General features: G+C 47.1%; 2 protein-coding genes across 6 annotated transcripts; both read right to left on the reverse strand.

Moving 5' to 3' along the window:
• Positions 1-15715: 15715 nt before the first annotated feature.
• Positions 15716-67654, reverse strand: PHF2 (PHD finger protein 2). 3 transcript variants are annotated; one of them, XM_083869722.1, is made up of 22 exons: positions 67546-67654; positions 45804-45889; positions 40018-40132; positions 36761-36921; positions 36108-36249; positions 33546-33732; positions 32838-33000; positions 31907-31994; positions 31246-31352; positions 30849-30940; positions 30350-30439; positions 29225-29587; positions 28329-28448; positions 27595-27713; positions 27044-27222; positions 26778-26851; positions 25562-25719; positions 20996-21273; positions 19957-20052; positions 19643-19752; positions 18259-18520; positions 15716-16601 (listed from the first exon to the last, which is right to left on the reverse strand). In XM_083869722.1, the coding sequence occupies exons 1-22, from the start codon at positions 67641-67643 to the stop codon at positions 16513-16515; spliced, it is 3177 nt and encodes a 1058-aa protein (XP_083725848.1). In that variant the 5' UTR covers positions 67644-67654; the 3' UTR covers positions 15716-16512. The 3 variants fall into 3 exon arrangements, with proteins under 3 accessions (XP_083725848.1, XP_083725849.1, XP_083725850.1); XM_083869723.1 differs by lacking the exon at positions 67546-67654 and adding an exon at positions 50106-50126; XM_083869724.1 differs by lacking the exon at positions 18259-18520.
• A 7577-nt stretch (positions 67655-75231) lies between these two features.
• On the reverse strand, positions 75232-120094 carry FAM120A (family with sequence similarity 120 member A). Of its 3 annotated transcripts, none has more exons than XM_083869306.1 (18): positions 119619-120094; positions 114618-114864; positions 109824-109906; positions 102055-102183; positions 101437-101533; positions 100256-100353; positions 99683-99966; positions 98927-99008; positions 95390-95614; positions 92899-93073; positions 87051-87300; positions 86246-86360; positions 84477-84686; positions 83450-83633; positions 82445-82582; positions 80898-81039; positions 78299-78395; positions 75232-75786 (listed from the first exon to the last, which is right to left on the reverse strand). In XM_083869306.1, exons 1-18 carry the CDS (start codon positions 120090-120092, stop codon positions 75475-75477), a joined length of 3342 nt encoding a protein of 1113 aa, XP_083725432.1. In that variant the 5' UTR covers positions 120093-120094; the 3' UTR covers positions 75232-75474. The 3 variants fall into 3 exon arrangements, with proteins under 3 accessions (XP_083725432.1, XP_083725431.1, XP_083725433.1); XM_083869305.1 differs by having other exon boundaries at positions 100256-100356; XM_083869307.1 differs by lacking the exon at positions 82445-82582 and having other exon boundaries at positions 100256-100356.
• Between the last annotated feature and the right edge of the window lie 24085 nt (positions 120095-144179).

Raw genomic sequence — 144179 nt, forward strand, 5'->3', positions numbered from 1 at the left:
CTGCCACTGTGATTGGAGCTGATTAAGGAATATGTTCCATGTTTTGTGCCCTTGTGGGGTGGAGGACAGGCAGGAATACCAGGGGTGGTGTGACCTGCAGAATGGTCTCTGCAGTTGGAGCTTCAGCCACCCCTCCCGAGGTCACATGTGACATAATATGTGTTTACATGTGACTGAAATATAATACTGAAAATCTGCACGTGAGGTAGGACACAACTGTAGATGTTCCCAATTAATGACAGCTTTACTCTTTGATTCTCTCCATGCAGCTGATGGACCAAAAGGTGCCCAAGGGTCTGCAATGGCCCTTGGTGTAGCAGGACAAACAGAATTATTACACAGAGATTCTATAGTGGACGTGGATACAGGGTCTTGTGTCCTTGGGACAGTCTTGAGCCTTGTGGAAAGAGAAACCTCGAGCACCCTGGTCTGGTGAGAGGGGTTGGGACCAGGTGATCTTTACCCCTGAATATTCTGTGATTCTGTGAAAGATTTCTGCCACAGAAACTCGTGGGCTGGGTCAGTACCAAAGGTGTGGCTGGCACAAACAATTCAGGGCTAAACCTCATTTTTAAGGGTTTGCACTGAAACATGAGAATATTTGCATTGAAACATGTGAATATTTTCCTGACTTGGAGCATCAGACTTTTAAGCCCGTAAAAGAATTGCCGGATAAGAAAATGGAGTTGACTCCACCTTTCCATCCTGTGGATCTTGCCCTCGCCAGCACTCCTGATTTAACCAATCTGCGATACAATAGACAAAACACGAGGAGCATTAGACAAAATAACAGAGGGAAAACCTAAATTTCCTTGTCAAAATATCTGTTTGTGTAAGGCTGACAGCGTTTCCTGGCGTGTGCCATGAGAAAAGGGGATTTCTGCCCAGCATTGATAACATCGGGTCATTTCATCCTGCCAAATATCGGCCAACCAGGCAACCCAGGAAGGGCTGAAGTGTGCAAGAAAGACACAGCGTCATCATCTCATTGCACTGATAAAACACCAGTGCTTTGTGCTCAGCTGAACCAGGCGTGGAGCAGCACTGCCCTGGCCAAGCTGGAAGAGGAGCCACTGGGAAAAAGTGCTCAAATCTCTCACAAAATATTTTCCTGCTTGAAGGTATTACCCAGTTCTGACAGGTTTATCTGGCAGTACCATTGATATCCTCAGCAGTGCTGTTCCTGCAGTGAAAAAAGAGCGTTTGCTCCCAGGGTGGATATTTGACTTTTCAAAGCGCTGGCAGCAGTTCCAGGGGATCCTCTCATGCTGCCTGCCCTGATCTCTTCCCCACACCCTGGACCTGCTGAGTTCCTGGGTCTGCCTTGCTGGGGGCTCAGCTGGGCTCTCCTTGCCCTGTCTTTCACTGACAGACCCCTAAAACACGTCATTTTTACGGTTTATGAAGATAACGTGGCGCAAAGGATCGCGTTTGAAGCTAAAAATAACCAGAAGTCAAAAGGCAGGCAGTGCCATATGGGGTCAGCACATCAGTGTGCGGGAATCCTGTGGTGTTTGGTCCTTTTCTGACTGAATGCTTAATTAAATGCTAAATTGACAATTAAAAAGTAGATATGCAGCTACTGGTAAGGAGTGAGTACTGGAGAACAGCACTGGGATGTGATGGGCCAGCGCTGCTGCTGACAGGCTGAGACTCAGCAGGAAGCCGGGTTTGGGTCCCTCTGCTGGTCTCTGGGTTGACACCCAAAACACAGAATTTCGTTGGTGAATTATGGTCCAAAGCTGCACCCACAAAGCCACCGTAGAAATGTTTCCATTTCAATCCCTCAGAAACACCCTGGTCAGCCATAACTAAATTGTGAGTGAATGTGAGTGACTCAATAGATTCATCCCCATGAAGTTGGCTGAAGGACTGATAATAAAGAAATGGTTTTTGTTAACAAATATCTCTAATCCATTAGGACTTACTCAGGCATTCCGCTTCCATTACAGTCCATGGTTTCTGAAATTTCGTCCTTGGACTTTCTGTCAATTGTTTTTGAAGCGCTGGCCTGGGGAAGGGAGGCTGTGAGGAGGCATCTTTTAGCCTGCTGAGGGGTTTTTTCCCCTCCTTTAAGGAGAAAATTCCCGTTGTGTAACATGCCTGAAGGAGGAAGTCTGGGGTCTGTGGACGAGCCTGTTCAGGCAGTTAACAACAGATTGCTTTCATCGCTTTGTGCACGTTGGTGATTACCTCGCTGCTGGCTCTGCAGGGGCTGCGGGAGGCTGGGATGGGAGCAGCCCCCATCATTATTTGGGGTGAGCACGGGGGTCACGGCCCTGCGCCCCCCTGATGGGGCACCGTGCCCGTGCTGGGAGCGGCTCTGATCCTCCCCACACACAAACCGTGGGGACGAGATGTAATCCGGGAGTGAAAGGGACGGGGACAGGGTGACTGGGGACAGCTCCTCCCCGTTAAATACCCCGTTAATACCCCGCGCCTTCCATGGCCCGGGGACAGGAGAGGTGTCCGGACACAAAGGGCACCCATAGAAACGCACGGGGTTAGGCAGCGCTGATTAACCATTAGTGTTTTTTCAGTAATGCAATGGCACTCAGACAGAGCGGGGAGGTGGGGATGAGGAAGGGAGGCCGTGTGCCCGTGTCCCCAGCGGCTCCCGTCCATCCCGAGCCAGCTGTGATGGCAGGGTTCAGCTCTGCCTGTGGGCTGCTCCCTGGGGAGCATCTCTGCCTCCATCACTGCCTATCCCTGCCCTGTCTGCACTGGATTAATGATTGACAGAAGGGTTACCTTGTAGTACAGACAGACCTCGAGCCCTCCTCAGCGAGCAGCCACAGCTCTGGTGGGTTTAGGCTCAAGTTTATGCAGTGCAGGAGATTTCCATCTTTTAACCAGAGTGCCCCGGCATTTCTTCATTTATTCTGCAAGCACAGGTGATTCCAACAGATTCAGCCATTCCCTGCTGGCTCTCCTCTGCTGCTACAGGACACGGGCGGGGAAATTCTGCTGACTTCTAAGTGGAGGTACTTTTGCTGACCACACAGAGTTCTCACTTTTTTTTTTTTTTTTTTTTTTTTTTTAAATCAGATCTGAGATATAGTAAAGATGGATGAAGTGTAAACACAACTTAGCTGTGATTTTATTCTGATACAAAAAGGATGACAATCAATGTATTTTACACTTGGTTACTTTGACATGGGGAGGTCCTGGGCTTTCCAGCCTGGAGAAATGGGAGCAGTGAGGAGATCCAGGATCCTGGATCAGGCCCCCTCACCGTGGGTTTTATGCTCTCAGCTGCTTCTACTGCTCCCAAACCTTCCTTGCACTTCACCACGTACTCAAGGGCTGCACAAAGGAGGCTGAGCCAATACAACAGAGAAGGAATTTCCAACTCCATTAACTTCTACTGTAATCTGAGAAAACTCTTTCCAGATTGTCTGTGGGCAAATTGCCCCTGTTAATGGGCAGAGTGGAGCTGGAAATATTGCCTTTGCTGCAGCCCCCTGCCTGCTCACAGCCAGCCTCGCCCTGCATCCCCAATTCCCAGCACATGTGAAAGGGGAGCCAGAGTTCCAAGGGAGATGTTTAAACTTCTGCAAGAAATGGGTTGGCTTTAGCCAGGGTTTTCTGCTTTATTTCTCCTATGGAAGCAGCGGTTCTGTGCCTGGAACAGGAGAGATCCACTCAGCAACAGGACACTTCCAGTTTGATAAAATGTAATTTAGTTTAAAAAGTAAAGCAAAGCCACCATAAACACGTGGATGCCAGCGCTGTCCCTGGAACACCAGTGAGCTGCAGTCTCGGCCACTTTTCCAACTCTCCCAGCTCGTGTGGCTGATTTTGGAGCTGACAAGTCCAGTTAAAGGCAGTTGGACTGCCAGAACATTTACCCTGCCTTCAGTGCAGATAAACCCCAGGCAGTGATGAGAGTCCCTGTGCTCTCATGTGTGCAGGAACAGGACCCAGAGCAGCTGGGGCTGCCACTGGAGCTCTGAGGTGTCCCAGGCCAGGATGGACACTTGGCGCACCCTGGGACAGCCCCTGCCATGGCAGGGGGACAGGGACGAGCTCTTGGGTTCCTTCCAGCCCGAATCATTCTGTGATTTTATCACCACTGATTTCTCAGCCTCACTCTCAGGGCACAGGCTCCTTCTGCAGCTCCTGATAATGGCTTCACTTTTATGCCTTATGGACAGAACAGATGGTACTATTTTTTTTCCAAATATTTATTATTACTATTATTATTATTATTATTATCTAATTTTGTATTGATATATTGAAAAGTACAATTTTCTACTCAGTTAATTACCCTCTTTTTTTCTGTGTGTGTCCATGGAAACAGCTAATCAAGTCAAACTGCAGTATTTTAACTGAGCAGATACAATTTCATTCACATCCTGCTGGCTCTCTGGGAAGGATGGCAGTGCTGTGGATCCCTGCTCCCCGTGTCCCAAGGCGGTGTCCCAGCATGGATGGCATTTCCTTGCACTCATTACACACCAATATTGTGGTTTTAAACAGAATGTTCACACGGGGAATGAGCTGCTCCCTCGGGGATGGGAATGTACCATGAGACAAACTTCCAAGAGGAGAGGAGTGCTCTTTTCAGGAACTCAAGTGCTGCACTTGGAAATGGGTAGTAATAATAATAATTATAATAATAATGGCTGGTTGGGTTCTGTGTTTGTACTTGAAGCCAAAACTTCACCCTGAAGCTCTTCAGCCACCACAGGAAACTGGTTTCTTACAACAAAGTAATTCAGCTGCATGCCTACTTCGGATGAAATTTTTTAAATAAAGGTGGTCTAAAATACTCTTCATCATATTTTTTAGAATTTCACCTGCAAAAAAAAGTTTGAATCCCTACATCTGCCATGGCTGGGAATATTTCCTAGTTCTTTATACTTTTATAGGCTGAAGTGGGAAAATGTTGCCCTCACAACATAAAGTCCTGACCTTGTTTCTCCATGCTGTGTACAAGATGTGTAAAGGAGTTCAGAAATGGTGCAGCACAGAGTATTTCCATGTCTTGTCCTCGTGGATTAAGTCAGTGGGGAATGAGGAGGTTTGATTTAGTTCCCCTCAGTATCTTTTTCACCTGCAAATGTGCAGAATGACTTGCTTGAAACCATTTGCACGTTGTGGCAATGAAATACGAGTCCCCTAAAGGTGAACGTGTGCACCTCAGCCATCAGCAATCTGGCATTGTGCCTCCAAAAGGGGCTTTAACTTTGCAGGTGGGTCCTGTTCATTTCTCCATAGGTCATGGTGGAGATTATGTTTTAGGTCAGCAGCCTGATGAGGAGCGGCCCTGCCAGGTGAAGCCAGATGGCTTTTTTCCCCTCCTTAGGCACACGATTAAAGCTGAAAAAAAGCGTTTGGAGCTGTCTGGGGTTGTTGAGGTCTCGTGGGATAAACAGGACCAAACGTGCCACGCAGTCTGTGAACAAATCCCAGCAAAGTCAGTTCTGTACTTGTTGTAATTCTCCAGGGAAATGATCTATCCTTCCTGACCCCCTGGAGTCCCTGACCACTTAGAGTGACCCTTCCTTCCTTCTTTGACCCCATTGGCTGTGGTGCAGCTATCTCTCCTCTGAGCTGGGAGCCTATAAATTGTCTCCCCTTCCTTTGTTCTATCTCTTTCCCCCCTGGAAATTTGAAGAATAAACGCCTGGGACAAAGGTCCCGGGGAAAGGGCCTCTTCTGAGATATCTCACCTCGTCTTTGGTATAATTCTCTCCTAATCCTCCTAATACCTGAGCTAGCTAAAGCACCCGGGAGGAGGGCAGGAGAGTGAATATATCATGTACCCAGCAATAGCAATTTTCCACCTTCTAACATCCTCTAACAGGTATCGTTCAGCGTGGCTTGGCAGGGCATGAAAAGCCCCCACCTCATGGTTCACCAACATCTCCATTTCTGTGTCCTCTGAGCAGAGGCAGCTTCCCCATCGTTTCTGCCAGACCAAGGAGGCACTGAAATAACTCCTAGAGAAACACTGGCTTCCCAGAGGTTCCCAGGGAAATCCTGGGCAGTCCTTGCCCTGGGCATGTTTTGGTAACCAGAGGACTCCAATGCGGCGTGCGGGTGATGGCTCTGCCATTGGAAGAGCTGCTGAAAGCTGCAAAGTGAGAAAAAACCATCCTGGTGAGAATCATGAGATTTTTTTAGACTGAACTCAAGTTCATCTGCCAGTACTTGGCAAAAATATTAACGGCCAAAAGACTTAAAAATTTAGACATTTTTCTTATTCTTTTCCCTCTTCGTCTTCCAGCAAAATTTCTGTCAAACTTTGTTGGTACTCATTCTATGGATTTGTGAGCCTGTCCATCTGTTTCCCTCACTTTCTCTCTCTGAGTGGAGGGCTGAGAGCCTGGCAAAGAGATAGGCTCCAGATGTCAAGGAAAAAAAAAAAAAAAAAATCCAAGAACTGATCCCACCAGTGAATGTTCCGAATCAATGGAGTCCACAGTCTGAGGGCCTTGCTTTGCTAACAAAGGCATTATCTGTGCCAGGAGCAATCCTGCGCCACTGTATTTGTGCTCCGAGCTTATTCATATTCAGAGGAAGTGCCCCGGGTCGGTGAGTGCTCAGCTCCCTAACCCCAAGGTCAGGTTTAATTGCTCTAAAAGGTGGCACATGGCAATGAATGAGCTCTAATGATTTAGATAGTATCTATTTCACATCAAGAAGTTTCCACTCAGAGCAGACCCTAATCGAAAGTAATCTGAAAATTAGGGAAAATAAAAACCATGCCCACAACGACCTAAATACCTATTTCCTTGAATTTTATGCCCTAAATAACCTCATTCCTGGGAAGTTTAATTTTTCCCTTCTGCTAAATATACAATTGCCTGGGAGAAATTATTGGTCATAATCAAGGTTTTTAAAACTGCAACTGTTAAAATATTACCGTTCCACTAAGAATTTTGGAGCGGAAAGCAGCCGGTGTGGAGGGAGGGAGGGAGGGGGTGAATATCCCCAGGCTGTCAGAGTGCATGCACTCGCCTTTTTGGATATGTGTGCAAGTTTAGATTCTATACGTGACTTGCATATTTATATATTCATACGTTTATGTGATTATTTACATGTGCTAATGGGGATATTGAATTATTATTTACGATTCCCCGATATGGGAAATGTTGCTGAAGAGATGCTGAGCACTTCCCAGCTGTGTTCAGGTGACTGTGGCACATCGGGCACCTCCCACACGGCCACTCTGAGCAGGATCAGGACAGCCGGGGGTTCCTCCCGGTGTTTGGTCAGGTATCAGACACACGGGCAGCCTGCAGGATCCTTCTGGACACGCCGTGCCCCGAGGAACTGGCTGCAGTGCCCCAATTCGGTGGGGAAATCACAGGCAGCTCACCCTCCAGCCGGGCACACAGCCCCACACCCACCTCTGCGGGGGCCGGGCCGTGTGGTTTGCAGGCAATTAACATATTGAAGTATTTGTTTGGATAAAGCGAACGATTTCTTTATGACCTTGAACCATCAAAGACCGAGAACGCAATTAGTTTTAGCTGCAGTGAAGTACTTAAAGTCAAGCATGTGTTTTAGGGCTTTGATAAACCAGGGCGTAGCAGAAACAAAATTGAAAATAAAAAATATACAGAGAGTGCAGGGGAGAGTCATTTCAGACCGAGCCCTGCCGTTTGTGCAGGTTCCTCACGTTACATAGACTTCTCCCCGACAGCACCCTGGTGCCCCGAGTGCCTGAGCACGGCAGAGCTGCTGCTGCTGCTGCTGTGCCCGGGGCAGGGCTGCCAGAGCCCAGAGCCCTGCCCTGCTCAGCCCTCAGCCCTTCACCTGGGCCAGGGGAAAGTTTATCTTGCCTTCTGGTACAGGTGGAGAAATGTCTTGTTTAAAGCTGGGTGTCAGTTTTAGCAGAGGAGGATGATGACTGATGATCATCACAGAACTGGCACAGGGTGCCCAGAGCAGCTGTGGCTGCCCCTGGATCCCTGGCAGTGTCCCAGCCACACTGGACAGGGCTTGGAGCAGCCTGGGCCAGGGGAAGGTGTCCCTGCCCGTGATGGGAATGGGGTGATCTTTAAGGTCCTTCCAGCCCACACCAATCCGTGATGATCCTATAATTATAACCACAAACAGCCTTGGGGGCACAAATAGTGACTGAGAACTTACCAAGGAGAAATTCATGTTTATTCAGCCACAAATTAGTAGGATTCAAACTTTCAACAATTTTCCCAGAAGGCTCAGCCGTGGGGAGGAGGGTGGTAGTGTCTTATGTGCTAAACTAAAAAGACCTCTCAAGTCTCCACTGAAGATTCAGAACTGGGGATATGAGGACATCCTTGCTGACTTCTGGGGAAGCTAAAGGGGTCCCAGTCCTGCAGTGACTACTTCTGTGCCCAGCAGTGAGTTGTATGCACCGTGGGATCAGGATAATCCACCTATTTCAGCAGTATTTAATCATTCTTGTCATGTTGGACCTTACACTTGTTGCTATTTCTTCTCACCTGTGTAATGTCTTGGAATTGTTATTTATTTCTTTATGTTTTTTCTAACATAAAGCCTTAAGGAAACACAAATGCAAGAAAAAGGAACACAAGCCCTGTGTGTGAAAGGCTTTTCTGTACAAAAGGATAAAAACCCAGTGGACAATGCAGGGCCTGGAGAGGACCACGACCTTGTGTGGAATGACAGCCCTGGCTCGGGGTGTGTTTCCAGGTGGGGAGGACACTGCTGCTGCTGTGTGCAGGGTGAGCCTGTGATCCCAAGGGGTGAAACACGGGGTTACCCCCGACCCTGCTGTGTTCAATTGTCCCTCTCTTCCTTCCTCTGCTACCATCCAGGCATCTTGTTGCAAAATGTGGACATTTTAAGCCCTAACTTGCCTTTGTTGAGCTATTGATCCTGATTGTGTCTGAGCTTTTGGAGTTTCCCAAATACAATAAGTGTGTTTACATGCAGTAGTCAGAGAGGAAATTACATGTGAAAGCACTCAATAAGGAGATGGTATTTTGTTGCAATGCTCCATAAACCTTGTGTTTACATGGGGTTTTTAAGGAGAATTCAAAGCATATCTCCTTTTTGTGATGCATCAACAAGCATATCGAATGGTTGTTCAAAAAGCTTGTGCTTTGTGCAAAAATAGAAACCAAATGGCTGAGTAATTTCCAAGAGGGGAAAAAACACAACCTGCTACAGCAATTCCATGGTCTGTTTAAAATTTCTTTATAAAACCTTTTAAATAATAAAACTCTACACTCCCAATTAAAAAAAATAAACCTACTGCCTTTTTTGGTTCATGTTTCTAAATATTCGACATCCTAGGGCCATTACAGGGACGGTATTTTTCCCCACTCCAGAGGGTGTTCTTGCCTCTCCTGCAGTTGCTCCTCAGCCCTTTCCTTGATGTGTCTGGTGCCATGGGACATTCCCTGTCCTCAACACAAGACAGGAGAGGGGCAGGGAGGAGAAGGAATTCAGTGTAGGGGAAGCTGAAGAAGGAAAAATTCAATTTATTGGATTGCCTGAAGGGAGAGGTGGAGCAATCACTTAATGCAATCGGTTTATATCTTCACCATCTAAATCAGTTTATATATTCACCAGCCCTTGCACTGGCCACTGCTGTGAGCAGATGAGGAGGTCTCACTCTCACAAGTGTCATGTGCCACTAGAACCTCCACAATTCTTAGCTGTCAGTCCCCAAATTTCCAGCCACCTCTCATTTTTGGCTCCACCCCTTTGCTGGAACATTCCAGTGCTGCCCAGCACCGAGCCAAGCCAGGTACCCCTCCACAGGCCCGGTGCTGCTTGTAGCAATCAGAGGAAACGCCAGTGATTTCAGTCTGGCATATGGCTGTGTGTCTAATGGTGTTTAATGAAAGCTGCTTCTCCCATGTGCATGTGTACACACACAATTTGTGCCATATTTTTCCAATTACTTCCCTGCAGCTGATCACTCTCCAATGGAGCTCTGAGGGTGGGTGATGGTAGCTCAAGACACACAAGCTCCCTGCACGCACTTGAGATCTGCTAAATTCTGTTATTGACAGAGCTGCCTTGCTGATAATCTTCTTTTGCAAGAGGCTGGTCAGATAGAGAGGAAGTGCCATGCAGTGCCAGAGTCATCCCTGGGAATATCCCCTGGTGATCCCGGCGTGATTGCCCCTGATCACACAGGGATCTGTCCCTGATCACACAGGGATCTGCCCCTGCACACACGGGGATCTGTCCCTGATCACACAGGGATCTGCCCCTGCACACATGGGGATCTGCCCCTGATCACACAGGGATCTGCCCCAGATGCACCTGACAAAATCATCTTTCCCCAGCTCCCCCCCACAACACACACGGACATCGCACGTTCCAGCCTTTCCCACCCTCCAATATCCCAAAACAGCGCCACGGGCCAAGCTTAGGTTGGGTTAACACCCCGACTTTCCACGCTGCTGGAGCTCCAGGAACATCTTTGTGACGGTCAAAGCAAGCTGCTCAGCCCACGCCATGTTTGTCTGTAAGGAAATGGGATGTTTATGTTTATCCCAATTGACCCTGATGGATGACACTTTTGTTCCAGTTAGCAGCTGCTTGGCCCATTTAATCCCACAAAAGGAGATTAAGATCCAAAGTATGCGCGGCTGTGTTATGAGCAACAGCCGCTTAATAGCAACAACGCTGCATAACAATTGCAAGTTTGGCTTTTAGCTATTATTATTGTCTAAAGTTGGTTTGTTTTTCGTATAAATAAATACATATCTATATGATAAACGAATAAGCCTAAAGGTAAAGTGGTGTATTTCCAGACAAACCCTCCCACTGTTCTAGATTTCTCAACTGAATCATTCTGGAAAATAAAGTCTAGGAAGAAGTGCAATATGTCTTGTGAATCCACAGAATTCCCCCAGGGCGTTGTGCAGAAGGGCTGCAGCCAAACCGAGCACCCAGAGATCTCAGTCCCAAAGTGCGTCACAGGAAAGCCAAGTACACTTCTCCAGAAGGAGCATCACTGGCCTGCCTTGAGGACATGGAAGCAGCTCATGGGATGCTGGCAAGGACAATACTCCAAGGAAGAGCAAATCCTTCACCAGCAGCAGCAGCGAGCCTTCTCCCTGTTGGAATTGTTCCATGGACAGCAAATAATTCCTGCCCCTGCTCACCTCCAGTGCCTGAGCCAGGGTCTGCCTTGGGAAAGGGAGCCGGCCCAAGGTTTATCTCAGCCAGCACAATGTGGCTGGGTTAGAGACCTGCAGCCCAGAATTGTCTATTTATTTATGCCCCTGCAAATCCCTTCTGTGCACGGGATTCCTGTGACTACCCAGGATACGTGTGTGGGTGCAATTCCTGTGACTGCTCAGGACAGGGCTGTGTGTGTGTGTGATTCCTGTGACTCCCCAGGACAGGGCTGTGTGTGTGTGTGATTCCTGTGACTCCCCAGGACAGGTGTGTGTGTGTGGGAAGAGTCTAATCCAGCCAGGCAGTTAGTGACCATTTGGGGCCAGAGGGGAGGTGGTTTTCAGATAGAAATCTCCTTGACTTCTGCATAAAAATAAATTGCTGCTGACAAGACAGCTAGAACAGTCAGGGCCCTTTCATTACTGACTATGCAGTGAAAAAGTCCAGCCTGGCCTTGGACACTTCCAGGGATGGGGCAACTGCAGCTTCTCTGGGCATCCTGTGCCAGGGCCTCAGAGGGAGACAATAAAAACTTCTCTACTGCAAGGATGCCCCAGGTCAGTGTGAGGTCTGCAGGAATGCAGGGGCTCGGGCCTGGAACACAGCCAGCAGGGCTCTGGAAGGAATAAGAGTGCAAAGCATTAGTGAGCCTCAGGAGTTCAATGGAAGCAGGCCTGCAACAAGGGCAGCGAGGCATGGTGCTTTGAGAAGCAGCAGCACGAGGGTGAGTCACTGCGGGAGATAAACATCCCCATCTGATGTTGTTTCCTTCTCATATGCTACTGCACTCAGCCAAACACACTGAAAACAAACAGCAGTTTCCTCACTGCAGTTAATTGCTTCGCTTGGATCTCTTTAATTCCTTGGTCAGTTTTAAGCATTGGACAAACTCGAGACTTAATATTCTCTTTGTTTTGAACAACAAATCTTATTTAAGAAGTATTTGCACAATGCTCCCAGGCCCGGGGTGGGATGGTTGGGATATTCTGTGCAGGGCCAGGACCTGGACTCCGTGATCCTCGTGCAAGCCACCAGCAGCCTCCTGGAGCAGTCCTGGACCAGCGCGAGTTGTGCTGGAGATTTGGAGAAGCATGAGAGAGTATCGTGGATTAAATGTGCAATAGTCAGTTTGAGGGGGTTTTCAAACGTCTCCATGACAGACAGGCTGCAATGGAAGCGTCTGGCAGGGAAGGAGCCTCTCGGAGAAACTAAGGTGTGTGACTGGAGAAAAAGAAAAGTTCCCTTTGTCTCGAGAGCAGAAAAGTGATGAAGGTTTAATCCCTGCAGATGGTCTTCAGCCACAGCATCTTTATTCACTCCTCAGCAGCATCTGTCGAGGAGTTGTCATCGCGGCTGATGCCCAAAGCCAGGCGGGAGCGATTTGTGCAAAGCCCGCTCGAGATAACGAGCTGGTTAATGGTGACACTCCCTGTCAGCGGGCGGCTCAGCCTGACAGCTCCCTTTCAGGCCTGGGGAGCTCTCAGCCACCGCGATAGGGCCCCACGGGTGGAATGTGGGCAACAAAAGCCCCACACAAAGGGAGCACTTTGGGGCTGGAGCGTGTCTGCCTTCCCCAGGCTTTCCAGAGGCCACATAGTGACGGCGGATGACGAGGCTCTAATTAATATTTCATTCTCAGAGTGAGTTATCCCTTGGGGGAAGTTAAAGTTTGCACATTTTGAGGCAAAGTCCCGAGGCTGGTGGTCTGGAATTAAGCAAGCACGTTGAAAGGAGCTGCTGCAGTCTTTAACCCTGAGCAAGGGACACGTAAACCATACGGCATTAGTGCACAGCTTTAATTGTGTAACTTGTTCTAGGTCCTATTTTAAGGTCTGCTCCAATAAATTCACACGTAAGTGCTTCTAGAAAACTTTCACCCCTGCTTCCCTTTCTGTCTCCTCCGGATTCAGTCATCTGATATTCCACATTGTGTGGGAGGTTTGTTCTCCAAACCAGCCCACTAAATATGTTTTATGGCAGCAATCAAACCAAGTGGCTGCGGGCTGGAGCTCCTGAGTTCAGCGGAGAAAGGGAAAAGGATGACCAGCGGAGGAGAATTTCCACCGCACGGCCCCGCAGACAGGAAGGCAGGGTCGGTGTGAGGAGACCACGAAGCAAAGGGGTTTTGAGGGACCACAAAGTAAAGAGCCCTCGGCGCCCAGTGCCCAGCCAGGGTGAGAAATGCGTGTGAACTCTTCTCACTCCAGACAGGAGACCAAAGATGAACCCAGGGTGGCCTCGGGGAGAAAGGGTTTCCCCTGGGCTGCTAAACAGAGCTCATAAATGGAGGAGCAGGATAAACACAGACTTTCAAGATGTGTCACCTCATTGACTCCTAAGTGACTGCTAATTATCTGATGGAGTTGAAGGTGAGAGGAGGACGCGTGGTCACACGGGGTCTGCAAACACCCGCGGCGTGCGGTGGGAGCAGTGAGGCAGGAGCAGAGTGAGCCAGGAGCAGAGCCGGGGGAGCCAGAGAGGTGGGCAGCCCCAGGGTGAGCCAGAGAGGTGGGCAGCCCCAGGGTGAGCCAGAGGGGTGGGCAGCCCCGGGCTGGGCCGTGCCTCTCCCCCAGGACTGCACGGGGGAGCTCAATGTTCAGCAAATACAGTGAGCTGGGGCACAGAAGGATGTGAAGTCTGACAGGAGAATGACCCGAAAACGAGTCTCAAAGCCCGTCTTCCCGCCAGACTGCGGAGAAAATCTAATTCATTATAATTATTACACTCTCAAGAGAAGAGGAGAAGCAGGCTTTCTCTTGTGATATGCACAGAAACACTTCCAAACAGTTTACACGAGTGCTGTGAGTGCTGCAGGGCGGGCACTGAGGCCCGAGCAGATGGAAGGGAGAGAACGGCGCCCGCAGCCGGAATGGCACCGGGACACGGCTGGAATGTCCCTACGGCCCGGGCAGAGCCGGCCCGGCCACGGGGAAAGAAGAACGCGGGTCTGTGAGATTGGGATGCTCCTGTGCCAAATGTCTGGGCTGGGGCGATTCCTGTTAGTGTAAAAACAGAAACAGCGGAAACACCAATGCTGTGAGTAGTGGTTTATTTACCAGGAGAGCCCCCAGCCTCTCTGCCCGTGTGTGCACAAGAGATCACCTCCCTGGCCGTGCCACCATCCTCTGTACAGCCAGCAGCACGTTATGAGTTCCCAGCAATTCCTGACCTAAGGCGGGCCGACGGTCCCACCCTGTGCCAGCCCCGGGCTCCTGCACAGGGACGGCATTGCCGCTGTCACCCCTCGTCCCTGCATGGGAGCTGCAGCCCTGCGCTGCTTTTCCGGAGCTCGGCTCCTCCCGGCTGCAGCACCCAGGCTCTGCGGGGCTGCGGCGGGGCCGGCAGTGGGCGCTGGGTGGGCGCCCCGGGGTTGGGTGAGTGCCCTGGGTGGACACTGAGTGAGCACTGGGTGGGCATTGGGTGAGTGCCCTGCATGCCCTGGGTGGGTGCTCTGGGTGCCCCAGGTGAGTGCCCTGCATGCCCTGGGTGGGTGCTCTGGGTGCCCCAGGTGAGTGCCCTGGATGCCCTGGGTGGGCGCTGGGTGGGCGCTCTGGGTGCCCTGGGTGAGTGCTGGGTCGGGTCGCTCTCACCTCTCCCAGCGCACCCTGAGCTGGTGATGCCCGCGGATCCCTCCAGCTCGGGATACCCGATGAGGAGCCAGGGCTGCTGTGTGTCCGCAGCCGCGGGAGTTGCTCCCGAGGCTCCATCCCGCCGGGTCCCGTTTTCCCGGCCGCGGTTGTTTCTGAACTGTGAACTCCCCCAGCTGGCGATGGCTCGATATCGCCGCCAGCCACCGCGATGTCCGTGCGAGGACAGACTGCCAGCATCCATCCCCCAAAGCCGCGCCGAGCCGGGGGCCGCACCCCGGGGCTGCCGGGCCACCACAGGGACCGGGACACAGGTGCAGCACCTGGTGACGCCTCGGAGGGAGGAAGCAGAGGGAACAGTGTTTTCCCACGGGAGGTGGGTGATGCGCTGGGCGGTGGGGGGACACCTCTGGGTGACTGTGAGGTGTGAGGTGTCTCACTGGGACACTCAGGACCATGCCCCATTGATGGTGCTGCAGCACGAAGAGGTGTGTAAGGGGCTGGCTGACAGATGGGGGAGTGGCAGCAGAGTCAGCCCCTGTCTGTGCCACCTGTGGGTCCCTGCTCGCTCCTTCACCCCCTCTCAGGGACCCCCAGCTGCCTCCCCACCCCTCCTTCGCCGACCCCACAAAAAGGCCAGGCCCAGGCAATTGTGTACAAAACCTGAAATAGTTTTACTTTGCTTTCTTTTTTTTTTTTTTTTTCTCTTTCTCTCCTTTTTTTAAACTTTGCTCTAGGTTTACTTAAGAGTTTGTGAAGTCGATACAAGAGCATTTGATATGAATCGGTAAATAAAACACTGTCATAGATAGATAGCCACGATAAACTTTGTTAGAAATGTACATGTCGCGAAAAAATAATAATACTACTAATAATAATCATAATAAAAAAAGCCGGCGCGACGCCCGGGCCGGCGTGGCCCTGGTGGTGGCCTTGGTGGCCCCGGCGGTGGCCCGGTGGTGGCCCCTGGTGGCCCCGGCACAGGGCTCTGGTGGCTCTGGTTCCCCGCAGGCGCCGCGCCCCGGTAATGTGTGTATATAAACAAAGCCCATAAGAAATGTACAAATATAAAAAGCTACAAACATTAATAAATTACATCGTCACAAAACACGGAAACACTCCACAAGGTGCTAGTAAAATAACTGTCTCCCTCCTCGTACAAGAAGTTACGCAAAGAGCTGGTACCGGCGGGCGGCGCCCGGAGAGACCCTCCCCGTATAAAAACCCGGCGGTGGTTATTCCAAAAGCTATGTACAAGCTACATTCTAGGAAAAGGGCCCGGGAGCGGCTGCGCGGGGCGGCGGCGGTGCCTGAGCATCCTCCCCGCCCCGCGCCTCGAGGGCTCGGTCCCCTCCCGCCGCGTGTCCCCTGGCCCTGCCCGCTGCTGGCATTGTCACTGTCCCCACGGCGGGGTGTCCATGGCCCTGCCCGCTGCTGGCATTGTCACTGTCCCCACGGCGGGGTGTCCATGGCCCTGCCCGCTGCTGGCATTGTCACTGTCCCCACGGCGGGGTGTCCATGGCCCTGCCCGCTGCTGGCATTGGCATTGGCGCTGTCCCCACGGCGGGGTGGCCACCCTGCCCTCCCCGCTGGCCACGGGGCAGGGGGGCCGGGCGGGGCCGCAGGGGGGGCCCGAGGCGCTCCTCGGTGGCCGAGATTAGTATTAACTTTTTGCGGCTAGTCGCTCTCAGCACTCTGAGAAAGGACATCTATATTAAAAAATATTTATAGCAGGATTCTGTACAGTCCGACCGCTGAAAGTTAAAGGGATCACGGTGGCGGTGGTGGCCCAGAGCCGGGTGGCAGTGTCCCCCCGAAGCCACTAGAGCAGCAGCTTCCCGTTCCGGTGGATCTTCAGGATCTTGCCGAGCCGCTGCTTGGCCGTGGCCATGCCCTTCTTCGTGCGCTTCCCTGCAAGTACAGCGGGGCTGGGGTGAGCACCCATGGCCACCCCACATCTCCCCGCAGGCACGGGCCCTGCAGCTGCCCCCGATAACACTGCCCTGCCCAGCACCTGCAGGGAGCCCTACAGCGCCCCAGGAATGGGGCTGCTGCCCACAGCGCAGGGCTGGGCTGGAGCACAGCCCCCGGAGAGCCAGCCCTGCGGAACCGGTGCCACAGAGCACACCCACCCCAGGGACACAGCCACACCTCTCCGGGAGGCACAGATCGGCTGGGCTCCCTCCTGTCCCCACAGCTCTGCTGGGCACCCTCCTGTCCCCACAGCCCTGCCAGGTGTGCTCCTGTCCCCACAGCCCTGCCAGGTGTGCTCCTGTCCCAATAGCTCTGCCAGGTGTGCTCCTGTCCCCACAGCCCTGCCAGGTGTGCTCCTGTCCCAATAGCTCTGCCAGGTGTGCTCCTGTCCCCACAGCCCTGCCAGGTGAGCTCTTGTCCCCACAGCCCTGCCAAGTGTGTTCCTGTCCCCACAGCCCTGCCAGGCACCCTCCTGTCCCTGCAGCTCCACCCTGCTGCCCTGCACACTCACCTGCCCTGGCTCACTGCTCATGGCCACCTGTTTGCCCACAGGGTGACAGTCAAACCCAGCCCCACCAGTGCCTCCTGCTCCTCAGGGAGAGGCTGAAAACACACACAGACACACAGATGCCCCACAGCTCTTTGCATCTCCTGGGCACCTCTCTGCCTTGGACCTGTTTCCCACCATTTCGCCACAAAAGCACAATTCCAGGCAGACTCATTCTTTCACTCCAGCTCTGCAGAGAGTCACAGGTACCACCAGCCCCTGGCAGGACCTAGCCCCCACCACAGGCTGCACACCTGCTGCCCCATGGCCACCCAAGCTGCCAGGGTACTCTGCTCTACCTCTAACCTGCTCCACTTGAATAAATGGAATTGAGGAAACATCTGCCACATTGCCTCACCTGTCACTGGGCCCTTTCCCAGTGGGATCACACACAATTTTCACTAGACTACACAATTTTCACACACTACACACAGTGCCTGTCCCACACACCTGCCTCAGTTACACTTCCTGAGCCAAGTTCAAGTGGAGAGCAGGAGGCCCCAGCCCAGACTGGGACAGGCTCAGCTTTCCCATGCTTTTCCTATGGCAGACAGCAAGCAACCTCTTCCTCTCTCCTGCCTTTGCCCAAGGTTTGATATTCCTCTTCTCCCTCTCCAGAGAAATCTGCAATGTGCCCTGCTCTACACGTCCTGGGAGGGCTGATCTCAGCTACAGCGGTGTCCAGCCACCACCAAGAGCACAGTGCCTGCCCCAGCCCTGGGCACAACAGCCTTCGTGGGTGCATCCTCCCTGGCCAGCTCCATGGGGCAGGCTGTCTGGGATGTCACCTGCAGGTGCTCCTGAGCTGGCACTGTGCTCCTGCCACGGCACCCCTAACACCCTGCAGCTGGCAGAAAAACACCTCTTTGTCCCCCCAGAGCCAGGACAGCCGAGGCCATCAGCCCTATCCCTGAGCAGACCTGCCTGGCACGCACACACCTGCACCTGTGCACGCCCACAACACACACAGGGCCCTGCAGGAGGCTGGGGTGCACAGCCCTTCACCCTTCCCCACTCCTGCACCATGAGCCAGGCGTTTCCTGGTACCTTTGGCGGAGCCATTGTTCTGCGAGGATGATGAGGGTCTCCTCTGTGTGAGGAAAACACCGGGAGCCATCGGCTGCGATCCCCTGTTGGGCTGGGCGACCCCAAAGGTGCTGGCCCCTGCGGTGTACTCGTGATCTGTGAGGCTGCTGGCCTGGGACTCCAGCTTCGGCTCGGGGGAGCTGCCTTCCTGAGCCACTCTGCTTGCGTTGGGGGCTGACAGCTTCTTTTTGGTATTTTTTTTCTTCTTGCCTTTTTGTTCCTCCTTTAAAATGACAAAGATGAAGCTCAGATTAATCCCCAGAAGACCTTTAGCTAGGGCAAGGGCCAGCGGCGTTGCTTTAGGGTCCTGATACAAGGACAGCCCAGGAGTTGGCCATGGGGGCTGTTCCAACACGTCTGGCTCACAGCTGCACACACACGTTTGCCTCTCGTGCCTCTACATCCTGGCATCCTCCTGGTTCCTCCCCACTGTGGCGAGCGGGAGCCAGCCAGGGCCGCCCTGGCACCGCAGCGTGGTCAGCACGGGCAACTCTTCCCATCTTCCACAAAAACTGGCACCTCCTATCTTCAGGGATCTTCACACCCTTGCATAACAGCATGAAGGATATTAAACATGCCACTGATTCAGCCTCTGCTTCCTGCCTGGACATACACATCATCTCCTGACCTGTCACCGCACCTGGACATGCACACTGGGATGGCAGAGGTCTGCTACTGTCCTGTGTCCCTTGTCTACTTCCAGCTCCTTCTTCTTGAAACCCTGCCACCATCCTTAAGCTCTTCTACTCAACAGTCCACATCACAGAAGCCCAAGGCCACCACAACCTACATCTCCAGCCGCTTGCTGAGGTGCCTCACCAACCTTGCTCCAGCAGACCATGTCACCTTAGCATCTCACCATGTCACCTTTGTGGGGCTTCTCTGACCCCTTCAGAGACCAGACGCCAAACATCCAACCTGCCCCAGTTCCTTTCCTAAACTGAGCCTCTGCTCACAGTTCACCAAACCTTTGGAAGCAAACCCTGACCCTTCCTACCAGCCAATCTGCACAGACAGCAATCACACCAGGCAGGCTCTCAGGTACACATCACATCCCCTCCTTTGCGGCAGCCTTTTCCCCAGCAGCCCTTCTCACTCCTTCATCCCTCCCTGTGCTTTTCTCTGTCCCTTGCTGCCTTGTGACGTGCTCAGGTGTGTTGTGACACTGCTGGGCTCGGATCCCCTTTATTTCCCTGAGACTGCAGAGCCTCGTGTCACTGGCAGGAGCAGACACCACGCAGGGCTGGCACAGCACTCTGTGCTGGGGACAGGGCTCTCAGGGCTCTCACTGCTGACAGCTCCTGACAGCTCCTGACACTCCCCAGGCAGCCTCTCTCTCTCTCACCTGCTGGGACAACTTGGCGGCAGCAGCGGCCAGTCCAGTTTCGATAGAGGCGACTCTTGTCCCTTCCCGCACCGGCCGGTCCTGCCGGGGCACCGAGGGGCCAACACGTGCTGAAAGAGGGGACAGACAGTGAGCACTGAGGGGGAAATGTGTGCTGCAAGAGGGGAGAGACAGTGAGCACTGAGGGGCCGATGTGTGCTGCTGGGAGAGGAGAGCAGTGAGCACCAAGGGGCCAACTCCTTGTAAAATGGCAGGGAGTTAGAGATTTGCATGACTTGGCCTGAGTGTGGGCAGCACAGACCACAGGGACTTACCTGTCGGGCTGTAAGGGGCATCATCGGAACTTTTCCTCTTCTTTGATCGGGATTTGAACACTGGATTATCTTCGTCTGATTCGAGAGAAGGGTAAACTGCGGCAGGAAACAAAGGCAAGAATTTCAGTTTAGGGAACAGCTCCACCCTGAACAAAGACCCCTTGCAGTGACCAGGTGCAGTGACCACAGGCACCACAGCTGGATGGTCCCCAGAAGTGCCACTGGGCACTTCAGCTATGACACTCAGGGGACTTTGCTCTCATCCACACATTACTCTTGGTGGCTGCTGTCATTAAACTGTGACTAGCTCTCTATATTCCTGTATAATCAGAGAATACTCTGAGCTGCAAGGGAGCCACAAGGACCATTGAGCCCAGTGAAGCTGTAGCTGCTCCATCTCTGCAAGTGTCCAAAGCCAGGCTGGACAGGGCTTGGAGCAACCTGGGCGGGTGGAAAGTGTCCCTGCCCGTGGCAGAGGGTGGAACTAGACAGCCCTTGAAGGTTCCTTCCAACCCAAACCACTCTATGATTCCATGGTAATTATGGCAGAAACGATGTAACTGGTGCAAACTGGCTTTTTGCCCATTTCTGCTGGAGATGCTTGCCTTCTCTGCCAAAACTCAAACTAGAATTGGATCTCTATTCCATGTACAAATTCAACTTCTCACTTCTTTCAGCTGGAGGTTCAATTGCTACTGTGCAGACAAGAACATTTCTGTCACAAGCAGCAGTACCTGACCCACATTTCTGGGACAGTCCCCTGCTGCAGTTTCTGGGGCTTTCCAGGTTTCCTGAAAGTTTCTCATGGTGCCACACCTCAAATGCACCTCAAACCCAGTGTGACCCTGGGCTCTGCAGCCAGGCTGCTGTGCCCTGCCTCTGCTGGCTCTGGTGTGCAGATCCCTGTTCTGTGGCTGCTCCAGCTGATCCTGGGGTGGCACAGCAGGAGGAGGCACCCACGAGCAAAGGGACATTTGCCACCAGGCACATGTGTCCCTGCATGGCCAGGCACAGCCCCACCCTGCTTCCCTCTGCTCACCATAATCTGAGTCCTTAAAACAGGCATCCAAGTGGTCCTGGTCCTCATCGTAGTCCTCGACGTCGATGCTGTTCTTTGTGCTTTTCTTCAGCAGCCGCTTCCCGGCATTTTTGTTGCCACCACCAACAGTTTTTTTTGAGTTTTGTGTGGAGAAGGAGTTGTTCTTGGCCTGATTGGTGCCCCACGATGCCTGCAGACAGGACTCTGAGGCCTGGAGGTTTGCCATGGAGAGCATGCCCTGGATGGCTTCCTGCGTGCTGGGGGAGGCAGGTGGCTGGCTGTGGGACACAGGGAGAGAGGCTGGAGCACAACTGATCCCAGAAACACCAACGCCTGGCTCCTGCCATGGCAGTAGTGCTGGCAGAGACCCCCTGATTCCGCTGAGCAGCTGCACACACCACCAGGGCCAGAGGGGAATTTGATGGGACAGGAGAACCACAGAGAACACATCAATGTGGGTGTGATGGCCCAGGAGGCACAGACATGTAGGCAGGTGCCTGGGGCTGTCAGTGCTCTGGGCAGAGCTCAGGGAACTTCCCAAAGCTCACAGCAGAATTCCTGACCGAGCAGTATCTCTATACCAACTATCATCATCTTCCTTATCATCATCATAATCTTTAAATATCTATCATCCATCCATCCATCCATCCATCCATCCATCCATCCATCCATCCATCCCTCTCTCTCTCTCTCTATCTATCTTTATTAATGTTATTTTTCTGTACTACCAAATCACCCTCCTCCTCATCATCGTATTTTAATAGCATTATTTATAATCTCTACTACCAGCTCCTGTAAAAGCAGAGTTTATGCATCAGCACAGGTGGGGGATGTTGTGGGGAGCTCTGATCAAAACTGCCTGGAAGATTTTGGTCCCAGTTCACATCATGGGCTGTCACCACCCCAGGAGCTGCTGGAAATTCATTCTGAGACTGGCATAACACATGATATAGTATTTCCAGAAGTCTGGAGTTTGGGCAAGTCGTGAAATGCAAACAACTCCTTGCAGTGGCAATAATATTTGTTACTCTTGTAACACATTTGTTGTGCAATAGAACCACAAACATACAAGAGAATTAACAGCACCATGACACTTTCTTCTACTTGAGCATAATCTGGGTTCTGAACAGAGTAATGTACCAGAAAGAAACGTACAAGAAGAAATGTACAAGACCATAGAGGAAGTTTCTGGGCACTAATGGCATTTAGTCATAATCCTGAAAATGAGTTAAGACTAGTGTTAGTCCACAACTCAACAAACAGAAGAACACCAAAAAACATATTTAGGGAAGAGCCATTGAAATCCCTCCAATATCATGGCTTCTTCTCTGCCTTCTCCCTGGCAAAGAAATATTTTGCATCATCTACAAGGAATTACCATATTTTCTTCCAGCCTCTTTCCCTGAACTGTTTTTCCAAACACTGGACTCTCAAAACACTGCAAACAGACCATCAAATACTGACCACTAAATGGGCAAATCAGAGAGGAACCGCCTTAAGCAACACAAACTTCAACAAATAAATGGTAGGATATGATCAAAACCAGTGGTTCTGAGAGTCAAACACCAACCTGAAAAGGGGGAAATGTCTCAGAGCTGCACATGGGGCAGAATGTTTTTCATTAGGGCATGTGCCTGGTGTGCTTCCATCAGGAGTATTTCAGCTTTCTAAGCCAAAAAAATTCAAGAAGACTTGGGAAGCAATTTTGAAGCTCTGGAAGAGCCATATCCCCTTTCTGTAGCTTCAGCAACGATTTTTGGAAAAAACACATTTATAAAAGTAAACTATCAGTGAGTTATAATTATGGCTTAGAAAAAAAAAAAATTAAAAGAGCACTGGAGCAGGAACAAAGCAGCCAAAGTTGCTTCTACGCCTGCTCTATCCCCACAGCCACCTCCAAACACACAGGAGGTGGCACTGGGGGACAGCTCAGCCCTGCCTGCAGCCCAGCAGCCTTGCTGTGCTATCCTGGGGCTGGTAGCTGTTGCTGTGGGTGCACAGACAGGAGGACACTGACAGACAGACACACTGGCACTGGTCTGTGCCCTCATCTGGCCTGTGGCAGCACTGGGATGGCAGCAGGACCAGGGCAGTGCCCATCCCCTCTGCTGGCATTGCTGGGACCCCACCTTCAGCCCTGGGGTCAGGTTTGGGCTTCTGGTGACAAAAAGGACATTGAGGGGTGGAGTGTGACCAGAGGAGGGAGCAGAGCTGGGGGAGGGTCTGGAGCATCAGGAGAGGCTGAGGGAGCTGGGAAAGGGGCTCAGGCTGAGGAAAGGAGGCTCAGGGGGACTGTGGTGCCCAGGTTTGCCATCCTGTCCCTGGCATGTCCCAGAGCAGAGGAGCAGGCAAACAGCTGTGCTGGGGACAGGAACAAGCCCTGACAGACTCAGGGGTCACCTCTTCAGTGAGCTGGGCACAGGAATGATCCCAGCACCTGCATCATGCAGGATTATTGCCTGGGGAGCCAGTGCCTTGCTCTTCATCACCAACTCTACTCCTGCCATCTTTCTGCAAGGGCAGATCACCCTCTCTGGGCAGAGGTCATCTCCTCCCTCACATCAGCAGTTACCAAGTCTCCTACCTGTATCCTCATATGTAGAAACTGAATTTATAACATTTCAGCAGTTACTGATTGAGCTGTGGCTCTGGAGAAGTCACAGTTGTATAAAACTAAAGAACTCCAACAATCCCAGTACAAACCCAGTGTTTTCTTCCATTTTTGAGTCAGACGTGGACACAAGCAATTTTGCTCCTTTCAAGATCAGGTGATGGCCAGCCCTCCAAGCTTTTCCCATCTTCCATTTCAGTTCTTTCAGCCTGTTCCCACTCTCACAGTAGCCTTTCTGCAGGAGCTCTGTCCTGCCCTCTCCCTGTCCTGCTGACACACACAGGTGAGCTGCAGTTCTCTAGAGTACTCCAGGTAATGCCAGCAGGGCCTCTGGGGTGGCCAGCTGCTAGTGACAGCCCAGGATTTTACAGGAGAAGGTTTCCCATGATTCAGATAAAGCCAGTGTCACAAAAAGCCCAATGACTGCTGGGACCCACACTGGGCTGGCAGGGATGCAGGCACTGTGTGGGAGGAGACCCCACAGTGACACAGGGCTGCCCCACAGCACCACAAGGTACACACAGAGATCCATAAACACACACACTGCCCTGCCAGCAGAGAGAGGTGGGGATTGTTCCTGCAGCCAGCACCAGCACAGTGGCCCCATGCTGTGACACAGAGTGTTTGCAGATCGGGTTTCTCCTGCTCCATCCTCAAAAAGCAGCTATGCCCACTGGAAAAGCCTGGCATAATTAGGAAATGAAACACAGTAATTACATTTACTAGGGGCTTTTTCCAATCAGGACGCAGCACACACTGCCAAAAGCCAGTGTTTACCCCAGAGCCAGCACTGATCTGACACATTCCCACTGCAGCACCCCACACAGAGCAGAACTCAGCCCTGTCTGGGGACGGGGCCGTGTGTGGGACTTTGATTTCAGAAACCACAGAGCCTTCAAACACCCTGGGCACAGCACCCAGGCTGAGGGGGGAAAGCAAAGGCCTGAGCCCTGCTCTATTCTGGTTTAACCCCCTGCAGACAGCAATACACACCCTGAGCAAAGCAGGCAATTGTCAAGGACCATTTCAAAGCACCGTGAGCTGTGTTACCCACAAAATGGCCAGCACTGTACACAGCAGTGTACACAGGGCCAAGGAAGATTTCTTTAAGTTTTTATAACAGTTGATAAATTTTCTTTTTTTTATACCAAACTTCCAGCATGGGAGTTTTATTAACTCAGCAATTTTACTACAGTGTCAGACACACCTAACTGCTTTTTGATGTGTCTGATCACCTGCCAAAATGTAACTGTAAAATCAACATTAACACTCATCCCATTATGGAGCATAATGCAGAATGGAAAGGGAATTCCCTGGGATGGTCAAGTGTTACAGTGATTATTTCTTTTCCCCACTCATTGGATCACTGGTGCTGCTCCTTACTGGCCACAGCCCAAAGCACCCAGTGTCAGTTTCCACATAAGACACCACTAAGCCCAGGCAGACATTTCCATTTCAGGTACAGAAACACCCACCAAAGAGTTTGCTTTTTCCCCCAAGCCTTATTTTTGGTGGGAAGAAGAAAGATAACCAGAGATGGGAGGAAGGGCAGACAGTTTCCTATATCCTTCTCTCAACCACTTGGCGTTTGTGGCACCTTGGAATGCCTTATGGGAGAAATGCTGGCCATTTTGATTTCTTTATTACAATTTCACTACATTAGAAACCATAATTCCCACCCCGAAGCTGCAGTCACCGGACTCTCTCCTTCTTTTGAATTATTCATCTATTACAGCATTATTGCTAAAACTGATCTTCAGCATCTACAGATGTGAAATCCTCTATTTGTTCAAATTATACCACCTCCCTCTCCCTCCAGATCACAGGATAAAGGAAGAGTTCGTTTACTGGAGAAAAGGCAGTTACCAAGCTGCAAAATTCAGTCTCAGTCACACACAACCATGAAAGAGCAATTTTGTTGACAGGTAAGAGGGAAAGGCTCCCCTGATGCGTACCTGTTGGTGTTATACTCTAAACCCCCAACTTCCTTGCTTGCCTGCAAAAGGTCAAGAATTCCTGCTGAACTTCCACTCTCTTTCTTTACTTTAGAATTGCGTCCTGGCTTTGCCTCTGTGTCAATGTGAAGCAGATCTTCATCTGATGAGTCCTCACTCTGCAAAAACAAGGAAAGGGCTAAAAAAGGTGGAAACTCACTGAGCTGGTCCCCAAGAACAGCACAGTGATTTCTGCAGCTCCTCCAAAGACACAGGCCTTAGGAATTTGCTTTCTTTAAACAAACAAACAAACAAAAAAAATATAACAAACCCAAGTACACGGTAAAAATCCATTTCCTTGTAGCCTGTAGGCATGGCAGGTTTTTCTTTCCCCTCCCAAAGCTTTGAGATCTGGTCCTGTTTGTGGGATCCATTCCCTTCAACAGTGAGGTTTCCATCCCCTCAGCAGCAGACTGCAAGGGTCAGGCAGAGGAATGGGACATGTAGGAATAGTGTCCTGTGGGGCTGTGGAAGGGAGCTGCCTACGTCTGACCCTCTCTTAGGGGCTGAGATTTCCCCACTTAAGGGAAAATCTTAGGCACTGCAGTCTGGTGCCTAAGAAAACAAATTTTCTCCCGTTCCTGCCCTGCTTTCAGGCTACTACAGCACCAGCCCTTATTTCTTGGGGTGCCAGCCTGTTGTCTCCAGAGATCCCTCCTCAGGCTCCTGCACAGGGAGACAGCCCTGTCCAGACCCCAGTACTGACTCAGAGTCTGCACTTCCTCCTGAACGTCCCAGACTCAAACTAGGCTGAAAAGAACTCCTTACTACTGAAGGCCAAACACTCTGGTCCTGTCTTAACAAACTGTTTTGCTTTTTCTGCCTTATTCTGGTATGATAATATGAATTTGTATCAACAGTTGGGCAAAACTTTTAATTTTCATGTCATTTGGTTTCCAGCACTGAGCTTCAGGCACAGAGCAGACTCACACCTGGGCTGTGCCAGGCTGCAGGTGAGCTCTGCTCAGGCTCCCTGATCCTGCAGGGCTCACCTGGCTCAGGAGTGCTCCAGAGCTCAGCCCATCACGGGCAGAGAGGCTCTGCCAAGTAGCACAAAACAAACACTTGGGTTGCTACATCACAGGAAGAGAATCACAGGATGGTTTGGGCTGGGCAGGACCTTAAAGAGCCTCATGTTGTAGGAGTGCCTCCTGGGGAAGGTGCAGTAACCCCATACCTTGTATGGCACCGACTCCACCTTCGGCTTCTTAACAGGGGTGTGCTGCAGGGATTCCTTTTTATCTGACAAAACTGAATAAAGAAAAAGAAACAAAAACTCAGGTTTTTTTCCCTTCAAAACCAGCCCTCCTATTCCACTCATGTCTGACAGGTAAGACATGGCTTTCTTTGTTATAAATCACATAAAGATTCTATTGACTGTTTTGGACAATCATCACCTAAGACTTTGTTGAGCAGATAAAGGCAAACAGGAAATATCCTTACAGGGCAGTTCTCTTTTTGCAGTGTTTTTCTTTCTTCTGATTGGAAACTCATCAATTTTCAGTTCACCATCATCGGACACATATTCATATTCATCCCGTACAGGTTTGGCTTTGTCCTCTTTAAAATTCTGCAGTGACCCAAACACGCTGGTATTCATATGAGTTTTGACTCCCTTTGAACTGAAAAAAAATAATTTACAAATCAGTAACAACACTCTGAGTAGGAAACAGCTTGTGACTCGACAGACAGTGAATATCTCTATGCAGAAATCTCAGTCAAATTGAATTCTTTCAGGGGTGCCAAAGCAACTAGAATAATTTCACAAACACATTTATGTCTCAAAATAGGACTCTGACTAGAGCACTAGAAGAAGTTTTAATGATTGGGTATTTTCTACATTGCCCAGAAAGGCAGATTTTCATAATATTGGATAAAAATTATAAATAATAAATATAAATAATAAATATAAATAATAAATGTAAATATAAATATAAATAGTGACCTTTCAATTTCCTTCTTTGATTGATGTGTGTTGTTGTATTTTTACTTACCCAAGCAACTTCTTATTAGAGAAAGAGAAGGTGAATTTGTTGTCTTTATTTCCTGATAAAGGCGTCTTTTCTGATTTGTGTTCCTCTTCCATTTTTAGAAGTGAATCAGGTTTACTGTTCTGAAAGGCAAAAGGCCAAAACAAAATAAATATATCAGTTAAATGAGCCATTTATGTTTCAGCTTCATAGGTACCCTCAGAATCTAAGTCTGTTAAATTTTCCCTTATTAAAATCCCTATTGAATTTTCCTTGCAGACAAAATGTTCTATTCTATGAGTGAATTGCACTCACCCTGCATTACCCCTCAAGAAAGGCAAGCTTTTAATTCATAGGCCATAATTCAGATTTCATTAGCTCTAATTTTATGCCATTAGAATTAGTTATTGATTATTAGCTATTAGTTAGTTATTGATTTCTCATTACTTATTGATTTCAGACTTAAACTAGTAGGACTGTGTCAGAGCAAGGGTCACAAAAGGATCAGCACTCACTGAACCATCTCACTGTTAACAGTCTGGTGTCTCTACAGATAAATGGACAACTCAGCACATGCTTTTGAAAAATCCATCCACCCCCTCTTCCTTTATCAGGGATTAATTGATTATTTCCTGCTTAATTTGCTTTTCTTTGGGAACTGAAAGTTGTTGCCTTGTTCTCTCCACTGAGGCAGAGCCACAAACCATTCCCTGCCCTTGATTTATCACCATGTGGCAGAATTTAACAGGAGACCCTACCTTGTATTTCCACTTGGCTTCTGTTTTGCTTTTATTTTGCTCTCGAACTTCAAATTTCTCCACCTCATTCTGCTTGCTCGCAGATTCCTTGTTGGGAACACTTAAAACATTCTTTGCAGCCTGGGAAAAAAGACAGGAACAAGTCCTCCGAATGAGGGTGGAATGTTGGCATGCCAGAAACACAGGCTTTATCTGGGAAATAACATGATATGTTTTTGAAAATTCCCATTTATTCTTTTTGAACCCCAAACCAAAGTTTAATCAAATGTTGCTCCTTCAGAGTGTGTGGAACAGCAGTTGCACTTCTCCTTGACCCCCCAACACTCTCCTCTCTCTGTCTGTCACCCCCTGACAGGTTTCACAAACTGCACACAGACTGTTAGAACTTCAGAAACATTTTAGGAAAAGATTTATGGATATTTCTTCACAAACAGTGTACAACCACTCCTCTGCCAGTGCCTTGATGAAGCTTGGCCCCCACCAAAATCTGTAGCAAAATTCATGCTGAATTAAAGGGCATCAGAATTAAAGGACGTCAAAAAGAAACTTGTCCTGCGTGGGGAAAAGTGGAAGGAAACTACTGTTCTGTTCTCAGTCCCTCATTCTAGAGTAACACCTCGAGCAAATGAGATACTTCAGAAACAAGTTCTGTCATCATCAACACCTTTTTGGTTTCTGGGAGGCTCCACATCACTGAATAACCAACAAACAGCCAAACCAGACCCGGCAGCTGGACAGGAGAAGGGCAATGAGCCAGCAGTTACAAACCTCCCCTTGCCTCTGCAGGGCCATGGTTTCCCAATGGGCTGCACATATTACCTTTTGCAGGAGACCTAGGGAGTGATTTTATCCCCTGTGAGGGTGGGAGGAGAGGGAGAGGTTAGAACAGGACCCACCTTCCCCTTCTTTGGCGTCTCGATCTTGGTCAGAGCCTCCTTGGTGTGTGCCTCCAGCAGGTCCAGGTTGGGGATGGCTGGTGGTGGGCTCTCCTTTGCCTTCTTCCCTTTCTTTTTGCCTTCTCCCTTCACTTTTGGGGTTTTGGGAGGTTTGGGGGGCTTGGGAGGCTTCGGGGGTTTAGATGGCTTGAGTTGTTTGGGGGTTTTCACAGTTTTGGGAGTCTTTTTTTTCGGGATCTTTTCTACAGGAGGGGGCGGAGAGGAGACCTGGACGGGCGACGGAGGCTCCTCCTTGTCCCCAGGACACAGCTCCTCGGCCGGGGGGTTGGCACTCGTGTCGGCTTTGCTGGCTTTTGAGGCGTTCTGGGGAGCGGCACAGAGCACAGCGGGTTCAGACACACCTGTCCCCTACGTGACATTCACCCCTTAGATGGGGAAACAAACCCCAGAGACACCCTTGGGCATGATGGAGGGGGACCTGCAGTACAGGTCGGTGTGACCCAGGATTGAAGAGCCCACCAAAGCCCCAGCAGTGATGCTCTGCTCACCAATCCCCACCCTGGCTCCCACTCCCACGTTCCCCAAGCTGCAGGAACCCCAGAGGCTTTAGGGAATGGAACCACCACTGGGCTGTACCACCCTATAAAACTGTTACATGGTCTGTCCACACAGGATGGATAAAATGAACAACCTTCTGCTTAAAATGCTGATCGGCTCCAGCAAAAACCCTTCCCATTTAATTCTGATGTGATAAATATAGCAGAATCACATTTCATGCCCTCAGGAAAAATTAGCAGTAAAATAGCTGCCCAATTAAAATTAACACTGACTAATTAAAAATAAATTATTTTCTGCTTAACTTGCCGTTCTGACAATCAGAAAACTTAAATACAACATCAAGGAGGATCGAAGAAGAAGATAGGTTTCAGTTCTGGGGTGTCTGGATGTGGTAAGAACAGGGTGTAGCATAATGTCCTTCTGCAGGAGCTGAGCCAGCTGTGGTCACCTTTGGCTGTCACACGTCTCCACCCAGCAGGATGTGGCACCACACTCTATGGGTGACACCTGCAAGCATTTTATAGCCTGGACCCCCACTACAGTAAATATTATAAAAACAGCACAAACCTCACTTAATCTTATTTCTTTGGCAAGGTCCTTGATAAGTTGTGCTGGTTTGAAGTTTTCTGGTAGTTCATCTTCATGCTCTGCTAAAGCCTAAAACACAACAAAGCCAATTGCTGTTTCTGTGCATGTTTTCTTCAGTAATAATAATAATAATAATAATAATAATAATAATCCCCTTGAAGTGACTTATCTATATTTTTTCCTATGTATTAAATCAATCTTGACTGTATTAGACATTCAAATAAGAAAAGAAAATTCCCTGTTCTGGATGTTATTGTAACAAGTTGTCCTGAGAGAATAACAAAGTCAATCATCTTTTTTCAGATATTTAATTTTCACAACTGCAACATCACTTTTCTCATCCCCAGTACTCTCAATTCTTTCTCTCTGGCATCTTAGAATTGGATGTTTTGCAATGGAGATGTTATTTGTTCCAGAATTTCCTCTCTGCTCCAGCAACTGCCAAACACATAGTATTAATCCAGGCTGCTTCTCCTACCTGTTTTTTAGTCCACGACCTGAAAGCACCATTGAGAATCTTTGCTCCTTGAAGGAGATGAGCAGGAGGTTGTTGTCCAGCTTTATGCAAACCTAAGCAAAGAAAAAACCCAATGTCATTCAACCACTGACAGCTACAGCTGTTTACAGAAAGCATTTGATTTGAAAATTGTAACTGGGAAAGCTGAAGGCAACTCTTTGAGAGCTAGTCCCCACAAATGAATCCCTGCTACAACCTGATGGTAATAAGCAGCGCTTTTAGTGTTTTTACTGTGTCTCAAACCCAGCTGAGCCTTCCCAGCCCATGGTCCTGTGAGCCGTGGCTGCCGAAATTCAGGGTCACTGTCCTCAGCCCCCAAAGCTGAGCCACCAGGGCAGGCAGGGAAATGCAGATTTACCTTTGAATTTCTCTAGCAGATGCTTCCCCATGTACCAACACGCCGTTTCAAAGTTGGGGAACTGGGTCAGGCTGACGATTTTCAATCTCCTTTCTACTTCATATGCCCTGCAAGGCAAAGCCACAGCAACCTGAGCACGGCACGAGTGTGTCACACCAGTGTGTCACACAGGTGCCAGGGTCACTCTGCAGTAGGTCCCCTCTCTGTCCTGCTGCCACATAGGCTGGCCTCAGGCCAAAAGCAAACCATGACAGCACTGGTAAAATCCTGAGATACAGATGTGTGATGGTTTTATTGCATTGTTTGCCCAGAATCAGTAAAGAGCTGCTTGCACTGTCTTACACTGGGCACAGAGCCCAGCTGAGCAGGTGGGCACTGATCCAGCAGTGAGTGCCAGGTGCCAGGGTAAATCTCCAGTTCTGCCTTCAGGATGGGGCCACAACAATCCAGGTAGCTCAGGCAGCCTCCCCTGCACGACCAACAGGTGTAAGGACAGCTCAGGGTAACTCAGCACGAAGGCACAGGGTCAGAGGGGACAAGGGTGGGTGCACCAGCCAGAACTGCCCAAGGGCTGTGCCAGCATTACTGGACAGTGATCCATTATTACTGATTCCTTACAAAATGAGCCTCTACAGAACTTTAAAATCTAAAGATAGATTACCTCATCTGCATTTCCACGCTTAGACTGTGTAGAAAATGTCCTGCAAAGGCCAGGCAGTCTACTGGTGTTAGAGTTGCATAAATCCAACCTAAAAGAGAGAGAAGAGTCCTCAAGACAAGAACTCCAAGGTCATCAGCACAGACTTCTATCCCAAATGATGTCTACACTTCTTTGAGCATCCTGCTCCACAGGTACCCACACAGCCCAGCCCCAGAACCACACACAATTTGAACAGAGTCCCTCTGGTCCCTTCTTTTGCTACACAAATGCTCTAGTCCCCATTTTGCTACACAATGGCAGCTGCTGTCTTGTCTCCACAAGGACCTGCCACAGCCCCTCACATGCTTTATCACAGTGTCACAATCAGGTGTTTTCCGAACATGGATTTTCATACAAAAATCTACTTGTTACTGATTCTCTATAAATTGCTCAGTGTTTGTTCCACCATCTGTTCCACAGATGGTCATGAGAGAAACACCTACTTCCCTCTTCTTACACCCAAGGTAAAATTCAAGTGTGTAAACATTTGGTGCAAGAATCTACTCACACACAGGGACCTGTAGTTCCTGAGTGTCACAGGGGATCAATGTCTGTGACAAGGATTTGGGGGTGCCATGGTCAGAATGCAAATTCATTCAATGTAAATTGTCTGTTAGGTGGATACAGAAAGAGAACTCATGAGTTGCTACAACCCAGCGAGAACTTGAGTGGAACACTCTCCCTACTAGTTTAACTTTAAAAAGGCTGCTAAAATATTAATAGCCAGCAGTAAAAGTTCTGATTCGTTTTGTTTGTAAGCACATCAAATTAAACTTCTGCTGAGAATTAGACTCCATACTTTGTCAGAGAGAGCTGTCATATCTCAGCCCTCTGGAAGTTTGGATGTGCTGCTCCAAAGGATGAGGAAAGCCCTCCTCCCCCAGCTGCTCACCTGATGGGATGAAGAGGGTCTGGCCTTGTTTAACTGTGCATTTGTAACATTTATCTACTTGGTCTGCAAAAAACATCTCGCTGTGATTTGCTGCTGACTGCCAGCGTTCATACAGAGAAATATTTGCAGAGGCTGGTTTGATGAGATAAAAGATCTTTTCTCCCTGAATTAGAAATATAAAATTAGCAATGAGCAGCCAATCAAACCACACTGCACTGGCACACACACAGAGACACAAATATTTATCTAAATACACATGTAACATTGTGTATTTTGGCAGTATTTAAATAAAACCAATTAGTCAGCTTTGTACAGAAGAGCTGAAATAATTAAATCACAGCTGACCACATCTGCTCAGATTTGTGGGAGTGATGGTACAAAAGATTTGCAGTGCCAGGCTCCATCACAATGCAAAAACAGGATGTGGTATCTTTAAGGCCCAGGGTGATGTATGTGCAGAAGGCACTAAACAAATATTAAAATCCTAATAGAGAGAAAATACACAGAGGATTTCCATGCTCCAAGTGCTTCCTCACTCAGGAGAGCCTGGCACCTCTGGGAGTGCACTCACTGAGAGCAGCGAAAGCTCAGATACAACAGGACAATGATGAAAAACCCCAGAGCTGAATTTTGGAGAGAATTCTGTGATGGCCTTTTCGTATAAAATTGAGTTTGTCACTGGCTACCCCTTAAGCCTGGCCTCCTCACCTTCAGTACATGGTACCAGGCAGAAGCTCCCCCAGAGTCTATGTGGAAGTCGGTGTAGCTGTCCTTCACGCAGATCAGGCAGTACTTGGTCACTTTGGGTTTTGCCAGCAGAGCATCATCAGGCCAGTAATTCTCCACCCAGGACAGCTTCTTAACGATGTCAGGAGGCTCCACAAAGCTGGACATCCTTACGGGGACAGTGCAGAACACACAGGCAGCTTTTAGAACACAGCACAGGGACCCCCGTACAGCAAGAGGTGACTGTGACAAATACTTGCATGGCAAACTGGAGCAGCTCCTCCTGTGGCAGTGGAACTGCTCCTCATTCAGAAAATTAGGGAAAACTGTTTACAGACAGAGATTTAAGGGGTTTTAAGTGTGGTGACTTAAGAACAACCCTTTGCCTTCTTTCAGCAATACCATCTATGAGCAACTGCTGGTTGCAGTTTTCCAGCCCCTGCTACAAAGGCTCAAGTACCAACACTGCTGTGATCACTGTCACCTTCCCAGAACAGAAAGTGAGATGTGTGCACTTGGACAAAAATCCCCTGGTAAACCCTAAAAATCAAGCTTAATTTAATAATCCAGATAACAATAACATCAATGCTTATGGACAAATAACTCTTGATCTGATGCTGAAAATCAGCAATCTTATTTAGATTTACTAAATTATATTAAAAACTCAGAAGGAAGAAAAGGTCTATTTTGGATTGATAAAGTGAATATATCTTAAATATAAGATGTATATTATATAATTATAATATAAGATTTATATATCTATAATATATATTATAGAAATAATAACGATAACAATGATATTAATAATATTTATTATAGTATATGATATATATTTCTATAATTTATATGAATGAATCTATTTATGTACCTTAAGAACCTACTCTTACTGGATATGTATCTAAATTTATACAAATTATTATCTTCATTCACATTGAATATATGTTCCTATTTATTTGTATCATTCATGTATTATGTTTTTGCTAAATACATAACATATACTATAATCATAGCTAAGGCGATGCAGTGGAACGACAACCAGATATTAAGTGTTTCATCCTAGAATGTGCTAAATTTCAGATTCAAATAGTCCAAAATTTGCAGGAGGTGAAGCTTCACTGCTAGACACTCCACCACATCAGTAAGAGAATCTGCACTTCAAATCAATATTGAATGCTCTCACGTGTCATTTGTGCTCAGTGTCAAGCCCTAATGACAATAACTCCATTTCCATGGCAGGGAAGAGGGAGCTGTGCATTCAATTAAACTGTCACTGTCTATTCTAAGAAATAAAATATTTGCTATTAATGTCTCAATTAGCAGAGTATGAACGACAGCTCCAGCAGTCCTTCAGGAAAAAACGCATCCCATTATTTGGGGATAATGGCAGAAAGCTGAAAAAATCTCTGCTGAGATCCCGGTGGTCTCAAACATGCAGCAAGCAGAGCTGCCCTCAGCAGTGATGGGGGAGAGCCACCAAACCCCAGCTACAGAGATCAGGGGAATTCCTGGCAAAAAGAGCTTTTCCTTGGCCACCAGTCTTCTCTTCTCAGCCTTGGTGCTGAAGCAGAATCCCCAAAACAAGAAGTCTGTTTTTCTGCTGACACTCATCATCATCATCTGTAAAAGGGTCTTTTCCTTTTCCTAGTGTTTCCCTTCTGGAAGCATCAGCTACCTCAAAGGATTCAGGGCCTGTGGAAATAACCTGCCCAGCTTTTGGTGTTCAGGATTTCAGAGATGCCCCTGCCCATTGCTGGGAGAAAAGCAGTGCTCAGTTATGGAGCACAGCAACAGAGAGCACCAGGCAGTGTCTCAGCAGCAGCTAATCATGGAATCACAGGGGGTTTGGGCTGGAAGGGACTTCAGAGACCATCTCACTCCCATCCAGTCCTGCCCAGGGACACCTCCCACTGTCCCAGGCTGCTCCAAGCCCCAGTGTCCAACCTGGCCTTGGGCACTGCCAGGGATCCAGGGGCAGCCACAGCTGCTCTGGGCACCCTGTGCCAGGGCCTGCCCACCCTCACGGGGGGAATTCCATCCCAACATCTGCTCCCTCTGACCTGCACCACCACGCCCAGGGAAGGCAGCATCACCCTGAGCCTGAGCTGCTGTCACACAGGTCACAGCTCACCTGGCAAAGACACTGAGACCAGAACCAGGACACATGCTGGAGGATTACAGGATTATAACAAAGTTATTCTCCTCAAAGGACACCCAGAGGCATTTACCCTACACCTAAAATCAGAGCACCCAGAAGCTGCTAAGCAACTTTCCCTGAGGAGGAAAAGCACTGGGGAAGGCAGAGGCTGAACCCAGCCAGGTATCCCAGACACAGTGTGGGATTCAGTAATTTAAAATTACAATTTATATATAATTCTATGTAGGTAATATTAATATAATTCAAAAATAAACACATAGGGTAGTGTAGTATAGTGTACACCTATGTTATTATATAGAAATATGTTATGTACAAAACAACAAATTAAATACAAAGCATAAATCAAAATAAATCTCTGGTAATTACTGTGCAGCAGGCTGGACCCTTACCTGGTGTCAGAGAACTCTAGGTTTGTGACATTTAAGACCCTTTTCCTGTTTGTGCTGTAGTAGTAATCCACAAATTCCTTGAGCTTCATCTTGCAGTCTTTCTGCTTGGTGACATCAGTGACATCAACACTCCGCTCCGGCCCTGCACATGGATTCAGTGGAGAGGAGAGGTTGATGGACAGCCTGCCTCACCCCTTTTCTGTGCTTGGGGTGAGTTACCCGCCCAGAAACATCTCCATCTTCTGATTTTCAGCCCTTGGAACCTCCCTGTTGGTTATGTACGTACCCACACAGACACACATGCATGACAGACCTGTATATACATAAATACCCATCAAATGCTGCTTTTGTAGTCATGTCCTGGGAAAACCATTCCCTGAAAGTGCTTTGGCTGTTACAGCTGCAGAGCTGTGGGGAGCAGTGCAGGCTGGCTAAGCCTCACTGCCAAGCTGCCACATAAAACAAGAGTGCCTTAATTGCTAAACTACAAGCTCCCACTGCATAACAAACACTGAGACCAGCACAGCTCACGGCACAGGCAATATTTTACAACACATTGTACAATTTTCCACACAACCAATTATTCCTATGAAGCCAATGCCAGGCCCTGATGAGGATAATTCCATTCCGAGCAGGGCAGTGCCAGCACCCACCAACATAGTTCTCCACGTCGCTGACGTAGAAGGTGGGGGCAGGCACAGCCAGGCCCAACCCGTCCTTCTTGGGCACCAGGATGGGCTCAGCAAAGCCCTTCTCCTCCAAATACTCTGCTGTCAGCTGGCTGCCTGGCACCTTCACCACAATGTCTTCAGCACTGCAAAGCAAACACAGATTCATGGTGAGGGGCTCTGCTCGGTTTGGGATGTTCTGTGTTTGTGAAGCAGACACAGATTCATGGTGAGGGGCTCTGTGCTGGGTTTAGGATGTCCTGGTTTCACTGCTGAAAGGAAGACGCTGGGAAAAAGCAATTACAGGTAAATCAGGTACATGAGCAAAACCCCCATTTATTGCGAAGCACAAGGGGCACAATAAAATAATACAACATTAATCTCCCCAGCCTCATGCTCCAACTACTGGGAAGTCCTAAAAAACCAGCTGATAGTAAAAGACCATTTTCCTCAGCTATAGGATCAGCTGAGCTACCAGTGATCAATGTTAAAGGAATTAATGTTAAATGTTTCACTCTAAAGAAGGTGAGATTAAAAACATTACCCAATCTCAAATACACGGCCCTAGAAATGCTTTGCAAATCATTTTAAAGCAGTCAAATAATGTGCTCAGGAAATATTCTGCAGATGATTTTGAGGTGGCAGGGACATTCCACTGTCCCAGGCTGCTCCAAGCCCCAAGGTCCAGCCTGGCTTGGGACACTCCCAGGGATCCAGGGGCAGCCACAGCTTCTCTGGGCACCCTGTGCCAGGGCCTGCCCACCCTCAGAGGGAATAATCAATTTAATTGTTATCACTGCTACTCTTGCTACCTCAGCACTATTTTGGTATTTAAACATTTTAGAACAGAATGATATTAATTCTATTTTTGTCCCTTTTGCTCTCTTCAGTGTTTTTCTTTTGACCTGAGGCCCTCCCAAGTCCTCACTGGGGTTGTCATTCCCTCCCAGTGATGCTCCTGGCCTGAGGCCCCTGTACCTTCCCTGGGCTGGCACCTGCTCTGTCACATCTGCACATCCCATTCTTTTGCTTTGGGGGAGAAAATGCCTCCACAAGACTTTGTGTCTGAGCTCCAGATCTTGCAGGCATTTCTTTGTGCTACGGATCCCCCTGGCTCAGGAGATTTCATTTGGCAGCAGGATTTTCTTACATTAATGAGTAACAAAGAGAAAAAATGGGGGGCTGTATTATTTATAACAACACTGGAGTGACTCAGAGATACTGTGTGTGTGACTGCAGTCTCAGAGGCCACTCGAGGTTACTGAAATCAGGCTGCCTGGGCCATAAATCTTTTTTAAAATGAGCAGTGCAACCTGTCAAATTACAAATTGGAAAAAAAAAAAAAAAAAAAAAAAAAAAGATAAACAGCAAAGATAAAAAACCTTACAGGCCCCAATGGAAATAGTCAGGCAAGTAAAAATACTGGATCCTGAGCTCAGCAAAACACTTCTGTAAAAGCTGCAAAACACTTTCCGGAATTATTTTCAGTTTTTTTCTTTAAGCAGCCTAAGACTAGTATCTTAAATTAAATGTGAAATTAAATTCTCCACAAAAAGGAAGAAGTTCTGCATTTACTTTGCCAGTCTCCAAGGATTCTTCTAAAATAATTAGTTATTAATAATTAAGGATTTATTTGGCTACAGCCTACATTAAAGAGCCAAAAGAAAATGATCACTCTGGCAAATGGCTGTGGAGCAGCCTAATAACATGTGGGACATGTCACCTAACAATTAGCACCATTCATTACCCAATGAGAGAGCCTTTGTCACCCAGCCACTGAGAAAGTCATTGTTCTGCCCAGGACAGGGAGACTTCAACGAAGTCATTAGGATTTGGAGAACTGGAGAATTCTATGCAATAAGTGGGTTAGTTCCTTATGTAAGTGGATGTTCTAGGGTCCAAACCTAGTGCACCCCGGTGCAGCCGGAGAGGAGAAGGCTCTGGCGAGATCTCAGAGCCACTTTCAGAGCCTAAAGGGGGCCTACAAAAAGCAGCAAGAGTGAGTTTCTGCAGAGGTAGTGACAGGACAAGAGAGAAGAGTTCAAAACTAGGAGAGATTTAGATTGGATGTTGGGCAGGAATTGTTCCCTGGCAGGGTGGGCAGGCCCTGGCACAGGGTGCCCACAGCAGCTGTGGCTGCCCCTGGATCCCTGGCAGTGTCCAAGGCCAGGCTGGACAGGGCTTGGAGCAGCCTGGGACAGTGGGAGGTGTCCCTGCCATGGCAGGGGTGGCACTGGGTGGGCTGTAAGGTCCTTTCCCACCCAAACCTTTCCATGATTCCATGATCCTTGCCTTCCCAAATCCCAGCACCCATGGAGATCCACAGGCACTGGGCTCAGCTGAGAGGAGATGTGAATGCAGCTGCACAAAGGTGGAAAAGGGGAGATGTTGAGAGAGATGGGACAGGAAGGGCTTGTCTGGATATGATTGCCTGGTAAGAAATACTGGAGATGTAAAACCTGTGAGTGAAATAGAAACGAAGGCCAGCTTTGAGATGTGATCATGGCAGGCAGGAAGACGGGGATGAGCTGGAGATGGGTTGAAGGACAGAAAACAAAGGACCCAAGAATGCAGCCCCTCTCCACCCTGCCAAGGCATCAGGGAAAAAGCAGATAAGAAAGGTAGTCTTTAGAGTTTAGAATATAGCATGATGTGGTGATATAGCAGTTCTCATAGGCTGCATGCAAAGTTTGTAAGTTTTGTATCTTGGGCCGGTTGGTCACTGTAAATTAGAATATTCAACACAAAAGGAGATAAAATGTATTGTAATAAGGTGCTCATTCTCTTCTACCTCTTACTCTTAGCTCCTCTTCTACCTCCCTCGCTCTTACCGCTCCCTCTCTTTTCTACCTCTTGCTCTTCTACCTCTTCCACCTCTCTTACTCTTACTGCTCTGACCCCTGTATTCTTCTTACCCCTCTTAACTTTTTTACCTCCCTCACCTCATACCTTCTCTCTCTCTCCCTCTCTCTCTGGGGCTTTGCTTCAGCCGAGGCTGGTGGCTGAAGGCAAAGCCCTCTTTACCCACGACCCTTGTAATAAAACCCCGTGTTTCTAGAATATCTCAGGTCTGCAGAGTTCCTTGTCCCTGCCGTCCTCGGATGCCCCTACAGGGAGAACCTGGGACATCTGCAATGGCACAGCACTGATTTAATCATCAATACTCTCTGCCATGCTCCCAGCACAGACTATTCCCAACCTCACAGGAGCCCAGCCCTGCACCCACCCACACCAAAACCCACCTGGGGAATGTCCGACTCCGAAGCTCCTTTATGAACACTTGGCTCCCGTTCTGGACAGGCTTCACCTCAGTTGTCTGGCCCGTGTCATGCTTATGCCAATTTCTTTTCTTTTTCACTGAAATGGAATTAATTGGACAGTCATGTGAAGTTGAAGATAATTCTTAAGACATTGGCAGAAAGGGCGAATCTTCATTTAATTTCTCACACGAGCAGAGCGGAGGGAACCCCACCACGCTGCCCTGCAGATTTTAATATTGCTCTCAATGCCCCATTAGACAATTGTGGTGCAGCTGAAGATCCATTACAGAGCAAGCAGTGAGCATTTGGAAGCAGAGGGCAGCAGTTGGGTAATTGCTGAGCTGCAGTGTCTGCAGCCTCACACAAACACTGGCTTTGGGCACCCTGGGCTCTCACACTGCCCCTCATCCTTGCCAGAAAGTCCCTTGGGCAGCCTGCAGGATGGATCTGTGGCAGTGCATTCGTCAGGAACCACCTCAGAATAAAGCTCTGGCCACTAGTGCTGATTTGACACAAGTTTGATGGGATTTTAGTGTGCCCTGCACACAGCATGGACAGGAAAAGGGGGAAAAGGGGGAAAAGGGGGAAAAGGGAGAAAAGGGGAAAAGGGGGAAAAGGGGGAAAAGGGGGAAAGGGGGAAAAGGAGAAAAGGGTTAGTTACCAGAGGGGCAGAGAAGAGAATTTATTATGGCTCAGACCTGCAGGCCCCTTGTGTGCTCCCAATGAAGGATGGACACTCAGGACAGTCCATCAGGGACACAGGGCCAGCAGGAATGAGCACGTGAGCAGTCAGGTTTCAGTGTACTTTTGCCCAGCCTCTGACAGCTGGATAACACAAAGCAAGAAAAACTGGTCCTGCTTTTCCCCTGAGTCAGCACTATCTCCTTCAACTGTTTCAGCTTCCACAGCGTGGCCAGAGAAACTCACTTTGATAGGAAACTGGGTTTTCCCACATTTGCATAATTTAAAGCTTCTGTTAATAGGATTTTCATATGTCACATACTTTCATTCTCCACTCTCGTTTTACATCATGAAACTCAGTATTTCAGCCAAGTCCAGACCTCTTCTCAAAACAGCGAGGGAAGGGAGCAGATCCCTCACGGATGGCACCCACTGCCCACCCTGCACATACACAGATCCACACACTTTTCGATTCAGAAAGGATTCTGGAGGCTAGAGATACAACACATGAGACCTCAAAAGTGCAGGTTTTGCTTTCCCGACCACAGCTCTGGAATAACTCAAGGAAAGACATCTCCCAGTCAGTCCAGCCCAGGTTTTGCACAAAGCATGTTGGGTTTATTAGTTCCATGCAGGCTCCAGCCTAGCTGGAGATATTCATTAAAGCTGCTAGTTCTTTATCTTAATGACTCTCAGGCTTAGTGTATTAATTCAATGTTCCTGGTAACAAAGGAAACAAGCCTGCCTTGAATGCCAAACCTTCCTCCTCCCCCTCTCGGCTCATGGACTCCACACCACGAGTGTGCTGATTGCTCCTGCACTCCCAGTGCAAGTCCCAGGGACAGAGGTGTCACTGGCCACAGGAAAATCAAACACCTCATCCTCTAAGCACATTCCTTTATTACACTCCAGGTAGCACGGGGCATGGGGAAAGGACAGAGCAGGGCTGGACTGTCAGATCCGTGCTAGACTGACAGATCCACTGCAGCTCTCCCAAAACTTCCGTGGAGAGATTTGCCTCGGCACCAGGGGGGGTCACTGCACCGTGGCAGTCTGCGGCCAGTCTGCCAGGAACCTCCCCAGACACCTCTCCCATCCAGCTCTGCTATGAACCTCCCCAGACACCCCTCCCCATCCTCCTTTCCCTTGAATCTCCCCATCCAGCTCTCCCAGGAACTCTGCCCACCCAGCTCTCCCACCCAGCCCTCCTGCAGAGGCAGCCTACACCCCTTGCCCCAGAGCATTCCCCAGGAGGGGACTGTCTCCTGGACAGCAGCTGGAGTCCATCACACTGCATCAAACACTCAACCCTTGGCCATTTCCAGCCACGCTTTCTGTATTTTATCTTTGCCATGAATACCACAGTCAGGACCAAAGGCTCATTCCCATGTACAACAGATCCCAGCTTTGGCCAGAAAAGCTACTTCTTGGTAATTTATCACAGATTTCTTTCTCTGCAGATCTTTCTGATCCAAATTTAATCTCTGGGAAGTCCAACACTGGAAAAAAGGAATACATTTTAACAAAAAACTGTAACTCAAAATGAGTAATTGACAGGTATATATGTATATTATTTCAAACCTATTTGTGTAGAAGGGATCATCAGCTTGAATACTCAGGAAGAATGAAAGGCTGGTCAAGCATGGGCCGGGGCTGCCCAGGGAAGGGGTGGAGTCCCCATCCCTGGAAGTGTTCATGGAACACCTAGAATGGCACACAGTGCTCTGGTCTGGACAAGCTGATGATCAGTCACAGGTCGGACTCAGTGATCATGGAGTCTTTTCCAACCTAAATGATCATTTGAAGTGGAAGGGAATTTACAGCCCAGCCTGTTCCAGCCATGACCAGGGTGCTTCCCTGGGGTAGGGATACCCTGCAGCACCCTGTGGGCTCTCCACTGATCAGCACTAAAGGCTGTATGGACTCAAAGCCAGCCACAGCCTTTGGCTCTCTGGCAGCTCTGTAACTCCACTGATTCAAAGGGATTGCTCCTGATTTTCACTGCCCCAAATGAGGCAGCAATCAAACCCAGCATTTCAGACTGTGTTATGAAAATGAGCCAAGCCTGCCCAAACGAAGCCCTTACATTTCATTGAAATGATGTCAGAAAATGTTGGATGAATATGGATGATTTTTCCCAACGAGAAGTCCCTACACATTTCATTAAACAGGAATGGCTTAAAATGCCATGTGACAGGAAGCAATCTTCTGAGAGCAGCCACTCACCACAGTGGTAATGTGGAAAAATGTAAGGAGAGGAAAATGATATTTAAATTTGACATCTGGAAAACATATCTGGTAGAAGGCAGCTCCAGAAATACACGTATATTTTTAAATCCAGACAAGTTGCATAACAGACAATTGGTGTCTGTGTTTCCCTTTGCTAATCTCACAATAATTAAATCCTACCAGTGAACTACTGGCACTGGAACAACTCCTACTCCTTTATTACAGAGCTGATAGTGCAGGATAACGGGTCTGAACAGATTCTGGAGCAGAGAAGGAGCAAAGGAAGCGCCCAAGCCCTGCAGCAGGACATCCTCCATGCAAATCCCAGCAGATGGAATTCACCAGCCAAGCCTCTCCCTCCTTCACTTCATCCAGCTTTTAACTCCCTGGCCTGGTGTGCCCTGCAAGGATGGGCTGCAGCAGAACAATCTCCTTTTTCCACTGGATCCACAATTCTACACATTAGTAGGGAAAACCACTATGCAGCTTGTGACTTTGTCACCAAAACTCAAGGTGAGGATAGCAAAATTTATGTTTAAATAAAATTTTTGCACGTCCCTTCTGTGATGATTTGTGTTGCATGTGATTAAACTGCCTGTGCTGTATTCAGAAGGAGAAAAGGAAGTGTCCTTGCTGTCCTGCAGAGTGGCTCTTGGTCTGTATTCCCACCGTGCTGCAGCCCCAGAGGGAAGAGGGTCCAGTGATACCTTCTGAGACCCCACGTGCAGAGCTGCCCCAGGTCTGTGGGCTGCAAGGAGTGATCCAAGAAGGACCTGGAGCTGTTGGAGTGATCCAGAGGAGCCCATGGAGCTGCTTCAGGGCTGGAGCTTGTCTGGAGCCAGGCTGGGAGAGATGGGGGTGCTCACCTGGAGAGGAGAAGCTCCAGGGAGAGCTCAGAGCCCCTGGCAGGGCCTAAAGGGGCTCCAGGAGAGCTGGAGAGGGACTGGGGACAAGGGATGGAGGGACAGGACACAGGGAATGGCTTCCCACTGCCAGAGGGCAGGGCTGGATGGGATATTGGGCAGAAATTCTCCCTGGGAGGGTGGGCAGGCCCTGGCACAGGGTGCCCAGAGCAGCTGTGACTGCCCCTGGATCCCTGGCAGTGCCCAAGGCCAGGTTGGACATTGGGGCTTGGAGCAGCCTGGGACAGTGGGAGGTGTCCCTGCCATGGCAGGGGTGGGGCTGTGCTCCAGCAGCACTCTGCTGGGCTGCTTGCTCTGGGACACATCAGTGGATTTTTATTTGGATGAAAATAACTGGACAGACAGAAATATTTTAAAAAGCACCAGAATGTTGTTGTCAATTCAGCTCCCCTCATCATAACTGGTATATTAAACTTGCAATCTTTTTATCAAAAATGTCTTGAATTCTAGGATGATGCACCCCAGTTTTTATAGAATTGATATTCAATTTCTGATTGTAGGCTTTGGCTGCTTCTGTCTGGGCTTTTCCCCTTGCACTGAAAAGTAGGTGCCTTCCATCATTTACAATTTTAAAAAAAGTGAAAGAAATCAAAGTGTCAGACCCATCTGAGTGTTATGCACTGACACTCTCAGAGGCTGGAGATCCTGTGCTGCTGCTGCTGGTTCCCTCTCAGGTCAGGAACAGCCTGGGAGTGTCTGCAGTCACCTCCCTCCAATCCCAAACCATTCCCTTCCAAATGATCTGTGGTTATTTGTGTAACTAGGAAAACAAAACTCTAGAAAGGCTGATCCTTTCAGACCAGAACATTTTGTAGGGACATATTGACTTTGTTAAGTCTTTCAGAACCAGCCCCCAATGGAGATTTTGCCAAGTTCTCAGTTGGATCCTCTGGGAGACAGGAACAGCTGCAGCTTTCCAGTTCACATTTGATTTTTAAAAAATCACAGTGGAAACACAATTCTATTTTTTGCCCACAAAACAAACACTTCAGACTCCACCCCATTCCCACTAGAAATTTTTTAAACTTTAACAATTAAAGCAATATGGAAATAATTGCTTGGGTTAAAAATTCTGAATTTTAACGCAACAGGAGTCACTTTGCAGTCATCCCTTATTTCACACTAAATAAAAGGTCATCAGGATTCCCTCAGCCCCGGCAGATGAGTGCAGTGCTCTTCCTCTGCAGGATGCCCTGAGGTTGCAGAGCAGCAGGATCCTCCCTAGCACTGTTGCTTATTTATAACTGGTTTTCAAGTGAAGCATTTCATCTTTCACAGGGATTGGTTTCTTTTTTTTTTTTTTTTTTTTTTTCTCCATTGTATAATAGAAAGAATTTGTGAATTAATCTGACCAAAGCAAACACATCCCACTATTCCTTCCCAGACAAAACTCCCACTGAGATCAACTGTCACTTTTGCTCAGGAGAACCTTTTTCCTGTGAAAGAACTGCAAGAACTGGCACCCTCAGTGTATCCTACAATTTTGACTGACACTGAAATTGCTGCAATTCTATATCCAGGCCAAGCACAACAAACTGTTTCTTACTCTTCTCCTCTGCAGCCAGAAAACACCATGTAGGTTCCAAAACTCCCTCTACCAGCACTTAGCTGCCTCCACTGGGTTTTTTTAGCCCTCATTACTGGGTGTGGACAGGATTCATGCAAGGTAGGACACTGTTTTTTGCGGGGCCAGGGACAGCGGGGCCAGGGACAGCAGGTCCAGGTAAGTGCCTGCATGAGCTCCCATACGTGCCTGAGGCTGCAGCCAGAGCTCTGTGATCCAACCACAGCTTCCTCCCACCAACGTCTTTCTTCACCTTCTGCTTTGAATTCCAATACTTATGGCACACGATACCGGGACGTGCCTTTTGCAATAGCCAAAATGAAAATTCCTGTTGTTCAGACACCCCATCCTGGCTGCACAGGGCTACTTACAGGTGGACTTCCCGTGGGTTTTCTCACAGTTTGGACAATGGTAGATGTCAATATCTGGTGCCTCTTCTTCTTCCACGCCAACACAGCTGGAACACAAGAAGGTAGATCTGCCATTAGCCTGAGCATCCCCAAGCACAGCCTCAATACTGACAGCCCCATGTTTGCTGTACAGCCCAAACCAGTTCTGGGACCTGTGCCCTGCACAGACCAGGGTTTTGTAGTACATTCCTGGGGGCTGGCCCCAAAAGCTGCCAGGCAGAAGCCCACCCAGTAGCCACTATGGAATTCCATGAAAAAGTGGCAGAGAGTCCCACAGAATGTTGGGATTTTTTTTTTTTTTCCAAAGAGACTATTTTGCACCTATACAGAGTTCTCCCAGCACCATCCCACGTAAACCTGATTAACAAAACACATCTCCACAAAACAGGTGTGGGCAGCTGTGAAGTAGCAGAGGGATCTTGGCAAGGGATGCCAGGAGAACAACTCACACAGCTCCCACCTCTGCAGCACTGCAGGAAGATGAGGAGGCGAAGCAGACGCCCAGCTCAGCACTGATGGCTGTGCCAGGATGCCATCGGGTGGGTTTAGATGGGACACAGCAGCAGTCCTGGGCACATCCAGGGACAATCCTGTGGGAGCACAGCCCTGGGGAGGAGCCAGACACTCAGCAAAGCACTGGAGTACCCAAGATAAGCAGCTGCTGCACAGCCCCAGTGCCAGCAGCCAGCCAAGGAACTCAGGCCCAGCACAGCTCTGTCCTGCCCAGGGAGGAAGGGCAAAGGGGACCCTGCTCCTGCTGCCCAGGCTGCAGGGCACCACACAGAGAAAAGGTGCAGTGGGATCCATCCCTGGTGGCTTTGGCTCTGCAGGACATCAGAGTGCCCAAAAGTTAGTTCAGCTGTGGGAGAAATTCCTGCAGGGTGGGCACAGCAGCAGCACCTGGGGCTGGTGCAGAGGCAGGAAGGCCATGACTTGGGTGCTGCTAAAGGAGGGAAAACACCAGCCCTGTGCCCACCCCTCCCTGAGGAGTTCAGGGTGCCCCTGGCAGGGTGTGCAGGTGTTCCAGAGCCAACACGAGCACACCTGGGGCAGGGGAGCAGCTGTTCAGTGCACCGTGAGCCCCCTGAGGTGGTTTTGAAGCCCCTGCTGACCCCGAGGCACAGGGTGATGCATGCCACCATCACAAACCACAGACACCTGCTGCTGGAGAACGGCAGCAACAAAGCCCAGGCTGCTGCCACGCTGGGAAAGGCCAAACTAGCTGAGACACAGAAACACATCCTTTTTATTACCATTGTAAATGTTGTGTCAAAATAAGATCCCGCCAGAAACCTCAGTGAGTTGGTTGCAGCTGTCAATGTGGGAGCCAGCTCCCTTCAAAACAAAGAGCTTAGGGTGAGAGAAGCTCTGCAACCAAAGCCAGAGACACTCTCATCTCTGTGAACCCAGACTGGGAACAGAAATCATTGCTTTGGAATTGTGTCAAAGCAACTGTAGATTTGGTTGATTTTTTTTTTCATTAAACAGTTACTTGAAAAAATACAAAATTATTGTGTGTCCCTGGGAAGCCAGCACTGAAAAGTGCAGTTTGCTGACAGGAAAAATCACCATCACAACAATTCAATCCTCAGAATCCTGTACATATAGAGAAAAAAAAATAATATTGGTAGAAAATACCAGAAAAATTAGTAGAAAATTACCAGATTAATCAGGAGAAAATTTAAACAAACCCTGGTAGATTACACCCAGTGTAAGAGAACGTAGAGGATTCCTCTACCCACAAAGCTGTGTCAGCTGTTTATGCCACTGGATTCAACTGGCTAAGCTCAGTAAAGGTATGGATTAGGCTCTCCACAAGAGCTTGAAAAGTCTATATTTAGCTAAAGTAAGGAGATGAGACTCTTGGCACGGGATGGGAGGAGGTTTGAGCAGCTGTGGGCTGGGCTGTGGCTGCAGCCTGGTGGGAGCCATTGTTCTGAGAGAGTCAAACATCTGAGAGAACAAGGAGGAGAAGTAAAAATAACTGACCTCAAACTCCAGCAGGCCCTACAAGACACAGTCAACTTTTCCAACTGCAGCACAGCTTTGAATAAGGCTTGGCCACTCACAGCTGCTCACAGGGAGAAGCTGCTGCTTTTCCTCCATATGGGAAACTGGGAGTGAGAACTGTCCAAGGGATTCCCCCAGCTGAGCTGCCTTGGGAGATCAGGAGCCCAAGTAACCCACCCCGGGCTGTGCTGCTGCTCTCACCCAGCAGGGCTGGGATCTCCAGGCACTGCCACCAGCAGCACTGGTGGTGGCTTCCACATGGGCACAGGCACAGGAAACCAAACTCCCACCAAAATTTAAATGGCCCCAGGCAGCCATTCCTGCCAGCAGAGGAACAAGGTGTTTCCATTGGCTGTGCAGAGCAAGATTTGGGTAGGAGGGGCTGTGACTGAGCCTTAGGGTGGTCTGAGCATTTCCACCTGGGGATAAAAAGCAGAAGGGCAGTGCCAGCTGTGCTAAAAGCCAGGGCCCAGTTCTGAAGTGTCTCCTACCCAATTTACTGATTTGTTTTTTTTCTCAGGGTGGTTAATTACCAATAATACAGAATCAAAGCATTTCTCCAGCTGAAGTCATGAACAGTGACTGAACAGTGCTGCTCTCCCCTCAGCCCCTGCACTGCAGCACCAGTGGCACTCTGTTGTTTGGATCTATTGGTTTCTCCCATGACAACACTCTGCTTTGGTCCCTCCAGAGTTTTGGGATCCAGATTCTGTGCTCAGGATCCAGGCAGGGTGCTCAGGATCCAGGTGCTGTGTGTGGGATCCAGGCAGGATGCTCAGGATCCAGGCAGGGTGCCCAGGAGGGTCCCGCAGTGCCCCCACAGCAGTGTCAGTGAGGGATCAGCGTGCATTACCAGTGTCAGGGAAGCACTGGGAAAAGCTCCCAGTAGAACTGTTGGGTTAGAAGGAAAAAAGATTTACTTGGTGAAGGACAGAATCACAGAGCCATAGAATTGTTTAGGTTGGAAAAACCCTCAAAGACCATTCAGTCCAGCCATTCCCCAGCACTGCCCCATGTCCCCAGATGCCACATCCACAGGGCTGTTAAATCCCTCCAGGGACAGAGACCCCACCTGGGCAGCTGTGCCAGGGCTGGACAATCCTTTTGTGAGAGAAAAGCCTTCCCAGACACTCCCCAAAGCCCCTCACTGCCTGTGCTATGGCTGCTAATGCCTGAGGGGCTGCAGCTGTGCCAGCAGGGCCTGGGGATGCCTCTGCTGAGCAGGGCAGGGGTGTGGAATCCTGGAGCAGCAGCCACCACCTCCCACAGCTCAAAAACCTTCCTGCCCAAACACAGCCAAGATGGCCTAAGAGATTAATTATCCTGCATCCAGGAATCTCATTGGAACAATTTTAACCAACCTAATGGTTGATTTTTAAATGGTCATTAAGTGATTTAACTCATGTTGAGGCAGCATAAAACTAATTTGATAATGAGATAAAAGGGAAATATTATTAAAAATTTATTTGAGTTTTACCAAAACTGTTGTAGGGAAAAAAAAAAGACAAGTGAAGTCTTTGATATTGCAGCTGTTTAAGCTGATATCTCACCCACGTTACATGGACTTAAAGGAGAATTAGCACATTAGAAGCTTTTGCAGTCAGAGGCTACAAATTACACTTTTATTAGAAACTCTGCCCTTTGCCACTTTAAAATGAAATTGCTTCTGTGTTCGCAGTGAAGAGATGTTCAAGTTTCAATATTCTGATAAAGTTAACAATGTTTTTTTGTTATGAAGGCAACACTAATAAAAGGTGTGTAAATTAAACTGGTTTTATACCATGGATGTTTCTGGCAACCTTGGGTTGTCATCTGCAGGGAGGTGACATTTGAAGTAGCTTCAGGAGAAAAATTAACCCACATGGTATCTGTTCTATCAAAACCCTGTCACCTCCAATATCAACCAGAAGATAACATAGAAAAATATTTTAAAAAAATAAAATAAACAAGAAAAAGACTCTTAGATGGGGAAGAAAATTAATTGTAGGAAAATAGAAACAGAGCCAAAGAAAAAACAGGCTAACATCCCTTGCCTTGCCTTGCCTTCCCAGCCCTGGGGAAGTGCACCCAACTCCACCCCAATTCATGAGGACAAATCATCCAAGTTCCAGGGAGCAGAAGAAGAATTCCCAGCATGTTACAGGTCACAGTCAGTGATTACCCTGAGCTCATCCCTGTCCCTCAGTGTGTCACTCACCACGTGTGGCACAGTAATGCTCCCCAGTAACAACAGGGTATGATTCATGTGCACACCTGCACATCTTTGTACAGAAGACATCTGTGCAGTTCCAGGAGCCTCCAGGGCCTGGACAAAGCCAGAGGAGCTGCAGAAAAGCAGGACAGCAGTGGAGAGGCTCACACTTCACATTTTGCCAGGCCAATGTTAAGTGTCCATCCCAGCACCCAGAAATGCAACAGTCAACACTGTGAGCACAGAGAAGTTAATAAAAGACAGAAAAGGGGAAAGGGGGAGGCTGTTTTGAGAGCAAGGGAATGAGCTGCCCCATGGGTTCGTGTCTCCTGGACTGTTTTACTGGTGGCTCTACAGGATGAACTCTGACCAAAACTCTCCCGTGTGCTCTCCAGTGGCTCCAGAGCAAACAGACAAGCCTTTTCCAGAGCAGAAGGATTTGTCTCATCTAATCAGTCACATGTTTTCATGGAACAGAGATTTTGGAGAGCTGAAGCCTGCTGTCAGCTAGGGTTAAAGGCAAGGAGAGAGCTCAGGAGTCATTCAGGAGAACAGGGACACATGTCAGTGTCACTTCAGCAGGAGACTCAAGACCAAGGACAGCAGAAGGGACCCATGTGCTGGTGAGGGCACAGAGTGAGGGTCCCCTGCATGGACATCTTGAATTAAGGCCTCAATGAGAGAGAACTCCAGCCATACTGGGCAGCCAGGGTTTCACATCAGCTCTCATTCCCTCACAGAAACACAAATGTGGGGGGAAAGGAAAAGGGAAAGGGAAAGGGAAAGGAAAAGGGAAAAGGAAAGAGAAAGGGAAAGGCTCCTCTTGCAAACTGAACAGTGCCTGTGCACTCCCTTCAAGGAGATTCAGCAACACCTGAATGCAGGGACAGGGAAAATCCTCACTGTTCATCAGATTGCTTGGACTCCTTTCCCTGCAGGAAATGAGCTTGGCTTTTTTGACTCAGTTTTCCCCCTGCAGGCACCACCACCTGCCCCATGGCCTCAAGGTTGCTGTTGTAAAATTGACACGGACTCAGTGCCCAGTTCTGTGCAAGAGCTGGGCTGTGATGCCCACACAGAGAGCTTTCAGAGCCTTCATAAAATCCTGGAATATCCTCAGTGCGAAGCACCCACAGGGATCACCCAGCCCAGCTCCTGTCCTGCCCAGACACCCCAACAATCCCACCCTGGGCATCCCTAGACCTCTTCCCTCAAGTCACCAGAGACTTGGAGCCTCCAAGTAAGGAATAAGATCTTTGTGAGTGTTGCAGGGGCCCATGCAAGTTTGCTCTGCTCTAAGGGCTCCTGGGCTGGTACACAACTCTCACTGCCATCACTTGAGTTCCACCAGGGAAGCATTGCTCAGGATGACCAAGGTTTTTAAGGAGCCAGTGGAACCTTCCAGCTTCTGTGTATGTTGGAATCAACACCTGTGAAAACAATCTGACAGTGCTCCTTCAAACCAAGCAGTTCTGACATCAGCACAAGATGAAATGGCAGCATCAGAGATGTGCATCCACCGCAACATTCCAGATCTACCGAGACAACTGGTGTCTTCCTTCCATCCTCATTTTTGGGCCTTGGTGAACCTCTATGGTTATTTCTGAGGCTGATGAGGGGAGGTCTGGTCTTGAATCAGAAACTGAGAGCAATCCAAGGTGCACTTGCAAGGCAGGAGCCTTGGCCTGGGTGCCCCAGCTGGAGCCATGCCCAGGGCAGCAGGGCCCTGTTCTCTCCAAACCACCTCTGCTGCAGGCCCTGGGCCACACACACAAAGGTATGGCTGGGGACTCTGTGCTTTGCCTTGCTATAAATAATAGAGCTTCATTTCCTTCACAGAGCTTTTGATTTGTTTCCTTTGGGAGACTCACGGGTTATAATGGCATTAATTCCTATTTGCCAACCTTGTCCTTATAAATGAGGATCTTCATCAAATGAATGTTAAGCGATGAGCACTATAATTAGGACAGATTTAAAATGCAGTGTGCCTAAATCAGAGACTGCCCAAGATGTTCTTTTTTTATTAAGATATAATTTGAAGGAGAATTACTGCTTAGTTTAGAACGAATTATATTTCCCAACAACCCCTTCTCACTGAGGGAATGTGCAGAGCAAGGAAATACACCCTGCTCCAGGAGTGAAGCCCAGCTCTCCTGATCCTACTGCTGGCAGATGATTCATGAAACATACATGGCTGAGAAGTGCTAGATGAGACCCTTTCCCCCCTAATTATTTTATGTCAACTCAGAATTCTGTTCAATCTTGCCGTTGTATAAATTAAAATAATTAAGGACTTGGAAACTGACCCCAACAATCAATGCCACAATTCCATCTGACTGCAATGCCTGTCATCTCCATGACCTCAGAGGCAACACCTTGAAGAGGTGAACACCCTCACCACTGACCGGGGACAACGTCTCACGCCATCTTCTGCACAGCAAGATATCTCTTGCCCCATGCCCTGGCAGTGCCAGCTCCATCCCCTGCCAGGTGAAGGACTTGAGCTGAGCACAGGACATCTGTGGACCCACCACTGTGCCAAGGTGCTGCTGCTGCTGAATACCAGGCTCAGCCTGTTCAGCAGAGAAGCTGCTCAGCCCTGTGTGATTACAGCTGCCCTGATGTTTGCTCTCATCACTGGGTTTCCCAACAGCAGATGGGAAATCAGCCAAGAGGGAGGGGACCAGAGAAAGAGAGTGGTAAAAAGCAGGAATAAAACAATGCTGAAGAAAAAAACTGCCAAGCCCAAATTAAACCCGAAAGGTCAAAAAGTCCATTAGACAAACAGAACAAAAATAACTCTCCTCTCAAAATAATTTTCTTAAGTTTCATTTACTCCTTGTGTAACTCCACTGAAAGAAGTGGCACTGGTCCACAAAGGAGTCTGGCCACATCCAAAACCTTTTCCAGGCTGGGTGGTCATCCTGCAGCTGCAAGGAGCAAGAAGGGCTGGTCCTGACCTGAGAGCAGGGAAAGGTGACAGAGCAGAAGCCCCAGCGCAGCCCCCCACAGCCCCCTGAGCCCCCAGCTCCTGCCCAAAGGGAGCTCCTGCCCCAGGGCTGAGCCAACGGGCTGCAGGTGTGAAAAGTGAACTGTCTGCACATGTCTCTGCTGTTTTCTTCTTCCTCTCTCCCACTCCTTCCAGCAGCCACCTTCTGTTCTCTGTGTTTGGTTTCTGTTTCATCCCCAGCTGTCGTGCAGGTGTCACCGAGCGGCGCAGGGCTGTGACACGGGTCCTGCTCGGGTTGACACATCCACACAGCTCCTCTCTGCTGCCACACAGCCCCAGACAGACACCTGAGCAACACTCTGCACTCTGCAGGGCTCACACACAAAGCCAGTGAGGGGCAGCACATGTCCCAGCTCTCCCTGCACAGCCACAGGCAGGTGCAGTGCAGGGTCCCCTCCCCACAGCTCCTATCCCCAGCCTGGGACCAGCACAGCAGCTCCTCCACCCACAGACCCACACAGGGCTCTGGGCCCAGCAGAATGACACAATCACAGGATCATTTATGCTGGAAAAGAACCTGAAAGATCTGGAGTCCTTCTGTTCCCCAGCATTGCCAGTGCCACCACTGATTCATGTCCCTGAGTGCCCGAAACCCTTCCTGCTCCATCCTCAGCAAAGCAGCAGCTCCACACCCTGATGGAGCCCACAGTACTGGGGGTTACTGCCCATTTGCTCCATGGACCAGCCTGACACTCACCTTGCAGGCTCCATGTCCTCAGACCTGTCACCCTCACAGGACACCCCTACCCAGAGCCTCTGTCAGCAGCAGAATAACCCTTCACACCAAATTTCCCTAGGACTGAGACCTAAACACAAGTGGGGTGAACACTGAGGTTTTCCTGCTGAGGTCACTGAGAGCTTTACAGAGTGAAAGGCACCTGCAAGAGGAGCCCTGCCCTGGGGCTCTGCCTGGGTGCAAACGCTGTCAGGATAGTGGCCACACACCAGAGAATGGACTCATGCATAAAATTGCCCTTTACCTCTTTCCTGCTGGCTCCCAGCTCATCCCAGTCTGCACAGGCAGCTCTCCAGATCCCTAAAAACTTCCTCTTCTATCTCTAAACATACTGCAAAACTTCTCTGCAGAATTAGTGCTGGGTTGATCAAATAAATCCTTGTTTATCTGCTGCACATCACCGAGGGGTGCAGTGATGGAGTGCGCTCTCTCACATGCACAACAGTAAACAAAAGATCCCAGGAATGGACTGATTTTCATGAGCATTTTATAAACCACAGGCTGTATTCTGCCCACTGCAGAAGGCAGTAGGAAGGAGAATTGTCTCATGGAAAATTATCCTTGAACTATTGTATGATTAACAAAATTCTGTGATACCAGTGTCTCAGCACCTCCTCCTCACGCAGTGTTGTCACCTCAGCTGCTGAGCCCTGCTGAGGAGCTCCAGGAGGCAGCCCCTGGGAACAGCCACTGTCAGAGCAGCCTTGTACAAACCCAGCATAAACCATCCTCCAAGGGAAGTGCTGCAGTCCAGCCTCTGTGGGCTTTCACTCACAGGTCAAACTACTTTATCTACTAATAATCTACTACTAATCTAAAAATACCTACTATTAGCACATGCCCTTTGTTCCTCAGCAAAAACCAACTGGTGACACTGTATAAAAGAAACATTACCCACCTTGGAAAAAAGAAATTAACCGAACAGAAATAAATGAAGTGTCTAGATGGCAGCAACCTGCACCTACTGCACAGCCCAAGTCTCTGCCAGCATCACACTGTTATGTGGCCTAACTAGAACCTGCACATGCCAGCAACAAATCTGTTACTAAAAGCTGGGAGTCAGAACCCTCAAAATCATCCAGGGCTCACAGCTCAGGTCCTTGAGAGCCTACAGAACAAGGTCTCAGTTTCAAGGGTCAATATAACACATCCAGGAGGGATGAGGAGGGTGGACACTACCAGCTCTCCAACCAGGACATATCCAGTCCCTACAGACCAACAGAGACAACTCCCCTGGCAAATTGGTCCCAGTGAGCCCTGACAGCCACCAGCCCAGTGTGGCAGCACTGTCAATGAGACTGGATTTAACCTCAGCCTTCCTTTGCTGGCCGAAGGATTTGAAGGTTACAAACATCTCTACCAGGAATGGCACCCCACAAGTGGCCAAGCAGGGAGGCCACCTTCCCAAGAGAGCCCCACAGCAGAAGGAACCCCAAAAGCTAAAGCCAAGCCCTGAGGAGCAGAAGTCAGGATCAGCTGTGCTGCACTACAAACCTGTGTTTACCAAGCACTGCCCAGTAAAACATATCCCTTATGTGTTGCCCTCTGCAATTCCAGGAATTACTTTTAAAAATGAGCAGATACAAACCAGGAAATCAGCCACCGTGTAAAACCCTTACAAATTAACTGCAGCCTTGCCCTGACCCTGTCATTCCATTTCTCCCTCCAACAGGAACATTACTGTAAATAAATACCACTGCAGTAATACCAGCTGTGCAGGACCCCCAACCCACCAAACTCCTGGAGCCCTGTCCTGTTACAAACTCACACTGCAACCAATGGATCCCTCTGGGATTTCTGACTTTGTGACTTGTCCTCCGAAAGCCACAATGCTCAGAGCAGCACCACTCCTGTTTCATGTTGTTTCTCACCCCTCCTGCCCACATCAAGGATTTGCTCACCCTGCCTGTCACATCCACAGCCCACAAATGGCAGGAGCAGGCTGGAGATGGGCAGTGTATGTGTGTGACTGAATGACAGACAAATGAAAATAAACTAAACAGCAGCAAAGCCCCAGGCATCATTAACTTGTACAGCAACAGCCACTTGTACCTGTGTATTTATACATCCATGTGTGGATTTATACACATTAATACAAACCTGAGCACTGCCTGTGTTTGGTTTGCTTTAATTGTGACACCCATTTATATAACCATTTATATAACTTACTTTTAAATCTGAGGGAACTTATCGCTATAATTTGCATAAGCACGCTCAGATCTGGCTAAGAATACTGATCAATGGTTGGTTGTCCTTTTCAGTCACAGGACCATTTTCATGTATTCTTTATAGGTATATATAAATATATAAACATGGCAATGCTGATAGTAGCCCAGTGTTACCTTTCATGCTCTGTTTTGCATGGCAAACACTCTGAGCCAACTGCAACGCTCACAGGGGAAGCTCCAAAATGAGCCAACAGCACAACAAGGAGGGAGAAGAAACAGGAATGATTTTCACTGTCATATTTTAAAAGAATTTACTATATTAAACCCAACAACCACATAATTTAAGAATGATAAATTATTGACAGAACCTCCAAATCATTCTTGACTGTTCCTGTTGAGACACATAACCTGCTCTTGTGCCTTTATTTCATTTCAGCCCCTCAAACACATTTTCAAAAGATTAACATCAAATTTTGAATGACCTAATTACAGCTTTATCGCATTTTATTCCTATTTCAAGATGCAAACTGGCTTCATACACGTAGACCCATGGTGTGCTCTGCATTCTGCAGCTGGCTCATCTCCATGATCACTCACACAGGTGACAGCAGAGGGTTCCCTGCCCACAGAGAGCTCAGCACTGCTCCCCTGCTGAAAACAGTGGCAGTGGAGGTGGTCCATCCTTGTCCATACTGCACATGGCCTGTGTGTGTGGGAATGATGGAAAACGTCCTTGACAGAGGGAACAAGGAGAACCTGTGTGTTTGGAAAGCTGTGGCAGCAACAGCCATAAACCACACAATGTCCTGGGATGAGGCATGCAGCCTGGGCACTGGGCTGTGGGAAATGGTGCCCCCCGTGTCCATGGACTTGTGAGGATTTGCTCCACCTGATAACTGACAGGGAAACCCCTTATCCCAAATAAGGATGTTTCTTAAATTATCCATGACTTTGAACTGCAGAGGAGTAGAAACAGCTGAAATAAAATACCCAGTGACCCCCAGTGCCACCAGCAGAGAGTGAGCAGTGGGGATTGCACGTTGTTGCTGTTACTGTGGTGTTGTGATGAATAAAGTGCTCTTTTCTTCAGCTGATTCACACATCTGCACATCAACGCATCTGGCAGGAACTGCAACAAGGTGAGGTTTAAGGTGCTTCCCAACCCAAATGATTCTGGGATTTATGGGATTCTTTGAGAAGTCATAAATTTCCTATTTTTCTCCAGATACTTTTCTTGCCTTCTTACAAACACAACATGAACTGTTAATATTTTTTCACTGCTTGTGACTTATCAGAACAAAATCAGAGCTCAGCCTTGCTTTTCTCAAAGGGAAAACCTTCCAGCCAATGCAGGACGTGCTCCACAAGACACTCCCTAAAGTGTTCCAGAAGACATCCTTCCATAAAAAATTATTGGGACATTTTCTGTGACATTTCTGTCCCCCTGAAACCCTGTGGCACAAGCAGGACCTGCAGTGCCAGCAAGGCCAGTGCCACTGAGTCTCCCCATCAGCATGGTTTGCAGTTCAAGCCATCAGTTCTGCTCTGAGAGGGATTTCAGAGCTCCAAGGATGCAAAGAAACACAAAAGTCAGAAGGAACAACGAAAAGGCAGCAGCAGGTTCAGGCTGTGACTGCAGGCAGCCAGACAGGCTCTGCTCCCACTCTCGGCAGGATTCCGGGTAAGTGCTCTTCACAAACACCTCCTTGACACACGTTTTCCTTCCTCAAACCATTCGCCAACTCTCACACCACAAAAAAGCAGAAACAATTATTCTGAAGAACATTTATGAGTGCTTTGTAACTGAAAAACTTCCTTGCACCAAAGCAAAGAGCAACAGTTCTGCCTGGTCTAAATAAAAACTCCCAAGCAACAAAAAATACCAAACCCAACTACACAACAAAACCTGCCCACTCTCCCTGCAGAAAGCCTCCTGGGAAAAAGCTTAGGTTTGAGAACGTAAAAACATTTAGGCTCGCCTCATCACTGCACACTACAGGCAACAGCAGTTCTGATTGCAAGTGATGTGTTGAATACATGATTTCCTACAGCTCCTTGCTTTGGGAGCATCAGGGAGCAACCCCAGCTCCAGCTCATTCCAGCCCTTTGGGTATTTTTCAAACTGGATTGTAATTGAATTCCAGCAACTACTTCAGTTCAACATTTTTTAAATGGAAAAACTCAGCAGTATGGTAAAAAGGGACATCAGTTGTAGGCAGGAGCCGACACCAGCCCAGGGCAGCCCCAGACGGTAACTTGGAGCAGAACACTCTGCCCGGAATCCCCTCCCTCGGTTGCAGGGCTGCTCTTCACAGCATCCCCTCCCTGCTGGCGTCACTCAGCTCATTTCCTTACCTGCTTTCCTCTCCTGCAGCCTGGAGCGTCACAAGTGAATCTGAAACATGAAACTCCCGTTTTCAGCGGCACCCGCCGGGGCAGAGGGCTGTGTCCAGCCTGCAAACCAGGGGAATCCCGGCACATTCCCTGTGCCCTGCTCGGGGGAGCGGGAGGAGCTCACGGCTGATCGCACCCACCCCTGGATTACCCGAGACATCACCGAGGGGCTGAGCAGGGATCGCCTCTGCACAGCCAGCCCCGGCACGCTGCCTTTTACAGGAGTAGTTTGGGTAAAATCGTGCTGCTCTCTGGTCAGTGTGGTGAGGTGTCGAAAAGAAGGGAAATCTCGATGAGCCCGGACAGCGCTGCGGGAGAACGGCCCTGGGGAGCGGGGCCGGGACGGCCCTGAAGCATTTGCTCCGTTTGTAACAGTCCTGTGCAACTCTGTGTCCAAAGAATGAAGGGAAATACTGTATCCGAGTCCTCGAGAGCCCTCTCCATCCACCCGCAGCCGAGCCTCCTGACACACGGTGCCTCACAGTCTCCTCCAGTCCGCGATTTCCGAGCAGGATCAGGAATAGTAACAGCTTCTCACCCACAGCTGCTTTTCACCTCCTGCTATTGCTCCTAGTCCCCTGCGGGTCTACTCCCACACCTTCCAGCAGTCCCTGATTTCTAAGGACATTGCTGCATTCACCACACGCCTGTTCCCTCGGCAGCGCAGGGAGATGGGGCTGCAGCGGTGCAGCAGTGCAGGCTGTCAGGGGCTGTGCTGGCAGGGCAGCAGTGCAGGCTGTCAGGGGCTGTGCTGGCAGGGCAGGCTGAGCAGGGGCTGTGCTGGCAGGGCAGCAGTGCAGGCTGTCAGAGGCAGGGGCTGTGCTGGCAGGGCAGCAGGGCAGGCTGAGCAGGGGCTGTGCAGCAGTGCAGGCTGAGCAGGGGCTGTGCTGGCAGGGCAGCAGTGCAGGCTGTCACAGGCAGTGCTGTCAGGGGTGTCAGGGCTGGAAGTGAGGGTTCTGTTCATGCTGTGCTGCTGCCCTGGGCTGAGTGTGGAGCATGCTCCTGTGAGTGCTGGAAAGACAGAGCTGTGGACAGACATCCCTCAACAGGAGCTGGTGTGCGGCAGCACCCTGTGATTCCACTGGGATGAACTCTGGCACAGTCCCAATAGTATTAAAATTCTTTTGAGGCACTGCTACATGTTTCTTTCTGCTTTCCTTGGTCCTTCAGCACTCTGACTTATCAGTCCTAGTTCAGCAGACTGGAGAGGTTTTTTCTTGCTCCAACTCAGAGCAAGGCTGAAGCCTTCTGCTGTGAATCATGAGCCAGTTCCAAAGGTAGAAACACAATTTCAAAACCAGACTGCTTAAAAAGTAACTAGTACAGCCATATCTGGCTCCTTTACAAGTTTAATGGAGATAACCAACATTTGTCTGATAAGTTACTGCAAATATAAACAAAGAAAAAGGGAAACTTGAATGTGGAGTAGAAGAGATGGGGAAAATACTGAAACGTGGCCAAAAGTTAAAAGCTCTCTGCATAGAACTACAAAATGAAGAGTATTTCTTGGACTATAGAAGAAATGTTCTACTATTTCAGCCAAAACCAGATGAACAATTTTATCATCTCACAATTAAAGAAGATGACTTGAGCAGAAGCACATCAAAACATTGATAGAAACACCTCATTGAGAAAGAGTCTCTTCACTAATGCAATAATACAGCACTTGGAAACTGAAAACAAGCAAACTTGGATTGGAAATATACATGATTTTTTCCAATAATGAACTAATAAACCTTTGGGACAACTCCTTAGTGGATTTGTTGACTTTCCCTCAAAAACAGCTGTGCTTTCATTTGGCCAGTGTGTTTGTCCTGATGCAAAAGAGTTGTGGATAAGAGTTCCCACTAATGCCAAGAACCACTTTGGCAGTAAAAGCTGTGAATTCTTAGGATCTTCTCAGAACACATCTGAGTGTTTTAAGACCTCATCAGCCACCTCAACAGGAGCAAATCCACCCCTTTAGAACAAGCTTCCATGTTGGCCCTGTAAGGAAATGGCATCCTTACCTTTTCCAACCCCTTAATGTGCTCTGCCCACATTTACACCTTTCACTGGGAGGCAAAACCACAACAGGAATTAGTCATGTCCCTGGAATGAGGAATCTCTTATCAGCAACCACTGTCAGTGTTCCACAGCCAGGAGCAGGGATGAGAGAGGAGAGGCTAGTGAGAGGTGGCCTCTGGACCACCTGGGCTCTCTGGGGCTCTCTGAAGTGACCATGGAGCAAAGACTCAGCAGCCCCACGTGCTCACCACTTTTTGGTCAATGACTCTTCATTCAGTATCCAGAAGGACTCCTTGGTGACAGAGTTCTTTAACTCCCTGGGAAACTCTTGTGGGGTGTGAAGGAGCTCCTGTGCTGTTCCTATGCTGTCCTCGTGGCCTGGAAGGAGCTGGGGACTCCCGTGGTCCTGCTCCTGGCCAGCAAATTGCTCTTTTTTGGCTAAACAAATTAAGTGTACCCTAGACACCCTCCACATTCCTTAGTAACAGCTGCAATCGTATGTCAGGGTATTCAGTGACTGGGAATGGAGAGGAAATCCCAAGGGGATGGTGATGCAGGAGCCAATGTCCCTGTTAACATACAGGCCCAGCACTGGGAGCTGCTTCTCCACCTGCCCTGACCCAGAGGCTTTGCTGAGATGCTCAAAGAAGGCATTGAATCTCACAACCTGGCAGTGGAGATTGTGCTCCTGCACCACCATCCTTGGCTGACACAAGGGACCTGGCACATATGGCACGGTAACAGCATTCCTGCCAATTCCCACTTTTCCATTCCCCACCATTGAGATGGTAACAGCAAAAATGGAAGTTTAACAAAAAATCACAGCTATTGATACCTAGCAGAAATATTTCATGGTTTTTTCACTTGTTACATCCTTCCAGTCTGCCAGATGAGGCAAAATGCTGTTTCTGATAGTAAATGTACCGTGTAATTTGCTAAAAGAGGAAAACACAATGAAATCCATGAGCAATTCCATAAAAACAATAAGGCAGCTCTCACATAGTTCCAGATTACTGGGTTGACAATTGCAAACAGGAAATTTAAAAATATCTTTGTTTCTGCAATTCTAGTTTATTTTTTCCTGTCAAAATACACTATTGCTTAACTTTCTGCTTTTCTCGGCTACTCGCTAAAACTAATGGATGAAACACCACAAAGTGCTGAATATCCCAGCAGAAGCCTGCCCTGGTCAGCTGAGCACAGTTACGCCCAGGGAGACTCAGTGTCCTCCCTCCTGCTCTGCTGCAGGCACAGGACTGAGCCCTGGCCTCACCTGGGGCAGCAGCACCTGGCAGTTTCTGGGGATGTGCCTGAGAGGAAAAGAGGGAATTCCTCCATGGGCTGCTCCATGAGAGCCCTGCACGTGCTGTCAGCCTCTTCCAAAGCACTTCCAAAGGCCCAGGAGGGTGCAATGAGGAGGGATTTGCACCCTCCAAGACCAGGAGAAAATGTTCATCCCTGGATGTCCCAGCTGTGGAGAGCACCAGGCACAGAACGGAGCCAGAGATCACAGAACCATGGAATTGTTTGGGGTGGAAAAGACCCTTAAAATCACCAGGTCCAGCATCCCCCCAGCACTGCCAAGTGCTCCATTAATGCTCCACCATGTCCCCAATCTACACCTCCTAATATCCATCCAGGGATGGTGACCCCACCACTGCCCTGGACAGTCTGTGCCAGGAATCACAACCCTTCTGATGAAGAAATTTTACCCAATATCCAATCCAAACTTCCCCTGGCATAACTTGAAGCCATTTGCTTTAGGATGTTGCAGCCTGCTCACACACCCAGGACATCCCTGTCCCTCAGTGACCTTCTGAGGGGGAAGATGCTCAGCACCACACAGGGTGGGGAACCAACACCCCAGAAAAAAATCTACATGAGAGATCTGGTGAGATTTGCCAAACACGTTGGTTTTGGGTTTGCCATTATATTGTATATCAGAGGTACTTGGGTGCAACAGCCAGGTAACATCCCAAAACAGCCATGCATAAAGCTGTAAAATGGACTGTGAACAGGCTCTTTTTTTTTTTTTTTTTTTTTTTTTTTTTTTTTTTTTTTTTTTTTCAGATAAAACTCTGGAAGGGAATTACTATTGGTATCAGTCAGGCAGTGTAAGATTTGCTAATGTACAGCCACGTTACAGAGTTATCAGTCACTGATAAGAGGCATGACATGGTCACTATGAGAAACCCACATGATTCCAAAGCAGCAGCTCACCTGTAGCACAAACAAACCCCCAGCACTGCTACTGAGCACCTCTGTAAGACAATTCTATTGCCACAAACGTGTTTTAATAAGATATTTGGAGAACTGTAGACCTACAGGCTGCCATACAAGAGGGGAGAGAACATTCAGTTTTTGCTGCAGATGTACTACGCTGCTACTACAAAATTTCTACTGCTCAGAAAGAAGAAAATGCATTAAGGTAATATTAAAGATGGTGGCCTCTAAGTTTTGGAAAGCCTTATGTTATTGTATAACACTTTTTCTCTTCACCAGTATCTTCCCATATGTAGTCACATTCCTTTGATAATTTTTTTCAAGACATCTTTATCAAATTTTTTTTATTATTATTATGGAGTTATTCACCACTAAGGAAAAAGTTCTCCTTTGCTTTCAGAACTCATTTCTTTGTTGTGACATGTTAAAGCTGCCACCCCTTTAGTGCTGAACTCAACAGGCACCCAGGTGCCCACAGGGCTGCTCACAAAACAGTGCAGCTAAAGGCTTGGGCTGCTGGAGAGTACTCATTAAACCACAGGATCTCTCACTTTTTAAAATTAAACGTGAATTGTGTTTAATATTTTTAACATTTTATCCTGTCAGAGGTAAATACTGAGTAAAACCTTCTAGAATTAGAAGAATTTTTATATACAAAAATCTCCTGTGAGCTATGCTGGCTCCCAGGTGCCAGCAGGCCAGACAATGTCCATGTAGGACTTTCCACACTACTATCCACTCTTGGGATTACTTAGACTTGGATTTTCTAAAGCATTCCAGTACAGACATTAGCATGGCTCATTCATGATAGCTGCTGTGGTCAGGCTCACAGAAAAAACTGAGCCTGCCATGTCAACTAAATCTCCAGGAAAAATTGAAATAACCTGAGATTTTTAGTTATTTGAAAAACTTATACACCTTGCTCCTATGTGAACTCAGCACATGAAAGGAAATCATGCTGGGCACAGCACAATTAACCTCAGGGATTCCCTCTGCTGTGATAAAACCAAAGCAAATAGCACTCCAGGATTCAGGATTATCCTCATCTTCAAATTTTACCCAAATTTCCAAATTTGCTTAGTGACAAGCCTGGGTAAAAGACTGGAACTAGATGCTGCCATATAAAACCAGACCTGTCTTTGAAAGGGAAAACACTGAATGCTCCATTATGAGCACAAAATCTGCCCACACAGAGGGCTCAGCTTTGCAGAGTAACAGGGAAGTGCCTTTCTCACCCCAGCCACGTTCGGTCTGTGTGCCAGGGCACCCTGAGTGACTCCCACCACCACTCCAGGCTGCTCTGATAACTGCACCAGCTGCTTTAGGTAACTAAACCTTTCACTAAGTTATTGACCACTGCTGGGCCTGGAGCAAGAGGGTTCAAAGTTTAAATATACATGAGGTAATAAAATCAATACTTGTTATTTCATTTAGTGAGCACAATCCCACCCTGCAGCACCAGGTGTGGGTTATAAGAACAAGTAACAAAATACTCAGAGAAAATGAATAATTTACCTCCCCTCACCTCCAGCTGTAATGAGTAACCCCATACAGATTCCTAGTTGAACAAACTGGTACAAAAAGGCTTGTCTTGGATAGCAGGTTCTGCAATGTTTCCACTGCAAATGAGGCACCTGGAGATCTGTCACCACGTACAGCTTTTTCCAGCCCCCAGCAAGACCATCTCTGCTCCCAGGAGGGAGGGAAGGGAGGGTGTCCCTCCTCCCAGGAGGGGTATGGAGGGTGTCCCTGCTCCCAGGAGGGGTGGAGGGATGTGGGGCAACACAGTGTAACCAGCAGCATCCCCTGCAGGCTGAGGAGAAGGCAGAGCTTCTCACTCCACACAGCTGAACCCCTGTCCCTCCCCCCCTGTGGCCCAGCAGCTGGTGGCTGGCCCAGGGACCCCGGGTGGCACAGCTGCCACCAACCCTTCTGCCCAGCCAGGCCAACCCTCGAGGCAGCAGTGACCCAGGGGCAGCACCTGCTGAGTCTCAGCTCCTTTGCTCATCAAGTCCACTTCCTCTTCCTTCTCCTCTCCTGCTCTCCTTCAGAGCCACCTCCCATGCCACGGTCCCCACAGCCTGGCTGTCCCTGTCCCTGCAGAGCTGGTACCAGGCAGAACATGCAGGACTCCTCCTGGGGATGGGACCCAGGGGGAGACGAGCCAGCGCAGGGAATGGAGGGGCCAGGAAAGCACAGGGCACCAGGGTGGCTGCTCAGGGCACAGCTCTGAGGGGTGGGGGACTGCATCAGCCCAAAGAACACATCAAGGAACACACACACCACCTGCACAGGAGGAGTCAGACAGCCCCGTGCCCACTTTGGCATCATTGTCCTTTGCCTCTAGGATCATCTCTGTCCTTTCCAGACTGCTGGAAGCTGCTTGTGTGGAGCAGCTAGGGCAAACAGAGAACAGGAATGATCAGACCTTAGTCTCGGGAGGGTCTGTGGACACATCAACAGCTCTAAGGCTCAGCACATGTCAGCAGTGTCCCAGGGTCCTCAGAGCAAGTGTCCCATAAGTGCAGAGGGCTCCACTGCCACCTCCAACTCTAAACTACATCATATAAATTTAACACACTTTAGATACTTTAAAAATATCAATTTGCCATCAGAACTGCCGAAGGTGCCACAGAGATGTTGCCCAGCCTTAGGTGAAAGGAAGACTGTGACTGCTGCAGGGATAAACCCATAAAAATATATATTTATTTTAAATATTTGGGAACTCCTGTCAGAAGGGAAACACAAAAACACCTGATCTGCTTCTACAAAACCAAAGCAGAAAAGACCTTTTTTTCTGAATTGCACACTGTGCATCATGTTAAAAAGAAGCAGAAATATGATTAAACACTGGGCAAGCCTCCTGAACCCAGCACAGCTTGGCATACCGGCTCCTGTTAGGTTGCTGCACCTATGTAACATTGTATTTTTGGTTGCAGTACTATATAACATTGAATATTTTTGTTGCAGTTCCGTATAAACATTAACATCAGTGCCTTGAGCGTCCAGGACAGACATGATTTTATACAACTAAATCTTGAAATTTTTTTTCTATTTATTTGCTTGTATATTACCAAGAAAAGCAAACAGTGTCATAGAGTTGTTTGCTCCTAATACTCCATACTTCCCTGATACAATTATCTCAGGTTTGACACTGTGAGAAGTGAGCTCCTCCTCAGTTTCCTTTCTCTAAATTCAATCCCTGGGCACTACCATAAGCTAAGAAAAAGGGTACAAACCCTCCCCAGGAGCTCTATAAATCAATTCTGCCCCTTTTACCACAAAATTAAACACCTTTTCTCGTGCTGTTGACTCTGAGCTGCCCGCAACACGATCATTTGCTCGATCAGTTACAAACAGCCTCTCTTGGTCCGTTTCAATGGAAATTCACACCCTGCGCCGGCAGCTGAGCTCCTGTCACTGTTTACGCTTCAGGAATCCACGCCGTCATTACTTTATCCGAAAATCCCAATTCTTTCATGTCCTTAAACTTTCTGAGTTTCGAGTGCACGTGCTGGAGGCTTCTCTCCAGCCTCAGCTCCTCCTGTGTGCCCGAGTCCTCCCGGGCAGGGCCGGCGGGTCCTGTCACCGCCTGTCCTGGGCACCCTCCAGCCGCGGGTCCTGTCCTGGGCACCCTCCAGCCGCGGGTCCTGTCCTGAGCACCCTCCAGCCGCGGGTCCTGTCCTGAGCACCCTCCAGCCGCGGGTCCTGTCCTGGGCACCCTCCAGCCGGAGCTGCCGCCCGGACCGGCCCTTCCTGCATTTCCCTTCCCGCATTTCCCTTCCTGCATTTCCCCTCCTGTTCCTACACAGCTTCCAAAATAAACTGCCCGACATCGCTCCTGGTGCCGCGGCAGAACGCCTCGAGCAGTGGGTTCGGCGCACGGGAGACCCGGGGCTGCCCCGGGGCCCCTCCGCCCGCTGCTCAGAGACGCTGCCGGTCCCCATGGAAGAGCCACAGCCCGACCTGACCGGACCCCTGCCGTAAAAGGCGCTCGTCCAGGTGATTTACCTGATTTTAATTGCCCTTTTTACACTTCAGTCGCTGCTGGGGAATGGCCGCGGCGCCGCTGACGCTCCTCCTCCGTCACATCCGAAGGGAGCGAGGGCTCCTGCCGGGGCTGTCACCCCGTACCCCCTTCCCCCGGTGACCCCCGTTCCCTGCGGCCGCCCGGGCGCTGCGGCGGCTGCTGGGGCCCCCCGTCCCCAGGACAGGGACCGTCTCCCTGGCCCCCCCAGCACCGGCCGCCGCCGAAGTTCCGCCGCCCGCCCCAACTCCGCGGCGGCCGCCCATTGTCTGCGCGCCGGGAGGCGCTTTGGGGAGAGCCGAGCCGAGAAGCGAGTCCTCCGCCCCGCCCGGCCTCCCCGCCGCTCCCGGCCCGCGGGGAGCCCCCCACGGCAGCGCTGGCTTCGGGCCGGGCCGGGCTCGGGGGGTCCCGGCGGGGCGGGCGCTGCTCCGGCCGGGGCTCCCCAGGGCCCGGGGCCGCCGGAGCGGGGGGTCCCCGCAGACCCCGGCCCTGCCCGCCCCGTCACCGGGAACGCGCCACGGTGCCCCAGCCCTGCCCCAGGAGGCCGAGCCGCGGGGCCCGGGCCCGCTGACAGCGCGGCTGAGCCCGGCACCGCCACCGGCACCGGCACCTCCACCGCCGCCGCCGCCGCCACCGCCGCGCTCCCCGCCCGGCCCCGGCCCCGGCCCATCCCCGCCCCGGGCCGCACAATGGCCCCGCCGCCCCGGGCTCCGCTGTCACCGCGGCCAGGGGAGCAGCTTTGTGTCGGCGGCGCGGCCCCAGAGCCACAGAACACACAAAACACACAAAACACAGCAAACACACAAAACACAGCAAACACAGCAAAGCGGCGCGGGGAGCGCGGCTCCTCCTTCCCCGCTCCGGGCAGGCCCGCGGGAGGGAAGGCGGCGGCCGCGGGGCCGGGGCCGGGGCCGGGGTGGCGGGCGCGGTGCCTCACCTGCCGTGGAACCAGTCCTTGCAGGCGTCGCACTCGATCATGAAGCGGGTCACGTCGTAGGGCAGGCGGCAGATGCAATAGACGGGCACCGTCGCCATGTTCGCTCCGCTCGCCGCCCGCCCGCCGCCTGCAGCCCGCCCGCAGCCCGGCCGGCCGAGGGGAGCGGGGCCGAGCGGGGCCGAGCGGGGCCGAGCAGGGCCCGGGGGGGGCCCGGGGGAGGAACGGGAGAGCGGAAAAACGGGGGGAACGCAGAAAAATAAAAAACCCGCTACGAAACGGCGGCGGCGGCTTCAGGGCTGCAGAGGGGCGGGCGAGCGGGGCCGCAGGACGGGGAAGCGCCGCCCGGGGCCGGGGGCCATGGCCGATCCCGCCGCCCGCCGGCGCCGCGGGCCGGGGCTCTCTCTGTTGTTGTTGTTGTTGTCCCTCCGGGATGGTGATTCCCGGCGCTCGGCGATCGCGGCGGTGCCCCCTGGTGACAGCCCGGCGCGGCCTCCCCGGCGGGCCCGGCCTTGCGTCAGTCAGTCAGACCGGGGGAGCCCGGCGGGGCCCAGCGGGGCCGAGCGGGGCCGGGCCGGGCCGAGCGGGGCCGAGCCGAGCCGAACCGAGCCGAGCGGGGCCGAGCCGAGCCGAACCGAGCCGAGCGGGGCCGAGCGGAGCCGAGCCGAGCGGGGCCGAGCAGAGCCGAGCCGAGCGGGGCCGGGCCGAGTGGGGCCGAGCCGAGCCGAGCCGAGCCGAGCCGAGCGGGGCTCCCCGGTCGGGGCCGGGGCCGGGGCGCGGCGGGGGCTCGGCGGAAAACGCGTGTCGGTGTTAACCCCCCGCCTGCCGGGAGGGACCCGCTCAGCCCCAGCGCCCCCGCCCGCCCCGCCGGGGGACCAGGGGGACCAGGGGGGCCGGGGGGCGGTGCGGGGACACCGGGAGCGCTCGGGGCGGCGGGAACGGGGGGACCCGCCCGGGGGTGTCCGCGGTACCGGGCACGGCCCCAGCGGAGAGCCCGCGGGAGCTCCGGGCCCCCCCAGGGCGAGGAAAGGCGGAGAAGTCGCCGCGAGCCGCGGGAACAACGCCCGGCCGGGGGTGCGGGCGGGGACAGCCGGACACACACCGCGCCCGGCCCTCATCTGGAGAACCCAAAGGAACGGGCTGCTTTCTGCTCAGTAACGTGATCCTACTGGGGTTTAACCTCCCGGCGGGTTTGCTGAGGGACGGAACGAGATGGTCTTTAAGGTCGCATCCAGCTCAAAGCACCCTGTGATTCTCTGTTTGTGTGATTTCTGCTTTTAAAGTCACCCCCTCTGCTCACAGCAGCCCTTTCTTTCCCTGCTGTGACACCCAGGGGATGGTAATAAACACCTGGTGCCCGCCAAGAGGCAGATCACAGCAGCGTATGGGCCCTGGGGGACTCTGAGGCACGGGCTGACCCTGCACCCCAACACAGCACAGCCCCCCCACCCAGGGGCCAAAGAGCAGCCACAGGGTGTGAGCAGGGCTGAGGATGCAGGACCTGCCTGCCCCACCATGCCAAGGCTCTGGCAGGGGTTAAACAGATGGGCCGGGGGCTTTGGGAATGACCTCCATTCCCAGAGTGCTCAAAGGCCAAGGGCATCTTTCCCTGAGGAGCGAGAGCTTCCTACAGAGTGCTCACAAAGGGCCTCCCAGCTAAGGTGGGATTTTAATTCTGTTACGATGGTTTCAGCATTTTGAATCCATTACATTTGGTGCTGTGGCAGGGAATTGGTCTTTGAGCAAAAAACTAAAACTGATATTTCTTAGACTTTTTTCATCTGTCTGCAAAAATCCTTAGAGTCACCTGTGGAGGACAAGGGTAGCTCATGAAGCCAAAAAACTTCAGTTTCAAGTTTTTCTACAGAGAGGCAGCTGTTGTTGGACAGCTGAAGAGGGGCTGTCAGGATCCTTGCCCTTGCCCACTGCATGTCTATGCCACAGGCAGGACTGTCGCACACAGGGCTGTGTGTGAGTGACACACTTGGCCCTACCACAGGTGGCCTCTGACACAGCTGGAAGTGCAGTGACACAGGGGGAGGTCCCAGGACTGCATCCTTAATTGTCACTCAGTGCTTTTGAGTGTCTCAAAGTGTACCAAGGGACCTGTTTCCTTCACCACAATGCACCATGTAAGAACCTGCCCCCTAAAACCAGCCCCCTTTTTAATAAATCTGTTGGTCATGGCTTTAATGGTTCAGAGCTTCAGCCAGAAGTAGAAGAGCAGGTCCTGGGAGTAAGGCAGGATGGGGCAGAAGAGCTTGGGAGCCATGACAAAGCTGCACACACCTTTACACTACTCCTCGGTGCCAAGGACACCTCCCAGCACCATCAGGGTTGAAATGAACCCCCAGAGACTGGGGTGTCCTTTGGCACAGGATGGTGATGAGGACACTGGGATCGTGCCTCTGCCCACCCCACACACAGGCAGCTGCACCCTGAAGGGCTCCTCCCCTCCCAAAGGCAGCGTTGTCATGTTACAGGGCACGGAAGCAGCAGGTGGATCCATGATCTTGGAGGCCTTTTCCAAACAAAATGACTATTCCCTGAAGCAGCTCCCCCACACCACTTCCTGTGCCCCTGTTCCCTCTCCCGGTTGTTTATGGGCTTTGCTCACCCAGCTCGTACCAGTGTGAGGAAATTTGTCTCATCACCTTTCCTCAGTGCCACGTGCATCTCCACGAAAACAGCTTTATTTCCAAGGCACCACCCGAGTTCCAGTGTCCCAGCTACTGCAATGGTGAGCCAACCCTCCGAATGCCCTGCAGGTTTGGTGCTCACTACAGAGGGCAGCAGGGCCATGCCTGAGTACAGCCAGGTGCTCCTGGGGGCTGGAATCGTGTCCAGCTCTCCACTGTCCATCACTGGCCCTCAGATGATGCCATCCCTAGCAGCAAGGTGCTGTGTCTGTGGTTTTACTCCTGTTTTTACAGTGTCCAGTGTCCAGTGTAAAAACTTTTACAGTGTAAAAACTTGGCAGTTTTTACAGACACTGCCAAGTGCCATAGCCAGCTGGGCCATCTGCAGTTGTGCTGGAGGATGCTGGAGCTGACACTGCATGGAAATGCAGAGGCTCTGTTCTGGCAGCTCAGATACCTTATCATTGATTTAACAGGGATTAGTGGATTAAGAAATTTATGGGTGAGGTTGTCCCACTGTCCTGAGCTCTCCATGAGCACTGCAATCCAGAAGGTGCCTGGCTATCCTTGGGAGGGGAGGGTGAACAGTGGAGCTGTGCCCAGGTGCCTCAGCAAAACATCATTTGATCACAGAGTTCACTGTTTGAAACCTTGAAGTGAGCTTTAATATGTATTTTTAACCCGATTGGGGAAAAGCAGCACAGACCCACACAGAGGGCAAAGCCCCTCACAGAGCCCCTCAAAGAGCTCCTCACGGAGCTGCTGTGCAGGGCCACGAGTGTCCTCTGGTCCAAAACTCCACGCAAGAGGGAGACACATGAGCCCATCACTCCTCAGGCTGGTCCTCACTTATTTTATCTCTCACTAGGATCAACACACTTCCTCAGGCATCAGAATGTTCATTTTTCCCAAATTCAAAATGTCGAGGAATTTCCCAGGTAAAAGAGATTTTCTAAGTGTTTAGAACTTTTTCTATGCGCTGAGAGCTGTTAAGAACCAGAAACTGGAGTAAGATAACAGCAGAATCACTGTTAGATGAGCCCTCTGCTCCCATCCCATCCCACCCCACTCCATCCCATGCAGTCCATTCTTTCAGATCTTTCTGGGAATGGGTCAGAGGGCGTTGAGGGACATGGGTGGTTTGATCACCTCCCACGACTGATGCTCACTCCCCAGCCTCATTCCTGTGCTTGCACTGGACTGTATTGTGCTTATCTCCAGAAACTTGAACAAGGATGTTTGTCCCAGAAAAGTGCAGCCCTCCCTCTGCATGACCCTTTCTCCAGCCACATCTTGTTCTTTTCCAATGGGGTGTTATTACCAACAATCCTTGATTGGCTCCACAGTTATCAGCGCTTCAGACACACACTATCAGCCCCTTATCTTCTGGGATCCTACACTGTCCTCCTCTATCTCATCTCTGTCCAGAGAGTGGGACCCGCCGGTACTTGGCTGGATCCACTTCACAGGCTCTGGGTGGGATCGACAGGAACACAGTGTCAGCCCCGCCAGCACTGCCACCTGCCACGGGGCCGGGAACCGCGGGGCTGGACAACTGCGGGGTGGGTGACGGTGCTCCGAGCACGGGCAGCTCTGCAGGGCGTGCCACCACCTCATCCTCATCTCAGACCAGCGCAGGAGTGATGGCTGCACGTCCCATGCCCCGTTCCCCATGCCCCGTTCCCCGTTCCCCATTCCCTATTCCCCATGCCCCATTCTCCATTCCCCGTTCCCCATGCCCCATTCTCCATTCCCCCTTCCCCATGCCCCGTTCCCAATTCTCCATTCCCCATTCCCCGTTCCCCGTTCCCCATTCCCCGTTCCCCATTCTCCGTTCCCCGTTCCCCGTTCCCCATTCCCCATTCCCCATTCCCCGTTCCCCATTCCCCATTCTCCGTTCCCCGTTCCCCATTCTCCATTCCCCCTTCCCCATGCCCCGTTCCCCATTCCCCGTTCCCCGTTCCCCATTCCCCGTTCCCCATTCTCCGTTCCCCGTTCCCCGTTCCCCATTCCCCATTCCCCATTCCCCGTTCCCCATTCCCCATTCTCCGTTCCCCGTTCCCCATTCCCCATTCCCCGTTCCCCATTCCCCGTTCCCCGTTCCCCATTCCCCGTTCCCCATTCCCCGTTCCCCGTTCCCCATTCCCCGTTCCCCATTCCCCGTTCCCCATTCCCCCTTGTGGCTGCGCCAGGCGCTGGGGCTCGGTCCGGGGGTCCCCAGATCTGTTCCCTGATAGAGTGAAGGGCCCCATCCGCGGGCAGGGCCGCTCAGAGCCCCCAAACCGGCCCCGGGGAGCCCCAGCCCGGCTCGGGCACGGCCTGGGCGGTGGCGGCGCTCCCGGCCCGCCTCCCCCCCGGCCCCGGGCAGGAAGAGGCGGAGCGGCGCCGGCGGAGGCGATGGGGATGGTGATGGCGGTGGCGGTGGCGATGGCGAGCCCCCCCGCTCCGGGGCCGCCGCGCCGCCCGGACACCGCCCGGAGGCGGGAGCTGAGAACAAACCCCCCCTGGCCGTGTCGGGGCTTCCCCCGAGCCGACACCTCCCCGCAGCCTCTCAGCCCCGCCCGGGCGGGACCAGCGCGCTCGGCCGGGGAGCGTCGCGGCTCCCTACACAGACAGACAGGGAGGGAGGAGCCCTGATGGCACAGGACGGACAGGGGCCTCTCGTCCCACCCAAAAAGCGGGTTCTCCCGGCTTAACTCTTGTCTTGGAGCTGGCTAATGAGATACCAGTCACACCGGGGCTTTCCTGACCGAGAAGGTGGTCAGGCCCTGGATCGGGGTCCTGGAGAGCGTGTCCGTTCCCCAAAATGTCAGTGTTCAAGGGGCATTTGGATAATGTCCTGAATAATGAGCTTAAATTGGTCAGCTTTGAAGGGATCGGGCAGCTCGACTCAATGATCCTTGTGGGCCACTTTCAACTGAAATATCCTGTCCTATTAGTCTAGTGTAGTCTAGTCTATTCTTCCATAAATTCAGGTGTCGAAGATGTTGTTCAGGAGCAGGCCCAGGCAGTAGCCAACCATTATTCCATAGGAGCACAGATCCTGGGATCGGTTCAGCTCTCTGTGGGCACCCAGGGACAGACACGGCAGGGAGGAAGCTCCCCAATTTACACCGAGGTGTAAACCTGCACCTCCTCATGTTCTGTCAGTGTAATCCCGTGTAACACTCCTGGTTCCAGGCTCTGTGGAGCCACTGCCCACCACCTTCTCACTACCCACCCCCATCAACCTCTGTGAGCATCTGTGATTGTCTTTAAACAACTGGCTCCGTTATTTCTGCCTTGTTTGCGTGTCTTAAACCACCTGACATTTAAAGTGACATCTAAAGGAGCTGCACACACCAGCAAAGCCAGAGCAGGACTCAACCAGGTGTGGTGTCCCCTAGCAGTGAGTGAACCACAGAATCCCAGACTGGTTTGGGTTGGGAAGGACCTCAAAGCCTATGCAGTGCTATGCCAGGGACACCTCCCGCTGTCCCAGGCTGGTCCCAGCCCCAGTGTCCAACCTGGCCTGGGACATTCCAGGGATCCAGGGGCAGCCACAACCAAGGGTTGTGCTTCCCTCCCCTGCCTTTTAGGACACCACAGATCCTGGCAACTCAAGCACTTGACTTGGGCACAGGAAAAACTTTTATTTACATGTTAATTAAAAAAATACTTGACAAAAAAGGCATACAGTATTTTATACTAAAAGAATAAAGATTTTTATTAAGCACTGTAAGTTGCATTCAATAGCCTTCAAAGACACCACACCACAATCCATCTACAACCAGCCAAACCCAACAGTAGTTCATTCTTGCACAATCCATGAGTTGGGGCAGAACTCCCTTCAACTTACATTAAGATACCTACTTAGCTCTGGCGGGCAGGGAATGGGGAATTACACCTCATTTCTGATCACTAATGTGTGATGAAGAGCATCAGGAGAATTATATGAAAACGAATATAAAGAAATGATTCTGATTTTGAAGTACATTAAGTTTGGAAACACTAACAAAAACATCAAAATGATACAGGTATATTTGCTTATACTAAATTCTTGATGGGAAAGTTCTCAAGAACAAGCCATTTGTTTCCTGCTACAGAAGGGGGGTACTTTTTTTTTTTTGAAGATCAAAGCGTTTTTTTTTTTTTGTTTTTCACAGAATTTCATATTTGCTAATATGAAGGCATAAAACAGCAACAGAGAACAATAATGCATACAGCAATGAGTACACCAGGGTAACGTTGATATTCAAAACGGCTAGATAATTTTTTTTTTAAAGTTTTAGAATAAATGCAACAGAGGTCAATAATCACAAAATTTTAAGGTTAGAGCAAGATCAGTCAATGACTAAACATAGTTAACATCTTTTATAGGACTATTACTGATTATTAGCTTTTTTTGTTTTGCAAATGGGCACAGTACTTGTAAGAATGGAAGAAAGAGGACAATAACATGCATAATATTAACTACACACTTTAAAAATCATGAACCATGCAGAAGTTTAGCTCAAATAGTAGTACTAATGGTCTACGTCTGATTCAAAACCACATAGTTCATTGATCACGGATGCATGGTATTAGTCACAAAAAGTTTCCCAACACATTGTGTTTGTTTTGAAAGGTCATTTGCATCTTCTATGATTTCAAGTTTATCTCCGTTTAACTCGCTCGTAACGTATGTATGATGTCTATTGAACTCAGCAGAACTGCAAGTGTTACTGAGAATTGGTAGTTTCGAGAGTTTGCACATTTTTAACACAAAAGAACCACGGCAACGGTGATGAGATTTCAGAAAGAAAAAACTGTGGTTGTGCCTTTTTCCCCCCATAATCATGAAATCAAAGCCTTAAAGAAAGCTTTATTGTGACACAGTAATGCAAAATCAAATATAATGGCATACATATGGTGCCAAGTACTAAAAATTATAGTTTTAAGCTATATATACTTAAAGACTGCCAAAATTTGTTTTCTTTATATTTCAAAAAACAAAACTACAAGCTTTTGTCATAACCAGTTTAAACTTTATGTATACTTCATTTTAAGTGCGGGAGTCAAATGCTCTTCATTCTCTTTTTTTTTTTTTTTTTTTTTTTCTGTTTTATTGTAGCATTTTGACTACAACTGGTTAAAACTAAAAAAAAAAAGTGTTGTTTAAATCTCTGACATCAAAGAGGGATCCGAATTTCCAAAGTCCTCATTTTTCTCTTACGGAAAGGAAAAAATGTACGTAACTGTAGGCTCTCTTTCTTTCCAGATATTCCTAATCCTGACCCTTCCCAACATCCTTCACCCTCTATAAAAAATAAGTTTACTCTTCTTTTTTTAAGACAGTGGCCTCAAGAGCATCATCTTTATGGCAAACACTGTCTGCATTTAGTGCATTTAAGTGAGGATTCGTATTGCACATTTTAGAGTCATTACTCAAGGCACTTTCAGACTGATTGGAAGCCCTGATGTCTCCTGTATTCCCATTCATCTGGGAAGCTGGTTTTTCCTCAGTCACAACTCCATTTTCAGCCAGGGATCCATCTGAAGACACAAGTGAGGATTTAGATTCCTCGGATTTTGACTTAAGTTCTTTGGCTACTTCTTCTGCTGAAGCAGCGTAAGGAGGTTTGCCCTAGTTGTTAAAAAAAGAAGAGAATTACTGAAGAACCAGTACTAAAAATGTATATAAATGTACAGTCTGATATAAGGACACTACAACAGGCAGCATGCAGGGCACAGGGTCGTGAGTGAACACCAAATATTAGGCATTGCTGAAGGAAGTGGCCCACAAAATACACGGAGAGGATTTTCGGTGTTCCCCAGAGCCTTCTGATGCCCGCGAGTCAAATGCTTTTGTTTTAACTCCGATGTTGCCCTCCTTTCAGAGAGCACATCAGAGCTACACAAATGTCTGAAACACCAAAACTGAGAATCAGTGTACAGCTGCACTCTGCTCCTTGGTTCATGTGTGCTGTGATTCAGTGGCAGGACTCCATGTTACTCAAACACAAACTCGACTGTTTCCAGCCAGGTTTGCACGAGTGCAGAGGCACCATGCACTGTTCCCTGCACCAGGCTATATGCTTCCAAGATTAGGAAAGGCTTTCATAAAAAAGCATATAGTAAAATCTTACAAGACTGAGTATAGCCACAAAAACCAGACTGATGCAGCATATAATTAGTTTTTAAGTATTTATAATTAATCTTAGCATTCCAGAAACATAATAGGCTTTAAACAAACCAAAATAAGTGGGTTAGGCTGCCAAGAAGCAGCACACTGGTCTGTCACACTGTTCACAAAGACAAGTGCTAAGAAATGGCTTAAGACAAGGACACCTCAAACAGCAGCTAACAGCTGTGCAGTATAAAAACCTCCACTGTTACCTACTGGAACACCTGCAGTAAGCTGCTGAAGGATGTTACAGGAGGACTTTGCAGGTGAGTCAGAACTGCTGTTCTCTGGCATTCTCATTATCCAGATAATCACAATTCTCAGTCCCATTGCACAGGTATGGGACTGCACATGAGGACAAAGGACACTGATCACTGTCATTGTGCCTCTTTGCAGACATCCTTAAGTTCAGCTTTCAAGACATGCTTTAGTTTCTTTCCAAAACAAGAGTGAAAGGTCTCATCTTGGGACAAAACAGACCAGTGTGGTGTGTTGGACAAATCCAAAGAACTGGTTTTGGTCAGATTCCCAAGCTGAGGGAAGGAAGTGCCTGGGGCTGAGCCTGGCCCTGCACAGGCACTGCCTCAGTGAGGCAGAGGGGTCACTGGCATCTCCCAGCCTCACCTGGCCCTCACAATCCACTCACTGCATGGGAACTTTCCCAAGTTCTCCCTGCCACGTGCATTTTAAATCACCTTTTTTCTCTTCCTGTTCAAGGAACATCCTATATGGCCCTGATGACCACAAAATGCAATGAGCTCAGGTCCATAGAAAATGCCATTTATCTTCCTTCTCCAGGCACAATTTTATACACAGGTCCTTGTGATCACAAGTATTTACCATCCAAATTACATATCACCAATAAAAATGCAAATACCCAACCTTGATGGCATTGCCAAGACACCTGCAGCTACTACCTGAACTACACTCCCATATGTACACCTGTAGTAAGCCTGGAGTATTTGGGAGCTCGTTTTCAGGATTTCCTTTATTTCAAAGCTTAAGATACTCAGAAATTAGATGCTCTGTTATTGACACAGTGGTTTCTCTTCTATTTAAAGATGTAGTTTCAGATCCACAGGTACATTTGTAGACATATAGTCTGTGTACACAGCAATTTAAGAAGGAAGGGAAGTATTTGAATTTTTACACCTGTAAAACTGTATGTTTTACTGGAAGCTAATAGTTGCTTCATTATCTACTGGAGAACATTCTCTTTTTTACTGTCTGACACCTGAAAACACCCCCCTACTCTCAGGTCTCCCTGACAAACGGCAGGTCCATATGACATATTTATTGTGGAAGTTTTTCCAACTATTTACTACTCATTCATCCAAACTGCGTAACAGCCAGAACCATGGAAAAGGGAGGAACGCAGAACTCTGAAAGCAACTGGCATCTCATACAGATCAGCAGTCTGCCTCAGCTATATTTGAAAGATCCATGGAACAGACAGAAGTCATGATCCATGGACGCTTTACAGGCTGTCACCAGAAAGGAACCTGCATGCTGGGGGGGAAAGGCTGCTCTGCTATTCCCAAGAAGTTTAGAGTGACCTCTTAGATCTGGAGCATGGCAGCAGCAAAGATCCTTCACTGCTACAAACTTTCCTCATGAGGTTGGACTGAGGTCCCAGAAAAGAAACTGGGGAAGAGTAGGGGAAGGAACAGAACTGCTAATTTGTTTCAGCTTTGTATTCCTCCCATTTGCTAAATTTTCTTCTACTCCCATGGCTGGTTAGAGCTGTGTAGGCACAGGATTCATGTCAAAATACATTCTTCCACGTCTGTCTTTAGAAGTCAAGTTTGCTTTAAGTGAGCTGTGACAGCAGCCTGTCCTGTCAGCACTGTGCAGCTCACAGCCTCCTCGGGTCTCCAGAAACACTTGTAGCAGTTAAAGTGGTGCTGGTCTGGATCCAGCCCAGCCCAGCCCGGCACAGAGTGAGCTGCAGTCAGGCACATGGCTTCATTACCTGAATTGCTCCCTGGCTTTTATAACCTCGCCCATAGTACCTTCCACCTCTTCCAAAAGTTCTTATCACCGGAGTGGAGATAACTCCTCTAGGACGCCTGCAGGGGTGGGGCAAGGGGAGAAAATAAAACACAGATCAGTTTTGTTTACAACTACTTTACATTTAGTTTTATTGGAAACAAAATTTCCCTAGCTTTACTGTCCAGTGCCTATCATCAACATGTCTTTAAAGAGGCGAGATGCCTAACTGTAAATTGCAGGGTTCTACTGCTTGCAATTGTATCAAACCCAACAAACCTTTTGGGTCCTGAGCAATAAAAGGTCTCTTTTTAGGTTTTCCTTCTAAAGAAACAATAAATAATACTTTCAAGCTTTGCAGAAACGTTTTCCAAGTGTCAAATTATCCTCATGGCAGTTTAAAACCAGAGCTCAAAATACTTTCACCTTACAAAAACAGCAATTTGAACCACACAAAGCCATTTCCCCCATTAAGTAACAGTTCCCAATGTAAACAACGAGACAGACAGGTTCTGATAAAAGAAAATGAGGCAAAATTAAAAAAAACAAAAACGTGTAGGTACAAAATTATGTAAGAAACTGAGGGAATAAAGGAGTTTCACCTGTACCTGGCATGTGGCAACTGATAAACTGGGATGCTTTCCCATGGAGACTCCAAACTTAAGATACATTAGGTGGTGTTTTTTGGTGTGATTCAGTACAGATTACATCAGATGAAACCAAGCTTTTTCACCCTGGTCTCACATTATGCCAGGGGAAGTGGTTTATATTAGATGTATTTGGAAAAATTTGTTCACAGAAAGAGTTAAGTCCTGGCACAGGCTGCCGAGGGCAGTGCTGGAGTCACCATTCTGGGACTGTTCACAAAACACGTGAATGTGGCACTTGGAGATGTGGTTTAGGGGGGAGCATGGTGGTGGGTACTGGGTTGACAGCTGGACTTGATCTTAGAGGTCTTTTCCAATCTCAGCAATTCCAGCATTCCAGCATTCAGCTGCAACTGCTTTAATTCCATCAGCTGAAGAAACGTTCAGTTTCTTCCCAATCATTACGTCAAGAACACTGTTCTCCTAAAAATTCATTGTTTTCTTTACTAGAAATACTGGATTGTTCTGGGAATGCCCTTTGTTTGCTCTGGAGGTGCTGGTGTGACACCTGAGCCCACTGGGGCTGGCTGGGGCAGTCAGTGCTGCTCAGGTCCCTGAGCTGAGTGAAGCCGCACTGCCCAGAGAACAGCACTGTGCCCCACAGTCTCCTCTCACATGCTGTGAATTCCCACACTGGGCAGTAAGAAATCCAATTCTGGGGTTCAAAAGCAACAGCAGAGAATTAAGAGAGAGAAGCTGTGGTTTGTATGTGAGTCCCTCTCACTGTGTTCCCTCCTTGCCAACCCCACTGGCTCTCTTTTTACAAGGTCAAAGCATGTCCTTCAAGGAGCTGAGAAAAGCTGTTCAGAAAATCACACTAAATACACTGATGGATCGAGGCCAATACAAAGCAGCTGGTGTAATTTTACACAATAAGAACAACATCAGAGCTCAGCGTTGCAGAGACATAAGGCAATGGGGTGAACAAGCCTGACTCAATCCCCTCTGCTGAAAGAGATAAAATTGGAATACAAATGTGCAAAAACTGGGCCATGAACTGAGACAACTTGCTGTGCTGTTTCCTGTAGTGACCTTTGGCAGGAAATAACCTCTGCCAACATGAACCTGTTGTTAAAGCACTGGGGATCAGGGAAAGGTTCTATCCCAGAGGGTGGTGGCAGTGCCCAGGCTCCCCAGGGAATGGGCACGGCCCTGAGGCTGCCAGAGCTCCAGGAGTGTTTGGACAGCACTCCAGGGATGCCCAGGGTGGGATTCTTGGGGAGGTCTGGGTAGACACAGGGGTTAGACTCCATGATCCTTGTGACTCCTTTCCAACTCAAAATATTCTATGGTTCTGTGATTCTGTCTTTAGGCAGAACCCTTAACATGAGCATGTTTTCCTACTGGTTCTACTTCACGATCAACTGACCCAACCAACAGGTTAGCTGCCTGCAGTCACTTTCCCTCTGGCCTATTCCAGTAACTCTGCATGCGACCAATGTCTTGTCAGTGCTGATCTGATGGACACAGGATCATCTGGCATTGACAGTTTTCCTGTCTCTTTGGGGTGACAACCTGCACCCAAACCTTATTGCCTTAAGACAGCTCCTCCAACAAAAAGAAACTTCAGGTATTTTATCTCAAATCAAAATCTACTAGTGAAGAATCCTATTTCTGTGTCATAAAGGTACTGGCAGTTCCAAAGTCATCATCTCATGCAAAACCAACCTGTGTGCGTGTGTGTGTGTATATATATATATATATTTCAGCTTGAGTATGAGTTTTATTGGCACATAAAAATGCTTATACCTATACAAATAACTGGTGAAAAACATCTTAAAAGGAATACCAACGTTTTTCTTGAATATTCAGTGGGTATAATTGATCCTATGTGTCCTGAAGTGTCATATGCAATCTCTACTGCCTCCAACTTTTCCTTTTTTCCCCCAACCATGAAATCTGACATGAGGAACACATTCCCAGGCTGACACTTACCCTCTGGCTGGTCCTCCCACGGACACCACCTGCAGAGGAAATGGCCCTCTCCCCCCTCGTCCACGTCTGCTTCCAGCCCAATGGCCGACCACAGTGCCGGCAATTTCAAGTTTCCCTCCCTGAGAAGGAATAGGTTGGACTCCTGCACATAAAAGCAAAACCAAACTTTGATCTTCACAATCATCACAGTAAAGTTCCAAATGAATGGAAAGCTGGTCTGCCCAGATCTCACCACATAACCCATTTCTTCTATCGATACTGTGAGATTATTGCTCATTTGGAAGTATTCCAGAAGTGTTAGAACTCCAAGAGCCTGTTTTCCCCCATCCCTTTTTAAAAATAGATATGAATTCTGAAAAGAAAACTGATCTGACATGAGTGCTTCAGTTTCAGTAATTAAAAATATGCTTGAGATAAGCCTTAAGAAAGTAGGGGAATTCTACAAGCTGGCTGAAGATTGTTTTTTTCCTGCATTCCTAAAGAAGAAGGAATTCTTGCAAGTTCAAGGCACTTTTTAGCCAACAGCAAGTACCAGCATAGACCACACATATTATATAGGCAATGAAGAACTTATTAGGCTGGATAAGCTGTACTAAGTTACTATAAAAATGTAGCATCCAAAGAGATCTGGTTTAAAAGGTGAGTTTATCATTCCCCCTCAAAGAAGGCAGCTAAAATTACAGTTGTCTAAGATGCAACTATAGCTTCTGTTCAATGTCTTTATACTAAATCAGCTCTGGGACATAACATGTATTTCAAGAAATCCAGGTATGTGAACTGAGCAAGATGTTACTGCTAAGACCATCAGCACCAAAAGGGTTACAAACCACAGCATTTATGCAGCCATAGTTAGTCTCCAAATGTTAATAGGCTGGGAACTACACTACTAATTACATCCAAAAGGTTCCTAATTCCCTGTGCAAGTCCTTCAGCTCCAGATGCAGATGGTTTGCAGGGCCAGAGTTATTCACACATGAAGCACTAGAGGTATGTTTATTCTCAGGATAACAGCTCAGAGGCCAGAAGGAACAGCTAAATATGCAGGAAAAATTTACCCTGAACAGGTTTCCATCATCCCACACCATACAGGAAGTGAGCAGTGGACACACAGGTAGGGAAGTACATCCCACTCCTGTGTCCACACCAGCACTGATGCCAGCAAAGAAGGGCTCAGCAGTAATACTAATTCTACACAGGGTCTTTGCAAAAAGCTCAGCTGTCCCCAGATTTTGGAAAATCCCTGTTAATACAGAGGCAGAGACCAGTGGGTTACAGATGCCCTCTCTGCCTGTGGGGGCACAGGAGCCAGCCTGCCCTACTGGGTGTAGGGCTCTCCTGTGCCTGAGGAGGTCTGTGGCACCAGGAGGGTGGGTGCTGGGGGTTTGTGGCAGGGACGGGAGCAGAGCGAACAGCACCGGGCAGGCTCTAGAGAGGGAAGCTGAGACAGTTAGGGAGACAGGGAGTCAGTAGGAAAGCCTCAGACCAACCCATACAGTGGAGGAAGCCATTGCCAGAAGCTCTAAGAGAAGGGGTTTGCATATAATTACCGCCCTGAAACTTGCTAGTCCTGTTGCTGTCATTGCCAGAGAAGGCTCCGGAGTGTCCTGCCGCTGCTGCCACCCGGAAGGCCCGGTAAGCGCCTGTGGCTACTGTTTCCCCATAAGGGCCTCCGAAGCCATAGACTCCTGTTAGACCCAGGGTAAAGAAAGACAGGGGAAAAGCTGTGAGGGGGCCAGGCAACCGGGAAGGCCCCAGTAGAGAGGTTGCTGCTTCCTTCCACCCTTCCGGAGCCAGGAGGGAGGGCTATGCTCCCACTGGCTGGGTTCCTGTGGGCGATGAAGCAGCACCGAGGGAGCCCTGGCCAAAGGGGTCCTGCTGTCCCCGCCAGCAGGGAGCCTCTGATCCAAAGGGCAGGCCTTGGGGCTTGGAATGGGATCCCAGCTTCTGCGGTATTGCAAAGGCTTTTGACAATTATGTGGCAGTGAGCTCTGGTGGTTACAGTCATGGCACCCCTGGAATGCCCACATCTGGTATCCATACACCTATGGGCCTTGGCACGGAGAGATTTTGAGCAAGAGAGCAATTCTAGGAACAGCCTGGAATGGTTATGTCGGTATTTACACTTGAGGGTGCCAATGGTTATATGACTGTAGCAGAACACAGAGGAGTGGGGAGGGGGAAAGATTGTCTTCAGCCCTGACAGTTAAACTGTGTCTGTTAATTTATAAATGTTTTGAACCAATTTACTGTGCAAATCGAAGCTTTTCCATACCACCCAGTGTCAATCCATTCCTCTTTTTTCTAGTTCTACAGTAACAGTAAAAATATCTTGATCTGGCACAGTTAGTAAAATCCTGCTGAAAACACACAGCAATACGGCACATCCTGTATCACTGGGCTAATAAAAGCAACCCCAAACACAGTGATTGGCACATGCCAACACAAGCTGACCACCTGCTTTTGTGTATTTTCCCTATGAAATCCACCAGAGTTGGTAGCTTTGGGAATGTGCAAGGTAAGGCAATGTGTGGCACCACTGTCCCATCACTTACCAGCAAAGCCTCTCCCCCTGCCCTGAGGTGGTGGGACTGGCCCAAAGTGTCGAGGATACATAGAAGCTGGATAGAAAGGCATGGCAGGTGGAGGTGGGAAAGGGAGAGGATGGTTCTGCCTGGAGAAATTTAATCCTTCTAGGATGCTCTGACGCATCTTTTCAACCTTGGCTGCCTGCTCAGCCTAGGAATAAAGAGAAGGTCACAGAGGGACATTAAAATTCTCATTTCAATTGTATAAAGCTACTTTTACACAAAAAATTCAAAGGAAAATGCAAAATAACAAAGGAGTAGAGACAGAATCATCATCCTAAACCTGGACTGCACACCACAGTCTGTGCATACAGGCTGAAACATGCCTGGAGGGTTACAACCCTGAGAGGGACCACAGCCACTATCAGTAGCAAAGCTGGACTAGCTTCCCTCAAGTCACAAAAAAAGAAGGGATACAATTTCATACCTTTCAAAAAGTCAAAACCAAAAAAGTCTGGGTTATTCAGTAAACTGTTTTATCAGTTTCCTGGTTTTACAGGTGGATAGTAACTTTGCATGATTTGGATAACACAAAAAACTCCTTCATTCGTATTTTAAGATGGTTGTAAGAAATGTGAAAAGATTTTGAGCTGAGGACCCCCAGAATGACTTTACAGTCTGTAAAATCAATTAGAAATCACAAATTTTCTTTCACTACAAACCCAGTGCAGCTTAGTCCTTTGGACAGCCTGACCCAAAAAGGTGGGACTTGAACAAATGAGCAGAGTTTCCAACTTGGCCATTCATCATATCAGTGTTTCCATTTTCAGACAGAAAAAAATCAAATTCAAGTTGATGCCTCTTCTTCCAAATCTATCCAAATGCCATCCTACTCATCAAGAAATGAGGAACTAAACAGCAAAACCCACCCATTAGCCATTCCCCTCATATCTGCCTTTAAAAGCAGAGGAGAGACATGAGTTGAACGATGACAACCCATGCCATGGAACCCCCTGGGCACAGGGGACACTCCATCATCCCACACATGACACACCTGACCATCACAGAGGTCGATGAGCGGAACTTTCTCCCGGCTTGCTTTGATGAGCTTGGTCTGGAATAATTTCCCATCAAAATACATCCAGGGACAGCAGTGCTCCCAGGGAATGGGCTGTCCACAGGCGTCGTTGGCAAAAAGAGCCATATCCACACCACTCATGAAGAGAGCAGACAGCTGGATTCCACGGGGATCCAGATTCTCAATCTGTTCAAAAACGGGGTAAACGCAGTAAGATGGCAATGAGATGTAATTCAAAGTTATTCCTATAGCTACATTCTTTTCAAAACTCTTGCAAACAGAGGGATTTTAAAAGGTCATTCAGAGTTTCAGAGGTTTGAGCAGAAGAATGCAACAGAACCTCTCACTTGTGCATGCAGAGCTGCCATCTTCAGAAAAGCTGTGGTCCCATCCACTGCTCTGGAGATCACGGATAAACACAAACCCCTATTTTCTCAACACAAAGTGCAGGAAGTATTTCTATTTCTAAAGACACTTAGAGGAAATTAGCACAAGAAAAAAATAATTAAAATTTTTATTCCAGATAATTAAGTGCTCCTGAAATGTGTGGTAGAACATCTCAGGAATGAGATCAATGCAAAATTCCATTTGTCTTCCCATGTAACACATTTTCTTCTGAAGCCCTTTATAATGGATTTTCTATTGGTTTGATTCAAGATTTTGATCTAAGAACACATCTCTTAATAAGAAATAGTGTGTATGCATATAACAGCTTTATTTAGGATGCAGGAGAGGGACACTAAGGTAGAATTAAACAGTGAATAATAGGTAGTGGTCAAAGCAAAAAGGATTTGCTTGCAGCAAGTATATTTTATCTCTGGCATAAGAACATATCACTACTGGTGTTTTCTGAAATACTTCTCAAAATATCAGCCCTTGCTTGGGAACACTTTCAAGACTTGAATATTAAATTTTAAAATTAAACTCCATTACCACCTTCCTTATGCATAAGCAAACTTTAAGAGCCCAAATACTCTCCTGCTCATTTTGCACATACACGCCTGGGTTCAAATTCAGCTGCTCTTTCTGTCTGACTTCACAAGCTGCTTCCTGTGAAGACAGTTACAACCCTGAGGGAATTACTGCATCTTCCAGCTAACCAAGATATGTTATGGAAGTCACTTACATTACTTCAAGTATGATTGAAAAATAAAACAATTACTATTAGACCAAAATATTATCTGCTATCAGCAGCTTTTTGTTTTGTGTTGGAATAGAAATAATATTTTCTCTGGGAATTCCTTTCTTAGGGCTCTAAGAACAGTGATTTTCACAGTGGAGTTTCTTCCTCTTTGCATCAGATCTTCTTATGAGAGAAGCGAGACTTTGATGACTTTATAACAGATACCTTTGCCAAAATCTCTGCTCCTAGATGCCATTTAGTCTGTGGGCTCACCATCCCTGGAGTGTTTCAGGCCAGGTTGGAAAGGGCTTGGAGCAACTTGGGATAGTGGAAGGTGTCCCTGCCTATGGCAGGGAGTGGAATGAATGGGCTTTAAGGTCCCACCCAACCCAGCCCAGTCTGTGATTTTGATTTATTGTGTTTTGTTTGGAAAATGGACATTGTAAACCATTGCAGCCATCTCTGCAACACTTTAAGCCACTAAGACCAATATTTTGGAAAGTATAGATGATTGTGCAAGGCTTTTAGCGAGACAGGCACATACAGATCAGCCGCTACCGTTAATTCCCAGATCAGCTGGAAACAAATCTCTTCAATTATGTAAGTTCTAGTTAAGAATTACCTTGAGTTCCTGAAGCTGGTCGGGTTCATAGAGCTTTGGAGACAATGCTTGGGCAAGGAAAGCATCAAGTTCCTGGCGCCGCAGAATGCGCACCCCTGGCCACTGTACCATATACCTGTAAGGGAAACATGGCCCCAGTCAGTGCCAACATGGATATAGGACATGAGACAGGACAGAAACATGCTGTGCCAGTGAAAACAGGAGCTTTAAGATAACACTTTGTTTGTATACTAACTAGCCTATAAGGAGAAACAGTGTTTTACTGCTCAAAAGGCAAGATGAAGCTCAATAGAACCAAATACAAATTTACATTTATCATTCTCAAAAATGGCTTACATTTTACCATGTGTAAGATGCTAACCTTGGATTCTGAAAGAATTATAAGCTAGCTGTCTTAAATGATCACCCCAAATCTAAGCATCTCTCAATTGCTCTGTCAATTTCCAATCTGAAAACTGAACAGTTCAGGATTTTGGACATTGTGACTTTTTCCTTTGGAAAGCTGGAAGCTTTTGTTGTGCAACTTCATCCACAGAAGGCTCTGAGGCCCCAAAAAGTTGTTTTTTTACTGAGCTAGAGCCTTGAGTACGCCAAGGGAAAACTAATCAAATGATACAACCTCTTTGCAACACAACATTTTTTTTGTCTTCCCATCAATACTTTAGAGACTGAAAAAGAACTATGCACACTCTACAACCAAATCAAAACTCCTCTCCCAGTGAGGCTGCAGATATGAACGAACATTTTCTAGAGACCACAGAGCAAATCCCTTCCTGGGTTCTGATGTGCTGAAGGTGACACTAACCTCAGCACACAGCAGAGCACCATAAGATGAGTGGGCACATTAGTTGGGTTGAGCATTGCTGGTGTGTCTGATCGCATACAGGCCAGGAATGCCCTCATCCGTCGGTTCTTGTCTTCCACGGCTTTGCCCAGCCACAGCTTCTTCAGGTTGGGGCAGGTCCACTCCCTGAAGGCCAGGGCTTCCACCAGTTCAGGGGTCTGAGGAGATTTGCCTTTGTAAGCAGCCCATTCCTTAATTATCACTGGTGAAACTGCAGAATGGCAACAGCAGAAAGAAATCAGCCTAACTATTTCATAGTCCAGCACTTATTTCAGACTTCATATGCAACAGATTTTGATGTAAAAAGCATCACTTTGAGACAGCAACAGTGTGCTGGATTACACTGCCAAACTGGTAATTCAAACCTTGTATGAAATACCTTTTAATTGTGATCACTTACAAATTAGGTGTATACAGACATGCATACACTAGGAATGTCATGGTAATATTTTCGAATGAATATACAATGTAGAGGAAATACATATATTTTTCTGAAACAAATAGCACAATTTCCCCTAGAAGTGTTCAATGCCAGAGTGGATGGGGCTTGGAGAAACCTGGTGTACTGGCATCCATCCCTGCCCATGGCAGAGGATTGGAAATAGATGGTATTTAAGGTCCCTTCCAATCTGAAACATTCTGCAATCTTAACTTAAAAGTACAATTTTCCCCTTAAATATCTCTGTCATATCTGACAATACTTGTATGTGATCAGAAACCTACAGCAATAAATAAAAATAGTACATAAACACAAATGTGGTGGTCTTTTAATAGGTGGTCTTTTAAGAACAATATGATCCTAGTGATTTTATTTGCATCATACTTAAACCTGGTATCATTATACTTGTCTGTAGCTGTTCAGCTACTGCAATGGAATGAGATCTCAAATACAGGCAGGTGTGGAGTTCTTCTCCCTAAAAATTTCACAAAATATTACTTTCCATAAGCCTTCCCATTTATTGCACTGCTTTCTATGAAGAGGTCAGTGGCTTTGTGCCCAAGCTCCCTTTCATCTGCATCAGCACGAAGACAGTTCACTCTACATTGCTGCTAAATCATCTCCCTCCTGTTTGAAGACAACCAGAACAGAACACAAGTTCAAGTCAAGGCTGAGACATGATACCTTTGGCCTTGGAGCAACCTCGAGCCTGACACAGTTCACAGCGTGCCTGCACCCTCCTAGCTCTGAGCCAGTTATGCAGTGTGGAAAGGTTCAAGGAACTTGTTAGTGCAGGTTCAGGTTACAGCCCAGGGAGATTCCCTGAGGGAGCCCAGACCTGCTCTTTCTGCTGGAAATCCACTGGATACAGCCTGCGGAATACGTCCCACCGATGCCAGCACAGACCTGGCAGCTACAAAGCCTCCTTCAGCAATGGGGCAGCAGCCTAACGTGTGATCCTATAGCCAGGGGCAGGCAAATCATGGCAGAGGTGACGGTCAGGATTAAAGAGAAAAACTCCAGAACACCCCAAAGAACTCTCCTGTTTTTTGGGAATAAACTCAGCCTAGCATTACAGGTACTCTTCACAGAGCTCAGGGCAGTTTTACTAAGATCACTCACAGCAATGCAAATAAACATTCTGATATATTTAGTTGGTCGCCTCACTACAAAATCATGTTCTATTTTGGTTGCTCTCAGGTTTTATACACCACTAAAGATGGGCTCTAACAGCCAGCAGAGCTACCCTGCCCTGATGCACAACTCATCTCTCTGGGTTTCTCTGCTTGCTTAGGCCTGGAACACCAAATGCAAATGAGAGTATGTATTTTATGTGTGCTTTCAAACCCTTCTGTAATTGTTTTAGATATCAGAAGCAAAGCTGTACACACCACAAGTGTTTCCCTGCTGTTTTTTTCACTTACACTGAACACATAACGACTTTAAGCTTAGAAGCAGGGAATGTTTCATGTCTATGTTTTCTACCTTATGTTTCAACATTCAAATATGGTTCAAACCTTTTAATTTGTGGATGAGAACTTCCATGGCCCTGTGACATGAAGGCCACAGAAAGAATATGTCAGCATGTTCTTCAGTCACATGCTACAAAGGTCACACTAGAGATGCACACTGCCTTCTCTGTTGTGCTAAATAATAATAATATACAAGACTCCTAAAATGGCTGGAGTGGAAACAGACCTTTAAGTCCACCTTGTTCCACCCCGTGCTGTGCCAGGGCCTCTCCACTCTCACAAGGAAGAATTTCTTCCCAATATTCCATATTTGCCCTCTGGAAGCAACTCCCCTGGTCCTGTCACTCCAGGCCCTTGTCCAAAGTCCATCTGCAGCTCTCTTGGAGTCCCTTTAGGTACTGGAAAGGGCTCTAATTCTCCCTGGAGCCTTGTCTTCTCCAGGCTGAAGAGTCCTCCCAGAGTGTTTCCACAGAAGTGTTCCAGCCCTCAGGTCCATGCCCTGAGCTGAGGACCCACAGCTGGGTGCAGGTAACCATACTTCTTGTGGAAACATTTGTCATGAATGTCAATCTAGTGAGCTAGAATACAGTTTCCTCTCTGAGTGATGGGGATGAGGAATTGCAGCTGAATCCATTAATGAGCAACTCTAGCACTGTCCACCCAAAATTAGTATTTAACCTAACCGATGAATTCAGGACTTGTCCATATCCACTTATTTCTCCAGGGCATTTCTTAAACCTTTGAAAAATCTCTACTGAGACTACTGCCAAACTCACTGCATCCTCAGCTGCCAGAATCACAGGACATATGACATCTCCTCCCATGACTTCCACTGAGAAATGAGCAGTGCCTACCCTGAAAGCTACACTGACTACAACTAGGATCAGCATGATCAGCCGTATTACCATGGTGATTATCCTGTTTTCATACCAAACCTCACCCTACTGCTCATCAGCACATTTGAATACTCACAGAGTCCCGAGGCACCACAATCTATGGACCTCTACTTTCAACAGTACCCTCACCACATGCTAAGGTTAATCCAAGCAAGGAAGGTCAGCATCAAGCTACAGGACAGTGACCTGCTTGATGAACACCCGAGTGCCATTATGGGCTCTGAAGGCACCGGCCACAGCACCTGAGCAGAGCTCTGGTTGCTAAGCAGAGCTCCAGTGGTTCTGGTCTTATTCATTAACTGTGATTTTGAACCTTACAATCCTTCCTGATAGCACAGCTTGAGCTCAGCATGCTTGATTTTGCACAAGGGCTACTGCCCAGGAGACACGGCTTTCCTCTTGGCAGGGCTGGCACTGGCTGAGCACATCCATGATGGGAACAGCACGTCACAAGGTGGCTGGGCTTAAAATAACAAACCTTGGGATCCAACCAGGAGCTCTGACAGCTTGTGCAAGTGTGCCTTTTGTCACTGAGCAGAAAGAGCAGATGGTTTCACTACACACATGTATTTATCAGGACACAGAAAAAACCCAGTTCAGAGCTCAACGAGCAGAGCAAGGGAGACCCTTGGTTTGCACCCCCTGCCAGAGCCGGGCAGCACAGTCAGCACCGTGCCCTTGGCAGCCAAACACCACCAGGCACTCTGTGACCCAACATGTCCTGTCCTCTGGGAGCAGAGATGAGGCCATGCACAGCAAAGGCAGCACTTAGCAGACACTGATCACTGAAGAACCCCACTGACTGCTGCTTCTGTTGCTTCTCACTGGCTTTTAAACTTCATACCAAAAATAATGATTTAAAAGACAAGAAGCCATCCGTTTCATGAAAGATCCATTATCTTGCCATCTATATATTTAGTAGTAAATATGTCCATTGATTATGCATTTCTCCCAGCTTCCCATAACCCTCACATGCAGTATCCTTGCCAATTATTCAGGCACTATTATTAAGTTGCCAGTGTTTGGTTTGTACAACAAAGATTACAGGATTTTAGATATTAATATTCATTACCTCTCTACATAAATCTTAAGGATCATTTACATTTCTTCAGAAACTAATTTCTAAATTCTCTTAACATACCTTAATTCCTGGATTTTCTCTTAATTGCCTTCATTACTGCGTTTCATAACTTACTCATTTTTGAGAGCAGCAAAATAATTTAGACACTGGAAGAGAATGAGCATCACTAGTTCATTATAGCCTGGGTGCTCAGCAAAGTTAGAGAAGGCTAATCAGTGCTTCAGCCACTGTTTTCTCCTTAGTCTTGTACAGACTGCCCAAGACTTGCTGCCCTGTAAGAGAGCCAGCCAAAATAAAGGCATTCCTGAGCCCTTTCACAGCCCACACCTGCACAGCAGCCTAAATCCTTCTTTACTGGCACTGTCAGCTTTGCAGCGAAGAAAGGAATTTTGGGGCATATTTTCAAATTGGATTTTGTCTTTTGAAGACCTTGGTCAGTCCTAAGCTAGAAGTAGGTCAGTAGCTGAATGCATCCTGCAGCAAGATTTGCCAGAGCTCCCATAACTAAACCAAGTCAGCAGCAGTGTGCTTACCCTCCACTGAGAATAAACTCTGGAAAGCAGGATAAATGAAGAGAAAATAGATTATACAGGCTTCCCCAGTAGCCTAAAGAGAACATTCTTGGTTTACAGGATTAACCTGAAGCAGACCTCCAGCATTCAGCCACTTCACCAAAAAAAGACTGTAGTACACTTTTCAGGACAGAATTCTCATGAGGATAAATGACAATTGCAAATAAAATCACTGTTTTAATACTGAAATGGCCTTGTAACCCGAAATGCCACTATGTTGTGTGAGTTTTAAGAAGTAAGAAGTTTGTGAGTAGGTGTGCTGAGGTATTATTCAAGCAGGGTAAATGCCAATTTCCACAAAGTAACTGGCAAAGATAAAAAGCTTTTCAAACATCATTGGGAGATTATCATCTTCACTACAAACGTATAAAAACATTTTACAATCACAAATGGAAAGAGCAAAAGGAATGAATATAAAGATTACAACTGATACTTATTTTTATCCTTTTACACATGAAGCCTGTGAATGATGATTTCATACATTTGAATATGTGATTCTTAAATTTAGCACAGTGACAGTAGACTCCTACATCTAAATACTAGTGCTGCTGCCGCCGCTGTGCACTGAATGCTTCAGCATTCCTGTAACCTTTATAAGCTGCTACTGCAAAGTTCAGTCATTTCCCTGTATGCATTCATTATAACAAAAACACTCTAGAACAAGAGCTGGAATGACACTAATTCCTGGAAACTGACGACTTAAAAAGACAACTTTCAGATTAATGAGAAGGTTAACATCCACATCTCTGAACAAGTCAAAGAATCTTCTGACAAGGCAGTTTGCTCAAGTTTAGTCTATCCTCACCCAGGTCTACCTTTGGTTACATTACACCCTGATTTCTGTGGTGTTTAAACTAGGTTTTTATATGTCAATACCTGAAGGACACAAGATACTTGAAAAGTTCCCTGAGGTACCTTCAGGATCGCATGCAGGAAGTCAGAGCAAGTTAACCTATGCACCTCTCATTTTTGAAAAAAGCAGGCAGATTTGTATGTGGGTGCAAAGAATAGAAGATTCCCAAAATCCAGTTCTGCCATACACAGAAATGACATCACAAGCTAACATCACTCATTGCAGTTCTGGCAGCAGCTTAAGCAGACATTCAAAACCAAACCTCAGAGCTTGCTTAGAAATGGCAGCATTTACAGTTCTTAAACTATGATAGGAAATAGAATTTCAAATTAACATCTTTTTCTCTTATCCACGGCATCAAATAGGCCCAAAATTCCTCTGGCATCAGCTACTCTGACAGGATCTTAGCAACAATTCCCATTCACATTGCAGTACAAATGGCTCTGAAACCACAGCACAGGGAAGGGGAATAAAGCACAGCTTCTGCAGTACATACATTCTGGTGGAAGTCTGTTCTTTCTAAAAGCAAGCCTTTCAGTTTTCTTTCTGCTTTCTGCCAAGCTAAACAGGACTCCGTAAACATACTGACGCACTGGCCTATACAGGAGAGCAGCAGGAGGCAAGTCCTTGTTGGCTTCATCTTCTATAGAAACGGCGATTTTGATTTCACCCTTTGGCATGAAAGAGAGCAAAGAAATATGACATGTTACAGTGAACAAACAGCATTCAGGTATGCACCCAATCCCACCCTATCCCACGTCAGCTGGTCAAGATAAATGTGATTCATTTAGTGATGGCAAAGTAGATCTCAGCTCAGGGATTAGCCCAGACTACTCCATCTCCTCCAGGTTCTGTTGCTTTCCTCTTTCCCTTCTCCATCACACACCTATTTGTCTGGACTAGCTACACATGATGATTAACTTAATATTGCTCTTTTAATACGGGCACTTGGAAATAGAGCATGTGCTTTTAGACAGCCAAAGCACATTTGAAGCTGATCTAGATTTCAGGCAGTTATTTTAAAAAGTATCCATGCTATCTAAAAACACCAGTCTGACTTTTTGCTGCAGAATTTGAAACATATTGGGGACTTACTGTAAAAAACAATGCAAAAGCACACCTGGATAAAAACCACCTAACTGGGAACTAGTCCAGTAAGGCTGGGTTGGAATACAGGTATGCAAAAATTTAGCATTTTGTACCTTTTAAGAAAAAAAAGCATGAAAGAACCTTCCAACATTTTCTCTCAAAACAGCAACACTGTTTTCTCTAACTGCATATCCAAACATGTTAGGATATTCTTGGAAAATGACTGACTGCACTGCCCCCAAAAATCAACCTTTATCTTTAATACTGACAAGAAAACACTCCATTGTGCTACTTTCTCTTTAAAAAAAGCTATTTAAACTATTCCAGTAATGAATACTGAAGGTGACACCTTGAAGTGGTTACATGAGGATATTGTCAGGCTTAACTCAGACAACACTACCTTAGATGTGAGGCTATGACTCAAAGGTCTCTTTCGGTAACAGCAACATAACCTGGAACACGCATCCCCAGAATTCCACCACAGAGTTCAACAGCTCTTCTCTAGGGACAGAGACCTCCTGCAGCTCCAGGCTGAGCCAGAGGGGCTGCAAAGGGCCCGGCAGGAAAGGCCCTGGGGGTGCCGTGGCAGCAGCTGAACAGGAGCCCGGGTGGGCCAGAAGGACCAGGACACCAGGACCAGCCCTGGGGTGGCAGCAGGAGCAGGGCAGTGCCCGTCCCCTGTGCTGGCACTGCTGGAGCCCCACGTCCAGTCCCGGGGTCACTTTGGAGCCCCTCACAACAAGAAAGAGCCTGAGGGTCAGGAGTGTGTCCAGAGAAGGGAACGGAGCTGGGGAGGGGCTGAGGGAGCTGGGAAAGGGGCTCAGCCTGGAGAAAAGGAGGCTCGGGGGGACCTCCTGGCTGTGCACAACTCCCTGACAGGAGGGGACAGCTGGAGGGTCGGGCTCTGGGAACGGGGACAGGACAAAGGAATGGCTTCAGGTGGCAGTGGTGAATCCCCATCCCTGAGGTGATTTAAAAGCCATGCAGATGTGGCACTTGGGGACACGGTTCAGTGGTGGCCTTGGCAGGGCTGGGTTAACAGTTGTACTCAATGATCTTAAAGATCTTTTCTAACCCAAATGATTCTGTGATTAAACGTCGAGTAGTATTTAAACATGCTAAGAATATCTAGCTATGCAAAGTGTGAAACAGAACTGGCATCAATGGTCTTCACAGACCTTTTGATTCTTCTTCACTGGTCTTTGACAAAAAAGTGTAAGAACTCAACAGCAACACGAGCTGTGGTACCAAACAAACAAGTGGGAAATAGGAAATCCAAACCTCAACCTCGATGCAGTAACATTTAGTTTGATGGATTTCGGATCTGCCTATGGTCCTTATTGTCCTGAAGAGGATTTTTAAGGTGAATAAAGGTTAATAGACATGGGGACAGTGCCACTTTGCTAGCTGCTGATACAAAAGGGATTTCTTAGAGCCACTGTGTTTCTCTTGGGGCCAGCTATCAGTAATGGGAGGGATCAGATTGGGAGAGAAAACAATCTCAGTACTTCTGAACACTGAAAATAGAGAAGACTTGGCACAGACACCAAAGTACATACGCAGGAATTTTTAGATGGAAATGGACTCTGCATAAACACATGCACACAGACATATACACCCATGCATAGAGATATATACAAATAACTGCAAATAGTTGGGAAAAATAATTAGTTTTGTAAATAAACACTTCTAATTATAGTCATCTCAAATTTATTGGAACAATGAACCACATCAGAGGTTAGAAAACAGGGGGGAAACCGGTTCAAATGACTAAGAAGGGACCAGAAGTTAGAGTATTAAAAAGGATGTAAGAATCTGTTACTCTTTAGCCAGAAATGCCAGGGCAATTATCTTCACAGAATCATTATCTCACAGTACCTCATTTCCAAATGTCATACCTTGGTTAGGACATGAAAGATGTAGGGATACATTAACCCCTTCTTGTGCCTGTGCTCTGCCACTCGTAATACTTCAGGTGCTACCGGAGGTAATGGAGGGGTGGTAATATCCATGTGGTTTCTGGTGGGCATGGACAAGAGGCATGGGATTTGTGGATTACTGGTTTGATTCCCTTTGACATCAGCTGCCTGACTTCCTGAAGAAGCACTAGAGGAACCTTCTGCCTGTAACAGAACATACAAAATAAAGTGCTTTGGATGTGTCCAGAAACATACCAGGAGATCAGCCAAGAGAAACAGCAAACTTCCCCCCTCCCCTCCAAAGAAAATAGTAAATCTTCACATCATGCTCTTGCAGTGTGCAGAATACATTATCCAAAGCTGCCTGCAAGGTTTTCAGGAAACCTTCAGCCACTGTTTGCTAGTAGAACCAAATTACTAACAAAATAAATATGGTATTTATTCATTTATTTACTATGATAATAACTTTTAAGTTATTAACAACAACTAAAATTACTATTTTCTAAACATTTTAACTGGATAATGCAGAAGTGGACTGATGGTCTTTTAATGACCTGTGAATGGCTTCTTAACTCAGTATTTCCTAGATACTCCCAACAAAATGCGTTAACTGACAGTCACATAGTCTGTAATTTATCTAGACACAGCCCTTCTCAGCTTGTAACTCTAGACAAACACAGAAAATTACATGGTTCAATTAAATAACATGTAAAATACATAGTGTCTAAACTCAACAGTCATGTAAATGTTGTTGGCTTTTTTTGCTGTTTGGGGTTTTTGTAAACATAAAAGCTCTTTGTCTGAGAAAACTGTAAGAGAAAATGGTGAAGTTTTCTGACTGGAAGACTAAACATTCTATTCCAGTTCTAGAAATGCAGTTCACAAACTTATGAGAAAAATATGATGCATAACAATATACTGTAAACCTCCAGCCTTATAAGGATTTTATATTAATTTCTCACTGAAACAACCAAAACAAATTCAGAGTTCATTCCTAAAAATCCTGATCTTCAAAAGCTGGTTTCAGCTTAAGAGTTCACGTTAGCTTCATACCTATAAATTATTACAGTGTTAGTAAAAACTTTTGAGAGCAAAATTTGATCCCTTGATGATACATCATGCATGAGTATTTTCATAATTGAGTAAAGAAGTTCATATGCTTCCTAAGACTTGAAAAGCAAAGCTGAAAGGGAAATGGCCAAAGCATGAAATCCCACAGAACATGTAACATGAAAAACAGGCCCGAACAAGCTGTATTTTTCATGGGTATTTTTCAGACCCATGAAAAATACAAACCTGAACGCAAACAACAAAAAAACCCACACAACTTCCAAAAGTCTTCTACAGAAAGGTGTAGGTAGTAAAGACAGGCTCTAGCAAAATATCAAAGGGCAACCTTCTTTTCAGATGACACTTAATCACACAATCAAAGAGGATGTTACTGGAAGATTGCATTTTTAGTTGGTAATATAGACTTGATTTGAGTTATAAAAATGAAAATATATAGATGAAACAGTTAAAACCTGTAAACCAGAACACTTCAAAAACAACATGCTAATACTAAATGCTTTCATATCACCTTTATTAAATCTGTGTTATAGTATCAAATATTTCTGTATCAGGTTAAAGACTTCTTTCCCTGTCTTCTACTACTCCAACAACAGTAAGTCAGCAACACTGAACCACAATAAGAAGTTTACAGAACTCCCAATTACTGGGAGCACACAGGGATGAAGAGAAAATCCCCCAGATGACAGCAATGCTTTCTTTCCCTGACTGCAGTTCCCTGGCTCCTCCTGCATCTGCTCCAGCAATACCCCAACCCTAAGCTGAGGAAATGCCACAGTTAAAAGGTGATTATTTTCTTTAGAAATATGCATCCAGCCAATGAGAGGAGCTTACCTTTGTCATATAGAATCACACTGTGAGATAACTGCAAGGAATTTTGACATTTAAGTCAGGTGAAAGGAGTGCTGCTACCTGCCTGACCTATGCTAGATTTTCAGCACTTTTCTTCAGAAATTCACATAGCTCACTCAGTTGAAGCCCTCATAGAATCACAGATTGGAAGGGAGCTTTGAGACCATCTCGTCCCACCACCTTCCACTACCCCAGGTTGCTCCAAGCCCTGTCCAATCTGGCCTTGGACACTTCCAGGGATGGGGCAGCTTCTCTGTGCAACTTGTTAAGGAAGTACTACCTCTTTTCTCAATTATTAATGTTCACCTTTCCAGGAAATGAGTTCATTTACAAAATGTACTCACGATCCCTCCTGTTGTGCCCAAAAGGTACTTCTGCCTTCTCCTGCTACTGAGGGCTGACAAAGTGGTTTGATAATAAAAAACAAACAGGCAAGTAAAGCCCAGGAGCATTACTACATTAAACAGGATATATTTAAGTCACTCTGTGCATTCATCTATTGGAAACTTTAGTGAGTGCTGGTACAGCTCTGGCTCAGTGGGGGCTGTCTCTGGGAAAGGACAAGCTCAGGGCTGGGGGACCCACAGGGCTGCACACACAGCCCAGCCCAGCAGAGAAGAAAGGAATGTAATAGGTCAAATTAGCATTTGCATACGGTGACTAATCCCCAGGCAGACACCGTTATCACAGGCGTAGTCTGCAGAAATAATAACCGCTGATGGATGAAATCATCCACTTGATATTTTAAGCACAAAAGCCCAAGTTTACTGGAATTCCTATGACAAAAGTACAGGGAAAACATTCTGTTTGCTCACAGTGTAACTAACTCAAGATCAGGGGTTTTTGACAGAGTTAACAGTTGGTGTAGAGCTCCACCATCAAGGCACAGAAATATTAAGTGTAAATGCTCTGAATGTTCTTCCTAAACAGAGATGAAACTTTGAATAGAGACCATTGTGTTCCTGATTTGAATGTGGTTTGAAATCTCAAATTTAATAATGATAAATATTTTTCAAGGGCTTATTCTAGCCCATCCTTAAGCACCTAGTTAAGCACCAACACTAACTGGCCCCATGGAGCTACTTTACAAGTATTATGTGAAATTCCTACCATGCAGTTATAAAGGACTTTTAACTCCTCAGCTGAGCTCTAATACACCTGCAGTGGCCTGTGGCTAACACTGATGGTGTCAGAGCTCTGCTTACTGCCCTGTGGGATACAGGACATGGACGCCAACTCCATGGACACTTAAGACTGTCACACTCTTTCCTAAGACTCTAACATGCACTACTGGAAACCCAGAGAGCAACATCTGAGGGTGAGATAGTTGGCTAAGGGGCAAACAAGGTAATTGATTTGTTCCTGGTTTGTATCTAATATTTTCTAAAACATTCTATTTCATGTTTGTTTTTACGTATATGCTACAATGTCCTTGGAAAACCTCCTCCAGTACTCTAAAGTTGTTGCTTTGAAATTCACAAAGCGTACAGGTTTCCACTAAATACTATGGATCAATATTGAAAATCATCCTCTGAGTCTGCTATAAAGCTTTAACACAAAGTAATAAAATGCAATGCCTGGAATTGAAGGAAATACCTTTGTTTGGTCTCCCAGCTGTGTTTGACCTTCTGATTGGGTTCCTGGTTTTTCCCAGCCTATTTTGTTCCCACTGACATGGCTGAGGGACAACAAAAAGAAAAACATTATACTAAAATGCAGTTTGAAAGACAGTGAAATAAATCCTTGGTGTCTGTGACTGGAATTTTGGGCAAGATGTTCTGATTTTAAGGGATGATTTCTATTAAAAATGTCCACTTGCAGGAGTCTTGAAAAAAATTTCTGACATTCACATTACATTACACCTAAATTTAGGATGTGTAAACACTATGAGTTCAGTGATGTTCTGTAGATTCTAGCTTCTGAAATTTTAATGAATTATACTGTGAAGCAGGAATATTTTTTATACAAAGTAAAGGACTAGGAGGCTTTATGACATTTACCAAAACCTCACTCTCTCAATAAAACATAAGGGCAGAAGAGGAAAAACACCCAACACTATTTGGTTTTGGATTCCTGCTTAAGGAACAAGGCGATGAAATTGAACCATGCACATGACTGCAGCCATAGACACTCAAAACTATCTTTTTAAGGTCTATCATATCACTAATTTGTGGATTTCTGCAAACTCCAACTCTGCCAGGAGCTGGACTTCAATGATGCTTGTGGGTCCCTTTCAGCTCAGGGTATTCTCTGATTGATTCTATGACTCTTACAATATACAGGCAAACAACTTTGAAAGTAAATTTACTCTAACAGACACTGAGTAAGAGAATGTCCTCACAAGAAACTTACTTCACTGCACCCCCATTGCCTTCATCATTGTCAGAGGACGAGGATGTAGAAGAGGCAGGAAAATAGGTTGAATCCACATGATTAGGGCTCCCACTCTGGGCTGGATTTATTGGAGACGACCGTTCATACAATGGTGTGTGTTTTCCTTCGTGAGGAATGTTACTGTAATTGTTCTGCTCAGACAGACTTTTTCCACCTGTTTCCAAGGTGATGGCTGGCTCAGAGAGGCTGTATGGGTATGGACCCTGGCCTTGGGCCCCACCCTGACTGGACATCTGCTGGGCCTAAAATAAAAGGATCTCTCTTAAGTGAAGGTAACTAAGGCTTTGCTTTTAAAACAAAATACTTTCTTTAATCAAGTGGCTTTTCCCAAATATATGCATTAAAGCTCAGACATCGTGAGCATCCACAAAAACTGTTCCACCAGAGTCTGTAGCATCACTTCAGTTCCAGATTTAAAATTCAGTCAGTGACTGCTCCCACTGAAAAAGCTGGCTACACCTTTCCCACCTGGATCCAGCTTGCTGAGCACAGCAGGCCACTCCCAAGGAGCAGGGCAGAAGCTGTACTTACCACAGGTTTTGCTTGTAGTGAGGTCTGTGGAATGTTAAGCATCTGAGAAGTAACATATGGTGGCACTATCCCAGGCATACCAAATTGATTCGGTCTGGCTGCTGTATTGCAGGGGAGGAGGGGAAAGGAGAAGGAGAAGAAAAAAAAAAAAAAACAAAACACAAGCACTCATGAAAACATTCAGTATTTGACACAAATGTTACTCTGTTTGTCCTTTTCCTTCTATGGTTTATTTATTCTTGTTCTGTTAGCTTTACTGTTTTCTCCTATGCCTTTAAGTCCGTTTTATTCATTTTCACCTTTCAATAAAAATACTTTGTAGCTTGTGAAGTGTATTTTATGTGTCTCACCTTCTTTCAGGTCTTTGTATCTCTCATTGCTGCACATTCCTATTCTATCTGGGAATCAAAGGTAGCTTACAAGAAAAAAAACCCCAAGAGATGCCATAACGGAGACACTGCCAATGTCACGCAGATACAGAATGCTGGCATTTTGTCATTTGAATATTTGACCTAGAGTAACCTCTAAATCCTTAAATGCAGGTCTTTGGATGTAAATAACGACACCCCACACCCTCAAAAAGAGCAGGAAAATCTGTGTCAGTGTACCAGTGTGGTAACTGAAGATCTTTAGAAAATTTCAGCTAAAATGACATTTTAGTGTTAAGATGGGGCATGAGTAGGAAATCTGTGATCACACATTTTAATTTTTAAGCCTTGAGAATAATCCGCAACACTGCAACAATGTGTGGCTGCAATTTGAGCAGGTTTGTTATGACACCAAAAAAATCAAAGACTATAAAGGCATTTCTAAAACACAACAGCAAGGCCAGTGAGAAACAGAAAATATGTTTTAATGACTAAAAACAGCAACTGTCCTCATGAATGGGAGTGGACACCAGACTTCTGTTGTCCACAGCATCACTCTCTCAGGAGTCCCACTGCCAGATGCTGCAATAGCTAAAAAGAGAAGTAATCCAGGTTGTTCTCTTTTGAGACAAGAACACAGTCTCAGCACATATCCTATAAAAACCTTCTTCTGAAACCTCATCTACACAGGTCAATGAGAATTGACAGAAGATATAAACATTTTTGTAAGATGCTGCCACCAATAGCATTTCTGATTTAGGGTTACCCCAGGTTTTAGTTAAAGTGAAGAGCCTGGCTGCTGTCAGTACTTACCCAGGTAATGTGGTGGATGAAATGGCATAGGTTTATTAGTTGCCGAGTAATAAGCAACCGCTCTCTTAAACCGAGTAACTTTGTCATCCGTTCTAGACTAAAATTAAAAAAAAGAAGCAAAAAAAGAAAGATCTGTCAGAAGCACACCCAGGTTTGTCACCTGCAGGTCAGCACAAGGATGTACAGTAGTTAATGCACACCACATCTCAGGATTAATGCCTATGGACCCTCCTGGGCTGCAGCACTGCTCCAGTATAGGAAATGTTATGTCAGCCCATGTAAGGGATTCTGCTATAAAGCTTTAAACTTTACCCTTACCCATGTAAGGGTAAAGTTTAAACATTCAGTCTACATGTACAGCTGATTCTCAAAGGCAGTGCACACAGCTAGGCTACAAACCCCTCTGGTTATAAAGAATTTAAAGCACTGAGGGTAAACACAGTATTTTCACCCTCAGAAAGCACAGAACATGAAATTAGGACATCTGAGCCTATTATCAACAACAGACACCTATTATCAACTGATCAAATCACTATTTTATCAAGTGCAATTCTTCAACACAAATGTACAGCAAAATTGATTAAAAAACCCAAGACAATATTTGGCTTTCTACTTTACCTGCGAATGCTGAAAAACATCTTTTGCTATGGCATCCAGATCAGTGGTGTCCTGAATGTTGCGGACGTAGTCGGCTACGGCTTTGATCACTACGTCGCACGGTGGTAAAACTAACTGGTGAGCACGTACCTGTGAGCAAGGGAGGCACGTGAGCAGGGCACTGCTGAAACTCCTCTGGCTGTCTGCAACAAACCCCCTGTCCCCACATCTAATGTCTGACTACTTCCGGGCCTTCTGTTTTGTTTGTAAGACTTCACCTTAAACAGCGACTCACACAATTACCATGTATTTATATATATGTGAAACCTTAGCTCTATGTAAACCTGCTGGTTAAGTATCAGCTCCAGCAACAAACAAGGTCAACCACGCTGATTCTTTTACTGCTTTCTAGTTGCACATTTCCTCCAGTACAAAATGCTTCATCTGATTCATCATATATCATAACCTTCATCATACATTCACATATATACACCAGGAAATATTTTGACAGTTTATTTTCAGAGTGTAAAGTGATATCAGAATTGATGAAAAAGACCCATTGGAAACCCTGGACTTGCAGCTCAGCATTCAATCAGTTACTCCTGAAAATAAATTATGACTTGGCCTATGATTATGGGAGTGGCTGCTCCTATATGTCCTGTGTAATCCTCTGGGGAACAGAAGCTTCAGGCCAAGGAACCATCCTGGACCTCTACAGAATTCCAGGAGGGAGCAGTGCTGCCAGCTGAATCTGAAAAACTCCTCAACCATCAGCAGCTTCTGCTCCCATCCCAAGTGCTGCACAGGCTCACAGGGCCAGGAACCAGGTCTCCAAACATGTGTCCTACATTCTAGAGGAGGTCTGAGCAATTTCTAAAAATTCTGGCTAAAACCTCTGCACAATTCTGAAGCACTCTGTCTGGGCTATATGGGCAGCTAGGTTTCTGCTTTTAACATCTTTTAATCTGTCTGTTTGCAAAATTCAGTGATTCAGAACCTGAGAGATCACTATTATGATTTACCAGTTCTATTTTTAAAACACAAAAAAATTTGAAAAATCTTTATGCGTTCTCATGGCATTCTACACAAAGAGATCGTATTTTACTAGAAAATAGTGCAATTCAGTCTTGTCAGAAACATTTATGCAAAATTCTGATCAATACCTTGTTAATTTTATCTCTGCAAATTTAAAACTCGTACCACAACTCCTTTTATATGGTGTCTACCATATGTGATTATTTTCTTCCCTGCCCTTATCTGATCTATTTATGGTATGATTTCTTACACTGCCCTCTTCATATTTAGACCATGGAATTTTTGCCAGATATCCATTTTTATTAATTTCCATCTCCTAATGTCTACTTTTTACAAATGTCAGGATATTCATTCTATATCTAGTCATTCTCTACCAGAGATAAGCTCTGTATTTTATAAGCCTAAATTAAACACAGAAACAGAACTGTTAAGGGACCCTAAAGTCCACCCAGTTCCACCCCCTGCAATGGCCAGGGACCTTCCACCAGCCTCAGTGGCTCCAAGCCCTGTCCAACCTGGCCTTGAGCACTGCCAGGGATCCAGGGGCAACCACAGCTTGCCTGGGCACTCTGTGCCAGGGTCTGCCCACCCTCACAGGCAGAATTTCTTTCTAATAACTAACCTAAACCTGCCCTCCCCTTCCGGTTAAGACCATTCGCCCATGTTCTGTCAGTCCATGCCCTTGGGAAAAGCGAACAGTTAAGAACACTTTTGTTCAGTGTAGTCAGTGGCAGAGCAATTATTTCTATCTCAGATACTAAAATCTAAGTTTACACTAGTGTGAACTCTGAATATAGACAACAATACTAAAAATAGATCACACTCACAAGTAAGCTTAGAGCCACAAATATTGGCGATGAAATTTGGCCCCCATTTTGCCAGAAGAAGGAACAGATTTTCTTCTTCCTGGTAATCCAAGTCAGTTGCTGAACACCTCCCATTTTCCTCGTATGTGTAACAATTACCCTCTCTGAAACAGCTGAATCATTCCATGGCTGTGTCATGCTGGATGTGCTCTCTGCAGAGCCCTTGCAGAAACCCTGCACTGCTCCCTGAGTGTTCCTGCAATCTCTGCTTGGAAACACAGTGGATGACAGGAGTAAGCAACCTCCTGTTAATTTATATCATCTCTGTGATGGCAATATTGAATAAACCATATAAAGCTGGCATCAAGAGAAGACACCACATCACTCTGGCACTAACAGCCAGCTCAGGCCTGGGAGTTTGAAGCCCAAGTGAGGCCTGTCAAGGGCGCACTTTGCATATTGCTCCCATTTAGCTGCCTGTAAACAGCCTCAATATCTCACTAGAGCATACTCTTAAATCCTGAAGTGAGACTTCCAGACATCCTTCTGAAAGTATGTTTTACAGATCTAGAGACATTTCACATATCTGGACTTTCTTCTGTTTAAAAGACATCCACTGCATGTGAGAACATCCTCAAAACTAAGAGTATCATGACCTATACTGCACAAAAGTTTGAAATTAAAATGGCGAAGTAAGATGCACTTTCCCGTTATTAAAGAATAAAATATATTTCTATTAATTTCAGAACTTTCCAGAAATCCAAAATTGTAGGTTTTGTACTGAACCATAAAGAAAGTTTTTAGTCCTGTGAATTAAAATCAAGCTAAGTCTTACTGCGTGTTAGGGATAGGAAAAATTCAGGCTTGCAGTGGAAGTTACAGAGCTTGTGTTGGTGGTTCAAACTTACTCTTACTGTGACAGAAAACATTTTAGAGCAAAAGCAGCAGCATGTTTTACCAATTTCTTATTAGAAATTATTTTTTTTCCCTTATCCTGGAGAGAAATGTTTCAGACAAGCAACAACACAGAAAATCAATTCTGGAAGGCAAACATGGGCATTGGTCCCACACTTGCAGGCAATCAGGTGGAAGAGCTCACCCCTGAGACGGGCCCAGTCTCTTTGCTAGTTGTAAAAGGACTCCTTCAGTTTGTGACAGAGCACTGACAAAAATCACAAGTCACTTCTTTGTGCACTCTGAAAAGATGAGGTGGGAAAAGGCAATGAACTACAGAGGGGTATTTGTCAAAATGAGACGCAAAGTAACATTACAAACATAAAAGCAACAAGATAAAAATGTCTTGGGTTTGACAAAATACATTTGCACAAATGCTTTTTGGAAGAGAACAGACTCACATAAGCACAACTCCATGGGATGGTCAGTATAGTGTAGAACATACCTAAGCTACACTTGGGAAAAGCTCCCAATTCTGGGAACACCTCAGCTGCCCACGGTCCTCAGACAGCAAAGCCTGCAGAAACTAATCAACACCATATTTACTGCTGTGCCTGCCTGAAACAGGTAATTGGCTCAGCTTCATTTTTAAACCATTAAAAAAGGGACTCAAACATTCGGTTGCTGTGAGGCAACACACAGGGAACATCTTTTTTCTGCTGGTGAGTAAAAAGGGTGAAGATATGAAGAGGAACACAAATTATGTCAGAAAGCAAAGGAGAGAGCAGATGCACAAGCCAAAGATGTGATACAGACAGACTTCCTTGAGACCCGTGGACAGCCCAGCACACTCCAAACCTGAGGGCTGGGCTGCCATCCAGAACTCCCTGACACGCCACAGGGATGAGCCAACAGGAGCCTTCGGAAATTCTATAGCTAGAAAAGTGAAGCCTTGCACCTGGGCAGGAATAACCCCTGAATACTCCACGGGCTGCAGGTGTGCCAAAAGGGAGCTGGGGCTGAAGATGCAGCAGACTGAACAGGAGCCAGGGGTGCACCCCAGGCTGTGCAGCAGGAGCACAGCTGGCAGACCCAGGGATCCCACTCCTCAATGCACAGCTGATCCACCCCAGAGCACTGCACTCTGTCTGGGGCTCCAGCCATGTGTCAGGACAGTTGAGCTGGCTCTGCAGGCCATCCAGATTGTCAGAATCAGGAGTTAATTGCTCTGGAAAGAAAATGCTGAGGGAATGGGGCTTATCCAGCATGGCAAAGACAAGGCTTTGCCAATACAGCCTTCCACTACCCACAGAAAGGTAACTGAGCACAGAGAGCCAAGCTCTTCACAGCAGCACGTTGTGCAAGAGCAAAAGACACCAGACATAGCCTGAAACAAGAAGGGCTCAGACTGCACACAAGGCAAAGCATCTTCACCGTTGGGACCGTCAAACCACAGGGCAGGCTGCCCAGACAGGCTGTGCACACTCCAGCCCTGGAGGTTTTCAAGACTAGTCTGGGCAGTGCCCTGAGCAATATGCTCTGACTTCAAGCTGAGCACACTTTTCACAGAAGGCTGTCCCAGATGACTTCCTGAGGTCCTTTCTGACCTGCATTATGATGACCCTTAGCATCAAAAAACCCCACAAACAACAAGGCACTTACTTGAAGTATATCTTAATAGTGTCACTTTTGTCATCTGAGCAGCGGCAAATTACCTAAGATCCAACTTCACATATTAGTCTCCCTCTGGCAAACACCCTCTGAAGTCAACAAACAGAGTAAGATAGGAATTTCCTAGAGAGATTCAGAGAAGCCTAATCTGCATATTCTGCATTGCTTTCCAGAAGCATCTCTGCCTCTCCACTGAGATGGAATAACCAAGGAGATGGAGTTTCCCTGCATACTCTTATTTATAAAGAGAGACTGCAAGAAGCTTTGTTTCTAAGGTTACCTTGTGAATGAAGAGTCAGCACTTCTTCAGCGGTCTGTACTCCCAAACAAGCACCAATTCCTTGCAGAGGTAAGAAACTGCCCTCCCAATCTCATTCTGACAGTATTACACATTGATGTTGAAACTCCATACTGAAACCAGTTTTTCCAGAGTAAGAACCAAATTGTCTTAAAGATAAATCCCAAAGCACACAAATAAAAAAGCAGGATAATGCTGTTTTACAAACAAGGTCCAGCAATCAGATGATATCTCAGGAAATCAATCCACTCTTCTTGTCTCAAACCCCTGATTTGGGTGGTCATTTCAGTGAACTCTGCTCTCAGGTAGGTGACAGGACTCAAGTGCAGGTCTGCACTTTTATGAGATTTTTTCCACAGGGACATTTGGACAGGTGAGATCCTGACTCAGAACAGGTCACAGAGCCAGCTTCTGATTCTTGCTCCCTGTTGCAGCAACAGCAATTCACATGTCTTCGTTTAAAATTGCCCATGGAATCTTCCCAGTTCTGCTGAGCTGATGGCAATTGTTGGTGTCTCCTGAAAGGCTTTTCATCCAGCACACAGAGATGCTGTCCTGACTCCCAGGTTCATTTCCTTCCAGATGTTAAGTACAGACTCTTCAGTCAGGTTTTCCATTTTCCTCCCATTTCTACTCAGCTGTTCCTGGATGAACACCCCTCCAATTAAATCAGAGGTAGAGGTTCCTCTGGTTTGCTTTTTTCCCCTCCCCATGGTGACTCCAGGGGAGACCCCACAATTTCCACCAGCAATGCTGGTAGTTTCTTTTTTAAGTTATACTTTTCACTGGTGAACTGGCAAAGCTCCTCTTGCAGAAAAAGTATCTATTTTGCTACAGCATAATAAAAGATTGAAAGAGAATGAAGGAAATAAATTGTACTTTATTAACTGTCACAGTTCTCCCTGAAAAGCAACAAATCTGGCCACTGGAAGAGAATCTGTCAGATTTGATGCTCAAGACCATACTGCTCTAAAGACAAAAGATCAAAATCTTTACACAATGAGAAAAAGCTTTCTAAATCCTGGGCTGAATGAGGTGTGGGTTTAAAGCCCTTGGTTCCTGAGCACGGAAAACACTCAGTTGTGATTCTAAATAGACACAACAAAGCAAAGTTTGTAAGCACAGCCCAGGAAGGACATCCTGGGGAAACACAACAACTTCCCCCCGTTTCTAGATTTCATTCAGGCCTGAGCTTTTTGGGACTGTTCTGAAACTACTCCTTGCTATCAGCCTTGTGGTTAATAGAAGTGTTTTTCAGGGTTTTTTAAGCATTCATAAAATTTACAAGTAATATTGCTTTGTGCACTGAAGAGGTCCCTACAGAGAGCTGTGGTGATATCACTGACATACTAGCATGTCAACGAAATTAAACTTGATTAATGAGCCCCTGAAACAAGTCATCATTTCAAGCCATGAGCACTGTAAAATTAAAGCTGAAACAAACAGGCAATTGTTCCATTACCAGTAACTAAAGAAGACTGGTTTGCTGCAGATATGTCCTTCCACCTGACAGCACTCCCAGGCAGGAGACAGCGGTGCTGTGCTCACTTTGGGGCTGCCCACTGAACAAATGGCCAGCAAGCTCTAGTGGAATTCAACACATCCTGTGTTGTGCTAGCCTTCCCTCAGTCAGGGCACTCATCTAGGGCTTTGCACTGCTACCAGCACAGCACTTTTCACGGAACCTTTAACAGCCAAATGGGAACTGCTTTCATTTCTAATCACACTGGCCAACAGATCAAACCCATCAGGGAGGATTCCCTATGGCAGGCCAGGATGCTCTGAGGGTACACATTTCACTCCCCTGAGATGCCAGTTACAAAGTCCAGTTGGTGTTTCCACTGAACAGGTACATCTAGATGCAAAGATGACAAATACCTAATTTTCATTCAAATAATTCACTATACATTTAGAGGGCTTTCCAGGAGGTCTACGTGTCTGAAGTCATAATCTGACCTGACTGACAAACAAATCTACTCCGGCTGGACCACAGAAAAGAATCACCAGAACGTTTATCAGCCACTTGACAAGAAGCCCTACATTTCAACCCCTTTAGTAAAAAAAAAAAGAAAACACAGGCATAGTCACTCATTTTTTTCACCTCAAATTTTACAAGGAAGTAGCAAACATGCATGCAGGTTTTGTTTTGCCACTGGAATGTGCTGACACTTACCTTTCTAAACGCCAGAGCGGCAGCAAAATAAAGGATGAGTGTAACATCAAATGTCACAGATGTTCACTAAGCAATGCATGTGCAAGCCTTAAATATTCTGCTGAAAATCTGGAATCTGGTTTTAAATTCTACCTTTGGCGAAACAAATTTTCAAGATTTAATAAACTTTCAGAACAGAAGGGGGAAAAACCCACCTATTTTTGCTGTAGAGATAACAGAACAGTCTGACAGAATTTACAAAAAACAGATTATTTGCTACATGGTACACTTTAAGAGAAAGGCAAACAGATGTATCTGTTGTGGCAGAGAGAAAGGTCACTATGATCCCATTCTCTGATGTGTCCAGTTTCCCTTTTATAGCCCTCTACTTGGCAGATGCACGAGGCAAGTGTGATGAAGCAGCAGAACACACATATTAAGAGCATCAGGCAACTTACTTGTCTCAGCCCCCCACCCAAAACCTACCAAAGGCCACTTCAGCTTTCTCTTGCAATCTGTTCTCCAGCATATTTACACTTTAAACACCAAAAACGGATTATTACACGCAAACTCAGAGCAGCAGAAAATAAAACAAGATGGTAGGAAGACATACAGCTCATTATTTTTGATAGCTGAAGAACATGACTAAACAAAAACCTCTCCTCTTCAAGAAAGAGGAGAGCATTCTGCAAGCCAAACCACACTGGAGCTCTGGCTTGTGCAGCTGAAGGGCACTGAGGGGGATCACACAGGCTAAGTTTAGCCCTGTGAGGCCAATGACCCCAGGAATCCTCTGCAGCCAGGACTGGGGCACCTGGGGGTGACAATGCACAAGGGCCGAGCAGAGTTGCTCTCAATTAAGGTATCACATTGCTCTTGCTAACCAGTAGCATTCATTTTAGCTTAATTTCTCCTAGTTATATTAAATTTGTACCTTAAGTGAAGCTAGTGGATGTTCTGGACCAAGTAAACTCCAATGAAAGGAAGCCAAATCTTCATCAGGTAGAATATGATTACCTGGAACATAATGCAGAACTCATTTAAGTGCACTGTAAAACATTACACACTGTTTCTACATACAGCAAACAAATCTGCAATCAGTCCTCAACTCCTGATCAAGAGGATTAACAGATTAAACTTGCAGATAGCTTTCTGTTACTCCAGAAAAGCCTAATTAGCATGCTGCTGCTGCAGCAAGAGCAGTTGGTGCGTGTGAGGAGCACTCTTCCATGAAACCAGCTCACCTACAGCAGCAACGGAGCCAAGCACAACATGGGCTCCATCCACCTCAAGCCAGGGTGTCCTGTGAGGGAATCCCCAACAGATTTCACAATGCAGGTGCAACAGAGTAAGAACCCATGCTGTTGCTCCCTGACATGCTGGTGAGGCCTTTCTGCAGCCCAGTACGTGCTGTTACTTATCCCCATGGGAGCTGCCTCTGGAATCTGCACTCTGCTCCACTCTGCAGCACAGGTCAAGCAGCAAGGCCTCAGCCAGGTTCATCTAACCCTCAGCAACACCAGCGGCTTCAATGACACTTAGCAGGTTCCCAGCTCCTGAAGTTTCTTTTGCTGATCTGACCAGGTCAGATGGGACCTTGGGCTGGCACCAGGGAAGGAACCGGGAAATTATTTTGTTGTTTCCATGGACAGAATCTACCCCTGTATTTACCACACTGTTCATACCTAAGGGAAGATCACCTACATTCGTTTGGCTTTTTTCTTCCCCAAAGCACATCACACTCAAAAAAAAACTTCTTACTAAGAAACATTTAAAACATTTGTATTAATCAAAGACATAACTAATCAACCTCTGATGAAGTTCAGTGGCTGTGGAGCCAAACTTTACAAAGAGCTAAACAGAATGTATTAATACAATTCCGGCAGAAAACTTCAGGATATATTCAATATCTGGCTTTATAGAGCAGCAGCTTATTAGTGAATGAACTGTTCATAAAGAACATGAAAAGATTCCCCGAATATTACAACAATTGTTTTGTTTCTTGATATTTTGTTTGTTAAATCATCTAGTTTGCTCTTAATGCTCTTTAACCTATGAAAGCCAGGAAAGCTGCTCATTGCCTGGTGACAAGCAGAGGTCTTCTCAGAAGTGAAGTTTTTGTGTCCAATCAATGCTTCATCCACTACCGAGATCTCCAGCAAGGAGATGTTATCAGTTTTTTCGTTAGAAGCTAAACTTTAATCTCTCATCAGAAAGATTCAACAAGTTTGCACATCACAGCCACACTCACTGATCTGGTCAAGGTAAGATTAGACAGTCTTTCTAAAAGACTGCAAAAATCTATTGTAGCCAGAGTAGGATAGTTCTGTGGTAACTGACAATCACTCCTGCAGATGCTACCTTTTAAAACAGTCAGGGCCTCTCTCCCTTCCGCCAAAACCTCAAATTTACTTGGTCTCCATCTGTCACTGCAGTTAATTCATCCCTCAGAACACCCATAGGCAGTGTTTGATCACTTCTCACCATGTACACTGAAGTGCAGCAGTGTCTTCTGTCATCCAATTAAGAAGTGATGCCTGTACTTACCTTATGTAGTTCTAAAATTTTACTGAGGAGCAGAACAGGATTCCATAACTAAACATGTTACAAAGTGCTGTCACAGTGGGAAAGAGATCAGCGTTACATAAGCAACCTCTATTTCTTGACCTGGCTGAACAACCCCAACATATATTGATTTTTCCCATTTTAATGGCTTATTTTAGTGTATGCCTTAGGTTTTTTTTAAAGCAATTAGATACTAATTGAAGCCGCTGCCTTTTCTAAAGAGTTCACTGAATTAGAGCCCTATATCTCACACTGGGTTTGTTTTTCTACTTGCTGAAGCTTGGGTTGCTTTTGTTTTTAAAATTATTCTTAAGTATTTGAGTCAAAAGTTACAAAATAACCCAAATCAACTCCCTGTTTACATCAGCAGCAATTGGAACAGAAATTTTTAAGAGCATACTCACAGACGGCAGTATCTAGGCCACATTTTAATCACCCATGCCAAAGATACCCTTTATATTACAATGCTACAACTATAAACCCCTTCCAGATGAAAAGCTCTAAGAAGGAAAAAACCTGTAAACCAAGCCAACAAAACAGAGTGTACACAGACCCTCATCTGAAAGCAATCTTTAGAAGTTTGCCTCGTTGATACAGTCAGAAAAATATTTTGAGGGAATACTTCAAAAGAGACTTTATCCCTGAATAGAACTCAATCCCAAATCACTTGCCACTGAGAACAATTTTTTAATTGCCCAGTTTAGTGTCATTCTTCAGGCTTCTCCAACTTCTCAATGTGAGACTGAAACTTTGAGGATGATTTTCCTCTTTCAGCATTCCCCAGATTAATTCTTGGAGTTAATGACAAGAAAGAATCTGAACACAAAGCAACTTTAGTTTCCTGGATACAGGGAAATACAACTGCAGCCTTAAAGCTGAATATGGATAGCACAGCTATAGTGATAGTTTGGGCCTGCTGGAATTGCAAACATTAAACCAGCAGCTCAACTGTAATTATTTCAGAATACATTATTTTATTCCCACACAAAGTACTAGCATGGGGAGTTTTACTGCTGTACCCAGAAAAAATTCACGTGTCTTCCCATGTCATCAAACGCTCACCCATTCCTTCCCATTGTGCTTTTCTTTATTCTACTTAACAGGATCAAAAAAGATCCAGAGAGGCCACAGGAACAAGGCCAGAATAACCTGTGAAGCCAGACAAGCCCTCAGATATTCAACAAAAATATAAAAATTTAGATTAGAAAATGAGCCACCCTAAATTAAACACATTCCATACTACACACAACTATATGCACTTAGTCGTCTATTAAAAAAAGTTACTATATTACCAAGGTTGCAAAAGTTAAAACATGTTGCCAGTACTTTAAGTCAAACTGTATCTGATTGTTGTCAGCTCATATAATCACTTTCTATCCTAAATACCTCGGGTTCCTAAAATTCACTCATATAAAAATAACACAAAAGCCTCAGCACAGGAAGATCTTCGGAGCATCTTCTGTTCCAACCCTGATTTCCATGAACTTTACTCTATTCTGCTTACTCATACTGAATACACACACACACAAGAAATGCAAAGGAATACTCAGAACCAAACTTGTAGCTGACCTGAGGGTTTTTAACCTTTATACCAATTTGACAGGGAGCAGGGAGAGCAACCAAATCTCCCCTAGAGTAAAATGTGAAATTACCTCCAATTTCTTTCTCCTAAGGAACATGTTGAAAAATATTTGGTCATGAAAGACAAGAGAGAAAAACAACCAAAAGCTTCCGGCCTAAAACTAGAAAGCCTTCAGAAACTTTACCAGAACTTTTCTCACCTACTGTTTGATACAAGTCAGCAAAGCCCCAGCAGGCCACGCAGCTGGAATTGTGTGGAGCCTTAAAGCCACACTTCCCATGAACTCCATAAAGCATATCTGTAAATGGGAAACTGCTTTTCCAGCAGTAATTCTTACTCACTGAACTGGCATGCCCCAACTTATTTATAGACTCCAAAACAAAGCCAAGCAATAGTAGCCTGTCATGCAATTCCTGCAATGGCAGCTCAGCCAACCCTCTTGCCTTCCCTCCCTACACCTGTGCAGGCAGGAAAAACACAAACTGACAAAATGCAACTCCAGCTAGTCAAATACTTGTGGCTGTCCACCGCAAAATCCATTGATTCTTTCCTTCTTAACATGGAAAGTGCCTTCCTGGACTGGGAACAATGCTAAAGACTGCTAAAATATTAGCATTTAAAACAGCAACACAAAGCCTCTCTCATTCAGAGCTTTCAAAGAAATTTTATTCCTCTATCATGTACCCATACTGAAACAGAGTGAGAAACTAGAAAGAAAATCCAGTTTTCTTAATTTGTTTGCACAGCATTACAAGATCAAGAACATGGCTGCTTCCAAAAAGCATTTAGAATGCTATTCTAAATAAGTCTTATTCATTGGAGTCAACTTTGTCAGTAATTAATTCACTCTTGTGTCTGACAGTATGACAGTTATTCTCTATCCCGGCTATGGAACTAGAGTGTGTTAAAACTGTCCCATTTAAGCAGAAATGTGCCACTGGAGACATTCCCACCTATACTGCTGAAGCTCATGAGCATGAGAGCTAAGAAAGTATACAGCCAAAACCAGTGGCTGTATGTACAGTCACGTACAATGTACAATGTTAGTCACTTGTGCTTTCAGAAAAGCAGAGTTTCCCTCAATTATAGTTCAGTATATTTCTGCTGCACCTGATGTGCTGCCATGTTTGTCCCATACTCATTTCTGAGCGGAAAAAAAGCCCCAGCAAACCAAGTACCTTCGCTCCATAGGTGTTATTTTTAGGTAGAATTCAGGACAAAAGCATACTTCCAGTCTGGAAAGTGTACCACTGAAACTAGACCTCATACACTATACAGGACCCAAACTAGAACCACAACTATCCTGACTTCCCCCAGCCACAGAGAACATTCTGGCTGGGCAGAGCTCTGCTGAACCCTTGCTGTCTTCTTTCTAGACAGCCACAGTTTGCATTGCTCGAAGGTTTCTACAAACTGGGCATGTCTGACCTCAAACACACATCCAGTCCCACCTCACGCAGCAGGAATGTCTGGAACAAAGGGATGCCTTCCCCCAGGTGCTCTGTCAAATTACACACACATTATTTTAAAACAGTTAAAGAAGCTGAAATTGTAAGGCTGACTAGCAGCATCTTCACTTACCTAAAAGAGCAGCAAAAATAGGAAAGCGATTTGGATTCAGGTCCAGTTGCTTGGCAACTTCATGCATTAGGTATTGGCTTGTTGTGAGGCTTTTCCCATTCCGGCTCAGTTTTAGGGCATGGGCACTGAAATAGTAAGGGATGTTGCACAATGCATAATCGGAGTCATATGCAACCAAACCATGGAAACCTTTTTCTCTGCAGAAAGCAATTACTTCTTGATGATGATCCTCAATGCTCTGTGCAACCTATAGTGGAAGACAGAGCAATTAGCTTCAGTGTGAATAGCAACACTGATTTATCACAACTATTACGATACAGCGGGTCTTTCTGAAACTACACATGTGAATTGAAAACACTTGAAATATTTCTTAAGTAATTAAAAAATCCAGTGATGCAGCACATACGGACAGGATGTAGGGAGCATTCAGAGGCACAGCACACTTCTGGAAGCCTGCATGCTGCATTGTGTACTAGTGAACTCATCTGAAAAAACTACTGATTACCACAAACACTTGAACTCTGAAGACATTACTGTTCCAGTGTCTGTACCAGCTCATGGCAAAAACCTTGAGGCTGTAGGTACTCCAGCAGATCAGCACACCAAGATGCCCCCCATGATACCTTCTAAAGTTTTTTAGCCCACTTTGAACAGGCCAAACACAACCCCAGATGAACAGAGATAACTTTGCTGACCTTTCAAATGCAAACTTTGCTGTATTATGTCAACTCTTTTCCCCTTTCCACCTTCAGCCTATGCCTTTATGCACACCTGTACCTGATGGTGCAAACTGCTTTGAGATTAGCCCAAACTTTACCTCTCCACTCCTGCTGCCTAGCAAAGCACGTATTTTACGCTAGAGAAATCAAATGACTTGAACAGACATGTGCAGGGAGACATGGGCCAATGGCTAAGGCTGGAAATATAAAAGGAACTCTTTCTAACCAAGAAGCTTATACTGAAACTGAAAGTCCCATGAGGACAGGTCAGGACCTAAGTCCTGCATTCCAACACACCTTCAGAACTGTTACAACTACAGTGTGCATTCCGAGCACACTCAGCTACAGCCAGCTGAGGGCTTTGGATCCCTAATGCTTCTACCATCCACAGACATAATACACATTCAGTGATACAGAAATCCCCTTGGAAGTTGGGTGTACAACCTACCCTCACTGAGTATTCTGTTTCAACAACAATGTAGATAGCAAGCTATCCCAAAATAGACTAGTACAAAACTATTAGCTTCAGTCTCCAGAGCATGCATAACTACAGCCTTACTGCCAGCAAAGCTATTTATTTCCTCTGCAGAACAGGTCCCAAACTCCACAGCCCCTGCAGTCACCCACAGCAAGTTTACAGTGACCCTTCCTCTTCTACTCATGTCTTGCACTTGCTGAACCTGATGCTAAACCACCGTATTCCAGAGAGGTATGTTAAATTTTACTTCTCCCGTGCACCTTTGTGAGATGTTCCCTCTCAAGCCAGATCCCCAGCTAGCACCTCACCTGTTCCTGCAAACAAACACCAGCTCACTAAGCTCTCTCTACTACTAATCCTACCACCCTGTAGTCTTCAGAAAATGTTACTTCTTCAGAAACTTCCTTGATGGACTGCTTGTGAAATTCACTTTGTTTGTGAGGAGGACACACATACTCGTTTTTCTTACAATGATGCTGTCCTGTAGCATAAGGTGTGGGAGAAACCATAAACATTTCTGGAAAAATTTAAAGACATCAGATTTACATAGTTTCTAACTAAAGGAAGGCAACTTAGGCTTCACCCCACCCCCACCCACCAGTCTTCACAGGTTTTAAATTAGACAAATCCCTCCAATGTTTTTTAATTAAGGGTAGATAGATTTAAATTATGTCCATATCTCCAAACCCAACCTCTCTGCATGCACAACAAGCAGCTCTGATCTATAAAAAACCAAGTGAGAACTCCTTCTGCAGCACTAGGTGTGACATGGGTGTGTAGATAACGCAAGAGGAAGCTCAGTGTGCAGCTCCTCTGATTTTTCTATGAGCTATTTCCTCTACCTACACAGCCTGCAGTTCCCTCCCCATTTTATAGAGCTCTCTAACCCAGCACGAAGCTGTGTGTTCAGGGAATCCCAGAATCCATGTTCAAATAATTGAACCATCACAGGGAAAAGAGCTGTATTTACCAAAGTACAGTTAACTCACAAGATGAGAGTCAGAGAAATATCTCATGGCTCTCACAAATGCAGAGGAACATGCAGCCTTCAAAAGCAACCCAGGGAGAGGGACGTGGTGGAAATCACAGCCAGGAGTTTGGGATCACTTTCAAGTCTAAATCTTGTGTAAACATTAATGGTGCTGGTTCAGAAAGAGAGAATTCTGCCTGAGTAAATACACATGAGCACCTTTATGTACTGAGAACAAAACAAAAGTCTCCCCAAAGTATCAGAGTTATTAAGAACTCCACTGCCTAAACATTTAAATTTTAGTGAACCTCCTTTGCATAAAAGTTTAAGAATTATTTCGCCCAAACTCAAAAACACCAGGTCATCATGAAACTAAGAACCTGCAGGATATTTGTTATAACCTGGAGGAACCTGTTACTTTTACATCCTGCTGAAACCATCTGTGAGTGATTTATAATTATTCTAGGTAGAAGACATTACTTTTTCTCCTCCCTAATTACCAAAATGGATTAAGTTCATGGTGGTGGCTCAGTGGTGTGGACAGCAATAACCTCTCCCTCCACACCCCTCAGTATCTGGTATTGAGCTGCCAACTCCCAGGGCTAACCTGACAGGGACAAATAAACAAACACCTTGCAAACCTTTTCCATCAAAACAGGGAGGGGGATGTTGTATTTACTGAGATTTTTCAAGCTTGGGTTATTTTTTAATGACAGAAAAGAGACTCAGTATGAGTGTGCTCACACTCCTACAACTGCTTCCAGAGATTAGGAATAAGGCCTGTCACCAAGAAACCATGAAGGAGCTAATGCTGCAGCTGTGCTGGAAAGTAAACAAAATGCTACAGGTGATACCACTGTCAAATGCAGCAGCTTGGTTCAGATGTAATGTACCTGAGTCAGGTCTGAGACAGAAAATGCTTAACAAACTAACAGCCACTTCAACATACTACAAAACTACTGCAAGCACCAGATTCTCACTGATATCAGAAGAGCTGGCTTCCTGTTGGGTACTAGGCATTTCCATGTTGCATTAAACCAAGTCTCTACTATAATACATTAAAAAAAAAAATTCTTATTTTCCCCCATTCATTGCTTTTACTAATGATCTCTAAGTTTCAATAACAAATGAGGAAGATTTACAATGTACATGCAAACAGGTCAAGGTAAGGACCTTCACTGCATGGGCCCTAAAACTTTCTGCTGAAAGAAATATTTCCTAGCTACAAAAAGTCCCCAAAAGTTCAAATGATAGGGATGTTTTACTTATCATGCAAATTCCCACCATCCAAAAAACCTAAGAGCATTCGGCTCCTAGGCTAGCCAGGAAAACACACAAGAGTGAGCAGACATGGCCATAAGCTCCTGACTTTAAGGAAGGCCAAGGCATGGCCTTTGGCAGAGCTGCCTCTGCCCTGCGAGCAGGAGCTTCGCCTCCACTTCCAGCCCATTCCACACGTGCCCTGCCCGGCGCGGCGGCCCGGCCCAGTGACCCATTCCCCGCACGGCCTGAGCTCAGCATGGCTGGGCTCCAGCTCCGGCTCCTCCAGGACCGGCCTGGCCCAGGAGCAGGGCACCAGGGAGCAGCAGTGATTCCCACCCTGTTGGCAGAACTGGGAGAAACTTCACTCGAAGTCACCTGGGGGTGAGCTCCCTGGAGAGAGGCCTCTGCACCCCAGGGCTGCAGCCCAGCCAGAACGCTTCTAATCTGCCCAAAGGCCAAATAACATTAAGCTGCTGCTAGTGATAGAGCAATTCCGAAGGTTACATAATATTTTTCTACACACAAAAGTAATTTAAGATAATAAAGCCTAAGAGTATGTGCTTCCCTCCTGCTGCTCTTCCCTCCCCAGCGGGAAGGTGAGCAGGCAACTCCTAAAACTGCAGCTTCATCCCTGGGCTTGTTTTTCCAGCGTCTTGTATTTCATTATACACAATCGTTCAGCTGAATAGAAACCATCGTAAATCAGGAACGCCGTGCGGAGAGATGCGACGTGGTCATATCCTGCAACCTTTGAAATCGTGGCCTTCGAGCACAAGATGGCCATGGAGCCCAGCTCCAGCAAGAAGGGCCGTCTGTGGGGCCGGAAAACTGAGGCTGCCCCTCAAAATGAGGAGTTTAAAAGGCCTGTCAGCTTGGCACTGCTGACTGAGCAAACTAAAAGTGTTGCTGTTATGGAGTAAGGAGCCAGTTAGTCTACAACTGGTTTTAAAAGCTTGCCGATGCTAAGAAAACGCTGAGCAAAACACGAAAACCTCTATAAAGCCAAAAGTGGCACCCCCGTGTTTTCTGCAGCGAGCCATTTCCCCTTCAGCCCAAGTTTAAAACACCTCGACCCAGCCGGGAACTTGTTGCAGATCCATCCTGCGTGAGAACTAAACCGATTAATTATTTTTTCCTCCCCTCAATAATTAATTACAGAGATGCTTTTCTCCCACCCGCTCTCCCCTGCGGTACCACAGCCCACAAGGCAAGAAGGGACATTTTGAGTCAAGGGAGCGAGAGAACATGGAGGCAGAAGCCGCCCTGCCGCCGGGCCGGGCCGGGCCACGGGCGCCGCCGAGGCCGGGAGGAGGGCGGGAGGAGGCCTCGGCGGGGCGGCGGGCAGCGCCATGTAAATAAGCCAAAATCCCCCGGGGATTGAGGCCGCCCAAAGTTGTGCCGCCCCCGCCGGCCTGGGCGACATTTTGAGGCGCGGAGGTGAGCGGCTGAGGGTGCCCTCCCTCCTCCCGCCCGCCCTCCCCGCGGGCAGCCCCCGCTGCCATCTTGGGGCCGGCGGGCAGCGGCGGGGAGGGGGCGCCGGGACCCCGCCGGGACCCCGGGCTCCTCCTCACCTTGATGTGGAAGCGGATGAGAGCCAGGCGGATGCAGTGCGCCATGCAGACGGGCGGCAGGAACCAGACCTTGGGCGGCGGGGTGCCCTTGTTCTGGACGTGGCTGACGATCTGCTGCGCCGTCTGGCGCTCGTTGCCCTGGCGCTTCACCCACTCGTGCAGCCGGGCCTTCTCCAGGGCGCCGTTGAAGAAGACGAAGAGCTCGATGTTCCCGTTGAAGCAGGCCTTGGCCAGGGCCGCCAGGTAGCCCAGCATGTGGTTCCACTGCCCGCCGCTCACCCAGTCCGTGTAGAAGCCGCCGTAAAGCCGGTGCAGGCAGTTGTCGGCGTCGATGAGGAGGCGCAGCGGGGTCTGGGGGGGCCGCTGGCGGCCCCCACCCACGAGGCTGCCCCGCGCCAGCTTCTGCAGCTCGACGGGCACCACGGCGCTGGGGCAGTGCTTCTCGATGTAGTCCTGGAATCCCTGCACTCCCATGATGAGGACCGGGCGGCGGCGGCGGCGGGCGGGCGAGCGGGGGCCCGGCGGCGGCGGCGGCGGCGGCAGCGGGGTCTGGGCTCGGGCCGGGCGGCGCGGCGGCGGCGGGCGGGCGGTGCGAGCGGTGGAGCCGGGTGGGAGCGCTGGCTGCCGTCGGTGGCCGATCAGGGGGGAGTTGTATGGATTAGTGGGGGGCTCATGGCTGCCGCGGCCGCCATGTGCTGCGCTCACAGAGCCATGGCTCGGGGATCCGGGCGGCTGCGGCTCCGACTGCCGGGGGGCGGGGGAGCGGCCGGGCGCGCAGGAAGCCAACCCGCCGCCGCCGCCGCCTGCGGCAGCGAGAGCGGAACGGGCGGGACTTGGCGGCGGCGCCGCTGCCACTCACACACCGCGCGGGGCCGCGGCGGGAGCGCGGGGGGAGCGGAGCGGCCTCGGCGCCGCCCGTGCCCGGAGCCCGGAGCCCCTCTCGGCCCCCCGGCCTGCCCTGCCCTGCGGCTCTGCCCCGGCCCGGCCCGCCCGCCGCGGCCCTTGCATAACCCGGGCATGCGCGGGAGCGCGGCGGAAGCGAGTGGCGGGGAAGGGGAGGGGGCCGGGGGCGGGGAGCGGCGGCGGGAACCGGGCAGGAACCGGGACAGGGACCGGAGCGGGAGCCGGGACAGGAACCGGGCGGGAACCGGGGCAGGGCTCTCCCGCCCGCGGCCCAGCACTCCATCGGCCCCGCGGCCGCCGCGGCGGGCCCAGCTCGGGGCAGCGGCGCCCCGGGCACCTGTTGCTCGGAAGGTGTTCGGCCGTGACGGGGCAGCACAAGTGGCCCCGCACCGGTTCGGTTCGGTTCGGGCCGGGGAGCCGCGGGGCCCTCGGCCTGGTGCCGCGCCCGGCCTGGTAAAAGTGACCGGCTGGCCTGGCCTCTCCCGGCTCAGCGTTTGCTGCTGCTGGTAAAGCTTCCAGATCGTAGAATAGCCCGAGCTGGAAGGAACCTACAAGGATCAACGAGTCCAGCTCCTGTCCCTGCCCAGACCCCCCAACAATCCCACCCTGGGCATCCCTGGAGCTCCTGGCCCTGCCCAGACCCCCCAACAATCCCACCCTGGGCATCCCTGGAGCTCCTGTCCCTGCCCAGACCCCCCAACAATCCCACCCTGGGCATCCCTGGAGCTCCTGGCCCTGCCCAGACCCCCCAACAATCCCACCCTGGGCATCCCTGGAGCTCCTGGCCCTGCCCAGACCCCTCAACAATCCCACCCTGGGCATCCCTGGCAGCGCTGTCCAAACACTCCTGGAGCTCTGGCAGCCCCGGGGCCATGACCAAACCCTGGGGAGTCTGTTCAGTGCCCTGCACCCTCTGGGATAGAACCTTTCCCTGCTGTCCACCCTGGGCCTCCCCTGGCCCAGCTCCAGCCGTTCCCTGGGTGCTGTCCCTGTCCCAGGGCAGAGCTGGGAGCTGCCCCTGGGGAGGAGCTGCAGATCCCTGAGCTCTGCCCGCAGTCTGCCCTTCTCCAGCTGAGCAAACCAAGTGTCCTCAGCCGCCCCTTGTACAGCCCCTCCAGGCCCTTCCCCATCTTCACTGCCCTCCTTTGGACACTCTAATAGCTTTAGATCTTTCTTATTGTGGCACCTGAAACTGCACAAAAGACTTGAGGTGAGGCCACAGCAGTGCAGAATGGGGATACACGATCAGCTCCCTCCATGATTTTGGCAGCCTTTTCACCTTAGACGTGCTTAAAGTGGCAATTGCTTGTATCTTGAGCTGTGGCATACACAGGGCAGCCAAACTGTTGCCATAACTGGTAAATGAACATAAGTATCAACGATCAGGGAAGAAACCCATAAATGTGCGTTAGTTTCAACCACTGGAAGAAACCTGCTCTTCACTGCACAGGCGGTGAGGAATTATCTGTCTTCAATTTTATCAGATTAAATTATTTTTTAAAAGGCTGAGGTGCCCAAGCTTCAGAGGTTTCCTGCAAATATATCTTTGCAACAATACCACAGCCTATGAGCAATTCTCTGCTGTTCAGGTGTTGGAAAACTACAGGAAGTGTCAAGCTGCTGATGCTGTATGTTCACATTAATATTTAATTAATGAGGAAAAGCATATTGTTAATGAGATTTCAGTCAGGCTGGATTGGCACCCACAGTAAATATTCCCAGCAGGGAATAGCTGTTGCAGCAGGAGTGGGCCGGCTCACTCCCAGGCAGTGAGTGCCATGGGTGTGCGTCTGAGCCCAACTGCTGCAACATCAGGATGATGAAATAAAGAATACTGGAAAAGCTATGGAAGTAACCAATGGCATGTTTCTTCTTGGAAATCTGCTTTTGCAGTAGTCTGAGAGTGTGGCTTCCTAAGTAAATAGTCTGCTTGCTTTCTGAACTACTTTTCCCTTAGAATTCTTAGATAATAAGAATAGATACGCTATAATAACATCAAAATAATAAAACAATTTGGAACGCTTTGAAGAACACACAAAACATGGTAGCAGGCCAATAGTGCTAATAGAAGGGAAGTGGATCAAGGAGACCTTAATAATTTCAAATATCTTAAAAATCACCAAAATCTGGTCAAAATAACAAGTACTGCCATACACAAGGTGCCTAAAAAGCAGACTTTCAGACAGCCCTGCATGTACCAATGCTCCAACAGTGCAAAGCTTGATCACAAACAAGCCATTCTCTAAGTAGCCTTGTGAGCAATAACTGAGTCAAGAAGAATTCACTTCTTGTCATTAATTGTCTCTCAGGGTCTTTATGTTCAGTAGTCTTAGGGATGGAAAATCATCTATAAATAAAAGATGATAAATGTACTTGTGGGTTTTTTTGGTTTTTTGTTTAGGAAGGAAACTAGTCCAGAGCACGTGCCACCAGGAGTCTGGCTGTCAGCATCCTTGGAGTTGGGGAGGCATAGCAGAACTGAGCACTGCTCAGCCACAAACACAACCCTTCCTCCCCAAAGAGAAGAAAAGAGAGAGGAAAAGCATAAGGGGAAACAAGGTGCTTCCAGAACTTATTTAATACAAACTAAAAGTTTAGCCAGACAAGAAGACAATGGAAAATAAGTTAAATTTATGGAAAACAAAATTACTTTGGAAAGCAGGTAGATTAAGCTAGACTTAAAGAGCAATTAATCAAAGACATGAGGCAAACAAGGTGTTTTTTCATCAATCAGCATTAGAAAGCCTGCAGGATTCATCAATCTTCTTCCTCAGCACGGAGACAGTGTGTTCCACTGTTCCCAGATGCTGGTTGTGTGAAGGAAGGGTTAATAGCAGTTGGTATTAAAGTCAGTGACTCATCATCCAACCTGAACAGAAGAGAATTAGGAGTGGCTCCCTCAAAGGAAGAAACGGAATAGTCGTTAGGGAGAACTAACAAATAACCATGTCAGATGGAGAGCAGAGATGAATGTTATCAGTTTAGGAACATGGACACAGGCTGTGGAGCAGACTGGCCACTGTAACCTGAAAGGTACATCTGCCTGGGAGGATCGCCTTATCCATGGGAAACACTTATTCTCTTATTATTCCTTTCATATTTCTCCTCTTTTCGCGGTCTGGTGCGTCTTACTGTGGAGCTGCTGCCCCAGAACTTCCCCGTTCTTGCTGCTGTAGAAGAGTTCCCAGCCTTCACATCACTGCCAGGTCTGCGAGTGGCCGTGGGCTCACCTGTGGGCAGGTGCTTTCCTGCACTGCTACTTCAGCACTCCCAGTTCTAGGCATGCCTGTCACTTGGATGAAAAAAGTTGCAAAAATAAAAGAAATTGAAGAAAAACTGTTGAGGTTTTAAAAAGTATTGGGAATAAAATCTGTCACTAGTTGCCATCTTGCTCTGATTTTGTATCATCATATTTGATACCATGTCTGACATCCGTTTCTTGTCTCTTAAGTTGCTGCAATTAAACTATACACCATCACACAACATCTATAGAAGGAGGTTTTCCATGTTCAGATATCACCACTAAATTTTAACAAACACCACCTTGCTTAAGCATACAGTGACTTCTTTCAAATATCTATGATACTTCAGATGGAACATTTTCCTCTTAGGACAAAGATGTGCATGTAGAAGGCACATCACTGAGTTATTTAAAACATTTGTCGGTGTCTCCATCAGCTCTCTAGGGACCACCAATCCAAAGAAAAGATGATTCAAAAGGTAGCATACTTTAGTTACTAGAGCCACTGCTATGCTCAAACTCAAAATTCCTGATTGTCCATAGAGGCCAGCCCTTGAGGAGTTTGGCCCTGGGCAATATGTGGGGTAAATTATGGTGTTGCTCCAGCAAACTTTTAGGGCAAGAAAATGACTGGTAGCAAGTCCTCCGGGTGCCTGGGAGATGCAGGCTGGAGGAGGAGGGGGCAATGATGCTGGCTGAAAGAATTCCTCCTTTCAGAGAACAAGCAGTGCTTTCACAGCAGTGGATGCTCAGCCACAGCACACACTACACAGATTACATCAGGGCCATTCGCTGCCTTTGATTAGTATTAAGAAACAAAAGCATGAAAATTTTAAGTTCTAAACTTGAATTTTCAAGACAAAAAGCATAAATAATAAGGGCATTATAGAGCAGGCAGTGGGAGCTGGTGGGGAGCAGTAGCACTGCTCCCTCAAAAAGCTAGAACAGTAGTGTGCTGTTCCTGTGGCAGTTGTGGTGGTCATAAAAAAGCCAGTATTTAAAGCCTATTCTACTGCAGTTTTTGCAGGAGCATCAATAATATTACCAAAAGATATTAATAGAATGCTACAGCTTGGTATTATAACACATAAGATGCACTTGCCACTGGTACTATGAGAGCATATCTGAGCTAAAATACATCTACTGTGGCCATTTCAGAACAGCAGCTATTTACACTTCCAACACTTTAAAAACGTAATTTTTGTTGGCATTAATGCAATTAACACAAGTATCTCAGGCATGGGACTACACAGATTTAACTACCTACATGTGGGGTAGGGCTGCCAGGTTTGAGAACATCATCCAAGCCAGACCTTCACCTTCAGTCTGCTACACAAGTGCATTCTTCATCTTGCCCAAACACACGGCAGCACAGTCTGCCAGCGTGCCACCGTAGATGTGGATCACTCAGTTATTCATCTTAGCATGGTCTGCCCTTTTTTCATCCCCACAGCTCTTGCTGCAAAGTCTAAAATGGAAGTATAAAAAAAATTAAATTGATTTGAATTGCAAAGTATAAAGTTCTGGGGCTGCGCCTGCTTGAATCAGCACACAGGATGAAATGAGGTCCATAAATCCAGACTTTTCAAAGTGGTGGCCTGGACACAAGGGATACTTTGTGCTGTTGCCTTTCCTGTCACATAACGGCTGTCCCATGTCCACCCCAGAGGCACGGCTGCCACTCCTGGGACAGGGTGCTCCTTGAGCTGCTGCAGTTGCAGAAGCAGACAATCCTCCTGTTGTCCAGGACTGGCCCACGAGCCACCAATTAGACTGCTCTGAACGACAGCATTCCGTTCAAAGGGCTGCTAATTGTATTTTAATGATGATTTAAATGCTGCTGCTGATAATTTCAGAGACATCCAGATCACTAATTACTCATAGTCTATGTTGAGCTTTAAGCAGGCAAAGGCATAGCACTGTAGAAACATCAAGTAATGCTATGAATGTTCCAAAAGGCCTTCACTGCCCTCCCACATGTCAAAGGCATCATCTCCTGCTCTCAGGCCCAAACCCAGCCCTGGCTGCTCATATCTGGGATCCAGGAGCTCAGCTGCAGGACGTGTTCTTGCAGCATTCTCAAAGTAAGGAAAGAGAAGCAGCAAATCAAAATTACTTACATTCATTAAAAAAATTCTACCAATATTAATAAAAATTAACTGACATTCTTACACCACCACCACCACTTTGAACATTTTACCGTTAAGATAAAATACTAGCTCAATTGAACTGCATCCTGAACACAGAACAGTCAGGATGTTTGAATAAACTCACCAGAAATGCAGATTCCAACAAGCTGCCTGCACAGCCAGGAAGGACATCAACCTGTTGGAGCAAGTCCAGAGGAGGCCGCCAAGATGATCAGAAGGATAGAGCACCTCTGCTGTGAGGAAAGGCTGAGAGCATTGGGGTTGTTCAGCCTGGAGAAGAGAAGCTTCAGGGTGACCCAATTGCAGCCTTCCAGTACCTGAAGGGAGCTTACAAGGAAAATGAAAGAAGGCTATTTACAAGGACCTGGAGTGAGAGAACCAGGAAGAATGGCTTCAGACTGACAGAGGACAGGTTTAGGTTAAATACTGGAAAGAAATTCTTGGCTGTGAGGGTGGTGGGGCCCTGGCACAGGCTGCCCAGAGAAGCTGTAGCTGCCCCTGGGTCTGTCCAAGGCCAGGCTGGACAGGGCTTGGAGCAGCCTGGGACAGTGGAAGATGTCCCTGCCCATGGCAGGGGTGGAACAAGATGATCTTTGGGATCCCTTCCAAGCCATTCACCTCTAGGGTTCTCCTGGTGTCTCCTTGCAGCAGGAGCAGTGGTGTGGTGGAACGTGGCTGACCTGCAGAGCTCACACAGCCAGAGCTGTGCAGTCAATCCAAGGGAGTTCAGCTTCCAAGGCTGGCAAATCAATACCTGCCATAAGCATGAAATTACATCCCAAATGTTTACTTGTATTCTGTACAAGATGCTCATAGTGTGTGGAGGAATCCATTCTCCAGAAAAAATATTTAGAGTGCAAGTCACAGTTTTCCCCTTCAGAAATTCAGCCAAAACACACCAAATCTGCTATCCACTGACACCGTAATGCTGGTCAAGATGTTTATACATAAAACACTCTGTCAGTGAGAGTAAAGCATGTATCTTGCCTGTGTAATTGATATCTACAAATGGGGAAACTGGCTGAGCCCTGTTCTAAAATACGTGCTTTTATGAGAATGTAGGTTAGCTGTAGTACAGTGGATTTTACATGCCAAATCTAAGCAGTCAGAATTTTAAAGAGACTTTTAATGATGCAGGAAAAAAAGGGAGGCTTGTTTTCTCACTGGAAAATAAAATGCATGTAAATAAATCCTAACACTGGGGTTTTTTGTGAAGATTTATGTGAGGTTAATCCCTTTATAGTCCTAGAGTGTATTAGTTTCACTAATCTACCCTCAGTCTGATGTGAGATTACTGGCCTAAGACAAGAGGGAGAGGCTTGCTCTGTGACAGGCACACGATGAAGAGTGGAGTCCTGTGTGCACACCTCTGCCTCAGCAGCCCCTGAAACAGCCCTAAAGGAGACTTTTTCTTGTGCAGCTCAGGTGGCTGCTACAGAGCAACCAGATTTGCACTCTTTTTGCACAATTTTTTGCAGCCATCTGACCTAAGAGTTTTACTTTCTACATAAATGGTCTGTCTTGCTTGCCTGAGGAAGACTTTAAGTGTTTTTTGTGTGTCTCTCTGTTTTCCGATGGCTGTGCCAGCCGTGGCAGCTTTGGAAATGAAAAGTCATGAAAAAGTCTTGCACTTTGTTACCAAGTGGTGATTTTTTTTCCTTTTACATCGTTGATGGTATTTGAAACTGAGTAGATATGAGGGCAAATAATTCCCCCTTTTTCTGTTCCAGCAAACACCTGCCTCAGCTGCCAGCCTGCTCCTGCAAACCCCACAGCTTGCACAGAGCAGCCGAGCTGAGCTGATGCCAGGAAAGTGAAGGTCTTGTAAGAGTTTAAACTTGTGTATTGCCAGCTTTTGAAATTACAGGTTAGTCATTTGGTTTTCATTCTTTTCAGCAAGGTCTGAGATGTTGGTATCAGTTTTTCTGCCTAATCTACACAGGTTACTTCCTTATCTTCGTTTATTCTCTTAAAGATACATCACTTGAACTTTATCCTGTGGCTTTCTTGCCTGACATCAGTCAGGAAAACGTTTAAAAATTAAAGAATTAAATACATTTGGATAATAGGTAATCTCTTTTGTGAGAGATGAAAAGAGTTAAACCATGCAAGCTTGCCACTCGATGACAGAAACTCTGACTTGTGAAAGTTGTACACACGTGCAGCCTGGCCTGTGCTCAATCTCCTGACTGCCATGAAACTAGAAATTGTTAATTAGCATAAAAATTTGTAATCTAGTTCAGAAAAGGAAAAAAAAAAAAACCAAGAAAAAAGGCAAATTCTAAACAGCTCTCATTTATGAGAGCCATTCTTATTTTCCAGAAGACATCAGTTTAATTCTCCAGTTACTCTCACTATACCCAGCAACTTTTGATCTCCCCCCACATAATACAGCACAGAAGAGTGTCTCTTTAAATTAATTTATAAAATAATTCAGGACTGTGGGTGTCTTTGATCTGTTCCTCTCTGCTAAAGTACAGAAGAGAAGAACATGTCGCTTAGCAACCCCTCTTAGCCAGCACTGGGGGAGGCAGGAGGGATGGATGGTCCAGAGCCACAAAAGGGGAGGATTAAGCCCCTAAATTTTAGACAATCTTTCTCAAAACTGAAGCAAGCAAACATGGTTGTTTGCAGAATTGGATAATCTCACTTAGTCCTTTTTTTAATATCCACTTCTGGTCTATTAATAACCATCTTCCAACCAAATGGGAAAATCTGGCATGGGATGGACAACACAGGCTTTGACAGCTTCAGCACTGGGCTGCAGGTGAAGGGAACCTGAAGTTTAATTTTAAACCAGTTCAATAGATTTTAAATAAAATTAGCATCGTCAATGCTAATGGTAATTCATTTCATACCTCAGTTTTAATCTTAACACTTCAAGTAAATTTTATGTGAGTCTCATCCCGTTGTACAGTTGGGCAGCCCAGGTGTCCCCAGCCTGACGTGTTCAGGGCCACTTACCTTGTAAAAAAAGCCCAGAATTCTCTGGGCGGTTACCAGGCTGTGATTCGCTGGTAACTAGGTAACATCTTAGAGCTGCAAGAAAACACCAGTTGGGGAAGTAACTTTGCACTGAAGCAGAGGAGCAGCCTCAGCCCTCTGTCACTCCCGCAGCTGCAGGATGGTGACGTCCCAAGAGCCACGGCAGGAGCAGGCACCAGCTCAAACCCTCCTGCCCCTGCCCCTGCTGACCAGTGCTGGCCTAGAGCAGCCTTGACTGATTCTCTTCCCAAACATCAAAGCCCACAGCAGTGGGGCTGAGTTATGGAAGAAAAAATTATGCTAAAAACCTGTGTCAGAGGAAGAATCGCAGAACGACCCCCTTCAGCATCTCACACAGGCAAAAAGAATGAAATACAGGTAAATTGTTATGCCTGGTCTTCTATGAATGATCATTAAGATTGTTCTAAGTCTTCCACTTTCATGTATTAATCACCTGTAACTTATCAGTGAACAGTTAAGAGAATCCCTAAATTCTAACGGCTCAGGTTTCTCCCAGAGCTCAGTGTAGGCAATCCTGTGCTCAAACTCTGAGTACCTACCTCTGTCCACAGGCAGGAAGCTTGTCTAAATTGGCATTGGCTGCATAGTCCAGCAATTATAAACAGACCTGAAAACAGACATTATTGGACTCTGAAGTAACATTGTTTTTTTCTAGTAAGGGAACTGGTAGGTGCTAGTGTGGAGCTCATTCAGAGCTAAGGTTCTTAGAATAATGTACTGAAGAACTTAATTCATAAGTGACAAGGTAATTTTTATTACCCATATATAGCAAAGACCTGTACAGTAGAATCGTGTCTTCAATGGGAATTTTACTAGTTACTGTAGGGGTGCTGGATTTTACCCAGGATCTCTGAGTATGCTTTTTGTATTGGCAAATGCTCGTGTAATGTAATTCTTTGGAGAAATTTAATTAAAGAAAAATGTGTAAAGCACTTGGCATTAAGTGGTCTAAGTTTGTTAACGTACAGTATGGAGAATGAAACCTAAATTAGAAGCAAATAACACTAACTCATCTGTGAGCATTTCCATAAAAACTGCTTTAGTAAGAAACTTCTATTTTTGCAGCACATATTTTCTCTATACTTTCACTTTTATGATTCAAACAAATTTAGAGGCTTTATTTGAAGTGTCACAAGCTGAAGCAAACCCTGTTGACTTGACTTTGTCTTTGCTCTCAGTTACACCACAATTAACAATTCTTTATTGTAACTCAATACTGAGAAAGTAATTTTGCTGATTGCCTAAATTGAGGGGGAGGAGTCCAGCAACAGTAGAACTCTTTTACTTGCACTTGTGTTTACAGTGCCAGTTCATACACGTAGTGGGTTTTAGGAAACAGAAATATGTCACATCCATAAGGCCAAGGTGCTCTTTGTTGGAGATTCTTGTTTCAAACACTTCCTGTAGCTCCTCTGACAGATACAGAACATCTCCAGCCTCCTGAGCAGACTTTGTGAGGCTGATGGTCATGAGGAATATGTTTTGGACTACACTGACTTCCAAAGCTGTACAATTAACATAGCTTTCTGCTGATGACATTCACTTTTCAGATCAGGATGATGCATGGAAAAAGCATGCAGATAAGGCATCATTTGCCCAAACATGCCACCAGGAACTGACTTCCTAAAGGTATGTCTCAAGCTGGAGAATACAAATAGATGTGTGATATTTTTCCATTTCGGAGCAATCATTGCATCACTATGATGTCTTCTTAATCCTAGCTCTGACAGAGGGATAGTAATCTAAATTTGCTGATGCATCATGTTGGAGAACTCTCAGTTTAGTGCAGCAATTCTTGAAAATATATTGGCCCAGCTGACAGTATTGGGGAAAAGAGGATTATCTCTGGCATAGGACCACACTGCAACAGCCCCTGTTCTCAGGGAAGAAGCTCTAATCTAAAATCTATCAGACTATTTCTTTGTCTTGTACTTTCCTCCTAAGTGAAAAAAAAAAATTATTCAGGGTTTTGTCATGATATATAGAAAAGTGTGAAGTTAAAAACAAGTCTCGGCTCCTCCTCAGTGGAGGGAAAATGGCTGTCTTTTTAAACTAAAAGCCCACTGGTCCCATTGCCTTTGCTAAACAGTTGGGCATCACAGAAAGGTTTTTTGGTGTTTGAGGCTCAGTTTCCCCAGAGATCAACAATTACAGCAGGAGAAGTGCAGAGAGGTTGGACATCTTTTCTGCCTGCAGTACTATCACCATATCTGACTCCAGCACCAGACAGCTGGAATATAGATGGAAAGAAAGATTCACTGAAATGCTTTGATGTTGTATAGATGCAGAATTTGAAAGGATTATGAGTATCTATTTTTAAAGGGAAGTTAATAAAAAACAGTATAAGGCTATGAAAAATACTGTGTGGTATAAAGGAAGATCAGGAAATTCTTGTTTTTGTCATAGTGTAAGGAACACAAGCATTCACAGAAAGAGATACAGTGTGCAAAAATATGCTAACGAACCAAAAGAAGCCATTCCCTGCTGGATTTCAGTGTGTCCTGACTGCCTGGTTCAGCTGAGTGGGGACCATGGGCCAGCCTGCCCAAACCAGCCCTGCTTGCTCCTGTCTCTCACTGAAATCGCCAGGAGTATCCCCCCCATGGTGCTGCAGCTCTGAAAGGATGTTACTGGGAGCAAATGGTTTTGGAGGAGAGAAAAAACAGGTGCAGAGAGGTCCTTGTCCTCAGAAAGCCTGCTGAACCACACTTTTTTCCTTGGAAAAAGCCATATTTACATGAGAAATTTACATGTATTGGTGACAGTGGCAGAATATTTCCAAGAAAGCAGAATTATTAATGTTTTGGCAGCATGAGATTGTTTTTTTCCCAATTGCAAATGTTGCTCCATCTGCCACAAAACCATTATTCCAACAGCCTGGCCTTCCCCATTAAAGGGCATGGGAACATGTTTGTGGCTGGAGTTTGAGGAGGGGAGGTGACACTGTGTGTGACACTGTGTGTGACACTGCCCTGCTGTGCCCTGCTGGCCAAGACCTGCCTCTGAGGAAACAAACCAGCTGGGGAGGCCTGTCTTCCTTTCTCTCTTCTGCCGGGTCAGCTATTAATTTAGTTGTGTTTGACATAATCTGTGTTAAGATTTTGAGTTACACCATAGAAATAGTGGTTGGATGGGGCCTTTAGATCAGCTCCTGATTCCTGCTCAAAGCAGGACTGAACCAACACTGGGTCAGCTCTGCTGTGATTTTACACAGCCAAATGTTTTGTTTCCCCCTCTGGGTAACCTCTTCCCTCTGCACTCCTCAACATTTTCAGAGTTTAAGATCATGACAGGTCTGTCTCTGCAAAACACTCTGGTTTTAGCAGAACATCACATGTCCACAAAGATAACTTCCTGATTTCTTTTTTGAAGTCTGAATTATGATGAGGGTAAAAGGTATGTGATTCCTTAAACCTAAAGGAGACATGCAACATAAAATCTTAATTCTAAATTCTGAAATTACTATTTCAGTGATGACTTGTAATCTGTGCAGTTTTATCTACTTGATAATACCCAGCTTAGTGTTAGATCTAAAAAAAAAAGAATGAAATGAGAAAATTATTCCTTTGATACATATTAAGTTATTCAGTTAGTAAATTAGTGAATCTTATCCTATTAGCATGTTACACGTCTTGACGTTGCTCATGAAAAATGCATATGAAAATGAGGGGGAAAATTACCTTTTGAAGTTCCTGCCACTTGATATGTTGACATTTCTTTTAATTTGTGACTGTCCTCTTGAATGCAGTATTCCACTGTCTGGTTTTATGAGAGATTCTTCATTTTTAATTTGTTCTCCCATTGATCAGACTTTTTTTTTAATGGCTAGCTCTCAAGATAATTAGCTTTTCAGGGAAACCATGTTCTCCTAAATAGTTATTAATGAGTGTCTCTCCCATTCAGTACTCTTTGCTCTTTCTCATTAGGGGACTTTGAAGGCCTGGTCAACTTGTGCCTAATACTACTGAAGACAGCAAGAATCTCACTGCAGATTTCAGGGAGAACAAGAGCAGCCCCTGGGAGTGAAGCAACATCATTTCCATTCACTTTGGCAGGTGGCTGTGTCCTAGGAGAACCTGCAAACAGTTCTTGAGGCTCCAGGATAGACTGAGGAGGGAGTAAAATGAGTGAAAGAAAACAAGGCATATTTCCTTCTGTTTTTTCATCCTCCTCATGACCCAGGTTTCCATCTTCAGAGGATCTCATCAGCTGCAGCAGCTGTGCTAAGGAGCCTCAGTGAGACTGCCCTGTTCACAGGGCTGGAGACGAAAAGCTCCCTTGTATTTGAAGTCATTATGTACATTGCATAAATATAAACCCATTCAAACCAACAGCCATTCTGTAGCTGAAGTTATTTGCTGGTTTTGTCTGCAGTTATGCACAGCCAGTTTCACTGGGGGCTTATTCTGTACTTCAGGTTTCTATAAGCAACAGGAAATAATAATTGGTTATTTTGTCTCTGCCGTCCTGATTCTGCAACCCCTAAAGACCAACATCTTCCTTTGCAATTGACACTGGACATTTTTTAGAAGAAATAGATCATGAAGTTCAATAGAAAAAATGCTCAGAAATATCAACAACACCCCTCAGGAAGAAAATCAATATGAGATTAATGAAATTGAAAAAAAATAAGATTACAAATAAAACCAAAGGTGATCCAACACAGGTTGTAAAACTCTGTATAAATGGCTGACCAAACAACCATTGTGGAGTCATAATTTAAAGGAAAGTTTCACTTTGGAGAAGAACAATGTTTATAGAGAGGCTAATTTTATCTTACTGAAAATAATTTTAATAATATTAAAATACCTATTAAAAGTTACAAGTTGTAGTCAAAAATACTGCAGTGCAGCTCATAGGAGAGCTAGCACAGGCCAGGCTATGAACTGGCCTCACAAGGTGATCTATAATACCATAAAAAATACACTATTTCAAGAGCCCAGGCAGACTGCATGGGTAGAGCCCTGTCCTTGCTGCAGCTGATAGTTTTCCTAGTGACACCTGTGAAATGACATTTTCCTCTGGTTTTAGCCCATACAAGTTTAATACTGGGCCAGGAAACCCATAGCAGTTCTACTGCATGCAATACCAGTGATTTTAAACACATTTGCTTAGGAGGATTACTAAATGGAGTTTGAAAAGTGATTTATTATTGGAAATTATTTTTGTTTGTTTATTCACCCAGTTTTCCTAATTGTGCCACGTTATTTTGTATGGTAGTGTGCCTCTGCTGTACCAGGACAAAATACGCACTTAAGCCTTTGGGCATATGAGGTGAGTTGTTTCCCTTCCCCATTCTGCTGGAAAATCAACAAAAACAAGCCTTCAATAGCATGAATTCCATTGCAACCTACCTTAGCAGGCACCTAAATCCCACAATGATAATTTATCTTTGAACTCGTTAGTAGCGGTGCATAATTAACAAGTAAGCTGCAGGAACATGCAGTTACTCTGTATTTACACGGTCTTTGCCGTGCAGTTGTGTGTAATTACAGAGATTATTATTATCCCTGCTCTCTGGCACGGGAGCACACGGTGTCCCTCACTTTGGGCTGTTTCACCCAGAGCAGAGCCCGGCGTGGTGTGAGCGGGTGGAGGAGCCCGAGGTGGGGAGCGGCAGGTTTGGTTATGTTTGAGATCCACATCTAACAGGAAGGGGGATACTGTACACATCACTTGGTGCACAAATTGCTCTGCCACTGCTCCAAAGCAGACTTTCCACTCACACGTGCAGCATTGCCCTCTCTGAGGAGAATGCACAGGCCTTTCTAGAGCACGGATACAGCACCACACTAGTTAAGCAACTCAGCAGGAGAAACATGGATTTATTTGCAGTTGCCAAAGAGTAAAATTTCACTTCAGCGGACAATAAAACAGGAGTTCCGTGTTCTGCTCCAGGTGGAAGGAAAAGTAGGGAGCTTTTCTAAGTGTAAATTATGGTTGTTCAACTTCATAATAGTTTTCTTGTCTTGAGGGACTTGATTTCTGAGCACAGAGGTAACAGCACCTCGCTCTGAAGGGCCAGCAGCATGACATGACAGGGCGTGAGCTGTGCTGCATTGATTTCCAGCACTGCCTTGGCAGTGTACAGCTACAGCACCACAATGAGATGCAAATTACCAGGATATAATTATCTCATTTGAATGTCTCACGGTGATTTCACTCTGTGCCACAGCCAGGGCTCTCATGGTTTGTGTGGGTTGTGCTGGCCTTGGCAGGGTGGGTGGGGCTCCCCCATCACCAGGGCTGGGCACTCAGCTTGGTGGGCAGGCCTAAAACTGGTTGCTTGAACCCAGGGTTCAGGGAACTTCCATGCTTAACATCAACAACTTATTTCTGTCACAAACTGCATTATCTAGGGGTTGTTCATGAGCAGTGAGAGCTAATATTTCAGTCCATTTCAGATGGTGCTGGTTAAGGACATGAACACAGTGCATGAAGTCTTTTCTGCACTGAGAGATTTAAAAATCAGTTCAGAAGAAGTTAGAGAGCAAAAATAAAGTAAAACTTCTTTTCCACAATTCAAATTTGAAAAAATAGTAATTGGTTTCTCACTAGCAGTATTTCTACGTGGAGTTTTTTTAACTGTTTTTCGAGGTCTTCCTGTCTTCTTAGTGGACGGTAAGGAACAATGGAAGAGATGCTCATCCATGTCCCATTTACAATCACAAATGTCATCATCCATGAATTCCATGACTTTTTCAATTCCATTTTTCCTACTTAACATCACAGAGTGCTGGGGTGGCAGCTGCAGCAGCTGTTTACTGTAGCTGGAATACCAGCAAAGCATTTCCCAGCACGCCAACCAGAGCCAAGCCTGTATTTTACAGGCACCTTCAAAGCCAACATTTCAGGCCAGCTGCAAGACTTGGATTTGAAATTCTAAAGCTCCTTAGCTCTGGTGTACCACGGCACTCGGGGCTTGACTTTTACCTCCTTTTCCACAATGTCAGAGTCACTCCAATGCTTTTCTTTGTAAAAAGGACACCAGGTGCCTGACAGAGGAGGTACAACTGACACCAAAGGCTTCGAGCATCAGCACTTTGTTATCTAGAATTCTGTCATACCTTTTCTGTGCAGCCTCCCATGGGCAGCTCCACACAGCTCTGGCTCTTTCTCTCTTTCTTCCCTCTTCCTTCTGGAGGTCCAGCTCACTCCTTCCTGTCCCTGGCACAGCCACCTAACCCTGTCTGTCCCTCATACAATGTCTGACCCTTTCTATCCCTCACACACCCTCCTCCCATCAGGCTCCAGCTGATCTCTCCCAGCTCACTCACTCCTTATCACACCCATAGCTGTGAGGGCAAGGCTGTTCGCAACGGCTGGAAATTGACACAGCTTCAATATTTCCTTCAGTACTATCTCCATCTGTCCTCCCACAAGTATCCAACCCAGATCCCACTGAAAAGTGCAATCATTCCTTTGAACTTTTCTCTTAAAAGACAGTGATTTACACTCTGAGAAGGGCAGTTTCCCCCATCTGAAAAATGGAGAAAGAAGAGCTTTCCACTGGGTACAGGGTGGCCCTGGTCGGATTCTTCAGCTGGAGTTCCCATAAAAACATGTTTTTCATTCAAGTGTTATAATAACCAGGAGAACCCTGCCATTATTGCTGGGAATGAAGTAACTTTTAAATGGTGAAATTGTGCATAATTTTTATTGTTCTCAGGGAGAATACTCAAGACTGGCTCTTTTGATGTTTTGTTCACAGAAATAGACACGTGGTGCAAGTTCATATATACAATGAATGGACTTGGGACAAATGTTTGAAGACTTCTTGCAACAAATTGCTTACAAATGATCTGCAGCAAGAGTTAGTTCCAGAATGGTTACTGCACATGTGTTTGGAAAAAAGATATTCAAGCAAATCAATCTGCTTGTGGACAAATAATGAAAAGAGAAAAAGGAAAAATTCCTCTAACAAATATGAAACTGCAAATTATTCACTCAGCTCAGTTGGCAACAACCAATTTTTGTGGTAGTAGGAGCTCATGGAGTAGGAGGTAACTGTGTGAAGAATGATTGATTTGGTATCTTATATTGCAATTCTGGAAGGGCTTCAATTTCTAATTTAAAAGCCACCTTCCTCCTTTTTACCCAGTAAAGAAAACAAAATGATAGTTGATTTCTGTGAGCTGTTTTGGGCAGATAGGATCTATTTTATGTTCTCTGGACACTGACAACAGCTAGCTCATAAGAAAGAGCAGTTATTTATTAGAAAAGATCTCTCTTGCCAGAAAAACAAGCAAACAAACAAACAAACAAACAAACAAACAAAGCCTGCCTAAGGAAGGATATTGCCATCACAATCCTCTTTGCATCTTCCCAGGACAGACATGTCATGGGTCTGAACTTGCTGCATCTGTGAATTGTGGAGCCTTGTGGAAGCTGCACCTCCACAGACCATCTTTCGTAACAAACACTGATTTACTTCCCTCCTGGGAGAATACAAAGCATATCTGGGACATCTCTGAACTAAAAGCATCTTTTGCCTCCCCTTCCCCACTCCTGGGATGGAGGCAGCCGCCCTTTGGTGAGAGGCTCTGGGGTGCTGCAGTGGGATGCTGGCAGAGTTGTCTTCTCCAAACAAAGAGACCGTAGCATGCTCTGTTCATGCCTGTGGAGTGGGGGATGAGAGTTTAGCATTCAACTCTTCTTAACTCCTTACACGTGTGCTCTTGATTGAATATGTATCTCTGATTTATCCCTGAGCAGGCACATGCCCCCTCCCAAGGCAGAGCAGATGCAAGGGAGTCCGCTCCATCCCTGCTGCTTTACTTCCCAAAACCCTTAAAATGCTAAAGCCAGAAATAGGCGTTATAGCACAATCTTTGGCTGAATGATCTCCAACATTACTGCAGATCTTAGTCATAGTGAAAGCTTTAACAAGCTACTTTGAGCTAATGGCAAAATAGTTTTCATTTAAAGCAGTGATGTGTTCCTTCCCACAAATGCTAATTGCCATGATTCTATTGTAATCCTGGGCTTAGTTACACTGAGCTTGAGTTACCTTGCTCTAACTTAACACTGACCATTGACCAGAGATTCATTTTACCCTTTCTGTGGTTTTAGAGAGAAGGATATTGGGACTGAGATACTCTCATGTCACCAAAATCAACGATGGGACAAAGGTGCATTTCTGCAGGAATGTTCCAGGCAGCCTCCTCAGCAGCAGGAGGACATGGTGGTTTCAGGAGCCATTCCACCAGCCCACGAGGACACAGGATGGGGGATATCTGCATCCAGCTGAGCTTTGCCAAAACCACCTTCCTGCCTCTTACACCTTTCTTTCCATGCTGCAAATCCATGTTAGGTTCAAGACTGCCTGAAATGTCTGTGAACATCCTACCCACTGCTGCTGCTTTAGGAGCCCTTTCTGCAGCACCTGCCTCCTTGGGACAGTAGCTCATCACTTCATTGTCAGAGCATAGCTGACTTCAGCAATTTCACTGCAGGAGAGCTTTAATTCTTACTATTATAAGAATAGAGACAAATTTCTCAGCCTGCTTCAGTCTATGAACTGCAGATACGTATACGGGTGGTTTGACCCTGGATACAAACCCACCACTGCCCTCTGTCTTTACCCTCCCCATTCCATGCAATTTGGGAAAATTTGCCTAGAAAGGATAAGAAAACGTTCGGCTGCTGCAGGTCCTCCTAAGCCCACCTCCCAGCTTGTTTGTTTGTTTGTTTGTTTAATTTGCTCCATGTTATTAACTCCGCTGAGTTTCTGCTGGGCAGAATTTGCAAGTCAAAATACCCCATGAGTGTGCTGCAGCACTGCCAGGAAGTGAATACCACCAGTCTTCTTAATCACTGTTTTTCCAAAGAACAGGTATAGCAGACAGGCCATTTTAGGCTATAAATGGAAATCAGGAAATGAGATTTTCTTTCCCTGCTAGTTCTTCTCCTGGGAATTTTAGTCCTTTCCTCTGTGCACATGCTTTGGTTGTTGGTGGCAGCATATTAGTAATATGGGTCTCTCAGAGCATCAGTCACTGGAGCCTGTTCTGAAGCACTGCAATGCCAGTGAACATGGGAAATCATTCCCACTAGTATCAACGTGCTGTTTGTTGGTCTAAAAATCACATTTTAGATCAAAACCGGATCAGGATAGCCCAATTTTCCCCTTGATTCCAATGACAGGTGATTCAAAACTCAGGTTTATAAAGTAAGTAAAGGTATTTCACAGCTCCCTGCACTTCCTTTTCTAAATGGTAATCCATTTGCAACTCTCAGTTTTGTGGATTGCCTGTTACCTCCTGTGGATGACCAAAGTCCAGCCATGAATGCAGGCCCTCTGCAGTCCTCTCAATATCAGGGACATCTGGCCTTGCCTTCAGCTTATAACACAGACACTGCCATCCCAACCATCCATTTCACACTGATACAAGATCATTGCATGGCCTTTAAATCTGAGAAGTTCCAATTACCATTCTCCTATCATCAATTCTTCTATCATCAGTTCTATCATTCTTCATGAATTATGCTGTTTTCTTTTCTTTCTGGAAAAAGCTTTGCATTATTAGGAATTCAAGAGATTAGGTTTTGCTTCAGCAACATGCAGATCTCAGAACTTGAGAACAAACCCTTAGCATCACATGCACTTTTCTGTTGTCCCTAATGGTAATGAGAAGCATTTTCTGGGCTAGGAAACACCCTCATTATTTCATGACAGGGTGATACTAGGCCTGCAGACCCTTGTTTGATTAAATGCTAATCACAGGTGTCCTTTGATAGGGTAAAAAATAATTATCCTTTGATATTTTAGTCAATTGTAGTACTACTGAGAAGCACTCTCTTCCTGCCTATAGAAATAAAAAACCCATTTAACCTTGGAGAAACATGACTCATGCTATTTTCTTCACTGAAGGAAAAAGAGTAGGCTTTTTTGGGTATAAACCTATTCCGTGAAAGATATCTTAGTCAACTGGGGTCAGCTCTGGCACTGAGAGAAGGCAAAAGATTTTGAGAGAATATGTGAAAAAACCAGATGGCTTAAACTAAATTAATAGAAAACATATATTGTGTTTTACCCAGCCACCACGTGACAATCCTGACATCCCAAACTGTTGTCACAGTCACACTCTCTCATCCTCTCAGTCTTCCACTTTGCTTTGTCATTTACAGCATCCATGTGCTTGACTTACAGCAACCTGATGCTGTTCACAGGTTGCTTGGTTTGTCATTAAAATATTAAAATTGAAAAAAACATTTAGAAACTTGGAGAACCGTTATCCAGTCAATTCAAATTGAGCCAAACCCAGTCAAATTCTCAGAGCAGAGTGAAAGGTGTAAAGTGACTGAACTCTTGGGTTTACTTTGAAGAGGTTCTGTCCCCATCTGTCTCTCCTGTCCCACCAGCAGCTGCAGTCACCCTTGTTGATGCTGCTTCATCTGCACCTTTCTCATGGAGGCTCCTTTGTTTTCCCATGATTTATTGAGGTGTCCTCGCCCTCATGTCTCTGTAGTCATCCTTCAGAAACAGCTGGAGACACAGCTGTGACCTGTGCCTGTCTCCCTGCTCTGTCACCAGCTCAGAGCTTTAAACCATTGATGGTAAGAGCTGATCCCCGCCTTTGATCCCCAGTTTGCTCTGTGAAGCCCCTTGTCCCAGCACTCCTTTCTCCCTGAGCCACTGTGGTTCCTCAGAACAACGAACAGAGGACAGCTGTGAGGACACACAGCCTCAGCCAGCAGCATCCTGACCTACAGCAGAGCCCACAAGTGCAATAACCACTGAAACTCTGCAGAGCTGTGCCTAAAGGGTGGTGACTACAGGTGCATCCCTGTATTGGCAGCATCCACCAGGTGCTTGATTCCATTGATGATCCCATGGGCTATCAAGAAAAGTTTGTATCGGGAAATGTATCAGAAAAGCAGCTTTTCTCAGAAAGAAATCAAGATCAGGAGGCAGAAACCCTCCTAAACTGCCTAATTAGGGCTTAAATCTGAACAAGAAGTGTGGGCTAATCTATCTGCCAGTCCTCTCCTGCTAGAGCTGTGCTGCTTGAAAAAGGAGCACTCTAGTTTTGTTATTCACTTTTTCTTACATTGCCCCATGCCCACGTGCCCCATGTGCTGTGCAGGCACAAAGGAACAGGTCACCCTTGTGCAGAATCTGCAGTGCTAAATCATGATCCTCATCTCCTGCTTTCCCTGCCTTCAAAACCAGAAGTTATTTTTCACCACCAACCTAAAAGGGCTCAGAAGAAAGCTCGGTCTTTGGTTTAAATAATTAACTACTTTGACCTGGATATTCTGAGAGGCCCCACTAATCTCAGCCTTTGCAACAGTTTCTAAAATAAAGTAAAAGCAATAAAATAACATAACAATAAATTAAATGAAATAAAATAAATTAGTCTAAGTCACCATCAGTTTTATGGCTGAGCTCTTCTTCCACTTTCACAGCTCCTACTTGGGATCCGACCTGCTGCTGCTCCATCCCAGTTGGTTTGTGCCCAAGGCAATGGCAAGACAGCAGTTTATTTCAGCTGAGAATTTGGTGCCAGGCTATTTTGGGACTGAATGAAACTTGTCCCCCATAATTACTTTACAATCAGTGAAGAGCTCTTTCTAGAGCAGCCTGATGTGATACAAAACATGCTTTAAATATTCTGGGCTTGTACTGTGTAACAGCAAGAAAGGACAATGGCCTGAAGAGTGCAGGGTATTCACTTGGGAGGCCACAGAAGTGCTATGGCTGTGACAGAATGGGCAGAAATACACCGTTTAATGAGCAGAATCTGCAGGAGAGCTGGAAAGTGTATAATGTATGATAACACATCACTGTGTAGCGCTACGTGGAATTTTATTACACAAATATACATACTCTAATAAATGGAATATCAGCCTGTGATTTTTTTTTTCCTCTGTTGCAGAAAGAAGGTGAATATATAATTTATTGGGATCCTCTGGGTGTGCACACACTGCCCCTGGTGTGTTCAACCACCTCGGCAGGAGCCTGAGTGGGTGGGACAGTGACCACACCCTGCGCTGGCACCTGACACTGGGTGAGTGTCCCTTGGGGTCACCTGGCACTGGGGGAATGTCCCTTGGTGTCATCTGGCACTGGGGAAATGTCCCTTGGGGCCACCTGGCACTGGGTGAGTGTCCCTTGGTGTCACCTGGCACTGGGTGAGTGTCCCTTGGGGTCACCTGACGCCACACAGGTGTCCCAGCCCCTCCCTCAGCCACAGGTCAGCAAATCTCCATTTTCATACCTGCTCTCCACCCAGCCCTGGGTGTGAGGTGACTGCACAGACCTCGGGGCAAGGGAAGGCCCCAGCCCCTGCCTGCAGCTGGGGAGGAGGTGTCCTCTTGTCCTCCTGGGACAGCCCAGCAGCACTCACACAGCGCTCAGAGCAGTTCCAGGGTCCCCGTCGGGTTTTACTTTGCATGAGCTGAGCAGTGACCAGGACACAAGCGGGGACACCGAACCTCCCAAAGCCTTTCCCTCCCAGCCAGGGGGGCTCCTTGCGCCACCCCCGGGCTCACCCAGAGCCGCTGCTTCCATGGAGTTTTAATGAAGAAGGGGCCGGTGCGTCCCCAGCGGGGCTGTCCGTGCCCACACCCTCTTTGGTTGGTGTTTTTGTTGGGGTTTTTTTGTTTGTTTGTTTGTTTGTTTTGTTTGTTTGTTTGTTTTGTTTTTGTTTTGTTTTTACCCGGCAATGCTGAAGCTCAGAAAGCAAAGACAGTGACCGTGTTCCTGCCCCGAGCACAGCAGTGATAAGGAACACAGCACAGATACAGCCTCAGCTGAACAGCTCCAAAGACATTTTCCAGAGACCTTTTAAATTTTGCGAGGAGGTTTCTGGACGATTAAATAATCAGTGAACTTTGCTTGGTGTTAAGGTACAGAACTCAGCCAAGGAGGTGAAACGGAGTCAGGCTGGATATTTTGGAGGAATCAGGTCTGTCTGATCCTGCATATCAGAAAAACAAGGCGCGGGAAACAGACTGCTGCTTTCAGTTGACTTAATTAGTTTATACACTGAAACTCTGAATAAAGGGGCTGTGCAGCGCTTTGGCTTCAGGAGTAACCCCGCAGCCATGACAACAGCGGAGCATTGCCCATCACCATGACAAAGAGCCCAGGGCTGCTCCCACAGAGCCAGCTCGGGCCCCAGCGGAAAAACACACCTTGAAAAGCAAACTCTGAAAAACCTACCCCGCCACTGCCCTACTCAGCGCTCCTGTTCGAGTCCTCCGCAAAAATCAGTGTTTGGGAACAGGTTTGGGCAGCTCACACATGTCCGTGTCCTTTCATGAACTGCTGGTAACAGCAGTATCTTGTAAAGCCAGGATGTAACACAGAGGTTTCTTTAAAAATAATTTGAATAGTTACAGGCCAGTAACAGAATGCTGCACCCCTGCCTGCCCCAGGCTCCCAGCCTGGTGGGGCACAGGGGAATTCTCCAGGCTCCAGCCCACATCTTGAGGATTTTGTCCTAGATCTGATTAAAAAGGACAATAAAACATTCCATGTTTGCTCCCAGCCCTTCCCTCTGGTTTACTTCGTGGTAAGAGATGGGCTCAGCAGTGATTTGGCAGCCACAGGGGTGACACTGTCACAGGGTGAACAGGATGCATCCCCTCCAGAGCCCCCTGGAAACCTGCTCAGGGTGTCAGCTCCAGCTGAAGTGGAGCATTTGGGTTTGCTTTGCAGCAATTGCGTTTTCCCAGAGAAACCGTCCAGGCAGGCGATTTCTGAACAATTCTTCTTGTCTGCTTTTTTAATGAGAGGTGGTAGAAAACAATGAAGGATAATCATACAATCACAGAATGGTTTGGGTTGGAAGTGACCTTAAAGCTCTTCTAATTCCAATCCCCTGCCAAGAGCAAGGACACCTTCCGGTAGGTGGAAGAAATAGAAGGAAACAGACAAATAAAAGTCTCCAACTGCTAAACTCTGTATGTTTCATGTCCTTTTACTTGTCAACAGAAATGCTTTTCTTTTTGCTTTGCTAATTTCCAGCTTCTTCATATCATCTCTGTGTCAAATAAATATAAAATAAATCCAGAAATATGCTCTGGAATCCTACTGCAAGAGCAAATGGGACACTGACAGCGATTTTCAGGGTATTCATCACTTTGCACATGTGAGGGCAAACCCACAGGGAGGGTGCTGGGAGGAGGGTGTCTTCATCTCCTATCTCTGCATTAGCAGCAAGCACGGGGATATGGAAAGTTCACTCTGCCACCAATAGGCAGTACAGCAAAGCAGAGCTCCACTGACACCAGTTTATGGGGTTTTAAAAA

Source organism: Zosterops lateralis (genome assembly GCF_965231275.1).
Source record: "Zosterops lateralis genome assembly, chromosome: 11".
In the NCBI taxonomy this organism is placed as follows: domain Eukaryota; kingdom Metazoa; phylum Chordata; class Aves; order Passeriformes; family Zosteropidae; genus Zosterops; species Zosterops lateralis.

Excerpts from the sequence above, each read along its gene's own strand:
- PHF2 (XM_083869722.1), bottom strand. The coding sequence starts at position 67,643 with ATGGCGACGGTGCCCGTCTATTGCATCTGCCGCCTGCCCTACGACGTG. Across the intron at positions 33,733-36,107 it reads CTAGAGTTCTCTGACACCAG|GATGTCCAGCTTTGTGGAGC; the intron begins GTAAGGGTCCAG and ends TGTCCCCGTAAG. Across the intron at positions 19,753-19,956 it reads TGCCCCTTACAGCCCGACAG|CACGTGTTGGCCCCTCGGTG; the intron begins GTAAGTCCCTGT and ends CCCCTCTTTCAG.
- FAM120A (XM_083869305.1), bottom strand. The coding sequence starts at position 120,092 with ATGGGAGTGCAGGGATTCCAGGACTACATCGAGAAGCACTGCCCCAGC. Across the intron at positions 109,907-114,617 it reads TATTTTTGCTGCTCTTTTAG|GTAATCATATTCTACCTGAT; the intron begins GTAAGTGAAGAT and ends ATTATGTTCCAG. Across the intron at positions 93,074-95,389 it reads TCTTTCATGTCCTAACCAAG|GGTGAAATCAAAATCGCCGT; the intron begins GTATGACATTTG and ends TTCATGCCAAAG.